The sequence below is a fragment of the Pipra filicauda genome, unplaced genomic scaffold (assembly GCF_003945595.2).
Source record: "Pipra filicauda isolate LSUMZ 115617 unplaced genomic scaffold, ASM394559v2 scaffold51_size4534324_pilon, whole genome shotgun sequence".
NCBI classification, from domain to species: domain Eukaryota; kingdom Metazoa; phylum Chordata; class Aves; order Passeriformes; family Pipridae; genus Pipra; species Pipra filicauda.
This window is the reverse complement of record NW_024104665.1, coordinates 4,386,761-4,530,939: the sequence shown is the minus strand read 5'-3', so window position 1 is coordinate 4,530,939 and position 144,179 is coordinate 4,386,761. Positions and strand designations below refer to the sequence as shown.

The window sequence follows — 144,179 nt, the reverse complement described above, 5'->3', positions numbered from 1 at the left end:
AAATAGGATACTTTGTCAATGATACAGAAACAAACCATTCAAATTGTCCATTATGAGTCTGCAAACTGACAGGTGAACAACTAGACCCTCTTGGAGTTATTTGTGTAATGGCCGATGTCAGGTTCAATGAAATGACAGAGCAGGATGATCCAGCAACACAAATAAAAATATTTTTCTTTCTAAAAATTCCCACTGTTTGTTTATTCATTAAGATCAGGTAACATTAACACTCTATGCCTTTTTTGTTTTCTCCAGAAAACATTTGAAGGTAAATCTGGGTGACCTTTAAGAGCCTCAGAGATATTACAGTCAACTGGAAAACTTCACAGCCTTGACCTTGTACAATGGTATACTCCATTCTAAGAGTACCAAGTGGAGGCAGTGAACAAGAAAGTGAAACAACATGGACATATACAGAAGACAATATTCTCTAAAGTTAATACTGAAAATAGAGGACTTTTAGGTCCACAGTAAGCAGGAGCTAAAGTCTATAAGGACCAGATAAGATCCCTCAAAGGGTCTGAAGAGGGGGAAAAAACCCCACCTCAACCATAAGAAAATACAATGAACAGGAGAGGTTTTTCCTCACTCTTCTTACTCTCTTCCAAGCAGTCTTGGACATTCTATTTAAATTCAGATGATATATAAATAAAACCCGAAACAGCCATGACCACTAACTCTTTACATCCAGTTGCCATTTTTCAACTCTGACTAAAGGCAATTTCAAGCTCTCTGAAGTATCATGAGAAGAGCACTACATGTACCCAGCTTAAAAATCGAAATACCTTTGAAGACAGCTATACTTTGGTACAAAGTTACACCTTTGTCTAAATACTGGTTGGTTGTTGTTGGGATTTTTTTTTCAGCTTGTTTGTTTTAAAGAATAGACTATTTCAGTTGGGAGGGAAAACAATGATCATCTAGTCCAAATACCTGACCAATTCAGGGCTGACCAAGTTAAAACACATTGTTAAGGCCATTGTCCAAATGCCTCTGAAATACTGACAGGCTTGGGGCACTGATCACCTCTCTGGGGTGCCTGTTGCAGTGTTTGAAGAAATACTTCCTAATGTCCAGTCTGAACCCGCGCTGGAGCAGCTTTGAACCCTTCCTACACATCCTATCTCTGGATCCCAGAAGAAAATCTCAGCACCTCCCTCTCCACTTCCCCTCCACAGGGAGCTGTAGAGAGCAATGAGGTCGTCCCTCAGCCTCATTTTCTCCAATCTATATAAGCCTAAAGTTCCTCAGCTGTTCCTCACAGGACATTCCTTCCACCCCTTGCAGCAGCTTTGTTGGCCTCCTCTGGACATGTCCAAGGACTTTAACAAGCTCCCTCAACAGACCTGCCCCACAACAGGTCTGTTGTCATATGTCCTTTCTACATGACTACATGTCCTTTCTACATGTCCCATGGTCATATGTCCTTTCTACATGACTAGAGGGGAGAAAGATGTAAAAGGAAAAATAATTATTTTACCAGGCTGGCACTATGTTACAGCCCAGGGATCACACACAAGTTTGGCATCACAACCACCTGTGGCTGTGCTACTGCTGACACGCTGCAGCTTCACTCAGCAGAGTGCACGCACAGAACCCACCACCCTCACTTTATTATACACTCCTTTGCTGCTGCTGCTCCTCACCCAGATGGCTCAAGTCTATTTTCTTTCTGTTCACTCCCACAAAACAAGCAGAGTGCATGAGTACACGGTTTACTCCATCTCCTTGATTCCTGCACACATAGGACAGGTATGCTTGTGCAAAGCCTGAGTAGCAATTTTATATATGTCTATTTGAGCCCCAGGCTTAGTTCCTGCATAGAGGCATTTAACTACCTCAAATGTTGAAGTACAATCACTTCCTATTAGAGCTAAATACATGGTTCAACTCCAAAATTAGTAAAAAGATAAAATACACATGCAAAGCCAGATGAGTAGGAAACAAAGATCAGGAGCACTGGATTCAGCTATACTTAAGGGATTTGCAAATGGTGCTGATAGGCCTACCAAGTGAGATTTTGTAACAGAGAGGTACCTTTGTACATTGACATTCTCTTCCTGATTTGGCTTTCATCACTGTCCCAAATTAAAGACCAGAATTTTTTTCTACATAATTGTATCTGTAACACCATAACTCCTGCTACATGCAAATCACACGGGTTTCCAATAGCAAAGACCTAGACTATTTTTCCATGCTAGTAACAAACTCAGCTACATTTGCAAAATGTTTCCCTCTGGATCGTTCCTTGTACCAGTACTGTGATGTATTTATAAAAGAAAAGTGCACCCTGAGCATCAGGAAAACTTACAGTGATTAATGAAACCGCAGAGCTAAACATACTTCAGAAGAGAAGTATCAGCTGAGTGCTATCACACGCTATGGAATGACTGAAGTACGTCATCCTGATGCCTCAGAGCACCCCTGTTGCCTCTTCAGCCCCTCCAGGACACTAAAGGAATATGCATAAACTAGCAATGCAGAAGAGCAAAAATTCTGTTAGGTATGTCATCTATGATGCCAGTGTATTCTTAAATCAACAACTGCTAACTTACTGTCCTCTCTGAAGTCAGAATAACTTGAAAAAAGACAGGGTACCATGCTTTAGAGATGACAGCCTTACAGTTGGCAGGAATCTTGGAGGCAGTAGACTTTAAAAATGCCTCAACATTGACTCGTTTCTAAGAGTGAAAACTAAAAAACTTACAGAGAATTGCTATCTATTTTACAGGTAAGCTGTACCCCAGTAACTTTCTCACTAAATTAAATCAGTTTTACACTTCTTTGGGCCACAGCTCACACTACATCTACAAATTACCTAGGTAACAGAGTTTTGAAAACCTAACTAGCACCTACTCCTATGTTTGCCTTTGGCAGAAAAAAGTTTTTGACTCATTTTTATGTTCAATTAATCCACAGTCACATTCTTCATAGAAAGGCTTCTGGAAAAACTCAACTTGCTGGAAACTGTAACTATAATTACTGACCCTCTTCAAGTCAGCCAAAATTAAATTGCAAAGTATATTTTTTGGCATTAGAGCTATAACTTAATGGTACAAAGAAAAGCAAGTCTGTGAGTAACAGAAGAAACCAAGCCCAGCATTTGTGAGAAACTCAGAAAATGAGATACAAGCAGTGAGTGTATGGGGAAAAATTGAGAATGGACCCTGAACGATCTTTTTCTAGATTTGTACTGCATAACAAAAAGGACAAAACTACTGCTTTGTTCATCTTTGTGGTATCAAACTTTTGTCAAACTCATTAACATTAAAAAGGAGGAATATAATTTTATCAAATTTCATAGTAAGAAACAAGTTATAAAGTGTAACTGCATGGCACTTTTTCCTCCTTTCATAACACTATTCATTTTTCTCTACAGTTTTCAGGTTTGATTTACTCACTGCTCTCTGGGACTATGAGGAAAGGAAAACCAAAATTATTATTGACTCTCCATTTCTCATGAAAATGGAAAACACCATGGCAGGTGTCCCATTAAGAAACTTAAGTGAAATTATATATGCCTCTGTCAATGAAACTGGAAAATCAATATTCTTTTCATTTATTACAGGCTTTAAAGCAAGTGCAGGGATGACATACTCCTCCACCATGCATAGATACACTGTTACTATGCCATATTAACTTTATTAGCATTGAGACAATTGGCTTATCGTGGTGCAAAACTGACTAATATCTCATATTTGACTAAAGTTTTAAAAATATAGAATTCATGGGCTATGTAGATATTCTGCAGCATTTGTTTGTACTGATACACAGTCAAAATAAGGGAATTATTTGCATAAGTGAAACAAAACGTGATTTTGTAACGTGATAATTCTTGAGCCTTTAAGCAAAGTAATTTCTATCTTAAAAAGCATTTACAAAATAAGCTGAAGATTTGCAGCTAGTCCTATCTATGATATTCTAGGAGAATATTTTCTACCTAAATAAACCGTATTGCTGAAAACAGAGCTGTAACATTCCTACAGAGCTCACCACCAATAAGGATTTCCAAATATCACAAATACAGACAGCCTCAGAAGAAACAACTCATGGTACATTACTGTGCTATTTTTTCCATTCTTAAAATTCTGATCAAAACTAGTTGTGGAAAAAAAAGCTAAACAGCAGTCACAAAACAAATACAACAGTGATTATCAGATGTGGGGAAGTGACAAACCAAACAACACAAAGGAAGAAGATTTCAAACTTTCAGGGCACTGAGGATTTAGCCCCTAGAAGTCAGCTTTTGAACTAGTCCTGAAAACAAGTTTAAGTTCAATCCACAAAAAGTCAGTTTTGCCTGAATTATATACAATTCTAGAACAAAATGTTTTTCCAAAACCAGTGCCATATTGAATCTAAGTCCAAATCTTATTCTAAAATACAAGATGACTACTACTTTTTCAGACACTAATTCCTCTACTGGTCTAGACCTTAAGACCCCTAACCCTGTTTATGCTGTTCACAACTGTTTTAGACAAATACCAAAATAGAAGATTTGTTCAATGCAGTGGTCATCAGTCCCCCACATAAGCAACTCTGAGCTATAGATGAGTGTAACTACTTGATAGTTTTGAATGTTAGTCACATTCATTCCGACAAAACCACTGAAAATCCTTTAATAGAGGCTTTACTCCCAAAGGAGTTTGAGAGAACAAAACCATGTCATATGCACATAGGGACTAACAGTTCTAATGACAAAATGCTAAATCCTCTAAAAGATGCTTCAAACCCCAAGGAATTTGAGAGAACAAAACCATATCGTCTGCAATGAGAATTGACGCAGGTCAAACAGATTCTTGAGGCAAAGCAGCTTTTTCACTTCTTATAGCATAACTGCTCCAGCACTATAAAAATTAAAACTTCTAGCCAATTCCCAGATTTTATCTTTTTAGTTCCAGTAAAGGGAAACAGGAGATTAAGCAGGTCAATCTGAAAGAGTCCTTGTATTTATTAAAATATTTTTTGCTAGAATAAAGTTCAATGGGCAGTAAAAATACCTCTGTAATATACACTACGGTATGGATTAAGTGAACTTGGAAACATTTTAATTGAGACATGAAAGCCATAGAAGATCTAAGAGAATTTATTTTGGAATTGTTTTACTGGAAGACTAATTGCTAAGTTATCTTTATGAGAAAGAACAAAAAATGAAATTTTCCTTCTCGAAGAGATTAAGTGAATAGGGATTTTTAAAAAAAAAAAATTAAAAAAAAAAAATCAGTATTTCTACAATTTTACCAGAGCACATTATGTTAAGCATCCAGTATAAAGGTAGATTTTCTGCAAAAGACCATTTCAAACATTCTCTTCTAAAGAGAACTAAGTTAATGAAAGAAACAATGTCATAACCAAAGATGGGACACGATCTTGCTAATTGCCAAACCAGGCTATATGCTAATCATGTCAGCAAATACTAACAGGCAGACGACACGCTCCTGAAATACAGTAATGGGATGTAACATAAGAATAGTCCTGACCATCACAGGGTACACCTAATAAAAAGCCTGTCTTTGCTGCTCAGCAAAGAATACAATAACATGTGAACTATTTATTAACACATTTCTGATATCCTCTCCCAAAAGAAGGAAGGTTTGCAATTCAGGGTTTTAAGCCCAGAAACAGTACCTTTGAATTCTCCAAGATTATTCCATCAGTAATTTTAATCTCACAATTTTAACATAAATTATTACACATGATTTGTCCTACATTGGTAAAGGACCAGAGTTCCTGCTGCCAAATTTCTTGCTTCCATAAATAAGGTGTCCAGATCTTAAGGACAATAAACATAAGAAATTTCTTGAGTGGATAAACCACATATATTTTTGAAGATAAAGCAGGTCTGACAATGAAACTCCAATCTACCATCATTGTGATAATCTGCATTAAGACCTCAATATACTATTAACAAATAAAATTAAAGCAAAATCAAAGCAAATCATGTTTGTTGCCAAAGTTTTAAATAATGTCAAATGTCCAAATGGATTAAGCCACTGGCGAGAACTTGCAGAGATACCCAGGGAGATCTTGGCAGCAGAAACTTTGTGTTTAAGAGACTTTTCTTACATTAAGAGGGTGGTTAGATGAGACAGACTTAAGAACAAATAAGTCACTGCAGTCTGAAGGGACAACACAACACCATTACCCCATTCTCTATTACACATCCCAGTACACTCAAGAGTTGGCCTCCCTTAACAACCCATTAACAATTAACCTAGAGGAGAAAAGAAATAAGAATACTGTGGATTAACTGAGCCAGTTGAATAAAAACTGAGAAACTGTGTCAAAGAATCTGGGGACTCCAAGTGCATAATAACACAGGTGCAATTTAACACAGGTCAAACAGAAGCTTTATTAACTATGATCAATTCACACCATCTTTTCTGGTTCTCTGCCAAGTGATTGCAGAGACCCATCCTATACACTGTTTCAGAAAAAAGGCAAGGAAAAGCATTCATTTCAATGTTAACAAAGCCAGGTACCCACCCCTGGGAGGGATGGACTCCTTAAGTCCTCTGCTAAACAACCACAATTCTAAGGAGGACTCAAGCAGTAAATAACGACAATATGGAGAGATGGTTCTTGGTGGAACCCACAGGAGTGGCACACCCACCACCAGGTATTATCCTAGCTCCTAAGCAGAAAGTTGGAAACAACCCCAGACTGCTAGCTTTGTGTTAAAAGGAATGTTCTTTTAGTAAAGAACCTCTTAGCCAGTCCTCTCAATCTTAACTGTTAAAAATTTTACCACCACAACTGTTCGACAGCTTAAGAATACGTAGTTATTTTCCTCTTCCAAGCCATGAGTAAGACCAACAAATGAAAAATTATATCTACCAAGTCTAAATACTGTGAGACACAACTGAATAGAAAATTTAACTCACTGAACAACTTTTAAACTAAAAAAAAATGTATTTTGATAAAATTGCTGGGTTAACTACTCATCCAGTACATCTGAAGTAAGCTACAAACCAGTTTTAAAATTCTTCTTGTATATTTAATTGACTTCCACATTCTATCCAAGTGAGATTTAACATATGCTTAAAAAATAGTACTTAATTCACCACTCCCCAACAGAAATGTAAAAATTAAAGACTTAAAAAAACAAAGCATCAACTAAGCAGTGTGTTTAACCAAATCTATCACACAAAGATACAAGTCAACTAAAGATTAAAGATAATTTGCAGACCAAAATTAATTCACTTTATCCATATGCTACTTCAAAAGAATAAGAGATCTCTTAATGCACTAGTGGAATGATCAAAATGCCTCTTTCTTCACAGATGACAAATGCAAAAGCTCCTCTAAAACAAAGTTTAGTAATAGGTACTTCTTTCATAAGCAAATCAGTCAGTAAATCAGGCTCTGCTGCACAGGTCTTACTGCAAACCCAAAAACTCAAGGTATAGAGGCAGTGTATATAGTTAGATATAAAAGCAAATGTACCTAAGCAGACAAAATTCAAGATATCAGAAGTTAGAGACATCTCAGAGATGGAAGCCTGGTGTTCAAGTTCTTTTCAAGAAACAAGGTACTTGTAGGTCAGCCCTATTAAATATGTTCATCCTTAGCCAGCCAAGCTCCATAAAGAAAAGAAATCACAAGATAATTTTTGTTATTAAGGCCAAAAGGTCTAAGACATTATCTAGAATCAGTTTTTATCACAGTCTTGATCGAGCCTAATTCATTCAACTGCAGTCCTTGAGTCTCTACCAGCCTAATGGGAATATTAGGTGGTAAGGGCCAGACATTTTTTATCCCAGAATTACAATTCTTAATCCTATGATTGACATTTGGATCTTGAGCAACAAGGCCCAAGTTATTTCATCTGAGTCAGGCTGATTGTTAAATTACTACCAAAATTCATTCTGCTGAAGAAGAATATTATCAGATTTATCACTGCAGAAAAACTATTTTCTATTGCTTCTACCCTACTTAAGTTTTCACACAATCTCTCAAATTTCACCTCTGTAAACGTACTCCAATCAGAAGTCATTGAAGCACTTACAAACACTGTCAGAGTTTCTGCCTGCGAGAAACTGGTGCTCACCGTAAGTGTTGCGATATGTATTGCAATACAACAGTATCTTAAGAATGCTCTGGGCTTCTTCAACAACAATGAAAATATTTGTTACAAAAACCTTGACTTTACACAGAGTACTTATGTACTGCACTGAAATTGTTCTTATTCTGCTGCAGCAAAACAAAACCCAAATTCCTGACGACTGATTCTTCAACTACTGTAAAGACCCAAACTTTCACAAGAAAGGAGAACTGGTTTAAATACTTCAGCTGATAATGCAGAACATAATCAAGGAGTATCCAGCTAGCCATGAACACACCGTATACGGCTACATAAAGAAAATACTTCAGAGTCCTCAAGAAGTATTACTTATCTGGGGCAGCCTCCACCTCCCCCTCCTTATCCCAATCTTTCAAAGATAGGCTTTAAACGTTTTGCAGCTGTCCAACATTAAGGCTGAAGAATTCAACAACCACTGCCGTGTAAAAGCACAGGGTGAAAAGCAACTACCACGTTATCCAAGAATTCAGGATCAATTACACAGCTAGAAGAGGTTCCTGACTGCAAACTTCTTCAGCAAAACCTGGATAAGGTCCTGAGAGCAGATAAACCTGTAAAATTATTCTTTCTTCCTTCCAGATAATTCTTCAAGTGAATTCCTATCATATAAACTAGTGCAGACTATGCATAACTGCATTGAGTTTTAGCCAGCCTCTCTCACAGCCAAAAATATCAACCACCACCACTGCACACATTTTCTTACTGAGATTTTCAGAAGGTCTGCATAATCTTATAACTACAAAGTTAGTGAGCCATTTCATATTTCCTGAAACTAAACTACACATTAGATGATTCACCAATTAGTGTATTCATGGAGCTTTAAAAACCAATCAAAATCTCATTTTTGTTGAAAAATTTAACAGAAATGTCCAGCTGTATGCATGGAGAGAGCATGTGGGCTCTTCTCCTTTATTTAACTTAACTAACAGCTGCTAGCTGGTGAAAAATATTCAGTGTGTCAAAGTTAATTTATCAAGCTGACAAAGTATAAGGGCTCCAGAAGGTATAGCATACATTTACTAAATTTTAAATACATTTAAACTAGATATAGCTCAAAGATTAAAATAAGCTGTCCAACAACCAAACCACACAAATATGTATCACTTCAGGGCACTTCTTATTTAATGGAGCAATTGCATGTTTGTTTCAAACTCATGCATAGATCAACATATCAGAAAAGTTGGTAATCCTTCAGACCTCAAACCCCATAAATCAAAATGCATTTTTTTAAACTAGACAGGTAGCTTTGGAGGACAGACAGCTTGTCAGTACAACGCAGGCCACGATCAGATGGACGGGAGACACTGCATGTTGCTCAACACAACCAAACCTTGTGCCTTACTGAAGCCTCTAGGCATAAATACCACAGCATAAAACTAAGTGCTAATTTCCCCCAGGGTTGAAGAAGCTAGGAAGCATAGCTCTTGGGGAAAAAAAGGCAAGGAAATCAGCCTAAAAGAGACAGCTACTTAAGGATTACTCAGCTAGCCAACCTATTCCAATATTTTGGAGTAAGAATCAATATTTTAGGAGTTTATGATGGAGCCTTTACATCTTTCATTCTACAAAGCCAGGAATGTACAGTTTAGTAAACAAAAAGGTGTCCTGTTTAGATTTTACATTTCTTTGCACTATTTGTAGCAGTAAATAAAACACCACCACTTTAACTAAATCTTAAGAATAAGTTAAACTTACTGTACGAAAGTTACATGGAGTGATCTGAATCCATGAAGTACCAACCAAAAACTGAGCTATTTTGCAACAGGCTATCACAGGACAAGGTGGTTTACAACTATTAACAGCAATCATCACTGTTGTTTGATAGACTAAAACACATCTCTTAACCTAAAACATAATGAATGAGACCAAAAATCGCCTGCTACGCCATCTCAGGTCATTAGTCCATCACGGAACCATGGGAATTGCCACATCTAATTCGATGAACAGTCACTCATCTCTCCAGAACCTTGCTGCAGAGTGGCAGGTTTCGCATGTTTCAAAGAAGATTAAAAAAAAGCCCTTTCTGCTAGACCACAGTTGATTTCTAATCCCTTCCATCTGCTCTCTCTTTCTTAGATGTACCTGCCATCATTAAAAGAGCAATAGAAGAGAAATTCTAGATATTCCTCCAAGGACTAACCCAGGCATTTTTCCAATACTCTCATACATATGAAGTCATGTCAAGCTATTGCCACCCAGCTGTCTGAACTTACTGGCTGGTTTATATTGCTAATGCAATTCCGAAACGAGAGTAGATGGAGGATATTTAGACCAACTAGAAAATCAGAACAGATTTCACCAGCTCAGTCCATCAGGTCTCAAAATTGTTTCGGTTTCTCTTTTTTGCAGTTTGCTTTGGACTGACAAAGAATTCACCCTAGAAGTACAGTTAATTCACTCTGCCATACTTACTCATGTACAAAAATGTCAAGAAATAAACCTCTTCTGACAGAGACTCTATTACTAAGGCTATTGCTTTGATACCAGGTCCACTTGAGTATCTTGGTTTACAGATTGACAACTGAATGAAGTAGGAGGTTGCTAACTTGGTAACTTGCCTCCTTTCAAATCTCTCACTGCAGCAAACTCATCAGCTGGGGATATTCAAGGTAACGGGGGTTATGCTTGGGCTGAGAGGTTCATGGCATCTTCAGCAGGAAGCCTTTAATGGCACAAACCTGCATGACAGGAGGTCTTGAGGTGCATGGACCATATTTCAAGATTTCCATGGATGTAACGTTCCCAAACCACACTGGCATTAGCTCCAGTGAAAAAGTGTCTTTGGTTTGCATGGCACTGCCAGGGATCACACCTCACATGATGGGATATGGTACCCCATATAGCATAAAATTTACAGCTCACAATCAGAAACACTGCAGAAAACTTCAAGAAGCTCTCAAGAGGAGACAGGAGGGGGAAAAAATGAAAGAGAGAAGCATTCTGTAAATATTCAGGGAATGGAAACAACTCCTGTACATGCTGTGTTCGTAAGAATAGAAGATCAGATGATACACAACCCTGATGAAATAAACATATCAGAGACAGAAATGTATTCCATGGGATTAAGCTACTGTGGTTCAGTGCAAGTACTGAAGTACAAAGTTAACAACAGCAGCAGAAATAACTCGATTTACTGCTTCCACAATTCCAAGAATCCATTCATAACTCCGAGTCAGACACTCATAACGACCACTTCCAAACTTTTACGAACGCTCACGGGGGACGCGGCCTGATGCTCAGCGCACCCCCCTCCGCAGAAGGGGTTAACAGGAGCTTTTGCGCCCCAAGGGCTCTTCAGTGGCAATTCTTCCAGCGCGATTTCCATACGGACAAACGCGCGTGCAAGCCCAGCACGGCGGGAGACAGCCGGCCACCCCCCACTCCTGCACAGCCCCACAGTCGCCTCGGAGCCGACACCGGCTGGGGGCAGGTTGGACACCCCCACCCCAGGGCCCGCGGCGAACGCTCCGGAGGGCGCCGGGACCGAGCGGGGCCGCCCCCACACACCGCCCCCGCCTCCCCGCCCGGGCGCCCTTCTCCGGGCCGCGGGCACCGCCGAGCCCTGCCCGCCCCTTCCCGCGGCTCCCTCGGGCCGAGACGCGGCGGCAGCTCCCGCCCGGAGCCGCGGCCTCAGCGGGCGGCGGCAGCGGGGCCGCGGCCGCCTGTGGCCGCCGGGGGGCGAGCGGAGCAGGCGGGTCCCGCCCGCCGCGCCCGCGCCCCGACCGCAGGCAGCACCTACCGCTGCGCCGTCCCGGGGGGGCAGCGGCGCCTCAGCGCCGTCCCGGCGGGGGCAGCGCCCGCAGCATCCCCGGCCCGGGCCCGCCGCCGGTGCCGCTCCCGGAGCGACCGGACCGAGCCCCCTCCCTCCCTCCGCCCAATGGAAAATAGTTCCCCGGGCCCCGGAGCGGAGACACCGGGAGCGACACCTCGCCGGCCAATGAGAGCCGGCCTGGCCCCCCGCGGCGCCAATGGGAGCGGCGGGTCGGAGGGGGCGGGGCGTCACCCAGCCAACCGGGGTGCGGCGCTCGCACTGACCCGCTAGGATGTCTCCGGTTGCCTCCATTGACCACCATCTTGGAGTCGGGCGCGATGCCCGGCCTGGGAAGGGGCTCGCCGGGAGGCGGCCATTTTGGGTCCGGGCGGAATCACGCTAGGGGCGGGCGGGGAAAGGGCGGCCGAGTGGAGGCCCCGCCCCGCTGGGAGCCGGAATTCCCACGGGACAGTCGGCGTCAGAGCTGCAACGGCGGTAGAAAGATGATTTCTCCAAGCGTAACTCCCGAGGCGGCCGGATGCTGCGCTAAGCGATGGCTCCGAGAGCTGCGCAGGCAGAGACCGCCCCGGCAATGCGTTTGGAGCAGTCAGGAGGCTCCTTGTAGGATGAAGGGAGCAGCGAGTGCTCACGCGTGGACACCCTTGGAGACACGGATGTTGTCGGAAGGGAGCAATTCCCCGTTCCAAACAATTTCCTCTGCCTTACTCCGTAGCAAATCCATTGCTTGGCTAAAGTACAGGTGAAGTAACATCTGATCCCACCGGGCAAAGGAATCACTCGTTGCTGCACCAGGGCAAAAAGACAGCCATTATTCCAAGTAACGGAGCACACTGCAGCTTTCTGTATCTGGCAAACACACACTGGGACACCATAGAGCGGAGGGTGGACAGTTAGATGGGAAAAAATGTCCAGATGTCAATTTGAGAGGGAAGGGACCCTGAGTGGTACCGCACTGGAAGGCTGCAGGAAGCAGGGAATGGCGGAGGACAGTTCTCTTTGACATCCTTCTCAGTGACCTTTGAGGAGGAGATGGAGTGTGTTGCTCTGTAAGTTTGCAGGTGATGGTAAAGCAGGAGCACTGGAGGACAGTGCTGCCATTTAAAGGGATCTAGACTGGTTGGGAGGAATGGCCTTACAGGAAGTCCATGAAACTCAGCAAGGACAAATGCAAGGGGATTCAACAAGTCCAGCACTTGGGAAGGGAGAGCCCTCTGCAACAGTACAGGGTGGGGACTGCTGGACTGGGGAGCAACTTTGCAGGAAAGAATGTGGAGTCTCAGTGGACAACAGGTTGGCCATGAGCCAAGAGTGTATCCTGGCAGCAAAGGAGGCCAAGAGCATCCCAAATCATGCCACCAGAAGCACAGCCTGTAGGCCAAGGAAAGTGATTATCTGTTTCTGCTCAGCCACACGTGGAATAGCGTGTCCAGTTTTGGGTCCCCAAATGCAACAAAAAACTCAAGAAACTAACAGTGAAGACTACCAGGGGAAGGTGCAGTGCTTATCCTGTGAGAAGAGTCTGGGGTAACCAACATGGTTTACCTTGGAGAAGAGACAACTTCAGCACACAGAACATCCCCTAGCATATACATTACCAGCAAAAATCCCAAAGATGAAATAATACACTGTATAAGCAATTCTGCACCTTGGAAGAGGATGAAAAATATAATGAAACATACATAATTGATGTTAGTTGCATTCAAAGTGATACTGATGAGGCCAATGTGTGAATTTACATTTGTAGAGCAGGGTAGCACTCATGAAGGATTCATGTGCACCCCGCACAAATGCAGCTAAATTGCCACTTGGCAGTCCTACGAAAACAGCACAAGAAAGAATGAGCTAACAAGTAGCAACAATAAGCAAAATAAATACAGAGCCAGCACAGCCAGCATCTAGTCAGCCTTAACAGTTCAACATGGGGAAATGCAAGGTTCTGCACCCAGGCAGCAGCAGCCCCAGGCACCTGCACATGCTGGGAACTGACCCAACAGCTTTGCAGAGAAGGACCTGAGGGTTCTGGTGGGCACCAAATTGAACATGAGCCAGCAATGTGACCTTGCTGCAGAGAAGGATAAGAGTATCCTGGGCTGCATCAGGAAGAGTGTTGCCAGCAGGTCAAGGGACTCTTCCCCTCTACCCAGCACTGGTGAGGCCACAACTGGAGTGTGGTGTCCAGTTCCAGGACCCCAGTACAAGGAAGATACAGAGCTATTGGAGAGAGTTCAACAGAGGATTGCTAAAATGATTAGGGGATTGCAGCACCTCTCCTGTGAAGAGAGGCTGGAAGGGATGGGATGTTCCAGCTGTAGAAGAGAAGGCTCAGAAGAGGATCTTATCAATGTATATAAATACCCGAAGGGAGGATACGAAGAGAATGGAGCCAGGCTTTTTACAGTGGTGTCTGCTGGCAGGACCAGAGGAAATAGGCACAGACTGAAACACGGGATGTTCTGCATGAACATTAGGAAACACTTCTTTATAGCAAGGTGACCACACAGTGGAACAGGTTACGGAGGGAGATTGTGGAGTTTCCGTCTTTGGAGATATTCAAATGCCATCTGGACATGGGCCTGGGCAGCCAGCCCCAGCTGATCCTCGTCAGGGTAGGTTGGATGAGATGACATCCAGAGTTCCCTTCCAACCTCTACCATTATGTGATTCTCTAACATTTGCTATCACTACCTGAGAGCTTTTGCATCTAAAGCATCTTATCCTTGCGCTAGTTTTGGCTGGGACAGAGTTAATTTCCTTCATAGTAGCAAGTATGAGGCTATGTTTTGGATTTATGCTGAAGACAGTGTTCATAATACAGGGACTTTTCATTACTGCTGAGCAGGGCTTACACAGGGTCAAGGTCTTTTTGGCTTCTCACACCACTCCACCAGCGAGGAGGCTGGGGGTGCACAAGGAGCTGGGAGGACACAGCCAGGACAGCTGACCCCATCTGACCAAAGGGATATTCCATACCGTATGGCATCATGCTCAGCATATAAGGCAGGGGACCAGAAGGAAGAGGGGGGACATTTGGAGTGATTATGTTGGTCTTCCCAAGTCACTGTTATGTGTGATAGAGTCCTGCTCCCCTGGAGATGGCTGAATGCCTGCCTGCCCAGGGGAAGTAGTGAATTAATGCCTTGTTTTGCTTTGCTTGCACTCAGGGCTTTTGCTTTACCTATTAAACTACGTTTTTCTCAACCTACAAGCTTTCTCACTTTTAACCTTTTGATTCTCTCCCCATCTGACCAGGAGGAGTGGGGCTTAGCTGCTGGCTAGGGTTAAACCACAACAATCTTTTCTGCAGTTATCCAACTGTGACTCCACTTGTATAAAAGTTACATGAGTCAGTTTTAACTATAGGCCATTTCACTTTTTAATTAGCTCTGTAGGAAAATGTAGGATTTTCATTTCCAGTATGTAGTAAATAATTTTATGCAAAATACCTAAAATCTTCTCAGAAGTATAAGGTTTTAGTAACATAAACCCTTATCATCTCTTCATATTCATAGAGCAAGTCCTCTTGATGTTACCATTTTTGTCAGGATTAAGGTTCAATGACAGCCTTCATCTAATGAAAACACCTGGCATTCTGGCCTGCTACTTGGGCAAAGAACTAGTAATTGGATAGAGGGAAATAATCAACCGCTTTGTTCTTTCTACCATGTTTCATTTTGGGGATTTGACTATAGGATGGAGAAAAGAAAGAAAATAGTCTTGCTACTTGCTATAAACAAGAAGAAAAATTCCTAGTATCAGCAGAGCTAGGCTGGAGCCAGAGTTTAGCAGGATGGAGGCTGTGCAACTGCTAGTTATCATGCCCAGGCTTCACCAGCCTAACCCACACAGTTGTGGGATTTACTTTGATTTTGTGAGGGAGCATTGGTGCAAGGGACCAGCACTGAGACCTCACGTGCATGACACTACTTGCTGTGATTTTTCTGCCGGTGTGGACATCTGAAGAGCTCTACGAGTTAGACTGAGAAGGATATGAGAAAGCCGTGGGCCTTTGTTGGTGCTCCAGACTATGAGGATGCAATGAGCCTATTGGAAGAAGTTGGATCACGTCCTTTCTCAGGATGTGCACCCCCTCTTGAATGAAAATCAGTTCGCTTGGAAAATATTTGGGCAATTCCTTCTTTCATAAGTCATTTCATTTTCCCGATGGAGGGCAATGGTCCATTCATCGTGGTAGGACAAGGGGTCGCTGTGAGGAAACACCACTTGGAAGAAGGTGATCAGAGGCTGGAAACTGAGCAGGCTGCTACCTCCCACACTGGCTTGCTTTCATCTTTCAATGTTTATTTCCCAGGCATGCTGCCAGCCTGGGGTATGTGCTGCCAACAAGCAGCTGAGCACTGCTGGGCATGCCATGCACAGTGCCCTCAGCCTGCCACTCCTGGGGGACACTGCCCACTGTCCTCTTGGCCACCGTGGTTACTTTGCCAGCCCCGAGCTGCCACATTAACTGTGTTTCCTTAGCCCAGTTCTGCTGAATCGTTGCTTCCCAGTGTGTCCTTGGCTGATCTGCTTCTGTGTTGAAAATTGTCTGACCCAGGCAACCTCTGCAGCTCTGACCCTGAGCACTTTCTCCCATTCCCTTCTCCAGAGTTTATCCTCTCTCCATTTGATGCTACCTCCTTACTTCCAGGCTTTTTCCCTTCAGAGTGGAACTAGATGACACTCCTCTCTCCTTCAGCCAGGCAGAGAAGAATAATTAGTGATGGAAAATCTAAGATAATAACAAGTTAAGAGAGCTGGAGCAGAACAACAACCACTTTCATTGTCCTGCTGAGGAAATCTTGGTGTCTGTGGATAAATCCTGTCAGCAAACGACACCTTGAAGCAAAAGGCTGATGAGCACTAGATAAACCACAAAGACTTGGGAACAAGGACTTGCAATAGGGACAGAGACCTCTGCAAAGCAGAAGCGGACAATCCTGGGAGAGGTAGAGCAAATGGAGAGTCTTGTCTGTGTCTAATCTAACAAACATAATCCCAACATGGCACAGATTTAGGATTAGGAACAGAGGAGCCCCCATCAGCAGGCCAGCCAGCTCCATGTAGCTGGTTTCACCTACCAACTACTGCCCTGCTTTGCCTTTGCTGACCTCTGACAGTTTTGCTTGCATGTGAAATCAGCCACAGCACAGTGATCTGGTTGTTCACAAACAGACTCATTGCTAATTTTGCAGGACCAAAAGTTCTATGTTACCTAAATGAATAGAAGGCAAGTTAGCACTTAAAAAAAAGTGAGAACCTAAGGTATCAGAAGAGAAATGTACTTTGGAAATATTGACCTGAACGTCCAGCATGCCTGCCCTGTCCAGGGACTGCCCTTCAAAGAAAAGGCAAGGCTGCTAAAATGACTAGATCAAACTGGAAGACATGGGTGCAAACGATTTTAATCTGGGCTAACTGAACATGACTAGAAGTAGAGGGCTGTGAAATAAGGATACCCTGGTGTAATCACTGTGATGGAGGAAGAGCTCAGAAAGTTACCTGCTTTCTCATTCAGTCCTTTGCTTTCCTCTGCCTGCTTGTCTGCAGCTGAGCTGGGGAAAAGACCTACAGCCTTTCTAATTTTTTTCTGAAGCTGAGTCATTTGAGCAGATGAAATAAGAACATCTATGATGCTCCTTTCTCCATCATTCCATACCTTGAATAACCATTGACACCAAGGCTGAAACATCACCTTTCTGGTTTGGTTTCAGGTTCCCCACTTTGCACAGGTGTTAATAGTGATTTGTCCTGCCGGAAAAAGGACAGCCAGGCTCCAGGACAGCTTCAGGCAGGCACAACGCATGCAGTGATTTTCAAAAGTACTCTGACATGTCCAAGCACCACCCAAGACTGTAGTATGTGGTCTTGATCTTTCTTTTACTGAGTAATACAAAGCAACTGCTAGAACCGGTCCCTAGCCTACCCTCTTTTGCTTATATGTTTGTTCATTAAGTAGCTTCCAATCATCCCAAGAGTCAAGAAGTCTGTTCTTGCAGGTGCAAGGAAGGTATCATTTAAAAATATTTTCCTTTGAAATGGATTTATTTGTGATCTACTCTGGTGCTCTATTACTAATTTATGAACTGACATACTTTTGTTACCAGTAAACAGTAGCTACCATGATCTTAAAATGAAAGAGTCTGGAGGTTTTAAGAGGAAGGTAGGCCTTTTGCAGAAAGTCAGTGCTTAGCATTTTCTGAAAACTAGATCCCTCTTTAAGGTGTTTCAAACTGAACATAAAAAAGCAAAGAAACCCCAAATCATTAGTTACTTTTGAAAATTTTAGCCAGGAAACATTTTTTTTAGTGCTGGTTGTGGAGTCATTAATTATCATTGCACAGAATGTAATAACAAACCAGAGCTCCCCAATGGGCAAAAGCAAACCACTTCTTCTCTGGTTCTTTTTTTTTTTACAGTGATAATAAAACATATTATTATGAACTTCCCACTATGAATGTTCTCCAAAGCAACTTGATATTAAACCCCAAATCATCTGAATGGATGAGTTTTTACAGATTGTTGCGGCAGGGCAAGCCAGGAATGTTATTAGAGTGGCCTGAGGCACAGTACTGTTCCATGGAAAACAAGGAACAGTTAAAAATTTAAAGTGTTCCAAAATTCATTTTCTCAAAAGGGATTTGTGGCACTGCTGACATTAAAGCTGTTCCTATTCAAGCAGCTATATTCCCGATGAGACCTTTGTTTGTGCCTATTTAGTCTGAAGGATCTGGTTTATTTCACCAGGGCAGAATACTAATGGGAACTGGTGGTTCTGTTGTCTGGACTTGTTTCATTTTCCTTCCTTTCTTCAGCAGCAATGCATTTGCATAATTTTTTAGGCTCCAGCAAAAGTATGAAAAGATTGGGTTGAAACCTAGTTAATGCCACCCAAATGCATTCCAGGTTTGTATTTTTGGTGCTCAGTCCCTGTGGCTGCACACTGTACTGCGGGATTGGCAGACCACACCTTCCGTGATTCCACATGGAAGACTGTTTTTCAGCACCTGCAACAGCACTTTTCATTGGCAGAATTCACTGCTAGTTAGAAAGAGGTGAAGCAAAATGATGTGTAACTGACGTCTGACACCAGCATCAACAGGGTTGTGTTACGTGGACCAGGGTTTTTGAATATAGATATGAGCAACCTAAAAGTTGCTTTAAAATACCTCTTTGTTCTCCAGGTCACTTGATTGTCAGCATAATTACAGTATAAACTGAAGCAGCTGAACAATCCCCAAGAATATCTGTGCAGGCTGTATTCTTCTGTGGCAGTGCCTCCTAGGAGGTGGTTTGGGAAACATTCTGGTCAGTGGCTTCACTCCACTTGGAGATTTCCACACTTGCAGCAAAGAAGTTTTGAACTTGTTCCGTGTTTTCAAAGTACTGAAGATCAGCGATGTAGGATTTAGGTCTTAGATCTCTTGCTCTCATAAAAATCTGATTTATATTCAGTAATGTTTGGTGTTAGTGGCTACTAATGTGATTTCTGAAGGCTGACAGCCAAACTTAAAGAATGGAAGAAAGTGTTGGAAGAGTGTATACAATGTCAAAACAACTGAATTGTTTATCTTAAATGATCTTGTGTCCGAGCATATGCATGTGGGTATGCATAAATATCAATATAGATTATCAATCAGTAGCAAAGTACTAAAAAAAGAGAGAACAGATCTCAGATTTTCTTCACTCTCAGTCAAGAAACATAGAAAATACAGTGTGTTTATTTCTTTGGGTTTGGGGTTTTCTGTTGTTGTTGTCATCGAGGGAAGAATATAAACTGGGAAACACAGCTAAAGCCATAATTGAAGAGAGCTGCACAAATGAGAATTATAAGAAAATGAGAGTGAAAGGGATAGAATAATAATAAACATACAATTTATGTGAATCCAGTGTCATTTATATAAACTCGGTTTATGTTAAAATTAGTGCCTGTTTCCTGTATCAGAGTTGTCTGGATTTACTACAGGTTGGATATTAAAAGATATTGTCCTTAGAGCACAAGCTCAATAAAGACTCGAAGCTTTCTTTTTCTTAAAGCAAAGTCACAGAACAACAAAGTCACGTAGTAGTTGAGGTTGGAAGGGACCTCTGGAGGTCATCTTGTCCAAGCCCCTGCTTGAGCAGTGTCAGCTAGTACAGGCTACCTAGAACTGTGTCCAGTTTAGTTTTGAATACTCTAAGGATGGAGACTCCACTAGCTCTCTGGCCAACCTGTGCCAATGTTCAATCAACCTCAGAGTAGAAAAGCATTTTCTTTTGTTCAGGTTGAATTTCATGTGTTTAAATTTCTACCCATTGCCTCTTGTCCTGTCTCTGGGCACTACTGAGAAGGTTGCCTCCTTTTTCTTCTTTCCCTCCCATTAAATATTTGTACACATGGATGACATCCCCCTTCACCTCCTTTTCTCTGGGCTGAACAGTCCCACGTCTCCCAGCCTCTCCTCCTACAAAAGATGCTCCAGTCCTGTAATTATATCTGTGGCCTTGTGCAGGCCGGACTCTCCCCGGTAAGTCCCCATCCCTCTTGTTCTGGGCAGCCCAGAACTGGACACACTACTCCAGTAGTAGGCCACCGGGGTGTGGCCTCACCAGGGCTATGTAGAGGGAAAGGATCACCTCCCATGACCAGTGTTCCTCCTAATGGAGCCCAGGATGCTGTGGAGTGCTGTTTTCTGGGCGCACACCTGCGCTCCCAGCTACCTGTGGGGCTGAATCTGCCCAATGGCCTGAGCCCAGGATTAGCAGGCTGCAGTGTGCTGTGAGGAACAGGTGTCCATACTGAGGCCAGCAGCAATATGGTGATCCCCAGGGAAGCTGCCTAAGGAGGAGTGAAACAGGCTAGGTAGGAAATGGAGAGGGCCAAAATTCTTGGCAATAGACAAATTAAAAAAATTGAGAAGGTTTTAGATGTTAATTTTAAACCTAGAAGAGAATTAGATTGTCTTAAACATGCTATATTTTGAAAGTATTTCAGTGAGGGAAAACTTTTATCACATGTTCAACTAACCAAATAGTAATTAATAACCTTCTAAATTATTTTTCTAAGCCTTATCTCCTAGGTCAGAACAGGGAGAAAAAAGGGAGCATAGGTGACTAAGTTTAGTCAAGTTACCTGGTAACAGAGCCAGGTAAGACAACTCCTGGATCTCCTGCCTCACACACCCACATACACATACATACACACCGTGGTTTGTAACTGTAATTAGCACTGAACAAAGCACATCTGTCAAGCACATACCTCTTGCCAAGCCTGCACATTTGGCAGCAAAACACCACCACTGTGGCTTTACTTGCTCAAGGTAAGGCAAGGCACTGCCTCATTTACCCCTGTGTCACCCTGTTCTGTTGGGGTGACAGTGAAAACGGTGAGCTTTGGGGCACTGTTGTTGTTTCCCACAGGCGTACCACACTGTTGGGGATCTTTTCCAGTTGCTATTCTGGACTTCAAATGCATTGTTGGGATTGACTTTGGTTAAGTCACCCAGGTTGCAAAATGGGCTCAACGACAAACTGCGTGTCTCATCAGACCTTCATTTCACCAAGTATTTCCGTGAGTGCCATGCTTCATCGCCAGCTACACAGACCACTTTTGCATCCAGGATGGAGTCTGCTTTCGGGAAATGTTCGGCAGGACCAACATGGACTCCAGGAATGCAGACATAGACATGTCTGAGAAAGCAAGCAGCAAGTTATGGTTGTTTTCAAGCCTCTTCTGAGGTGAGAGGAGGCCTCAGGGGTACATCTCAAAGTGTAAAGCAGTGACCAGATTAAAGGAGATTTAAAGCACAAATTAAAGGAGCCCTTATTAGAGAACGCATTAGAAGAAGTAGGACAACTAGAACATTTTCTCAGGATGTGCTCAGAACCACACAGGAATTGTTTCAAAGAGCAGTGGCTTATGACTAAAAGAGACAGCTTAAAGTGGTTTTGGACATCATATGTCTCATCTTTACCACAGGTTTAGCCTTGCATGGGCAAACACTCCAATTCCAGCACAAGGGGCGTTTCATTTCTTACTAAAGGATGCTATTTAAATGTTGGCAGTTCGAAGCAAGGGTGCAGTGCTAGATTTTTATGCTCTGACTCTTTGACCCCTCTTCTCCACCCTTTTTGCGTTGAAAGCCCATTGGGGTTAACCCGCACGTATTGGCTGGGTGGGAGCACAACTTATGGTCAAATACTACTGGTTCCAGTGCTTATTTTCCTAAGCATTCCTATTGTCTCCAGTCAGGCTATTTCCATTGATAAAGACCATTCTTGTTGTAAAGGAATGTACTAGTAGGTTTTTTTTATTTGTAACTGGCAAATACTTGGCCTTTCGGCTGGCAACATCCCTAAAATGTATGTAGCTGTATGACTAGAATAAGATTTAAAGAAACTCAAACATTCATGCTGATCTTGCCTTAAAACTTAAATATCAGTTTCCTGTCTTTGAAATATCTAACTCCCACCAATTCCAGTGAAACAGATATTAAGTACCCTTGAGAATTTGAACCTGAAGCATAGCAGAAGGCAAAATATAACTCACAGAAAGGCATAATAGAAAAATAATTATATTATAAAAATAACTTGTAGTGCTATTGCAGTGGATATTCTGCACTTGGATGTCTCATTTAAAAGGATTTACAAGGTTTATAAATCTGGTTCTAAAATGTTTTAGAACTCAAATCTGAGATAGATAGTGTTTTTTTTAAATTGCCACAACCACATGAATGGGTTCAGCTGAAGAGGTTCAACTTACAAGAATGAGTATGATTTTCTGACAGGCTCTATTCTCCTGTGTATATTTGATAATATAAGCTACAGAATCACTCATGTGTTCCAGTTAAAGACTATACCTCTGCAAAGTTCTAAAAGTAGGCTCCCAAATCAGCTTGTTAGAGACAACAAGCCATATTGATTCTTACTGGGAACGAGATATGTATTAAGTTTTGATGTTGCTACCACCTGTGGGAAACATTAAAAGAAATTGGCAACAGTCAGAATTTAACTCTGTCTGTCTGGAAATGTAAGCCATTAGGCTAGTCCTAAAATCTAGGTGATTTTGGCCCACTAAGTCAAATTTTCATTTTTAGGCACAAAACACTGTAATTATAACCAGGCAGTTTACACCTGAAGACAGACAATGAACTGTCCAGTTGCCTAGATGACACATAACACTTCTTGTGTGCTTTTGAATGAGATGCTTTTTGATGTACGGAATCTGGACATGCTTATCTGGTGTTCAATAGAACATAACAGGTTTTCGGATGCCTTGTAATCTCACTTTGTGAAATTAAAACATTCAGGTAGCTTTCCACTTTCATCATCTGTATTATATCACTTATCAACCAACTCAAGGCTCTATATTTTAATCCCTGGAAAGACTGCTACATCTTATGTTCCTCAGAATCTCCTCAGGCCACTCAGGTAAAATGTAGATGGTAAATCTGAGCTGCCCATTCAGAGCTGGACCCGGCTGCATCATTCCCTGGATTTGGCCTGTGCTTATTGACTGAAAATTACTGTAGTGCCATCTAGTGCTACTCTGCTGATCCTTGCATTTGCTGTATAGTTTCCAAGGACATTGCTCTGGATTCATTACTTATAGCTCTAAATACTCTGAAATCTTGAAAATGCAATTAACTTCTTTGGCAACATTTCCCATCCCCCATTTTTTTTCTCAGGCAAGTCATTATATATATTATATACATTTCTATAACAGGTTTTCCAGCAATGCATTAAAATTGACTCTGAGTGTGGAGTGGGGAAGGAATTGGAGATCATCTTGCAAAGAGCATGTGTTCCTGCATCTTCCAAATGTGCAACTTTTAAATATAGGAATGCAGAAATTGCTCAGGAAATTATGCCTAGAGAAGGGGAGGAATCCTTGCTTGCAAAGATGATTTTGAAACATAAAACCCAACCCAGTTGGTGAAGAAACTATTCTCTTCCCTGTATATATAGCATGCTATCTCTGTTGAAAAATCCACAGGGATTACCACACCCTAGGAGATGAAAAGCACTTCCAAGACTTTCTATTAAATAAAATGTCTATTAAATAAATATTAAATAAATGTCTATTTATTAATAGACATTAAATAAAATGTCTATTAAATAAAATGTCCCTTTTTCATGTAGCAATTGTCCCTGTTAACTCGAACAGGTCTCCTACGTTTCTAGACTGGGAGCACTAGAGGATTTTGGTACTAATATGGGATGGCTGCCCTAACAGAAACTGCAGTTGAAAACCAGTTACCCAAAAGGCAGCATCTGGCTGTCTGTAGCCTGAAGCAGTGTGCCTTGAGACACCTAATGCCATATTTTCAAAGTATTTTTAAAGTATTACTACAAAGACAGTCCTAGTGGGAAACCAGTGGGAAATAAGCACTTGGGGGCTTGTGAAGATCCTGCTGGGTTCCTGTCTACATCTGCAGAAGTTTTTAAATGTGACCTCAAGACACCTTGTGGTCAAGTAAATGTGCTTTGCTAAATGTGACGCCGATTTTGTGAGCTGTGGTACAATGTGACCTGTGGCCTGTGTGATTAAAAAGTAGCTGCTGTTGCCAGATGTTCCACGTGTCTCCCCAGGCCACTTATTTAGAGTGTTGGCAGCATCTACCCTCAAGCAGTCCAGCACCCCCGGGGCCAAATGGCTATTTCTGTTTTCTTGAAGAGCTATAATGTCAAAACATTTATCTGAAGTAGTTTGAGGCCATGCCCATGATAGCAACTGGGGAATGAATAATTTCAGGTATGTAACAGGTTCCACTTAAACCAGTAAAGCCTATTCTATGAGTTCTTTCATCTCACAGTCTTTATATAGTTCAAGAACTATACTGGGCTTGTTCTTACAAAGTACTGGGCTTGTTCTTGAAAAGTCCTACTGACACTCCCAGCCTTTTCATCACACCTTCAATACAGATCTAAAATTAGACTCTGTTCCTGAAATTAATATATTGCTCTTCAATACACAAGCTACACATTGAACAATAAATTCTTGTCTTAGTGTTGCATTAGCTAAAGGTAAGATAGGAAGTTTTAAGTTTTACCACACCTAAGATAATCAAATAAATAATAGAAATTGTTTTTCAAGTAGTCTGCTTGAAAGTTATAGCATTTTATTAGCTAACAGAGCAAATTTTGCCTGATAGCAGAACTATAGGTAAGAGAGTAAAATAGGTAAGAGAGGGAATATTATAAAACTCTAAATAAATATTTATCAAGAATTTAACCCAGCATACAAATCTAGAAGCATTATTGCTATTTTATATAAATGTCTAGACCTTATTTTTTTGAGTGAATTCATGCCTATTTAATAAGCAGGGTGGTGCCAACAATTTTATAGAAAAGCCCCACATGTATTTTTCCTCTGGAATGTCTCCAGGCAAGTCACACTCTTAAAAAACAATTTTTAGCTCTCATCCTGCAAAGGCTTGTGTATGTGTCAAGTTTTACATGCTGAGAAGAGCCTCATTGATTTAAATGGAGCCACTCACAAAGTAAAATGTTAAGCCTCTGCACAAATTTCACCAGGTTCAGGTTTTCTGTTTGAAATACATTTATGTATTCTCAGCTTTCCTTTTGAAAGGGCCCTTACTGCCTGTTGCTCAGTTTTTGTGTTTCCAACTGTCAGAGACTGAAACGGTTAATGATTTATGAGTTCTAGGAGACTTTTGCAGGCTTTTGACCTCTGATGGGCAGTTGGGCCCATCCCTCCCTCCAGTGCTGAAGGTGTCAAGCCCTGAAAAGGCAGGAAGAGCCGAGTTTATACCTCTGATGGCCCATCAAAGCCCATCAAAGCCCATCGCCCCCCTCTGCCAACTTGAAAGGTGGGGACCAGGCCAGGCACAAAAACTCTTCACAGGCCCAGGGAGAGGTTGGAGGCTCGAGGCATGGCCCGTGACACTGACCATGGATATAATAACTCATAACTTCATGGAGTGTGAGGGGTTCCCTCCTTCACCCCCAGCAGATCAAGGCCACCACTTCAAGTGACAGAAGTGGCAACTACCAAGTGTCATCGCTGGACCCCGTGGGCGGTGACTATATACGGGTTTTTCACTCTCATCTTTTCTTTTTCCTTACTCTCCCTTACTCTTATCCTGTCTTTCTCTCCCCTATGCATTTTCTCCCCCCCCCCAAGGTTATCTCTATGTCACACTGTTATATGACAACACCCCAAATGCTAGCATACCTGTTGATACAAAATTGTTAAAATAAACCTTACCAATATATGTTTTCAGACACCGATTATTCAGTGTCGTTTCACTCTAATCCACCCCAAGGGAATTATTGATAAGCACCTGGGTTACCCCCCTCCCCTTTTTCTGGGGCGGGTCGTAACACCAACACTTTCTGTAGCTGTGCTAGTATTACCCCAGCCTGAATTTGCTGGAACATTTCGCAGGATCCTGCAAAGTGTGCAAGAGGAAACTGCAAGAAGGAAACCTATACAGTCTATACTTTGCACAGATCAGGACTGCAATACATGGTCCTTTGAACAGTATTCATAGATCTCTGTGAGTTAGTGAGAGGTGGAATTTGATCCAATACAAAATGTCTCAAATACACTCAGCAGGAGTAAGCATGCCCCCACCCCACCCCATGAATGCCAATAACTTTGATTTTTTAAAAAAGTTTCTCGTGCTGTTCCTGAAAAAAAGTCAAATGTGATTTGGGAATGACACAGTTTAGTAACATCTTCTGTGGAAGGAGTCCACAGAAGGTAATTTCAGAGTCTCCACTGCTGTGCAACACTTTCTCATATCACAAAGAGGTGAAAAAACCTGATGTGAGAAGACACTTTTCAGATTTTGCCATGTAAGTTCTACAGAATGACAGCAAACCTAATATCTTCCTGAAGTCTTGGAGGTGACTGTATAAGCTATTTCAGAGGTGTTCACTGTCTATCTTGGATCATGCTCAAGTTAGAAAACTTAAAGCGGTGATTTATAATTACCATCTGAGTGGCATCCATTTGGAACATATCACAGGAACTGTGGGAAAGACTGATACAGTTTAATTTAGGAATTTTGCTTTCCATTCTGTTAACTCTGATAAGACTTTCAATTTTAAGAGTGTGCTAAATATGTCTTACCAGTAAAATATACCAAATGTGCAAACGAACTATCTAAATTTTACCCTTTTTTAAAGGTTAGGATTACATTTCCATTTTACCTAGAAAGCATTTCACACATTTTGTGAGCACAGCATATTACACAAAATTGAGCTGATTGACAGTGTCACAGCTAAAGACATTACACAAGTGTCTCATTCTTTTAAAATGTCAAATAGATATTCTACTCCGGTATACTTCAAACTGTGTGAGAGATTTAGATATAATAGGTATAGATCAGTTTTTCACTGTCAAGCAATAAATATATCTTAAGAAACAATATCGAAACAGACACCTTTAAATACAAATATTACCTTCTCCTAGGAGTTGTACAGAGGATACCAATACATGACTTCTGAAGCAAGATCTATCTTCACATTTTTACCACATATGCTGTGGTATTTGGCATATAAAGTTCTCCTCTCTGATACTGTTCTGACTGCTAAACCTGACCTGATTTCTGTCTGAGGGACTTTTTCTTATCTGCTTTCTTTTGCATGTTTTGTTTTGTTGATTGATTGGTTGTTTTCTTTTTTCCTTGTTTTTTTTATCTCTTTGTGCTGCTTTTACCCTTGGGACAGAACTGGTCTAATTTGTACCTTCATGGATGATCCTGAACGTGGTATCAAGCAACAGAGTAGGGAACCCACCACTGCTCCAATACAAGTCCTTTCCAAAGACCAGGTACCTGTGTGAATAAATGACCTCTCTCCACTCAACCTGATGAATGAATGTAACTTAACATTGACTTCTATATTAAGCATGTATTTAACATGTATCAGTCACATAATGGGTGTGTGCACATCTGCATGGAGAGGTCAAAACATTCTGTTCTAGGAGATATTGATGTTGGACATTAGACAGTAATGCGGGGAGGCACTGAGGTTTAAGGTAGAGAAAGGAAGGAGGCTGAAGAGAGGAGGATGAGAGTGAAGGGTGAATGGACTGGAAGAGAAGCAGCAGACAACAGCAATGGGCCAGGCAAATGGAGGCTGGTGCAGAAATAGCAGATCCCGAAGTTTGGAGTTCAGGACATGGTTGTCTCCAGAAGGACGAGGCCCTTACCAGCTGTTGCTGTGCATCTCTTCAGACAATGGGAGAAATGAAGGTGTTGGAAGGCTATGGCTGTTACTCCCTGATCTCAGCCTTAAATGGATGCTTTGAGGAAGAGTAAGATTTTAAAATGCTGAAGGAGAGAGAAAGAAGCAAGGGAAGGTGAGATCTGAGTCGAGCCTCAATGTGACTTGCGATTTTATTTCAGGCTGCTTGCCAACACATATTTAATTTATTTTTGTGATTACTATTGGATAATATTAAAATGTGTGTCAAGTTGTGACCTGTCAAAGGTGTTCAGAAGGTGTTTCAGTCCATAGCAGGGAAAAGATTTTGTCTCATTTAACGCTCCCCAGGTTAAGTATTTAATGTGGCCAGGGGCTGTCTGTGAGTGCACTGGAGAATCCAGCTGGAGCAGAGAGGCATGGAGGTGGTCTTTGATAAAGAGACCAGATAAAGTGAGAGCAAACTGGAAACTGAGCTGTGCAGAAGTCTGTAAGTGTGAATGTCATCTGTAGCCTAACATCACACTGAAATCAAATACATTTCTAATGAACTCTTCCAGCCTTCAGAAAGATTCATATACCTTGATGCCCTTGAATATGGCAGATCAGTGCCTGGGATCCTTTTCTCAGCTGCTGCTGCTGCTCCCCCAGTGGGATGGGAGGCTGTCTGATTTGCACGGACTGGATGGTTGAGGCACAGAAGTTCAGAAACCCTACTAAGCCCCTGAGACCTTGACTACAGCTGTGATGGCAGCAGGAAGCCCCTTTCAAACTCTCTCACCCTGAGTATCTTCTTTGTCCCTTAATCCATGACCTTTAAGAGAAGAGAAAATTGGTGAATGCTCACTAGATCCTGTCACTAAGCTTCAGGACTTATGGCTCAGGTGCAAAGGTGCTGCAGCACCGGTCTCCTCAAGGCGTGGGGTCCTCTATCAGCCTCCACTGCTAGAGCAGGAGACCCTCAGAGTAAGTACTGCAAAGCAGTGGAAGGATGGAGAGAGCCATTTTACCCGTTCTCTGTTCCTTATTGTCAAGTAATAGTGCACAGGCCAGTCAGTTTTCATAACTTGCTATGGGTTATCTGATATTTAGTAAGAGTTGCAGGGTTTGCTTTGAAAAGAACTGACATATTGCAGGATTGCTCTGGAGCCAATCTCTTGCAAAAGAGTATCCCATTTCACACTGCTGACTAACACACCCATCTCTCAGTGGCACTGTTTCCTATCCCCTCTGTTTAACAGCCAGATTCATTTTCATCCTTTATTACCATTTCTTTAGTTTTACACAGTTCACTGCTCTAACTCCAAATAATCTCCATCTGGAATATAACTTTGACTCTCTTTTTTCATATTACTCATTTAGTTTTGTCGATGTTTCAGTTTAACTCTGCCTTTTTTGGGGGATTTTTTTCAATTTTAGTAGTGAGTTGCTGGAAGATTGTTAGCCAAGTTTCTGGGTGGATTGCATTAGCTTCTCATTCTTATTTAAAGGTACCAAATGCTAAAAGTTAACAGATTGTGTCACAGCATAGATTTCATAAGTTTTTTGAAAAACCAGGAATAATGCTTGTAATGGATTCCTTTTTTTGTCCTCCTAATGCTTGCTGTATACCTGTGATGAACTCTATCAAGATAGCAAGTTCAATTGTGTTCCCAAGTCTCTGTAACTCCTTCTTGGTAGTGGAATGCCTTTCCCCCCCTTCAATATTTATGTAGTTTCATGTCTCAATAAGTCTAAATATATTTCTGTTTAATAGTAATAGTGTGGACTTCTATATGATGTTACTTGTCTTTCTGGTAGATTGGTTTCTTTCTATTTATCCTTTTCTCTTTTATCCCTACAAATGCACGAGGTGTGTTAGAACAGACTTGCCTCTTTACCAAGTGCTTGATTAAAATCAGTTAAAGGCTCCTCTTTATGATTTCTGCACATGCAGAGCAGAAATCAATGAACTCATTCAGGACCAGGCTCTGTCCTCTTTTTCACAGGAGTAGATCCACAGATCTCTGCTGACTGCTCTGGAGCTATAGTGCCTCAGTTTATGAGATCAAAATTTCTGCTTTAATATGTAGCCAGCAGCATAGTTCTCTCATTGTCAGGAAGATGCTAATTCCTATGAGTGTTTAAACTTTGTTTTCAGAATGGTTAGAAAGTGAACATATCTTTTTTCAGCGTTCTCTGAACTTCCATTGATAATTAAGGTGTTTTACAAAGTACTGCAGAAATTCATTACACCATGAATAAAGACAAGTGATTTTTTTTCATTTTCCCTTCAAATTTGAATGCATTCGAAATCTCTGACTTTTTTGGTCATCCTTTCCCGCAGTGTAGAATTATGGTGCTATTGCAGCAAGCTGATGCAGCAAGCTGCACCTCAATTGGTGCAGCAATTGAGCTCTCTCTGGTCTGAGGGATTATCTGTAGATCTCTCTTAACATTTTTCCCCTTGCTTGGGCCTAAAATTTGGCAGATTCCTACTCTGCTCAGGGGCTTTCTGTAATATGAGTGAAATGCATTTTATGATGAAGTGAGCTAAGAAAAGGACACAGACATTATTCTTTTTCTTTTCTACTCATTTAGTACTGCTGTGTGATTTGATATTCTCTGGCAGAAAAGAAAAAAAATCCTCAGTTTGCTGCTGTGACTTCTGTAATCTGTAGTAAATATTGTCAAAACTGAAAAGTTTGAAAAGGAGTTTTCACTCTCCTTGAATATTCAATAGATTACCCTTATCCAATACTTAGGTTTCTTTCTAGGCTTCTGCATGTAAGTTAAAGAAATTCTGTCCCAATAAATGGAGCTTCCCTTCAGCAGGAGAGACATATAGAGAATCCTTCCCACCCGCTCCACACAGGTGGGAAGGATCCTTCTTTCGTGAGGCCAGAGCTCCTGGGCTTACCTTGAGGGTTTTGGAGAAACTGGAGAAGGCTGCCTTGTGGACCCCTTTGCATTTGCCATTTCAAAAGCCAGGCTGGGTATCTTTCTACCAGAAGTGGTGGGCTTGACTTGTGAATTCCAGCTGCCTCTGTTATGTCAGAATAAGACAAGATGATCTGCAATGACTCTTTCTGGCTGCAGGGCTTATGAATAAATGCAGTGTTCTTGGGGAGACCTCTCCGTCATGAGGAACAGTAAATATGTTCATGTGCACAAGAGTCAGAGAGGCTTAAATGACCATCAGATTATAATTTCTGAAGATCTGCAAACTTTGCTTTCTAGTTTTTCTAAGGTAAAGGTTTTCCATAGAATTCCTTTGTAGTTTGAACACATCTGATACCTCTTGCTACATTTAGGAAATCTGAAAATATTTATAACTTTTGTGTAGTAATTGCTTTCTGCTCCTTTCAGAGCAGTACTGACAGCACTGTAACAGCACTGACCCTGTGGCTGCAGGATTCCCATGTGTCATTCATTCTGTTGCAACACTTTTTTCTACCTCTGAAATTTTTTTCAACTCTTCTCGACTGATCTCATCTACAATAGAGAGACACTGAAAAACAGTTGCAGATTCCGGTATGATATGCTGGCTTGCTAGAAAGGTTTTCTCTTTTTGTTGAGATATTTACTAAAACTAATTAAGTTTTAGAAAACGTATGAGTTGCATTATTTTTTTAAAAATTGCAATGATTTCAAGAAAGTATCTTTTTATAGCGTCTAGGCTCTTAAGGAGCATAAGTTTTCCATAAAATAATGTTTTATTTTTCAAAAAGAGTTGGTTTTACTCCAAATGCCAAAAGCTAAGACATTTGAGAATGTGAAAATTCTTTTCTATTTTCATTGGCAAATAATTTCCATTTCTGATGATATATGATCTTACAGCTTTGTAAGGTGATATGAACCTCTATTATTGCTAACATTTATTTTGTTTTAGAGGGAAAGCCAGCAGGGAAGACTGTGGGGCTTTGCAAGAGAGTAGAGAGCATTATAACCACATTAATTATACTGGCACTTCTAATATTTCTTCAAATAAATTTGTCTTAGTGTTACAGCTCCATTACAGTTAGATGCCAGTCAGCTTTTCAGTGTTCTAACATGGGTTTTAGGATTTAGAATGGCGTCATATGAAATTGTTTCTAAGCCCACTGTGTTTTTCTTCAGTGAAGCTCATTGTTTAGATAATTGTTTATTTGTCTACTTGTCTGTTCTTAATCATTTGCCTTCAATTTAAAAAAACATCCAGCCCATTAATTGAACTAACGATGTTTGCTCAACTGACATGTAACTTCAATAGTTCTTTTTAGATGTACAGATCCTTGAGAGTGACATAGTGGCAACATTTAGGTGCTCTGTTGTTTCACGCGGCCGAAGGTCACCCATGTGTAGTTCAATCCATTTGTGCAACATGTTGTTTCAGTGTGTCCTTCCTCCCTCCTCCCCTTGCCTATCCCCACAATAAATGGAGGGCTCTTGGTCATGCACTAACAGTGACTATGGAGGAGTTTTTTGCAGGTGCATTTGCCCTCTTTGACCACCTGACCTTTACGGTCATAGACAGCAAATTCCACCTTGGAAAGCTAAGGATCTAGAAGAGCAAAGCTATGAATAAATTAGCAAGGCCACACAAAAAAAAAAAGGAGACGAAGCCTAGAGCTCAGCTCTTTGAAATTTATTCCATAGATTCCAGCAAAATCAGTCTTTCATACTGATTCAAAAGGGACCAAGACAAAGCTCTGAGTCTGCAGAAGTCTGCATCCTTCTGAAGTAAACAATTCTGCCTGTCTCCAAATATCTTCCCTATTGTCCTGCCCTATGACCAGTTGTCCCCTCACTCCTCCTGCTCCCCCTCTATTCCTTCAGTAAGTCCTGTGATTTTGCACAGGTCCTTGTCTCTCCAGGCCTGTTCATGCCCTTCCCTGCAAGAGGGAAAGAGCTTTTTGAGAGAGAAAAAAATATGTACATGTGCTATAATAGGCAAGCCTGGTCATAAGGAAGCCATTCTGTAACTTGTTATGTACAGAATTTAATTGCAGATTCAAACCCTAGGTTAGAGGAGAACCCCAGTAGTTTGACAAAGCATGCATGACTTGAGGCACAAGTAAACAAATCCCACACTTGCTAGTTTTATTATCCTTCCTCTGTACACTGCTTGTGAAAGTCAGCTAAGTGACTCAGAAAATAAGCTTCCAGAGATATGAAGGCTTCAGAATTAGCCTGGATATATCCATGGCTTCAAAGAGTGCTCTCAAATTCACTTTTCACAGTTTGTCCACAAGCAGTCCAGAAGCCACTATGCAGTCAGACTTGGGTCTGGCACAGCCCAACTGACTTCCTTTGCACTGAGAAGTGAGATTTTATCCAGAACTTGTGAAACTCCATACCAGGAGTGTGCATGCCACATATACCAATCTAGCTACACTCTTAGCCTTCCCTGACACTTCTGTTTCAGGTGTGTCCACCCAGTGTGACTAGACTTAGATGATAATATATCTGGGCAAGCCCAGTGCCTCTTCTGGAAGGCAGTAAGTGAGAAATAGCCTGGTTCTTTTCTCTTTTCATCTGGGAGTCCACAGCCCATCACAATGCCCATCAGAGTGTTTCTAAATACTGCATAGCAGCACATCTGTTCCAAGGCTCAGTTCTGGGTAACAATTTTCAGCTTTTATATGTAATAAGCCAGGTTTTTATTATTTTTCTCAAGAGTTACATATTCTTCTAGGCTTGTCATAGTGTGTACCATAGTTTAAAGAATGCTTGGTTACCTTATAGGCATGCCGTCTTACCTAATCCTTTGTTTTACTCTCCCAAGACCAGCTGAGGTGGAAGGTTCTCAGTCCACCCAGGCTGGAAGAAGGACACCAGGACAGATTGGGATCCCAGTGGGAAGGTGCTACAGCAAGTACAAGAGGCTACCAAATTTAGGGGTGCCCAAGACAGGATTTGTCAAGAGTGACAAAACCCACCAAGAACAGCAGATGTAACACAGGACACATAAGCCTTGATGGAAAGCACAGAAGAGGCTGCAAAAGAACTGAACAGGCCTTTGGCTAATTGGTGCCTCCTGTGTCCATTCTTTACAGTCCATACAGTAGAGAACCAATATAGGCTTGCTAGCTGGCTAGTTAAAAAAACCCCAAAACCACAACACAAAACAAACAAACAACAAACCCCCCAAAACACCAACAACACAAAAAGATGTAAATCCCAGACACCCATGCAGGTGACTGCTACATGCGCGGTAGCTTTGGCCAGTCAAGGCTACAGTTGTAAAATATGTAATAAAATTATGTGCTTATAGAGAAATGATTAAGATTTCAGGTTATTTTTATTTTATTTCATTTTACTTCTTTTATGAAATTTTTTGAGTCACGTGGCATGAAGTATATTTAAATAATTTCTGGAAAGAAACCCATAAATACAGAAAACTGCGATGAAGCACTACATACTTCTTATCACACAATAAACTTGGGTTCTCACAAGAGTCTACTCTTGCTTAAATAGTTACAGTCTTTAGTGCCACTGAAATCTCATAAATTCTTAATCAAACAATCTGAAAGCCTTTGATTGCATGAAAACAGTCAGGTGATATCAAAACCAGCACTTTCACTGTAGTTTACATACAGATTAAAGACAAACTTACAGTTCTTCATTGCATGTGACAGCTCATGACCGTCTGGGTTTCCTTTCATGCACAGAAACATGGACAGCTTATAGTCCTCCTAACAATCCATTTAATTTAGGCCAAGGAAATCTTTTTATTCTGTGCAGAAAATACGAGCTTCAAACTTCAGATGTGTCCCATTTTTCCAGCTACACAGACATCTTGGCAGTGATCAGGATAGATCTGAGCTAGGCTTCTATGCCATTTTAGATGACCTAGGTTATCCAAGATATCTGCACTGGTGTGGCAGGTATGATAAGGACTTACAGGAGATCTAAGCCCTTTTCCAGTAGCAGCCAGAGACTGCTCAGGATCAAAGAAAACACTAGATGCTCTTAATTAGGCAAGAGAACCTCAGTGGTTCAGCAGCGGGTGTTCAGGAAGGAGTCTCTCTTTCCTTGAATTGGCCAGAATCTGAACTATTAAATCTGGAACGTTACTCCTGAACTTTGAATACATCCTTCTCAATTCTAACTAAGTTTTTGCCAGCTACAATCTTATTGGGTGGACAACTTGAAATAGAGGGCACAGAAGGTAAGATGCAGCCACAATCAACCCTTTGTTATACTTCTTTATTATTTTTTTCACTCATGAACATTCATGTTGCCTGTACAGTCTACATACCTATTCTAAAGTGCTGAATTCCCTGAGTGCAAACACTTACCAAACAGTCTGGGTGTATGAGGGGTGGGGGGAATGCTACAGACATCTGTTGTTGTGATGGAAGGATTTAAGTACTTTGCCCTGACTTCAGTTTCCTGATGACAGGACTGGAAAACAATTACCATTTTTCCAACTGAATTCTAAGTTTATTGTCTTGGGAACATTCCTTGCAGATGACAGAAAGAGAAGAAATTATTCTACCAGATGTACTTCTAGCTATTCCGCTACTTATCTCTCCTGCCACTTGGAAGTCTGTTTATTTGGTTTATTTAATATTACAGCTTACTGCTTAAAATACCATATAGCAGGACTGGAAGAACTACTATGTTATCCTCTTTTGTTCAGCTCTTATCTAACAAGGTCATTATTTAATGAGTGTAGGCACATATAACCTTCAAGACACAATATGGCAATAAACTGTTCTCTTTTTACTATGAGCTTTAAAATCTGCAGGATGACTGACAATTATGAACATCTTAGGAAGTGGTGTATGAGGTCTTTTTTAATACTAGATTCTGATATCTGTATTCTGTGTTGGAGGTATGGTCTCTCTGCCAGGAGGTCAGTTAAGCAAATAAACAGGAACATATGAAATATTTCAATTTTAAGGCTCAGTTGCATCTTCTTGCTAAAGGATACTCACCATTAATAACTTCCCCCCTCCCCTTCTGTTTCTACATCAGACAGAAGAAGCTAATTATTGTCTTTGAGATATCTAGGCAGCTAGAGGACTTCTTGAGCACTTTACAATAAAATACAAACTCTCACCCCTGTGATTCCTAGACGGCACACACAATTGAGTGAGGAATGTATCTTTCACAGGACCTTACATTCTGTATTGGTCTGTACTTTAATAATATACGTGCTAAAAATATTTAAATAGGTTCGCTGCATTTAGTTTTTACTGTCGCTTTAACGAGACAAAACATTACATTGATTAAACCCCTTGCCATGATCTGTGTGTGACACAATTCAGAATACAAGTGCACACTTCTGAATTAGCTCAGATTACCTTTGTCCTGACGAGAATGAGTGCAGTGATCCAGGATAGAAGTGAGAAATGCATGGAAGGAGGCATCACAGTCATTGTCTAGGATAGGTACTCACAAGTTGGTAGTCAGGCACAAGGGAGTTTCTGCCTCTGCTGCAATTTGCACATCCAGAGGCAGCCAAGGAATGCAAGCTCTAGGGCGGGGGGGAGGGGAAAGTAGGCATATCATTAAATTGATAGGAAAGGTCATGCATATCTGTCATTCCATCTAAGCAAAGTAAATACGGGTTTTCCTGAATTTTGACATCATTAACAAGACTAGAAATATATAGCTGGAAGGGATTTCCTGGTATCATTTACTCCATTCCCCAGCAACAGCACAGAGTGACACCTGTCATGCTATTCCTGACAGATGCTTATTTTTTGACAGCTTCCAATTAAGGTGATTCCATGATGACCACAAGCAGCATCCCCTCATGCTACTTCATTGCCCTTCTAATTAGACTTTTTTTTCTAATTGCTAATCCAAATCACTCTTGTTACAAACTATGGTAATTAATTCTCAACCTTGTAGCTGCACTGGACGTAGCCAACTGTTGAATCAGCTTCACAACAACTGAAAACACACTCAGCGGACTGCTATATTTCCTCTTCCCTCAGTTTCCTTTTTTTTCCGAGCCTAAATTCCTTCTATCCTTTCTCACAGCTCAGGATTTCTGAAATGCCTGTCAACTTTTCTCTCAACTGTCTCTAGTTTTTCATTCTTTTAAAAACACAATCTCCAAAATGGGACTCTCTATTCCAGCTGTGGAAGAAAAATAGGGTGCCAAACAGACCCCCAAAAAAAATCTTCTTTGCCTTATGTGTGGTCCTATTATTAAAACTTCCCAGAACATCGTTTGTCTGTTTTGCAATCCAATGTGACTCATGCTCAGCTTGTGACCTGTGTAACCCAGGGCGCTTCACTGCAGAGAGGACTGTGGCAAGCCCGGCTAAAGGGTCTTGAGCTGACTCTGGGGGACAGATGGGAGTAGATCACAGGGTAGATCATGTCATGTTGTGACAGCTGTGAGGAAAGAGGGCCTCAGGGCCTGTATCCACAACCAGACTAGGCACAGCTCAAGTATAATGATGTCAAATAGTTTGCACAGGGACCTGGGTGCAATCAGCCCCAGAGGAACACTTGTTTCTGCCGTTGGTTTTCTGAGTTGATCCTTGCATTGCACTGCATTTGTCAGATGATTTAATATGATAAAAATGGACTGAAACAAATGTAAATGGAGTCCACAGGCAGAGGGCAGTGGGGAACAGAGATGTTAAGCACATGCAGGTCAGTTTATATAATTACTGGCCATGAGTCTCAAGACTGTCATGCCTATTACTTTTGCCCTCAGTGTGCTGAAAGAAGACCAGAGAAGGGAGTTCACTTCACTAATGGTGTGCTTTTCTTCAGGTGTCTTCTCACTTTGCTTCTACCTCCAACTTAGTCGAGGATTTGTCCCATCTGACTGATCTAAAACTGGTGTCATGCCTAAGCCCCTTTCAATCTCCTCTGGAGTCTAGGAAAAGAAACCTACCTTCTGAGCCCTGGATTCACCCCATTCCAAAACAAATGTTTTAGAGACAGAGTATGAATCGTCTTCTGAATGTCTTGCCTCTCTCCATTGACCAACAAGGGAGTAACTAGGTCAGCCTTAGGCCAGGTGTGAAATTAATTGATAGCCACAATTATTTCCTTAATGGTGGGCCAGACTCTCTAGTCCAGCTGATTACTTTTCCAGAAAAGCCCTCATAATCTGTTCCATGCATAACAAATTCACTGTATGTATGAGAATCCATAAAGTTTAGTTTAAATGCTGAATATCCTCTCTGTTCTCTGTCTTAGACACATCCTCTCCCTGTAGTTCTGGTTATCTATAGCAGATTGTCTTTTCCCAGCCATTCCTGGCAATACCTCAATAACCAGCAGCTGGGTCACATTCATGGAGTCACAAGAACAGGACAAAGCTATCAGTTAAAAATTGTATCTCCTCTCCCTGGCTTTCATTTGACTTGGTGTAAACTGACAAAGGGATGTCATTTTTTTTTGCCTGCTCACATTTCTCATAGCACGTAGAAGGAAGTGTATTTTGCTATCACAGCATTTTTTCACTTTCATACTTGGCTAGCCACACTATACATTTCACACAGATCTTTTCACTCAGCTGCTGCAAGTAATGGTCCCGAGGCACCAGAAATCAGAGACTATGCTGTCTCAGCTTTGTTAGAAGCCTTAGAATTATATGCCAGGACAATACACACCTTACTGACCTTATTAAAACAACTATATTGGTAGCAAACTCATGAAATGCAAACTGTTGACAGAAAGGTTTTGCCGGTAGATTTTTGCCAAGTAGAACGTGTAATAATACATACATATAAAAGTGGTTTTGGTTCTGTTTCTGCCAAACTTCATGCAGTAACTGGAAGAGCAACATCAATCCATAGAAAGAGGGATAATCAGCAGCTAAATGTGGAATGCAAAGGGCTGCTCTTATGGCTCGGTGAGAAGCTGCCACTAATCTAGAACAGGAGCAGAAAATAACTTTCTCCATCCAGACTGTACTTGAAGATTTATCTAGCATCATACTTGTTTCCATGAAAAGTACAGTGCATCTGCCACTAATGGACACACAGATGTCCATTTCTAACACTGAACTGATCTACTAGTTCCAGTGTAACATCATGGGAGAGACAAGGGATTGGAAATCACGAGCATAGAAAGTCTTTTCTATATCCTGGTCTGCTACATTTGTATTTTGTAACTGGAAAAACATAATTGTGTGAAATTAATTAGGTGATGGTTCAGTGCACCATTTGTTTATATTATGCCTGAAACATATTTGCAGTAATGTTCTGTACCCAGTGGTGTAGAGTTGGTCTATATTTTCAAACACTAGATGGTGCCAAGGGTCCACACATAGAGAAAAGCTGACAAAAAATATTCCATTTACTGGCAATACTGGCATAGTTTGGTCTCTCTGTAGTTCTGTGAATTAGTTCAAAATCTATTGTTAAAATGTCTCATTACCTAGGAAGTGACAGGAAAAAGAAATTGTACAAGATGATACTAACCCAAGTAACCCAAGTGACACGTAAATTAGTGTTGGAGTCCCCAAAGACGACAGCAAGACAGAAATGAAGTTTCAATACAGGGATGTTATCAGCATGGTCAGGTCCAGATTCATCTAGTTCAAAACCTTTTCTCTTACAGTGACTGGTACAAAATGCTTCAAAGAAACTTGGCTCTGATGCCTACACAGTGCTGTCTCTGTTTCTTTTGTGTCAGCATCACGTATATAAACAAATTAAGTTATTTCTAGATGACTGGCCTGCAAGACTACAGGTGCCTCATCCCAGTAGGCTTACAGGTTCACAGAGTGAGGCCCAGTCCACAGGACTTAGAAACTAAGTGCTGTAGCACACCACAAAGCTGACTGAGCAAACAGAAGGCACCGTGTCTCTGTTATTTGTACATCTTGCATTTACCAGAACTATGCTGCCTCAACAAACTTGTGTACAGAAGCCGTGGTGGGAGGGTGCATAGGACAGAAAATCATACCCAACGTAAACAACAGCATATCTATGCCCAACATATGACGATGTTTAGAGATACAACAAAGCTTAAGGAGTTGTGAAGAGTGAAGACAGATCAATAATACAGAATAATCTGGGTGGCATGGTCAACTAGACACAAAAAGAAAATGTAATCAAATATAAGGTCATACATCTAGGATGAAAGCATACCCCTCATATTTAAGACAACAGGTGAAGGCTGAACAATCTGTCCTGTGAAGATGTGACATTGGAAAGGATTTGGCAATGAGTAATGTGGATTGTCTACTGAGCATTCAGCTTCTGCTCTGATTCTGTAGCCAACAGTGCTAATGCAATCCATAAATGTATTTATAAATCAAAAGTGAAGGGGCCTATTTGACATTAGTATGATTGATCTCCACTAATTTCAATGTGGACACTGAGAAGTTTCAGAGAAGACTCACAATTGCCGTTAAAAATTGGAAAGCAGTTAGTAGTGAAATATTTCGGGATTTAGCTTTGCTTTGCTTTGCTTATGAAACAAATATAAGTTTATAACTTCCTGTGCAGTTACTCAGAGAAGCCCTGAGTACACAGGCGAGTCCTACTGATACATGACTACAATTCATGTGATCTGGGAATGAGCACAAGCTGGAGAGCACTACTGCATTTGTGGGCCAAACGCAGCCTTGTTGCCCAGATGCTGAGCAGTCCTGCCCTTAAGCACTTCTTCACAGCCAGAGTCTTGTTTCCTAACATTGTCATAGTAGATCATCTGCCACAGACTGAAAAGCTTTAAAAGGCTAACTTCAATTTCTAAGTGTCCTTGCAAAACCACGTACACAGCATTAAACTCAAATCCAAAGCGAGAAGTCTTTAAACTAAATGATCCTTCTGCAGTGCCCAATAAGCAAAACTTTCCCACTAGCAAACAAAACACCAAATAAGTGGTTTTAATTTAACCTTTTTTTTTAGGAGGCAAGAAAAAAGGAAAAATGAAAACAGATCCACTGTATGGATATGCCTGAATAGTTCCTAATGCTAGGTCAATCCCATCACTCCCAGTATGAGGTTAGAAATAGATCCACCATACTTCTTCTCCAAAAGCTATCAGGAATGGATGAGATAAACAGCTACTGCTCATAGATTGACGTTCAGGGTCAAAAGAATGTTCATTCTCTAGACTTGGCAAGATGCTTACAGAAATAAAGACATTTTATGGTACAGACGTTAGTATTTTCAACCTACAATACAGTACTATTATAGATCTGTAAAGTGGCCATGGGTGTCAGAACTGTGTTTCCTAACTCTCTGACTTAAATTTAAACTGGCTATGTGATACAGACCATGTCAGAATTTTCACCTCCGGAAGTGTGTTTTACATACATGTTCACCTAAGAAACTCTGTTTATGTACCAAGTAATTAGAAGTCAAGCTCGGGCTAAGGAATAAAGAGATATTTAACCAGGTCACAGCTCACCTACCAGTTTACAACCATTAACAAATTTTATAAGCTATCCATATCTGAATTTTCCATTTCAAAAGAAGTCTTAGTATTTACATGCTTCATAGTGAATTTACAGGGTCTAATCTATGAAACTGTAAAGTATAATGAGGTCCTCAGCTAGAAGATGTTAGGAAAAATAAGATTTATTTGAAAGTACAGAAAGTGGTCTGAACAATTAATAGGAGGAAAATACACTCTGTTTCACTCTATTAGGATGAATGGCATTTTGCCTGGAATATGAGTCATGGAGAACATTATATTCTGAGTGTAAAACATGGCTAGGCCAGAAGGAAAGTGGAATACTAATCTGGAGGATAAATTTCAGGAAGAAATAACTAGGAATACATTGAGGTGATAATATTACTGCATTAATAACTACTTTAAAAGCTAAATTTTATCTTATCACTTTGACAGCCATTCAAGTTAAAAGGCCCAAGGATTCTGCTGAGAGAATGAATCAGATCTCAAAGCCTGACAATACAGTGAGTGAGAGCTTAGGACAAAACATTCTCAATCTGGGAGACCTGGCTCTGAAAGAATTTTATGTAGAGGTTAGATGAATCACGTTCTGAGCTTTCATGAGTCATTGCAAAATCTTCATTAACACTTGCAGACCTGAATAAACATTTGCAATAGTAAGTGAAACTCCCAGCTTTCCCACAGAACAATGAAGCAGTAGCAGAAACAGCCTGGTCCAAAACAAAGCTTTGAAGAAAGTGAAATGTGAGTGAGAAAACAGACACTCAAAGTTGAAACATTATTCATTGCTTCTATAATGAATCCCCAGAATTATTGGTGGCATACTCATCTTCTCTGGTCACATGTAGACATTTTATGGGTACTTAGACATTTTGGCAAAATGACTAGCAATGCTGGTACCTATCACCATGCACAGTAGTATCTCAGTTTGTGGTGGCAGCAGTTTCCATTTGCCCTTTTTTTTTGTGGACTAGGGTCACTCAGACCACATCTACACTGGAACCATATGGTACTGTTGTTATCATCACCATTAGCTCTGTTCAAAAGGAAGGACACCAGAAACAAAAAATGTCAGGACTGAGATGAGGAAAGCTGTGGGCATACCTGAATAACAGCAGGACAAAGCAGACAAACTGCCAGTGCACAATCCCTGCATTTTATCTGTACTGTTTGCTAAATGCAGCCCTATGCAGTGTCATTAACAGAATTCAGTCTTAATAAATGTAATTTCTGTAGAGTTTTTGCAAGCCCTGATTTGACACATCTGTTACTGACATTACACAAGTCCTGCTTTGAGTCATTTTTGATTGAATGTGGTAATAGAGACTGCATCCAGAGCTGCTGATGTTATTTCCATAGAACTTTCAGAAAAATATTTCTTGCAGCAGCAACCTGGACAAAAGATGCATCTATTATTTTTTACATATTATATATCTTAAAGATACATTTGATAATTTAAATTTGATTTACTGCTATATTCAAATCTATTAATTTATGCTTTCAGCATCAAAGTAACTCTCCTAGGCACTTAGATGCACTTTGACTAGATTTTTTTGTATTGCTGTGCACATGCCCTTTGAATTTTGGCTTGGCAATGTATGAAGCTTACTACCTATGACCTCTTTCCAAGGCTATCAGTTTTATTTAGATTACATTCAGATTTTAAATTTATGGCTTTGATTTATCTGGCTTGATTCAATGCCCAGTGAAGTGAATGGAAGGTTCCTATTGACCTAAAAAAAAAGTTGATTGAGGCACTTTTGTGTGCCTGGTTAGATTTGACATTAAGGTTCTTTATTCCACTAGGTTGCCCATATTTAAAATGCATTAGGAATTGTCACGAAGTACTGAACTTTTTCTGAACGCAGAGATGTGACTAAAGAACATTACTATGAGGGTCTGTCCTAGCTCTCATTGAAATCAGCAGAAGCTGTTTCATTTACTGCAGTGGAAGCTGAGATAGAGCTGAAAATCAGAACTAGATTTATTCCAGGATTTATTCCAGAAGGTGAAAACCTAATATAAAAACCAGATGGTTTTGCCCTTTCTGGGTCTTTATTGAGTTGGAGAGAAGGTAGAATCCTGATGCTGGTCCCAATTGCATGAATTTCATTAGATGAAATCTCTTGATTTAAATTTCCAGAGTTCTCCGAAACACTCCACTTCCATCTTAAATTAAAAAAAAAAAAAGAAAAGAGAAAAAAGGTAGGGTAACTGCTTTTAAAACTACAGAAATAGGTAGAAAACCACAAATCCTAAGAGGTAAAAAATAAGAAGGCCAAGTCCCCCCTCCCAGAATGAGCTGTGGTAAAATGCTATGATTTTTAAATCAGCTTCATAGTTTGGAGATCTGATTCACTTTACAATGCTGAGTATTGTTAATGCCTCTGTCTCACTATGCTGGATAATTATTCTCTGCACCATGACATTTCTCTCAACAGTCAGCACTCCCATCAGACCAGAGGGTGTCCAAAAAGTTGAAATTTAAAATGGGGAAAAGTCATATAAGAATGTCAGCAAAATTAATTTTACCATGAACTGATATGCAAATGGTTAAATATGCTGTTTAAACTACAACATTATAGTCTACCTTGTTCCTTGTATAAAACCAAAGTGGAAGAGCTTTTAGAAGACCTTCTGCAAAAATATCTAAGAATGCACCAAGTAATGTTTTTTCTAGAGGGAAACCCATGTCATATACAGAATGTAATATATCTTCGGTAAACATTTATATGTGCAAATACATATGCATACATGGATAGCTGTTTGAAATTCCGAGACACTCTTACTGGTACAAAAATGATTACTGACAGCCCCATCTAATTCTGTATGTGATCTGCTGCTCATCCACTGTACCCTGATTTCTTCAACACAGAAACTATTGCAAAAGCAACTACCTCATATACTGCCCATAAAATGTCTAAGAAATTTATCATCATTATCTAATGCTACTCTGCTGTTTATAAGAAAACTGCTTGCTGTTTTCACAGGAATGAATTTGTGGTATCACCTGTGAATTTCCAGCACATTCTAATCCATAAGGGCCATGCAGACTCTCCCACCAAATCAGGGAATTTCTTTTGTGTTATTTATATAATTCTTTATCTGTATGATTAACACCTTAATCTACAAGTCCTAAGACAATATTTTAGGTTGATCTTTGCTGGAAAACCTTGATGCAACACTAGTTTTGTGACTAGGTTTTCATTAATATTTTCAGCTCTGGAGTCAAAACAGGCAATAGTCAATGTACTACAAGTGCGCTCCTACAGCCCACTGCCAGCTGATTTCACTGTCTGGCCACTGACACGTGCATGAAGTACGGCAGCACTATCTAAATATTCATCCACAACTTACTTTCATTTTCTGTACATCTCTCCCTTCCATCTGCAGTCTAAAAAGCATCTGGTTTTATTTCTCAAGCCAGACAGGGTATGAGAAGGGAACATGAGCTAAATTCACGAAGGTGTAAAATTTCAGTTTGAATGTTCCCCAGAAACCACAAGATCCTTGTTTCAGTCTGCAGTCAGTGTCTGAGTTTCAGCCACTGGCCATGCACTGAGCCACCTCCTTGAACCAGTTACAAGGGCACACTCACACTCTGTGTTTCCAACCTGCAGAGTCATGCCAGGGGAAGATGTGTAAGATGCACATCTAAGATGGGATGAATCACAACCTGGAAATATGTATTTCTCTCCACTGATGGTAAGGAGGGTACAAGGTGATTAGCTCAGAGTGGACACGAAACTTCCAGGTGATGTGTGATGAATCACTGTGTTGGGTTTGAATGGCAAAGTGTGAGGGGGATGGGGTATGGGCTACAGGGGTGGCTTCTGCAAGAAGCTGCTGGAAGCTTTTCTTTGTGTCTGAAAAGCCAATGCTGGAGAGCTGCCACCGGCCAAGGCTGAGCCCATCAGCAATGCTTGGTGGCACCTCTGAGATAACATAGTTAAGAAGTGGGGGAAAAACCTGCACAACTGCAACCAGAGAGAGAAGTGAGAATATGTGAAAGAAACAAGTCTGCGGGCACCCAGGTCAGTGGAGAAGGAGGAAGAGGAGGTGCTCCAGCCACTGGAGCAGAGATTTCCCTGCAGCCCATGGTGAGGCAGGATGTGCCCCTGCAGCCCATGGAAGTCTGCAGTGGGGCAGAGATCCACCTGCAGCCTGTGGAGGACCCCATGCCAGAGTAGGTAGCTGCTCTGAAGGAGGCTGTGACCCTGTGAGAAGTTCTGTGCTGAAGCAGGTTTTCTGGCAGGACTTGTGACCCCCTGGGGGACACATGCTGGAGCAGTCTATTTCTGAAGGACTGCACCCCATGGAAGAGATCCATGCTGTAGCAGTTCATGAAGAATGGCAGCCCATGGGAAGGACCTATGCTGAAGAAGTTTGTGGAGGACTGTCTCCCATGGGAGGGACTCCACACTGAAGCAGGGGAAGAGTGTGAGGTAGAAGATGTGGCAGGGACAACATGTGATGAACTGGCTACAGCCCCCATTCCCCATTCCCCTGCACTGCCAGCATGGGAGGAGGCAGAGCATTTGAGAGTAAAATTAAGACTGGGAACAAGGGAGGGATTGGGGAAAGGTGTTTTTTAAGATTTTGTTTTATTTCTCATTACCCTTCTCTGATTTGACTGTCAACAAATTAAACTAATTTCCCAAAGTTGAGTCTGTTTTGCCCACAACAGTAACTGTTGGGTGATCTCTCCCTGCCCTTGTCTCGACCCATGAGCCTTTTGTTTGTATTTGCTCTCCCCCTATCCAGCTGATGAGGGGAGCAACAGAGTGGCTTTGGTGGACACCTGGCATTCAGCCAGGGTCAACTCACCACTACCACCACAAAGGAAAAGGAAAAGAGACATTAGTGCAGCGATCTATTGAATGTATAGGAAGACTAGGTTAGATAATTCATGTGCATACCCCTTTTGACACTTAAGATGTTGACATCCATAGTTACTCAGATGCATCCCAGCTCTCTAAACAGTCAAAACTTCTTCCAACTGACTGTCCAGTCTGTGACTCTGAGCAAAGGCTCTTGTCTTAGCTGGATTTCTGCCTGGAGGTGAATTTTTGCCTCTCAGAGCAGCTTCCCTCTCTTGAACAAGGTTTCTCCATGTTCAGTTTCCAGGCTTCACACGCCTGTCAGAGTGGCAAGGTTTGTGTCAACAGTTTTTTATGTAGGCTCAGGACTTTACACAGCCTCTGCAGGTGTGCAATGAATCCAGCTCTTCATGTGACTTTTGCAACTCCTCTCATTTCTGAGTTTGGGAACACCCACACCTCCGCTCAATTCTGTGACCTATGCCTCTACTAGAGTTGGGATTTTACTAGAAATAGTAATAGGTAAGCAAGAAAACTTTTCTAAAACAAACCAGTACTGGTAATCCACATTCATAAGGCCAAAATCCCCAGGTTAGAAAGCCTAGTAGGTCATGCTTACTTTAACAGCTAGACACGAGTTCTTCATGGATTGCTCTTCTCCTTGTGGGCAGTAAGGTTCTCTACATCTGTCTTTCCAACTGCCCTGCTGTAAGCACTTTCTTACATTTTTATTCAGAAGGTGAAGCCCAGCTGGAGGTGGCAACCAGGCCCTTTTAAAATACAATTAAATAAAATACATTAAAGGGGAGCTTTAATGTGCTGGTCTGATGAAAGTAAAAGAGGCATTCCTACACAAGTACCCTTAACCTCATGTGAGTGCAGTAAGGAGGAAGCTGTTGGGCTGTTGGGAAGGGGTCCTACCGTAGCATGATCTTCCTGTAGGGCTGAAGGTGTTTGCAGTTAGTTGGTTAGGGGTTTGGGTTTGCTGTGAAAGCTGGTGGAAGTTTTGTACTGTGGAATAACACTTTTGTTGTTTGTATGTTCTATGAGACAGGAAAATTCTCTGTACCCAGCTCTAATCATATAAGGTTGGATCAAAGGCTGTAGGGAAACTTTGGGAAAATTAGAACAATTTTGTTTTCCATAGCATGCCAACCAATTAAATTAGACCTTTGCAAAAACATTGTTAATAGTATTATGCTAGCTAAATGATGATAAAGCCAAGGAAAAAAAAAAGAGTTACACAGATTAAGACAATATAATATAAAGATCTGTATGTGTACACATCCATACCAGAAAATATAAGCAAAAAAACCATAAATACATTTCTTACTTAGATAACCACCCTAGGTATATACACTTCACCTTTTACAGTGTACTACTTGCCATGACACTGGCTTTTGTGATCTGCAGCATTAAGTCTTGACTACTCTCTAGATAATTCTGCAGACAGATGTACTATATAGACATAATTGTTACAGACAGTGCACAAACACAATGGTGACATACTCTGCCTCAAAGAGTTTTCTGTCTAAAAGATGTTCTAGAACAGAATTAATGAAATGTATGACTGCAGAGCCAGAAAGGACTTCAGGAGATAGTATAGTCCAACTCCATGTATTAAAGCCAGCTAAAGTGGTTTTAGACCAACCACAACAGTATTTTTACATTTTCTTGAAAAGCTTTAATGAAGGCAATTATACAGCACTCTTATACATATATATCTTTTATATATGCAATGTATATATATATATATATATATATATATATGTGCAATTGCAGATTATCTACTGGTTGATCTAGAACAGCCACTGCTATGCATAAATCAGTATTTTTAAATATAAATATTTATATAATCAAATTCTGAAAATAAAGCAGCAAGGAAGATATGTTTAACATATTAAATACATTATTGTTGTAAGGATGGAGAAGAGATGAGCACTACATTTTTATAAGATCTATTCACGTATGGGAAAATTGTTAAAATCTCTACTTGTAACCTTTTCTTTTTTAAGTGAAAAAATTAATTCCTTAAGCTTTGCTTTAATTTGTGTTTTCTAACATCTGCCAATAGGACAAAATTTTCAAACTGAGTCTTTAAAGGGATCAAATAGAGCAGAATAATTGCTTCCCTTTTTTAAAATATAACAGGCCTGCTCATTCATCCCAGAATGACACTATTTAGTTGACTCATCTGTAGTTTGTAAACTATTTATGTTCTCACACACTTTTCTGCTGCATTGCTACATAGGTGGTTATTTTCTATCTATACATCTACAATTTGTTCCTCCTTTGATAGGCTAGTTATCCTCTTAAAGAAGAAAATTAGATTTGTTCATGTAATGACGGACTGGGGGCAGGGAGGGGGCAGGTTGTGGGTGGACACTTATCAGTGTTTTATCTCGGCCCTCACACTTTCATTCTCTGGTGTTTTATGGCAAAATTCTCAAGGGCATGAAGTTAGACTGATGAGTCTGTCATCTCTGACTTCTCTTTGGAGCTGAATGCATACTACTTCTCTTTTCCAGTCCTTTTAAATATCTATGAGATGATTGCCAATGGTTTAGAGATTAATTTCAGCTAACTGCTTGAGTAGAAGGAAAATAAATAATGCCATAGTTCAGTGGAATGGCAAAATCAGACTGTGCTTCCGCTTTCTTTTGTTAATGTCTTCTGGCATTTACCTCTGTTTTTCCCCTGGCAAGCTGTTCAGTTCTTTGGCCAGTTTAAGACTATGATAATACTGTAACTTTGCTAATAATTGGTAAAAGCATTTTTTAGGGAGTACTGCAGCAATTACTTAAGGAAAGGACTTTAATGACAAAAATGGGAGACAAGATGAAGGGGAAAAATACATACAAAAGAAAGGTACATTATGGAAAATGTAAAAACTGTTTTACTCAAAAAATCTCCTCCAATAAAATACATCTTCTTCTGCTTATTTTCTCTAATACTGGAAAATTTCTGTCTTTTTTATCACTGCTTTCTGGGCTGCACCCTTTTATTTGTGAAACTGAAAATAATGATTTATCCAGTGCTTTCGCTGTGACTCCCATTTCATTTGGGGATCATGGCCTCTATGTGTCAACTTGATTTTGCTCTCATTGTAATTCAAATGCTTGGGAAGAGATTTTTCTACTGCTGCCTTGTGCATGGGAAAGCTATTTTCCCATCCCCTCACCTCAGCACACTCACTACTTGTAAACTTGGGATAGTTTGATATTTGAGAGTTTATTTGATTTTTTTTCTATATAATAAATCCATGTCATTTTTTTTCTATATTTTGAGTGTATTCTAAGTACTCTAAGACTTCATATTTAAAAGGGCCTGTCACTGTGCCTTGATTTGCAACCAGTAGAACAAATGGTTAGACAAACCAAGCTTAGTCGTGGATATGTATCACATTGTGACTGGGACTGAAATCGGCCAGAACTCAAATTCATGAAATCTCAGCAACATTCAGATCAGGTGCAAGGATGAAGACTGGAAAGGTACTGGATGGGAAAAGGAAAGAGCAGGTCTGGGTGCAGACCCCCACTTTCTCTTAGAACACCTGTGTCTTCAGAGTAACTCCATAGGTTAACTGAAGGTTTCTTCGTTAAAGCCATTTTCAAGGGCTGGAATGTACACCTGTATTTCCCATTTGGCAAATTTCTCTTTGGCTCTTTGGGCTTTATGACTCACTTGTTGCATTACAACTGTAAATCACTTTAGAGCAGAGTTTTCTGCTCTAAAGTCAGATATTTCCTTTCCAGTAAAAGCTCATCTCTGTCCTTCTATGTACATGTAGTGATGCTGCCTTGATGAAGATCATGATGAGATGATGACCATAGGTTGTCCCTTTATAAATATCACTACCCTTCGTTAGTTATCCTCCAGCTGTTTATGGAAAAAAACCTGGTTTTCAGAGTCTTAGATGCTGTGTTGAATAAAAGGAAATAAAAATGGAGATAATAGTACAGATAATAAAGGAGGAAAATATTGCTGTGAGTTCTTACGGTCCAGCGAGGTAAACCAGAATAGAAATTACTCATCCTTAAAGGGATATTTGAAACAGTAGCTTCTTAAGAAGGTGGTTGGGGGAGATGAAATGTGAAAGTAGTTGTATCTGTGGCATAAAGCAGTCCAGAGCTGGTCACTCTAGATATCCACCAGGAGTGACAGAGTTACATTTATTTCTGTAGCTAGATAGCTGAAAGCTGATGGCCTTGTAAGGGGTAAAGCAGCTGCTCTCCTTTAGGCATTCATAATTCCCACTGAATTTAATTACCATAGTGCAAGTATTGCTCATGCAAACACTGTGCAAGCTACATCAAGGAAGTATCTCTTCCTGAAGTCACAAAAATTTAATCCGAGTTTTACATTTACTGGTTTAATCTTGAGATCCTTCCACAACTGAAACTCCTGGAGATCCTTCCACAACTGAAACTCCTGCTGCATTTATTTGCTAGAATGACATTTAAGCTAAAAATTATTTTTTCCTATCCAGTAGAACTTCCTTTTTTTTTTTCCTTCAGCCATACCCTTTTTCTATAGACAGGCTGCTTAGCTAAAGCCTTCTCTGTTCATGGCCCCAGGACTTAACTCCATGTGAATTCTTTACAGCTTGAATGATTTGGAATGTGCAAAAATATACCTTCCTGCCTTCCTCCTTACCAAAAATCCACACATAAACCATGTCTGAAAATAGACTGATTAATAATTTTTTAATTATGTTTTAATTATGAAATGTCTGTTTTGAATAGTTTATCATTTTCCATTTCCATGTTTTTGTTACTTCACAAAAAAAGTTGGATTCTCATTGATTGGCAATGTAGTGTTCGTTTGCAGCAGCACATAGCCTCTACATTAACTTAGGTCTTCTTTTTGATTATCAGTAAGATACATTCTCTACATACGCAATCACTTACTTGGCATGTATTTATTCATATTTCTAATGTTTATATTTTATGATGTGAGAAAAAAGTAGCTGATATTAAGAGTTGATTTATTTTTTATTCCTGATTAGTGTTAAGCCATGCTTACATGCAGATTGAAACTCAAATTTATTAAAAACATTTGGAATACTAAGGTAGTGTTTTACTAGCTGAATAAAATCAGGTAAAATACCCAGCTATAGGAATATAAAGGCTTGTCAAAACAAAAATTCCATTTAAAATGTCACCTTGACTTCATGAACTGGATGATTGTTCCTGGGCATGCCATCCTTCATAATGTTGAAGGTAATTTTATTCTGATACTGGAGAAAATGAAGTTTCTCAGCTCCTTAGCATCAGTACCTCTACATGTACACTGTTTACCTGTACAACTACTATGCTTTGTTTCAGATGCAGTTCTGAATTTCCTACTGGTACTTCTAGGAAGACATGCAAGTTCGTAGACCACAGTTTAGGAGCTCAGTGTTTACAGTGTCTGATTTGCCCCATGGGCAGCCCCATAGACTTGGCACAGAAATCCTCTTCGGCCATTACTTTGTTTAGATCTCAGCTTTCCTTCTAGGATCACTCCTACTAGTCGTTCACCACTTGCACCCTCTCTTTTTGCAGGTATGCATCACAGGAAGAAAGTGGTTGCACCATGTAAGCCTGTGAGGTAACTGCATGTATATAGACAACCAAATTGTGGAATACTGCAGTTAAGGTGCAAGAGGCAACTCTCTTTTTCGGAACTGAAACTGTGTGATGGCGAACCACTCAAAGGGACAAATTCACAGCTAGGACTGAAGTCTTGATACTGTGGTAGTGCTGTGCCACCTCTGAGTTGTGACAAAACTGGCAGATAGCTCTGCAGTGCCTCCCAACCTGACAATGAAAAAAGACCTCCAAGGAGCAGCTCCAAGGTACACAGGTGAAATTCCATCTCCATCCCAAGTTCTGGGAATACCTTCCCCTTCTCACAGCAGGCAAGGGTCTTTCACAAACAACAGGAACAGTGCCAATGATAGATTGTGATTTGTTTATACCAGCAACAAAGATTATGACAGCAATATCAAAATAATTTTTTAAGAGGAAATTAGGGTTTACGTAATATGATTTTTATTATAGTTTATATGGTTATTTGCAGCTTTTTCATGGCAGGACTGTTTCATGCTACAGAAATGCTATCTTTTGTGACAGCACTTCCGAACTGGACTTCTTGAAAGCTTGCACACAAAACACTTGCCGTCATCTACAAGCAGAAAGAGATTGGCAAGAGGGTGTTCTCTGTGAGAGGTACTTAATTGAGGACTTGGCACTTCACCCTGAACTGAAATAGCTTCATGGGCATGCTGCAAATATTTTCCTATTGCCCAGACTTCTCAGTGGGCAGGGACTTGGCAGGAAGATAAGGCCTGTATGAAGGGTAGATCTATCTACGATGTGTACATATTTTACTGGCAGCTGCTGATGGCCCTGCTGGTCATCTGCTGTATTTGCCAGACTAGTTTTGTAAGCAAATCAAGGATACCTGTAACTTTCAGACTGGTGCCTCTTTCCGGTTAGAAAAAGAAGATTGCTCACAATAGAGGAACTCGCCTTTCTGTTGAAGGGCCTGAGGCTATCAAATAATGAGCATACTCCCTACACTTGAAAAAATGGTCCATATACCCCAAAGCCAAAAATAACATTTGCCAGTGACCTGACTATATTCCTACTCTAACCACAACAAATCCACTGTGATATGGGAGGTTGCTTTATGATTGTGATAACAAGGTTGATAATGCATTGGAAATACATCACACTGGTAAAGTAAGATCTTTTTGTTTTGGCTGACAGATATGTCACAGAAAAAGCAGAGGTTTTCATATGCTTACTTTAGGAGATTGTAACAACGTTTATAAACTACATGTATTAAAATCAGTCGGTGCTGGTATAACTCTGGCCTCATAAAGACTGCTCTAGAGGGGAGGAGCAAATGGGTTCAACCATTTGCTGGGCTGCAGAATGTGAGGCATATATTTCACTAATTATGCTAATGGGACTGGGAGCCTTCTTTGAATGCACTCCCAGAACTGAGAAACTTAACTACATATTCCCAAAGACACACAGGCATTACCTAAATTTCAGTAAGAGCTGGATGATCACACATCTTTGAGGACTCATACCCCTAAGCCTTGCTCTTGAGGATTCTGCCCCATTTCAAAGGATTCTAAGGGATACTTTCTAAAAGATGCCTTGATCAAAAAAAAAAAAAAAAAACAGGTCTCCTCAGACAGCCTATGAACAGCCAGAAGATACAAGATTGATGTAATCTGCTTCTCCACTGTCCTCTATCCTTTCTGGCTGGCAGAATTAGGGTGCAAGCTAAAACTCCCAGTGGGTATGGCAAGACAAACATGCCACAGTGCTTCAGAAACAGCTGCCCTTTGGAATTTATGGCCCACTTGGAAAACAGTGAGGCAGTTATGTGCACATATCTAAAAGTCAGTAGCAGAAATTTGGTTAAATGGACCTCAATGAAATATGGATATGTGGTTGTGGAGAGCCATTCTCCTTCAGAACTACCCCTTTCCTCCACACAAATGCTTCTACATCCTGAAATCAGAACTCTCTAATACATAGAAATGTTACGGGACCTCCTGCAGAATCCAAAGAAGAGGACAAACTTGTACTTATTTAGCCCTCAAAAATATTTTTAATCCTTTTCCTTAACCTAAAGCAATTTTCTAAGACAAACTGGAAAAGCGTTGAATGATATACTGTATCATGCAATGAAACACCATGCAATGTATATCAGTACTGCACTATCAGCCTGTTTCAACATATTGAAAATGTTCAGTTGTCAGTTCACACACTGCCACATTCCTGCAGTGAAGGCAATTTATTTATCACTAGCTAGAAATTCCAGCTCAGAAGTCTCGTTTGCCTCTTTTTGAAGGGAACACACAACCAACATGATGCTGTTTCTTAAGATCTCTGAGACCAATCTCTTTCCAGATCCTTATGCATAGGGAAAAAATTAGCTGCTGTTGTATCAGTATATACCCACTAGCAGCAAGCTGAATTTTTATTAAAGCTTTATTGGAAATAAACCTGCAGTAATGGTAAATCAGATAGTGATGTATATAAAAAATGCTACTTGTTCTGATATGTCACATTTTGTACCTTATTCATGCTGTGCAGTACCTTATTACACAGCTTGTAGTGAGCACCCACTCTCAATGAAATAAATTCATTGGGAATTAGGTCCCTAACTACCTTTAGATATTTGCACCTCTAAACCAAATGAGGAGCAATACTGGGAGAAAAAGATACTATTCTACATCAAAAAGCGTGACAAAATCTGACTGTTGATCTGAATTTGAATAAAAATTTTATCTTCTATAGATGTTTGATTTTTTCCAATCAGATTATTGATTTATTTGAATACCTGCTTTTTCTTCTGTATTTTTAGTTTGACCAGTTTTATAAATATAACATTTTTCACATGCAAATGTACTTTTAGATACACTTTCAATGCACTGTAATTCTGTTGACCCATCTTCTTGAGAAAATGCCCTACAACAACCTAGATATGCCTTAATATTTGGCATAATTGAGATAAGATATCATAACCCATAGATGTCCAAATAAGAACAAATTGAACTGATAGTTTTATGAATGAAATATTCAATAAATATCAAATTTCCTGCCTAAGTTTAATCAATGCTGAAAGCTGACCATTATACAGAGAAAGTGTTTACACAAATAAATCAGCTGTATAGCCCAAAGTATTAAGTACTGGTGATGAAACCTATAACATAAAATGTTATGGAAAACTGTTTGAATGGACCTCCAGGGGAAAAAATCCCATAAGAAAACTATTCTCTATTTGTTTTTCAAACTAACTTCACTAAAGCAAATTCTTGTGTCAGACTCCTGTCTTAATCTGCGCTGATCATCCAGGTATCAAAGTACTGCACACACAAAAGACACAGAGACAAGCCATCTCCTAGCAATCTACAGTTTTTCTTACTGAGTTCTAACCCCAGTCTGACACCAACCTCCTCAGCAGGCTTGGACAAATCAGCTGAGCAGCTCCTATTTATCTGCCTTTTGCGGGATTGTAAGGGAAAGTTAATGCTTATCAAGTGTTCAATGACAGAAGTGTGCACTTGTGCTCCACACAGTTTTACTGTTCCTAGTCCTACCATTTCCTCCCTCAATCCAAGCACTGATTTTTTCATTACCAATATAAAGGCAGGAATAAAGCCAGAACATAGGGCACTTTATGGTAGAACAGTGCTTATAAAATTGCATTTCACAGCTTGCATGTGACAAGCACACTTGTCAAAACCTGGCTAACCTATATATTCACCTCCAAACAATCTTCATGACCTTGCCATGCATAGTCACATACTGGAAAGGATTTAAATTTTTAATCATTTGCTTAAGTAAACTTAAAAACTGTCCATGGCCCCTAGCTGTTTCTGAAAAAAACTCAACCCAAACCAAATCAGCAAAATTTTCAGATATATTTTATAGAATAAAAAAGCATGGAGATTGCAAACTTGTTTATATCCTTCATATTTGCATGATCATTTGTTTTTAATTTAGCTAAGATAAATAATTTAAAAAGTTTTCTCTTTTATTATGAATGTATGTGACAGTCTTTAAAAACTGGCAGTTTTTTCCTTCATGCATCATAATACCCAATTGTCTGTTTTTTCCTCAGTGCAACTATCAATGTTGCACTTACCCAAAGTTCCCCAATAACATATGCTTGTATGTTAGGCAGGTGCAGAGAATTAATTATAACAGGAAATCTGGATAAAACAGAAAAAAAAAAGAAAGGGCGTGAATATTACTAGCAAAAACTTAAGAAATAAATTGCATTTGCTGTTCTCTACACAGTTTTCCTAGAAGCTTCAAAGATTCACTTACGCAGTTCACTATGTGTAATGTTTTAGAATCTGTCAGAGACATTAAATTTGAATACTTTGACTCCTGAATTCTGCTGCCTTCACTAGCAGATACTTTTTTTCTTAGCTACCAGCAGGATGGGTACATGGAGCTTCTCTGCTCAGAGTCTCCACCATAGCACTGCAGGATGCTACACGGAGTGAGTGCATGACGCCCCCCTTCAGGCTCGCTTCAAATTCAGGCTGACAACACTGTATATACAAAATATGCCCGATATTTTAAAGATTTCTTTTAAAGCCTCATAACAAAGAAATGAAAACAAATCTGAAAATTGGTAGAATAACTGTTGCCTTCTATCACTTTTGCTTACTTCCCATCCTTTAGGAAAACAATGCTTTTGGAAGCCATAAAATGAAAGCTATTCCTCACTGAAATGTCATGTCATCACATTTTCAAAAGCCTCCCATAGAAAGACAGAGATTTAAGACAACAGAGTAAAGTTTTTGCTTAATCCAATTAGCATTTAAATATTTTAATCAATAAAAGATGACAATTGGACTGGGCTAGATGCCAACTCCCTGAGAACCATGCCTTTTGTCACACATATTTGCACTGCTGTGTTACTGAACAGTAGTAAATATACCAGAACAGTGAATGTCCATGACACAATCTGAGAGCTGTATCAACTTAAAATCTCTACCTTCTATGGCAGCAAAAGGAGTAGCAGAAAATTAAGAGCAAGTAATGATTTCCTGGACTGTGCTGATTATGATATAGTTAAGATGCATGTGATGAGACCCATTAGCCAGTAGAAAATGGCAACTGTGAGTTATGTCTGTTTGCATGGGACCTGAAACAGTTAACAGTACTGGTATTTAATCATCATAACCACGATGAGGCAGGAAAAAAACCTCCTCAACATTTGTTTTCCCAATGGCACTTGGCAGATGAGCATATAGCAAGTGCATCTGCTGGAAGCGCTTACACTTAATGAGTCACTAACATTGGTAAGTTCAGTTCACATCTTTTAGTGCAAAAGAGGGAGACAGAAAGGAAGGAGTAGTTTTTAGAAGTTTTCTACTAGAAAGCCAGTCTGAAAATGTCTGCTTAATTAGGTAGTTCTTTGCTCACCAGTTGAGCAGTGCCTGAAAAATCTACTTGCTATTTTTCACAAATGAATGGCATCAAGGCAAAAAAAAAAAAAGTGTCAGTAGTGTCTTTGTGAACCATGTAACAAAGTAATCTTTACTAGCAGTACCCACATGGAGAATACTTCACTCAGATCTTTCTTCGGTTTCTTGGCAAGATTTCAAATTCTTCCAGGTTCCTTCAACACAGCTGTTCCTGTTGCCCTTGAGTGGGCAAAGTAAGCACTCTTTGTCAACAGTGAACTCGCACTTTCAGCAGGCATTAGCCAGGCATGATGAATTCATGTATACCTCATGCAAGTTCTGCAAAGTGAACTATGTCCCCCATCCATAAAGGTTGATGAAAAATCAGTTTCTGATGAATTTCAGATGACAGCTTCCTCCATAAAAGCACATTTGGAAGGAAGACAAAAGGTTCAAAACCAACTGGTCTTCACATGAGGCACATCTATAATCCTCTCTAAAAGAAACATTTGGTTCTGTTATTTGTAAGAGCTGTCATCATGCCTGCTCAGATTGTCCAACCAGTCCTGCTTACTGGGAAAGCAAAAATAGTTTTGCTTAATAGCAACCTCAGCTGTGATGCAGCAATGTGTTCATTCTCTCATGATATTCAGGGTGAATTTTCCTGCCACCAGTATTCCATTTTGCACCCGGCCACCTTTTTTTTCTAAACCAGTGATCTGGTAAGAAACCCCAAGCAAAACAGATACATTCACGATTCCATGCTGAGCCAGTGTTCACTGAGTAGACAGTTCTAGGAAGCAACTGGTAGGTCAGTGCCTGGGCAGCAACATCCCAAAAACCACTTGGATTCTCCAGCATCCAAGGCAAAGGACAGAAAGGGGCCTATCTTTAGGCCATATATACTTACAGGAGATCAGGAAGCCCAGTTTCAATCCAAGGAAAGCAATGACTTGTCTGAGGGGGTTTTAAAAGACTTTATTAGCTCCAGAATCTTATTCTCAGCACAGAGGCTCTATCATAAACCAAATTTTGTCATTCCAGATGTAAAGAGCCACAACTTGGGCTCTTGGCTTACTGTCTTTCAATGAATAATGAATCTCTCATGCTGGGGAATCTTTCTGTGTTTGGGAAACTTGAAGCTTTGTATTAAGAAAATAAGCAACATGGTTCATTGTACTGCTTTGAGCAGCTGCTTAAGTGTTTTTTTAGTTTTTGCGCATACCTCTAATGTCCACTAATAATACGAAGGCCTCAATCACTCTTGCCCACAATTATGATGGTGACACTGGCAGAGGGTCCTGGCTTAAGCACCTCTGGGTGGAGCAATGCTCAGCTAGTACAGAACTGGAAGATTTGTGCAATCTCAGGCAGTGCAGAGAGATGTGCTGATGATAGGAGTGATAACAGAAGAAGCATGTAGGTGTAACAGACTTACAATTTGAAGCTTGTATATCTCTTGTTTTGCTAAATGGTTGTGGTGCAAGACTGGGCCATATTCAAGAAAAACTGAATGCAAAGAGGTTCAGTGACATCCCTGACATATAAGACAAAGTCTTTCTTGTTATTCTTCTGATAATGAAGGAACAGAATAAACCTATCAAGAAAAACCCCCACCACACTTCCACAAGTAAACAATTAAAATAGTCCTAATGCTTTGGAACCATATTGCCAAATGCCTGTCTTTGGATGGTCCTGACTCCAGCTTCTGCAGCAGGAAGAGCAGGATTAAAAAAACAAAACAACGTAGGGAAGAATGTGAGAACACCCTGACACAAGAAGGATCTTTCAATAGTTCCTGTTCAATTTTCATCTGATTGGCTGCTACAGGCACAGCAACATTTTTGTAGCTAATCTGTTCTTTTCTCTCAATAATCTGCACCAAAATGTTGCTTATACTTAGCTCAGTAATAGCTCTGGCCAACGAATATGCAGGAACAGCAAGGACAGTATAGGAATTCAGCAGTACTGAGGAAAATTCTAATCCTACTAAATTTGGCAGCACAAATCTCTTATGTAACCTGTGATTTAGAGGACAGGCTGATCATCTGGGAATATTACTGTGTTCTTCTCAGTACATTAAACAAAACTGGCGATTTTCCATTACAAATTTTCTTTTGTTTTTCACTGCACAATATCTCAGGAAAGGTGTCCCATGCTTACAAAACATTTTCAGTATCAACAATATGCTTTTATATGACAATTCAATTATAAGGAGGGCGTATATAATTTTAAAAGCTACCTTTAAGTGCTTCTTTGCCAAGACTGCCTTGAACAGTGGTACATCTCAGACGTTCAGGAGATGGCTTGTGATTTAAATTTAAAGCAATGAGACTCCAAAGCAATGCTTGGAAAATGAGTTTCTCTGAAAATTGACTGTTACATCAGCGTATTTTATAGATCTCAGGAACTGAAACTCTCACAAGGCTAAGAAGCTTTGAGGGCTACAGATGGAAGATCCTGAGCATGTACAAATCCCTAGAAAAACAAAACACTCTTTGTATCCACCATTAAAAAAAAAGCCCACCAAAACAAACCCCATCCTCCTTTTACAACAAAAATACATTCTAACATGCAAAAGCAGCTGCCCAGTAATAGGGTACAGGTGCTTAAAAGCTCCATTCACAAAATAATTATAAACAAATAATTATAAATCATATTATTTAAATCCCTGTTGTTCTTAAATCAGTTACAAAATGAGGCAAGAGTTCATTCAGTGCCAATATTTACAGAGTGCAATAAACATTCAATTCATACCATGTATTCAAGAATTACAATGTCATGCTTTTGAAGTAGAGATACTGACCAGTTTCAAGAAGACAAGAAAAGAAGTTTTATTCACAGAACAGCAAAAATCAGTCAATTCTACAGCACACACCCATAAAGGGTGAAGAATTCAGAGAATATCGGAGAATCTGCCACCTGCAATTGTCATACACTCCTTACAAGCACTTGCTGCAAAGCTCGAAGCCAATTATAGACATTTTCTTTTCCCCCATACAAAGGATGTGTCATAGAGATATACACTAATATTGGAATTCCTTGATGTGTTTGGAAACAAGTGGCCAGAACCAAGATATCACCAGCTAGCTAATCCACGTACCTCCATTCAATTGTTGCAATAAATGAAGCCTTTAAAGTGAAAAGCAGCAGCATTCCTCTCTTCTTTTGGAAAACTCAGCCAACTCCACTATCCTGACAAAGCTTCTTAGTAAATATAAAATGCTGAAAAGAATGACCCCTGTAGCAACTGCAGGAAGCTAACACATTTGGAAGAAATGTAGGTGACAAATGCTTAATAATGCATAATTAAGGGTGACAGGAAATGTCAAACACCCCCCTTTAGAGGGCTACTTACAGTGCAACTACAGGGTGGTTTAACTATATGCACAACACTCTTCTTTTGGTCCCATAGAAAGAACAGCAATTTTTCAGTATCCAGTAGTCATGCAGTTTTCTCAGTAAAAATATGAGAACAAAAGGAAACCTAAAACATATTCACAGGGAAATTCCCATTGATAGTTTTTCTGTTAAGAGTTGAAAGGAAATTGCAAAAGCACAAGACTGCCAAGAGAAGGTTGCTGGGAGGAGTAAACACTCCTTTTAACTAGGTCTAGTTAAAACGGCACCATGAATTAAGGAGTACCATTCTTTCCCCTTAAAATGCATGCAAAGTGAACACTTACTATGCTCCATAACAGAACTTGCTTTCTTGTGTAGAAACTAAGCAAAGGACAAGAGAACTGCAGAATCGTATGTAGCCTCTCATGCTCAGAGATGCTCACTTCAAGTCTTGTATCAAACCAGTGCTGAAGACAAGGCAGCCTGCTTTCAGCTTTCAAATTTGACGCGTATATAAGCAGTTATATCATCAAATTCAAGAGCAAGTTTCAAACTAGGTATCTAAAAGCCAGACCAAATTAGGAAATGATGAGACTGAGACACTTAGAAATTGATGCTCATTATTTTATTGCCGTGGGCCACCAGATGCCACACATAAAGCCTCCCTGGAGGCTAACGAGGGAATAGGCGATCAGCCTGTGCTGGGTTTGGCTGGGGTAGAGTTAGTTTTCTTTGCAGTGGCTGGTATGGGGCTGTGTTTTGGATCTGTGCTGATCACAGGGTTGAAAACGTAAAGATGTTTCTGTTATTGCTGAGCAGGGCTTATACAGAGCCAAGGCCTTTCCTGCCTGCAAGGAGACTGGAGGTGCATGGGAGGTTGGGAGGAGACACAGCTGGGCCAGCTGACCCCAGCTGACCAAAGGGATATTCCAGACCCTATGACATCATGCTCAGTATGTAAAGTGTGGGATGTTTGGAGTGATGGTGTTTTGTCTTCCCAAGTAACTGTTACACATGATGGGGCCCTGGTCTCCTGGAGATGGCTGAACACCTGCCTACCCATGGGAAGTAGTGAATGAATTCCTTGTTTTGCTTTGCTTGTGTGCATACCTTTTGCTTTCCCTATTAAACTGTCCTTATCCCATGAGTTTTCTCGCTTTTATCCTTCCAACTCTCTCCCCAGTCCTGCTGGTGGGGGAGAGAGTTGCTCCATGGGCGTGGTTGCTGGCTGGAGCTAAACCACGACAATGACAAAGAAAGAACTGGCAGGGCAACTCAGTAGACTTCAGCAGTTTAACAGTTTGTGATATAACCAACTGTACTGTAGGCAGAAACAAAATTCAACAGGACAATTGCATTAAGATCTGAAGAGCATGGACATAACAGTTTGGGCTGAGAGTAGTTAATAAAAACGTATAGGTATAGAACTGAATGAAGATATTTTAATGAGGTGATACAAGCTCATATTTTATACATCTATAAAATATAACTGTGAAACAAGCAGAAGACTAGTGATAGGCCAAAAGAATAAAAGTGTTAATCTCAAAAATCTCTCTTATGATGGTAACATAGTTTCAACCTATCCACCAGGATCTTCTCATTCCCTTTGAACTCTATCAGTCACTGCAAACCATTAGCTTTCAATATCAGCTAACATTAATGCTAAAACAAGAATCAAATATTATGTACATTCTTAGGCAAACCATCAGGCTGTCTTTACCTCTCATCTCATTCCAAGTAACTGCATTATCTTCCAAAAAGTATTATTCACAAATTATTTTAGGGAAAAGTTACTGTACAAGGACACAGAAGTTAAAGTTCATAAAAAGACTACTCAATACAATTAGACTGAAGTTTGCTTGTAGTTCTTCGTATCCAAGACCTTCTTGCCACACATTGAGCAGATGCCTATAAGCATACAAAAGGTGTGTAAATTATTTTAAAATTATTAAAGTCTTCTTCAAAAACACATTTGCTATGTTTTGGTAAAGATTATTTTTTTAAAAATTGTTCAAATGAGCTCTTATTGACATTCCGTGCATTTTCTCAACAGATACTGCAAAATTAGAAGTCATATTATGACTTCTAATACATATTAGTAGTTGCAGCATATGTGTAATACTGCCACTCAAGAAAGTAAGCTCTATTTTGAGAGCAGTATGTTTCACAACACTGCCCGAAGCCTCTGTAATTTGCTGGAATTCTGGAAGAGAGCCAGGAAAGGCTCACGTCCAGCAAACAGGTAAAATTGGTGTATTGTTAATCCTTTTACGTTCTGTAGCCAAACCAAGGCCTGAGATGGACAGAAAGTAGCAGGGCGAAGAAAATACAGAAATTTACTTTTTTCTCTTTCTCTTTTATTCCCTAGGTATTCTACTTTTTAAACTAGCCTACTGCTTTACCAAGATTAAAAGTTGGTTGTTCTGCGGGAGTTTTTTTTGGGAGGTGGATGAGTGTGGAGTGTTTCGTTTTTGGTTTAGGGGTAGTTTTTGTTTGGGTTTTCGGTTTGGGATTTGTTTGTTGTTTTGTTTTGGGGGTTTTTTTTGAGAACACTATTTAGAGTTTTAGATTCAGTTATTATAAAAAGGGGAGAGTGGAGAAGGGAACAGAAAAGGGACTGCAACAATCAAATGAGTTTTACAAAATCTAATTTTTTTTAACCTGAGAAAAATCAAACTTGCTAGATGACAGTTTCCTATGCAACTGCCAAGATTTAGCTTAGAGTTATTCTTCAAATCTACTGGTTCTGATACCAGAAACATTTTAGAAGAATCAGAATCACAGAATTACACAGGTTGAAAGGAATCTCCAGCAGTCTTTAGTCCTGCCCCACTCAAAACACAGCCAATTTGGATGAGGTTGGCTCAAGTCATCCTCTGAATACCTCCTTGTAGAGATTGCACAACCTCTGGTGGTGCCTGTTGGTACAGTATTTGATCACTCTCACACTGAAAAATTGCTTTCCTTGTATGTAATTAGGAGTTTCCACATTCTAACCTGTGTGCATTGTTTTTCATTCTGTTACTGTGCACCTCAGAAGAGTCTTTGTGTTCTCTGTGCCTTCCTATTAGTAGTCAAAGACAGCAATTAAATCTGATAATCTCATTTTAGCCTTCTGTTTGTAAGGCAAAACAAATTCAAGTGTTCCCCTTCCTACCTAGTTTCTATCCAAACTGGGGTATTTTGGTACTCAGTGAAACTCACCCTTTTTATAGGCACATCCTTGACAATAGTGAGACCCTGGCTGATGGACAGAACTCTTACAGATCCGACATATTGCAAACTTGTTCTTTCCATAAGGATCAAATCTGGGGAAAAAAAAGAAAAGTATTTGATTTATACACCTTGAAATTAAGTATTTCTTCTGCCTCATCCTAAAAAGTTTAAGCCAGAGAACATAGTCAGAAACTCCAGCAAAATCTTTAATTTAGAAAAGGGTTATACAAGAATTAATTCTAATAGGCTGCACAGAGTATGCAGAAAAGCTCCCACTTGCCCTACTAAGAGAAATTTCTTGCATTACAGACATAAACTTAACAAAAGCAGAACTAAAAATGTGTATTTTTATTAAAATACTACATGACTTTGAACTTAAACACCTTCTAGCAGCATCTTGCTCCCTTGCACAACAGGAAGTCCCTTGGAGCCTAAGGAAATGCTCAAGAGATTATACCAGCAATCTAGCACAGAAAATAAGCCTTCCCAGCTTCTCTCCTACAAAAGCATCAAAGTCTAGCAATTTCAGTGAGAACTGCAGTAAAATACTTGTCCACACTCTATGACTGAGCGGAAAGCCCTCATGAAATATGTACTGACATATTTTTACCAACTAATAAAATATCACAATCCCCACAACTGGGGGTTTTTTAAGTGTATTTTGGACAAGTTTTGAGTAGTTGCCCAGATGTGCAGGAAACAGGCCTCAGTTAGTTTGTTAATGGATGTTCATAGCCAAAATCAGTATTAAATACTAACCTTGCCTTCTTTGAGGTCAATGCCTTGTTTTCATTTAATTTGCGGCCACCGCTTTCTACACAAAGAATAAAACCATAAACGAATTAATTTCCCAGTTCCAAGCATACTTTAAAAAGCTTAGTTTACAGCTTTTACACTTGTGCAAAACAAGTCACAGAGATAAAACATACAGCATAGCACTAGGGGGCAGGACAATGGAAGACTATACTCTGTTTAAATACTCTGTGTATCACCATTCCATACAGAAAAAAAACCCCAAACAGACAAATTCAATACTGAAGAGTTCCGGGTAATAAATTCCAATGCATTGAATCAGCATGGGAGGGAAACTATGTGAGTTAAGATTTAATCTGATTAGTAATGTAACATTTTAGCCTTAATATGATAAGATAACTCAGGTGCCTGACTGGTTTTATAATACCTCAAAAACAAGTGTTAAACCTCCCCGGGGTTACCTGTAGTGTTTCTTGCACCATCTTTCCATGTGTCAGGAGTGATCACCGTACCAAGCTTCTTCTCGCCTATGTAAGGAGATATTACAAAGCAAAAAAAAAAAATCAGAATCACAGAATCAATTGGGCTGGAAGAGACTTCTGAGATCATGGAGTCCAACCGATGACCTAATACCACCCTGTCAACCAGACCATGGCACTATGTGTCATGTCCTGTCTTCCCTAAAACACCTCCAGTGACAGTGACTCCATCACATCCTAGGTGGCCCATTCCAATGCCTAATCACCTTTCCTGTGAAGATATTCTTCCTAACATCCAACCTAAACCTCCCCTGGCGCAGGTTAATATTATGTCCTCTTGTTCTGTCACTAGTCGCCTGGCAGAAAAGGCTGACCCCCACCTGGCTACACCCTCCTTTCAGGTAGCTCTAGAGAGTGATGAGGTCTCCCCTGAGCCTCCTTTGCCCCAGGCTAAAAAATCCCAGCTCCCTCAGCCGCTCCTCGTAGGACTTGTGCTCCAGACCCTTCATCACCTTCGTGGCTCTTCTTTGGACCCACTCCAGCGCCTCAATATCCTTCCTGAACTGAGAGGCCCAGAACTGGACACAGTACTCGAGGTGCGGCCTCACCAGTGCCGAGTACAGACGGACGATCACTTCCCTGGTCCTGCTGGCCACACTATTCCTGATACAGACCAGAATCACCTAAACTGTGCTGCGCTAATACGTGCCACAGGCACTGCCCGTGGAATGACAGCTCACACAGAGCCCTTCCCGGAACCGCCACCGCCCAGAGTCCGCCCCGAACAACCCGGGACCCGCAGCTGCTGCTCCGCTCGGGGGCCGGCCGGGACCCCCGCAGGAAAGGCAAGGCAAGGCAAGGCAGGACAGGACAGGACAGGACAGGGCAGGGCAGGACCCCGCGCACCCCCCGTCCCCCGCACTCACACTTCTCGCACACCATCTCTGCCCCACCACAACAAGCCGCCGCTTCCGACACCGCCCCGGATCTGGCGTCGGGTCCCGCCGCCTTCCGCTGCCGGGCGGCCCCGGGCGCTCCCGGTCAGAGGCGGGAGCGGCGCCACCGCCCCTCACCCCGCAGGGCCTGGGGCTGCCGCTCCCAGGGGCTGCCCTTGATTTTTTTAAAGTGATTGACGTTCTTCTGACCCAAAAGCCAGGCTCAGGGCTTTGCCTGGTGTATCGCGAGTAGGAAAGATGTTGCCCTGTGGCGCTGCCGCCGCGTTTCCGTAGCGGGTTAACTCGGTGTCCTGCGGGTGGTCCCTTCCCGGGGAACACGATGAAAGAGGCAGAAATCAGGAGGCTCCTGGCTGCCAACCTCCTCTGTGCGCTGTCGATTGTCCTGACGGCGGTCGTTCCGTCTTTCTTCCTGGAGGGATTCACGGTGCTGGGAACGCACCTCACGTGGCTGTGTGTTTGTTCTGTCTGTGTCGGTACCCTTAATGTAATCTTGCACTTAGTCCTTAAACCAAGTCAGTCTCCTAAGAGAAGTTCGTTTGCTCAAAAGGTAAGATTTGTTTTTATTCTTAAGTTGCTACAAGACAATACAGAGGGGAATCAAATTCTCTGAAATAATCCAGTGAGAACAGAAAAGACACTTTTTGGTGGTGAATTCTCATTTTCCACGAATGAGCTGGGTGTAGCACTTTTTGAACCGAGTTTTTCAATATTTTCATTATGTTAAACTTTTTCTATCGTCTGTTCATAACCTGTTTGGGTGAGTGAGCCTGTGCTTTTCTTATTGCTGTCAGTGCATTGCTGTTTGTAGTCCCAACAATTTGCATGGTGGCAAAATCTGACAAAATTGAACGGGCACAGAACTCCTTTCATAGTCCAGGCCTCGCTACTCTTCTTGATTAGTGGGTATACCAAAAAGACATGTCATCACACGCTTCTTGTGTGTAGCTGTAAGTTTGTAATGACTTTAAAGGAAGAGAAAATACTTTTTAGAATCTGAGACATAAAAGAGACAGTAGCTCATTACAATTTGAACAAAGTTGGCCAATTTAAAAAAGTTACATGGAAAAATATTGAAATAGCTACATTTCCTTGAATGATGAAAATTTCATACAGAAAAATCTAAATTTGGGAGACATTATTCGTAATTACAGTTTGCAACAGGGAACGTTAAAGGTACAAATCCCAGTGAAGTAAGTTTGAACGTCAGGAATTTGGAGCAGCACACAACTTGCTCAGGAGTGGGGGAATACATCGATCAGAGTTTTGAAGTCAGGTGCATAGTCTCACACCTGACTTGCTGAGTCAGACAAGATGTAGTGCTCTGATGTGGTGTTTCTTAAACATTTAAGCAAGCATCTCAGAAAGCAGTATCTTTGTATGCAAAGCTTCTGTGTAGTTTTGCTGGCTGAGGAGGATGCGAAATGCACAAAACCGTTACGGAAAACATGTATTTTAACAATCTGTGATATAAAAATGAAGCATGCTTCATGTTCTAGGGGAGGTTTCATCTTAGACTAGCATAAGGAGTAAATATACAAAAAAGAAAGAGTTAAAGGGAAATTATGGAATTGCATTGGTGACCTGATCAGAACAGACCTAATCAGAACTATTTATCAAGTGTGTATGCTTCTATATGATATAGTGAGTACCCAGAAACTGTTGTTCATAGAAAGTTACGTGTTTTGCAGATTTATAGAAAGTCTGGATATTTCCCAAATGTATTTGGAATTTAAGATGCCAAGTTCAAAGTGTAGTGTTTTTTATTTAATGTCATTTTGATTCTGAATGTTGCATATTTTTTTATATTGCATCTTTTCTTGCTTTTAAATATTTTTTCACTTTCTGTGAGAGTTGCCTTTTAATGAATGGACATGACAGTCAGATGTAAAACAGAAATGTAAAAATATCCAATAAAATTATTTCTGTTTCTCCTGTCATTTCTGGTTATATTTTTTTGTACTTTTGCCTCATTCTAAAGGGTTGCAAGAAAAAAGTTTTAGATGGAGTGTGATCATTTTTAATTATTTAAACATATGGAAAACTGTTTTTAAATATGCCATGCTATTATACTGTGTTGTAGCTGAAATTAAAGAAGCAATTAGAGTACTGTGCTCTTGATAAGATGTAGACTGTGTATGTTACTTATGTTCTTCTTTGAAACGTTATTCTGATATTTTATTGCTCTTTTTTAGATATCCAGATTTCTAAAATGCTGTGTATACTTTTTCATGTCTTGCATACTGTTTCATGCGATTATTGTTCTTTATGGAGCACCTCTCATAGAGTAAGTCAGAAGACCCTCTCTTTCTCTAAACATTCTAAGGGGCAGTTCTCCTTGCAGATATTGGTATAAGTACTTGTATGTTCTCTGGTACACTGGAAGTTAAAGGATAAAGCTCCTGGCTGGGGGAAGAAGGGTGGCTGCTTGGGTTTTGGTTGATTGGTTTAATTTAGTTTTGCTGTGGTGTTTTTTTGTTTGCTTGTTTGTTTTCTTAGAAGCTAGCTCTTACAAGTTTTATTTTGAGAAGTCTTGTTTACAAACAACTTCTTTTACTTCAATATTTACCTTAAACATACAGGCATGCACATTTTTCAGAGTTTCATTTAGTCATTTTTCCCATAAGATTCTAAACCACACATCTTGCATGTCTTTTGTCCTTTTGACATTAGTATTTTAACTTTTAGAAAAGTTTTATAAAAGGAAAAAAAGTAGAAGTATGAAGCAATCTGATTTTTGAGAGATACACTAATTACTGACTACAAATAGCATCATGTAGTTTCATTTCATGGCTACTTTCACAACACCAAACTAGAAAAATAAATGGAATAATTAAGTAAATGCGCAAGTATACTTCAAGTTAGAACTAATGCTATATATGAGATACACCTGTGGTGTTTTAAAAATGTTACAGATATTGGGCATTTAAAATAATTATTGCATTTCAGTCTTGAAATAACAGCAGAACTCTCTCCAATTTTCTTTACTATTCTACAAAGCAAGAAGAAAATATTTTATTCTTCTACATGAGGTTAAGAAAGCATTTGTGCTTTCACAAGTTGACTTAGAGGTTTTGAGGTTTTTTTCCCTAAATCTTGGAACTCTTAGAAAATTAATAGCCTACCTCACTTAATTTTGTAATATTCTTTCTTTGTAGGTCAGTTACTGAGACATTTTTGTTTGCAGTTCTCCTGTCTACCTTTACTACTTTACAGTGCTTGTGTATTCTGGGACCAAACATACAAGCATGGATACGGGTATTTAGTAAAAATGGGTAAGTGCTAATCTAAAGTTTCTGATTTAAACCCTGATAGAAACAGACTGAATTTAAACAATATTTCACAGAAATTTCACAGAATATTCTGAGTTGGAAGGGACTCACAAGGATCAAGTCCACCTCTTAAGTGAATGGCCCCTACAGGGACTGAATCCACAATCTTGGTGTTATTAGCCTCATGCTCCAACCAACTGAGCTAATTTCAGGGTCAATATATAATGGAATATTTTGTAAAGAAAAGAAAACTTCCTGAATGATGGGCGTTTTTCATGTTTGTAATTACAGGCTTATGAAAGCTTTTCTGACAAAGACAATTATTATTTATTTTGAAGACACTGATTTGGAAAACCAGCTTTTTATTTTTGGCGTCCAGACACTAAATCTCACTTTATATGTGTTTGAAGGAAGTGAAGTGTCCAACACACATTTTACTGGACTGCACATTGTGCAGTCCTGTATGATGTTTGTCAGTAAAGAGGAGACCTTACACTGAGCTGAGGGAGAATATTGCACATGATCCAATAGTATCTTTGTAAAAACAACTTTTAAAGCAGGAATAGCAAGCCAAAACAAACACTTGTTTTAAACTTGAATGTAATGGTGGAAGTTATATAGAATATACAGTGGTCTGAAGTATGTAATCTTTACCCATGCTCTTCAAATTTCAAAAGGAGCTTTTTTAGTGTCAGAGTTTTCAAGCATTAATTTTTTCAAGAGTATGTTTAAAGTAAAATGAGCCTTTTAACCGCATTTTCACCTCAGTGACAGCCATGGCATTAGCATGTATTGAGGATAAACTATTTTTCAGAAGTATTCTATCTCTTCTGCCTTTTTTCATTCAAAAAATAATAGGATTGTTGAAAGACTGGGACACTGAAACATAAAGAGGCTCCCCACATGCTTGAGATTTAATAAGATATTAGTATTCATCCCCTTTTAATGGTTCATAAGTGTAGTGGTTTGGACCTTGTTTTCCCCAGAGGCTAAGAGAAGTGGTAGACCCCAAGAGGTGGAAACCCCTGGAAGTTTTGAAGTTCTGCCCAATGGGCGCTCCTGCAGAAATGTAAACATACCACAACCAGACACTAAGAGTGAAGTCTGATCTCAAAAGTGAATGTATTATGGTGCTGACCTATGGAGTTACTTTTGGTTTGCACTCCCGTAGAGGAGGACAAAACTAGACCTTTCACAGTACTGTCAGGTATTGACTTTTGGTTTCTCTCAGTTCTCAACTTACTGAAAAATATCTTGAATCCTTATTCAAGTCATTTATGCTTGTTTATTTGCAGTGGACGGGTTGAATAGACTCTAATAAAAGCATGGAGTTGTTTAGCTAAAACAAATCACTGCTGATTCACTTAGTCATCTTTGGAGGTTTTGCAACTGGAAATAATAGTTGAGTTGAAGGAACAGATGTTTGACAACATCAGTCTGTCTTTGTGCCAGGCTAGATTTTGAATGTCTGTCCGTTTCTTTCTTTCCTACTCTAGATATTAAGTATTCTTCAGTACAAGTATTGCATTGGAAACAATTGTCTTGTTTTGACATTTTTGCTGTGATGACTTGTACATACTTCTTACTAGTGACCCATGTGACATTAGCTGAGTAAAATGTCTATTATTTTTGATGTTTGTTTACTCTAGCCTTTGAATGAAAATAGACTACAAAGGAATATTGTAGCAATTTTTTATGGATTGTAGCAAGCTGCTCTTTTAAAAATAATCCCATGTTTTTTCATTTGACCTCATAAATGAGTTGGAACTTCTTGTGTCTAGGCACGAGATGAGTGTAGATGTGATATATTAAAAGATTGTCTCTAACTTAACCACGTGGAATGAGGTGGGACTGGTTAAATGGAGGAAAAAGATGGTTAGGTAAGATCAAACACAGCTGCTTGCCTTGAAAATAGAACTTAGGGAATTAAATTGCTCTGGAAGAGCAAGCTTGAAAGACTGATTAAGTGTATAGCTTAGTATAAAAAATTAATGTATTTTAAAAATACCTGAAGGCAGTTTAGACTTAAGTAACCACTGGCATTTATTTTTGTTACTCTTATTTGCCTGTGCAATATTTTTAAGATCAAAATGTGCTTGTGCTATTGTCTTTGCAGAAAGACAGAAAAAGACGTAGAAAAAGAAGGTTTATCTTGATATACCAAGTGTAAATAAGTAACAGACACTAATTACCTAGTGCTGTTGCTCTGGATGGCTTTGTGCTATGTTTAAGGTGGTTTAGTGTGAAAATATTGATGCTCCTAATGGCTTATCACAGGACTATTCATAAAGTTAAATTCAAGTAACTTGTATGCAACCTATTATATCATAATGGCTACGGTGTAACCAAGTCAGTCTGACTTAAATATTCTGTGAATAATCTTGCAAAGCGGGTTTTTTTTCTGTAGACATGCTTAGCTTTTTCTGTTTCTACTTGAGGAATTTGAATGTGAGTCACTAGTAGTAAAATCACTTCCAATAAGGTTACTACAAGATTAGTCTTAAAAGTGCCCTTATCTCTAGGAGCTGGATTACATGTGCTGTCTCATGATAACATGCAATCTGTGATACTGCAGGTTTATTATTTGTATTATAATAGTTTGGGTGGTTGGTGGGTTGGAGGGGAGGTGTTGCTTGGGTGGGGTTTTGTTTTGTGTACATGAAACACAGCTGTAGCTCAGCCAGAAGACTGCACACACTCCACATTTTTCAAACTAAATACACTTTGGAATTGTCCAAAAATGAACAAAATAGATTTTTTTTTTAAAAATACTTTATTTTAAGAAATTCAAACAAATTGTCTTACCCTCACATTTATGTGCACATAAAATATAGTGAGAAAAGTAAATCTGTGTATTCTGTATCATAAAACCTTCCATTCTTATTAGGCTGTAAATAGGGCTCTTTTCACTAATTCTGCATTTGGGAAGGGGTGGAACCATGCCAGCATCTCTGGACTCCTTATTCTGTCATCTAGTGTTGTGCCTGATGTCAGTGTCATGGCATTGATCATATCCAATCATGTGCTGCTGTAAGCAGTTAGAGGGAAGTAAAAGCTTCAGAAAGGTTATTGCTGATTTTTGGGGGGCTTCTTTTGGGGACTGTTTATTTCAAATCACTGGTTTGAGAAATTTTGTTGAAATTCATGGTATAATAGCAATTATAAGATGTTACGTCGGTAGGAAATAGATTTTAAATTGGAGATCACCAAAAATATTATAAACCTATGACTTTAGGGCTCCTTACAGTTTTCATTACCCCTATTTTATCACTTTGTTTGTGAATGGCATACTCTTACAGACTTGAAATGTCCTGTGTAAAGGTAGGCATCATCACACATCAGAGGCTGATTAAAATTTTAGTCCTGCTGCAGCCAAAAATTCCAAATCTTGTCTATGCAGAAGGTGTCTTAGAAAATTATTTTATGTTAGCTAACCTCTTAATTCAAACATTATTTAAAGCTGCACTTAATGTATTGTGTTATTTTAAGGGGTTAAATAATTACTCTATGCTTCAAAAGACCTTTCTGACACTAGTGTTCATTTATTATCTTAAATATTGCTAGTTTTGCCTGCGGGTTATCTTAGTTGTAGTTTATTCATGGTTGAAAAATAAACCTGTAAAATACAAAGTTTATAAACATTGCTGCAGTTCTTAGCCTCATGCAAAGAAGTTTATATGAGAAGTTTATGTGGTAGGCTAAAGAATACCTGCAAAAATCCCAATAGGTGTCATTCCATGAAGAAAAGGCAGTAATTGAAACACTGTTCCTTCGGGATAATTCTGGAGGACAAGTCATGTTGTCTTTAAGTAGCCAGTGTCCCTCCTTGCTGCAGAGTGGTTGAATTAGCAGCTGAAATAGTTGCCAAACTACCAGTGGCTGTTTTCCACTTGGGCACTGTGCCTTGCTAATTGTGTTGTTTTGCTTTTGGACTCAGTCTGATATCTCCATATGGTACAGCAGTATCTGGTTAATCTGCTACACACAGAAGTTGTCTTGTGGGGGATAAATGTACCTCGGTCAGTCTTAGGTATGTTCTGCTGGCTCTTTTGCTCCTTTTAGGCTGTAGTGAATGTTCTCTTCCCCATTCTGCCTAACAGCTCTCTGCTCAATTATTCAACTTCTGAAAATAATTCATAATAATTTTCTATATGCAGATTCCTAAACAGCTTTACAGTTACATCAGGACCTTTCCCTTTAGGAAAAAAATGTCAGGCTGGTAGTATTGTGGAGTGTTGTAAGTTAAAGGGATGGGTTTGTAGAAGAAACAGTTTTGCTTAAAATGTCAATCTTGCACTCTCAGTATTATAGTCTATTAGACATTTATTTTGGAAACAATAAAGAATGTTTGCTTTACGCTTGTGAGCTGTTCGGTCAATAGCAGATGCAGCAGTGACTTAGGTGTACTCAGAAGTAAAAAGAAATTTAAGAATCTTCAAAACAAGGTGTTCCTGTTACACAACCTAAACAGCATATGCAAAGTTCAGAGTTTACTATGCATCCAGTCTTTGAGCCATAAAAATGCACATCTTTTTTCATCCGTTCGCTAAAGCTAGGCATGTGTTTATAATCTGAGATGTAGCAAACTTACAATTCAGATTGCTTACTGTACTGATTTGGAGAAGGGATTTCAACTGGTTCTCCTGTCTCAGAACTGTGCCCTACTGTGTTCTGAACTTCTGTTGCTCCTGTTTTTTAATTGGCACCAAGCACTCAAATGTTCATGGCTTGAGCAAAGCAAAGCAATCATTTGATAGACTGGTGACAGTAAGTGCTCATCTGTTAAACAGAAATCCAACTTCTCCAAAACTTCTGAAGTCAGTAGGAGTAGAAGGCTATAAACTGAGAACTGAAGTCATTTAACATCTCTTATGATATATGTGCCATGACTGGGAATTCAAGGGTTCTTTAGTGTGCAATAAATTTATCCTGCAGCCAGTGTACTTGAACTTGGATGCGCTGTTGCTGAAGAGCTGCAATGTGCAGGTTACACTTACTTGCAGTGTTTCTTTTCAGTTGATGGATATTTGCTTTGGAATATTCTCATAGTGGACTTCTATTTTAAATTTCAAATTGTATCACTGAATAATATGTCTACACCATAGATTACTTTGTGACTGTGCTTGTGCTTTTCTGTACAATCCCATGCTACCCTTTCATGTCTGCCTCTCCCTGCAGTGCACACACTGTCATTGAGATATATTTATTTGCTCAGCCAAGCAGTGTTTCAAGCTCAATCTTTCCAGGTAAAATAAATTAGCTTTTGCAGTAAACATCTCAAGAAGAAAAAAATAATCTCCTGAATGTGTGGTATAGAAAGATTGTAATTACAGCTAAAATGTGCAACTTAAATTTTAAATATAATTTGTGTGTCTTAGGAGAAACCTGCATGCTACTTTATCAAATATATGAATTTTTATATCTATTTTTAGTCTCAAAAATCTTGGGAGAGATCAGATCTAACATTCTGACATGGTAACTTCAGCTGCTGTTGAAAACTTGTAATATGCTGTTTTTACAGAGCTATGTCCGTCTGGGAAAGCAGTCTACAGATTACTACTGTGTGCAGTATACTTGGAGCTTGGTTTGGAGCATTTCCTATTCCTCTTGATTGGGATCGGCCTTGGCAGGTTAGTGTGTGCACCCTTGTAATAAATATTAAAAAAATATTAATATTCTGGATTTGCACACTACACAAAATTGCTCTGAAGCTTTACAGGTATATTGGATTTACTCAGAAACTGTTCCTACAGAATTATGCCAGACATTTAAAAAGTCATTGGAAGCATTTGTGCTTACAGTGTAAGGAATTAAAATGCAATATTTTTACCTCTTGTTTGTTACAGATTTATGAGTGTCTGTTGCATGCAAATTTTATCATGAAATAGATCTCATCCAATAAGGATTTTGATAAAAAGAAGCTAGGCAAGCAGGAGGAGAAATGTGAAGTGATGAAGATGGCTCAAGTTTGCCTTCAGTCTGGTAGCTTTTATTGTTCATGGGCAGGGAAGGAAAGATACTTTTCTAGTGTTTTAGCTCCCCTCTGTCTTCCATAAAAGCACTTAACAGAATGCATTTTAAATGGATTTGGATTGACTTGTGTGAAGTGTGTGTCCCAAGCACTGTACTAAACACTTCTGATTTCAAAGGAAGACAAACATTAAACTTTGTAGTTGGACAAGAAAAAATGTGAAGCTGGCATTGCAGATTATGTCTTTATAAATTCAAATGTTTGCGCTATTTTCTTAATATGTTTTTTGGCATGGAGAAAGGATTAAACTATACATAATTGAAGTCTGCAACTGCCATAAAATAATAGCACTAGTAACAATTCTTCCTAAATGTTCTCAGTGGATACATTCTTTCCTCTGGTTACCAAACTGGTACACTCTTAGCTGAGGAGTACCTACCAGGCCTCTTCTTAAGCAGATGGTTTCAGAAATCAGTGTAACAGGCAGAGGCACTTTCCTCTGTGATATTGTAGAGATGTTGTGGCTTACAGCTGCAGTGGAAATCTGTCTTCCATAAGTAGCTAACAGCCTGCTCTTATGCCACCAGCCTTTCATTGCAGTAGCATAATGAGACATTAAAATTTGTATTTCAGAAATAATAGAGGAGTGGTTTAATACTTTAAGTAAAAATATCAGGTTTTCTTCCCTAAAAACACCTGGTTTTACTCTTGCAAGATGTTTTGCTATCAATCTGACATAGCTGTGTGTTGGCACTAGTTAATTGTTGACGGACATGAACGTAACCAAAAAATCAAAGGATTCATTGAAATGCGATCTTGTTTCTTCTTGCGAAGTCTTATTCGCTATCCTGTTCTGATGAGAGGCAAGCACTTTTTCCTTGCTCAGCTAGGACTTTAAAATAGCATGTCACATCTGGCAGGTTTTATTTTATTCCGAAAATGTCAGACTTTGCCGTATATAAAAATTTCACCTTTTATGCACCAATGATATAAGGAAAACCTGGTTACTAAGTCAGGGGGCTCTGTTTAACAAAACAAAGACACTAATAGTTGAAGACAGGTATCTTAGGTACAGTTAAATTTTTACTTTTTGTCCATTCCCCCATCTTCCCATAGTGGGAGAGACAAGTTTGGTAATGGTCTGGCAACTTTTTCTGTTTAAAAACTCTTCCAAGTCAATAAAGGCCAAACATGACTGATGAAAGTTTAGCTCTTAATCTATACTTAAGACGTCTAGAAAGATACGATCTGACTCCTCAGAACAGCAAAGCACCTGCAGAAACCAAACTTGTCACTAGCTGTTTCTGGGCGTGAATGCTCCCCAGAGACTTCAAGCAGCAGCAGAAACTCTGTGTCTGCATTTCCCTTTTCCTTCACCATCTCCCTCATTTCCACTCTCATTTCTGGCATACTCCTGATACCAAAGTTAGCAGGGGAGAGTTTCTGACTCTTAAGTCCTGCATCAAAGCAATTTTCTTCTGCCTAGATCTAGAGCACTTGCTGCTGTGTTCTTTCCCTTAAGTTCCCCTCATTTTTCCCCATCCTCACTTCTCCATCTTTCACCTTGTAGAGTTTTAAACAGTGGGGTGGGGGAAGTAATCTTGTGTTCCATTTTGGGTCTGACCTGCTTGATCACTACGTTAATCATCATGTGAGCAGTTTGAGAGCAGCCATAGAGAAGTTTGCTTATCAGTCCTGCAGGCTGCTGCTCCAGCAGTCTTTGAAAACTGCAGTTTTAAGTGCTAATTTTTAAAGATCTGCTTTATTAGGGAAGATGAAAGAAGTTCTTGTTAAATTTAATGTAGTTTTTAGAAGTCCAGTTGTCTCAGAAAGCAACACAGTGAAGCACCAAAATGGTAACATCTTCAAGACAGAAACAAGCTGAGCTACATTATGAATCACTTTCTCTGGGAAAACGCCGAACTTCACGCAGCAGCTGATGTCTTTTGTCTTTCTACCCCCACTTAGTGGTATGGATTCAACAACCCAGGTATTGCATGTAGTAGCTGCATTGCTCTCTCAGAAATCTTCAGAGCCAAGAGACATTTCTGTTGTTCTTCAGAAGTTCACCAGGCAGTAGCAAAAAGCCCCTTTTTGCAAGACTGTTCCTTTTTCTACCTGATGTCAGGTGATTACAGAAACTCTAATAGTAAATTCTTTCACTGTAACAATAAAAGAGGAGAGGTGCTTTCTGTGTTGTCTTCAGCCTAAGACAGGGGAAAGAAAAATGGTTCTCATAACGGATTCTGCTGTTGTTGCAGATCTGTTTAGTTTGGGAGAATATTTTTAATGCAGATTGCCCATCCCCTGAGTGATCTAACTTCTGACTTACTGAACATAAAAATACCTGTACGTATAATTATATATGTACAAATACCTATACATATAAAAATACCTGCAGGAAGTAGTTATTATTTAAATAATAATTTTTAAAATCCCCCCAAAATACAAGAATTGATAGAACTTAATCCAGCTGGATATGCTTAAGGGAACACCTACAGATTAGGTCTCAGGCAAAGTCTGAAAAAAATCATGTAGATCTTAATGTAGGCTGAAAAGTAATCAAAACCCAGTCAAAACCAAATTACTTCTAGGCATCTGCATGAGTAAAGCATTAAGCTGTCATGCTTCTGACATCAGCTGTTTCTCTTATTAGCGTTAAAAGCAGAGAGCTTGAGGATTACAATTTTGCATTTACCCTTCTCCTATCCAAAAAGAGACTCAAATGGAACAGCTTAGTCTTTGGACTCAAGACCAGCTTTTGAAATAAGAACAAGTTTCATAAGTGATTATTTTCCTTTTTGTGTTTTAGACTTTGTGTTGTAAACGTCTTTTTTTTTTTTTTTAATCTGTAGTGGAAATGGTTCTGCTCTAAAGCTGAAAATGTGGTTTAAATCTTATTACATGAGCAAGACTAAAGTGGTATTATCATTTTAGAGAGCAGTGTTAAGGCCATTAAGCCTGTTTATTGCAAAATCTGGTTCTGATGTTTGTATTGGTTATGGTTAGTATTTGTGGTGTAACATGATGGAAACAGTGTTTGTACTTTTAGCTTCAGACAATTCATTATTGGAGGAGTGTTGCAGACAAGGTGAAATTAGTACTAGAAGAATTTGATGGATCAGCAATAATTATCACATGATAAAGCAAACCAAAGGGTTGCTGCTGCCACCCTTGTGCTTTGTAGCCCTAAAATGCTACATGTCAAAAACATGTAATATCCAGCAGGTACAGAAATGTGCTGTGATTTTGAGATGAAAAGTGCAATTGCTATTGATTTAGCTCTGTTAGAACAAAAAGTTAAGCAGTGTGTCTTGAATTGGTATATTTTTTCACTTAATCAGGATTTAGCATTTGATCAAATCTAGTGTCCACACTTCACATTGTAAACTGTCTACACTTTAAACCATTACTTTAAAACTCAACTTTTAAATTAATGTAGTCCAGTTCAGAAAGTGGAGTATGTAAAGCCACTTCTGTTAAGTCTGTTTTGTTCATAGAAATGGCTTCAAATGAAAATGGCCTGTAGTCACTCACCCAAAGCAAACAAGAGGCTGAAGGGAGTACTGAGAACGGGGGAATTTCAATAGAGTATTGAGTAAAGCTGATTTCACTGTTCTGTAAGGCAGTGTTATCTGAATTGCCACACTGATATATGTTGCAGTTCTTCTGCTGTCACTTTGTGTCCTTCAAAGAAAAAGCAACATTTTTCACTACTCTCTTTCCCTGTCCTTGGCTGGTTGTATTGGGACTAGCATCTTTTCCTGTAATCTTAATAGAAAAACTGAAAAATTCTGTGGTAGTCATTCCTTTACATCACAGTTGAGACATATCAGTGGAAACTGAGAAGACTGTTGTACTACTACCTATATCTTACCTGATCATAAAATCAGATGTCAATGCCTTCTGTATCTTTCACTAGAATTTCTTTTTACTTCCAAGTACTTCAGAGTTCTGTGGAGTAAACCTGATGATGAATTTCATACTAAGAGTTCCAATTCATGTGCTAATGGCTAAAACCCAAATAGTACTTCATGCTGAGTTATTCATAAACCAAAGAAAACATACCTGTTCTTTACGCATACCTCTTGTGACATGCAACAAAACCAAGATAAATACAGATGTCTCAGAAAATCTTCACTTTATTTTTCCATGTTATGTTTGAAAAATAACGCATACAGGGGATATTCAGATTAGTGGGCCTGTCTACATTTAAAAATAATAATGTAAAATGCATTTTTTTTAGCGTATAACAACTTTTATGCTAAGTAAATATTGCTTATTAGGAACAGAGTATTGTTTTGGAAATAAAATAACACCAGTTATCCGAATAATGTTTCAGAATGGACATGAAAAATATATTAAGCATTTCTGTTAGAAGTATAAAATATATTGCTGAAAGCCAGTTGATATCTTGATGACTCATTGGCTTTTATTATTCTGTCGTTGTTCTTAAAGCAACTTTTCAACATAATCTGGCCATGCATATTGCTCCTCTGCTAGTTTTAAGAAAAATTTATTTTGCAACTGCAAAACAGTTGGTCAGGGAGGCCTAGTCTATGGTTGTTCCTGGTTATAGGTCTGCAGAATTCAGCCTGTCTCAGACAAAGGTAAAGATAATTGCTTTACAGGAATGCAGGTTAGTCCTCCAGTAGTTACATTTCTGTATTAAATAAAAAAAAAAACAACTTTTTGAGACTTACTCTGCCAGACATGTTTCAGTTAGACTGGGAGAATAGTTTTGCCAGTGTTTTTTAAACAATTTTTAAAATAGTTTGCAACACCTAATTATGATCATTTAAATAAGGCTATTCTAGACAGTGTTCAACTTTTGAAGAGTTGTACATCTCTCTCTAATTGCCTCTATCCCCCTGATGCACAGCAGGTATGTAAGGGTTACAGTTAGTTCGGAGAGTTCTAGAAAAGAAATAGAAAATAACTTCCCTTGTTACAGTTGCTCAGTTTTTTCAGATTGCCTATTTCAAGTTGATGGTGTACTTTTAATAACCACGTGTGATTAGGATCCTGGCTTCCTGTGCCACCTGAGGATTGGAACCTTAAAGGACACCACCACTGAAACAGAAGGGGGCGATTTAGGTGTTACTAGACGCATCCTTTCTCTACTCAGCCTGCGGTAATTTAGTTGCAGAACAAGATGGTATAGTTAAAGACCAAAACTTTATCAGCACGCTCTGTATGTGGTGGAACCGATATTCCAGACATGGCATTCATCATTGACAACTGGATTTTGCATACTGTGGAGTTCCTGGGTTTATTGCACGTTTTGATATCAAACCTTTAAAACATGTCTCTGTGTTTGTTGTACGCATGCCCACCCATCTGTTTTTTACAGCATAATTTTTATCTGCAGTACTTTGTTACTAATGATAAAAAGTGACTTCAAAACAATGACTTCTGCCTACAGTGTTATCATTGGGTAGAAGTAAAATTGCTATATTCCCACTTTATACTGGATACTGCAAACATAATAGGTAGTGCTGATATAACTCACTAGAGCTGACTGACTGACCTGTAATTTAGCCAATATGACTGTAAATATTAGCCTTGGATACCTCTCAGACATTCGTACCCTGAAAAATAATCTGCAGAATCTTGGGTACAGTTCTTGGTGCTTACTCAAGTAAGCTGAAGTAGGACTATAAGCTTTCACACTACTTTGGTTCTTCTTAACACCGCTCTGAGAGTTTCCTTCCTGTATTTCTTTTTGGATTTACTACCTACTGGGAAAGCTGTGTTGTAAAAGAAGTTGCTTAATGTGAAAAGAAGGGATGATATGCAGTTGGAGTTGTTTTAAACAGAGGTAGAAGCTTGTTCCACTTTAGTGTGGTTATCATTGTTTATTTAATAATGTGTTTTCTCAGTGTAAACCTTAATGGTGAGATCAAAGGCAGTTATGCTTGCTATAACTTTAGAACACAAATCCATGAAACCAACTTCTAGTTACAAATGCCAGCCTGAAAAAAACCTCACACTTTCTTCTCAGTGTGTTCTTGTCAACACACACATTCTGTACAATGTGATAAGACACTTTTAGTTAACATGTGCATGCAACCAAAATAGATTAAAGGCATGTACTGATTTAAGACAGTACAGACTAAACAATCAGGAATTTAAGGCATGTTAGAAACAGGGAGGGAAAGTAATTGTGCTCATTTATTCAGTTTTAAAATGAAACAAAAATTATTACATAGCTTTCTAAATGACAGTCAGAAATTAGTCTTTTGAAACAGTAAGCATACAAAAAATTGAGTTTAGGAATATGAGAAAAGCACTCTAAGTTTACTAAAAAGAAAAGTAAGTACAGTAGATTGCCCCACTGTATTTGCATATGTATAATGAAAGTTCCAGCAGTCAGCTGCTTACTTTATAGTATCTTTAAAAACTTTAATAGGGTGTTGTTCCTCTGGTCTACAAGAATCTGGCCTTTACGTCCTTATCAATGCCTGTGTAATTCCCCTTGCATGGGATGCAAGTTACAGACTTGTAATAGATGACAAAATTGTCATGCAGTCAGAATTCTGGTTTAACTCACTAAATGCACAGTGCAGCAGAGCTAGATACCGTGCTGGGATCTGCAACATGCTCTGCTTTCCATGCAATATGCTAAGCATTCTCACATCATAGAATCTTAGGTGTTCTAAAGAGCGCTGAGGAAACTAGCTCATTTGTGTCCTGAAGGGTAGGTAATTCCTATTTTGAGTCCTTATTCTTAAAATGAGTTCTAATATATACTAAAAACCTTGCAGTTCTGCAGTGTCTATTTAGCCAGCCTAAAGAAATCACTGTGAAGTCCTAACACTGCTGTCAGATGAAAAGGCAAAAAGAAAAACAAATAGCAGAAGTCAAAATCATTTTGCATTAACTCTCACACTCTGTCCCTTAAAATGCATTTTTTGTTCTTGTTAAGATTTGGTTTTGCCAAGCTGTTGTTCAGATTCCTAGTAATCATTACAGGTTGTTAAAATTGCCCTTTTCATCATGCCTTTGATATGTAAACTGACTTTTCTTGTATTAGGCTGTGAGAATGGTAGATGATGCTTCCCAGCTGCTGGGACAGACAAAGCATTTCATGACAGTTTCATGAAAAATATTCTGTCCTGTCTCTTGCAACCCCCACACTTTTCTCTCCAGATCAGCCTTCTTCCCCCTCAAAAAAAGTGCAGCTAGGTCATGTTGCCTAACATCTTATTCCCCTGCTGCTGACCCAGCCTAGACATGGCATCAGTACTGGGGTAGGATATGCCAGCTTCCTCAAGGCAGAAGGGAGCATGAAATAGGAGAAATTGAGCTGAAAAGTTCTCAGGGGATGAGGGAGGTGTATTACAAGTTGCATACTTTAAACAAGTGGAGCGGAATCTCTTGGAACATGCACACAGATATTAGCTGCTTAGATTTCTATCACTTACAGGCAGTTCATACCAAGTCAGGGAAGTTAAATCAAGTTTGAGATAATATGAAAGATAGGGCAAAAGCAGACCGATCAAGTAAGTCAAAGTCATTTAAAAAGGTCCAGCAGAAAGTGATTGGGCCTCAAAAAATGAGGCCAGCAGCTAATACAAAATAAAGCAACCCACTTTCATAGAAAAAAGCAACCCACTTTCTTAGGCAGACAAAAAGCATATGCAAGGGCTGTTATTTTAGTGCAGCTGATATGCTCAAGAGCCATATCTTCATCTGTCTTTGATAACTTGCTGCTTTAGATATACTCATGGGTGCCTCTGGCTATATGTAGCCTAAAGGCCAGCAGTCAAGAATAAAAGGTGCAAAACTAGTATTATTACCTGTTTGTTAGGAGGTTTTGTGCTGTCTTTAGGTTAGAGAAAATAGCATGAGGACAGCAATGCTCTTAAGTCCAGGCTTTTAATTCAAAAGGACAATCAAACTGCCTTCAGAACTGCTTTGGGCCATCTGAGCAGCAGACTAAGAACAAGTACCTGGCCCAGTACCCCACTGTTCTATGCCACTAGAAGGGATGAGGTGGTGTTATTTTTTCTGTCTTATTCTTAGACAGGGAGATGGAGTGTTTTATGGTTTCTTCTCTTTGTCCCCTGTCTGCCACCTGCCATTGGTGAGGGTTCAGAGGTCAGAGACTCACATGTTAAGTGAGACAGCCTGAAACTTCTGTAAGGTAACTATGACTTTTAAAAAGCAAAGAAAAAATTGAATGTCTTAGAAGAAAGACAGAGGCATAATTAATATTAAAAATCACATAACTATTGAAAAATCATGTCCCAAGTTGCAGTTCAGTCAGGTAAAAGAAGTTACAACAATCAGCAGAGATTCTTTTAATCGTACCAATAATCACCCGCTATACACAAAATACCAAAATATACAGGGTCAATGGGTCATCAGGGATACTGACTTTTTAGTTAAGAGAACATGGTCAATTCAAAGTCCATTACCTACATATACTTGTGAAAAGCAAACAGGCAACTATAAATTCACCTAATGTAGGTAAAAATTTAATGAAGGATCGTTGATCACTCAGAGAATTTGATGTAAAAAGACCACCAAGTTAAGAAGCCTCTCTCCATAGTTCTGTGGATACTAGAGTGGTGTTTGACTTCATCAGTGGATAAGTAAGTATGAGTCGTGTTCCAACTGAATGTTACTGAGTGAGCAGCTGGGGTTGCAGGGACTTTATTGTTTTGTCCTGTAGATGTGTGTAATATGCAAAATGCTAGAAATAATTACATTTCATTTAGAAGTTGAAAAGATCCACCTGAAGTGTAAGTTTAGCCAAGGCCACAAACTTAGATGAGTTTCAAATACACATAGTATCTTACCATGCCAAAGCATCTCAAGGCTTTTTATAGATGATCTACAATACACAATACCACTGTTAAATGAATGAAAACAAGCAAATCTTTGGTTTGAGAGGCAATAGCCGAAATACTCAGCAACAAAAACAAGTAGCAGAGACAGAATGTCTGAAAATGGAAGAATGAAACAAGGTCAATAAAGAGTACCTAAGGCACCTTGTTTAATAATCATCTTTGCTACACTCCTTAAGACCTCCAAATAACATATAAAACTGTAAATGCTAAGGAATGTGAAGATGAAACAGCTGAGGAGACTGAAGATGAAAGAGCAGAGGACAAAATACATTACTCTTATTCATAGTTAAAATTCCTATGATCAGAAGTTTTGAATAAATATATTCTTTTACATGATAATGAAGTAAAGAATCAGAGCTAGAAAAATGAAAGGAGGAACCAACAGCGTTAAGAGTAACTTCATCTGACATTCATGAATTGCAAGTTAAAGTGAAGTAGAAAAAAAGTCTGGACTCAGAGATTGGGATATTTTCTCTAATGTCTAATGCATTTCTCAGTCTCAAGTACTACAGAAGGGGGAAATATCCCCCTTAATTTAAAAAAATAAAAGAATGGGAGAGTCCAGTCTGTTCTTAGTTCAGGAATATGCACTGTACAGCAGGAATTTCAAAACTGTCCTTATAAAATAAAAAGAAGTATGCAAAGGAGAATTTTGAAGAGGGATGGGAATTTGTTTATTCTACAATAAATATTTTTAATCACTTACTTAGTTGAGACTTTCATCAGATGCAGTATGTAGTGGACTAGTAATATAAGCTAGATCTGAGGACAGAATGGTTAAGTCTTGGTTTGGCCACTCCTCCCTGCAAATCAATACCAATAGAAAAAAAAAAGGGCAGGAGGAGAATTCCATTACTACTCTGCCTCAGTACAAGATGGTTTGTGAAAGTGAGTCAGCTTTACTGAGTCAGCTCCCTGTTCTTATACTAGAAAAGAGCTTATAATTAAAGCTCTCTTTAACATAACCAGTTTATTACATGTTTGCTGAATGGGGTGCAGGATGCTCAGTTTCTAAATTTAGAGCCAGAGGGAAATTCATCAAGAAAAAAAAAGCCAACAAACCTCAATCCATTTCAGTCTCTGCCCTTGTTTGAATAGTAGTTCATTTATACACACCTCTAAAAATTTCAAAACACTGTGAGAAGTGTAGGTTTCCAAATGTATGCAGCAGAACAGGAAGTTAGGTTAGTTGAACACTTCAGGGGATATAAATACTTCTAAGGTTTTTTTTTCCACAGAATTTCAGGACTATCAAACTAAGTCTGCAAGAGCCAGAAGCCTTTACATTTTAATGCATCTTAATTAAAAACTGTACAACAGCATGTAGTGTTCATGAAGATGATTGTTAAGCTTTTGGCATTTTTAGGAAAGCACATCAAGCTTTAAAGTAGAATAAGACTACTGTCTTTCAGTACCTAGATTTTGTGCTCACAAAGTACAAAAAACCCACAGACATTTTCACCATTGTCTGCTTTTACCTTGTGTTCTCCCCTCAGGTATGGCCCATTTCCTGTTCCCTCGGAGCTACCTTTGGCTATATGGCTGGTCTGATTATTGCACCTCTGTGGATACACTGGAACCGGAAGCAGCTTACATACAAAAGCAGATAACTGGAGCAAAGAGAGACAAGGTATTTCTTTGTGCAGATTCCATACAGACTGTGCAAAAGTTGTTTTTTTAAGATATATATATATATATATTTATATATAGTCAAAGCAGAAGACTGTCCAAATTCAGTTAGAGTATTTCAGGCCAAGCATCTCCACTCATTAAAATCACATAGATGCCGTTTCAGCATGGTGCAGTTTTTGCTTCCTCTAGACTATGTAACCCTGAGAGATTGTACCTTCCAGTCTGAATAAAATATTTGTAACAGGTGTGGTGGCTTCTTATTACAAGTTTGTTGACTTTGATTTTATTCCTCTGGATTTCACTGGTTGTAGAAGGCAGAATCGTAGGTTCAGCTTTCAAACCTGTAACAAGTTCGCTATGGACTTAATGCATTGTATTTAAAATCAGTAGAATTTCACAGTAAACCTGGCCATTGTCAAATGTTTCTCACGTGATCAAACAGCAGTTTATGCATCTTGAGCCTATTCTCTTCTTCACTGTGTGTTTCTTTGGGGTTAGAATGGCTATAATAGCTTCATCAAAAACGGTCTTCAGTCCTTTCTGTGTTAAAGCTGAACACTCCACATAGCAGTAGGCTCCTATCTGTCAAGAAAATAAGTTTATTCAATAGCAATATATCTCAGCTGTTCACTTCCATCTGTGCACTTCTGCTTTTTTCCCCCCTCTATGGTGACATTACAATGTTTGGCTGCAATCTAGAAAAGTTATCTGCATAACTGATGTGCATCCCCTGTAGGAGAAAATAAGATCTGTCTTTTGACCAGAGATCTGGAAGGTATTTAAATTGGTTGGTTTATAAAGGAAACATATTAAATAAACTCTTTAGATTGGCAATGGGGTCCTAAGGTATGTTTGATAATTAAACAGCAAAAAAGAATTACATGACCAATTTGTGTTTCAGAAATAAGACTCTATAAGTAAGTGTCCTGATAAGCATTATCCACATAGTAGTTAAACAGGGAAGTGCAATTACACAGGTCTGCTTGTTACCTCTATTCAGCAATGTAAGTAAATATTGTCAACTGGTAACCAGTCACAAGGTTTCATACATGGACTGGTAAAAGAAATGGGCAAAGTGGCAAAAGGAGTCAGGTGGAAATAGGGGGTGTTTTTCTTTGTTATTTGGTTTCATTTAGGAATATCCAGTTTACCTCTTTTGCTAACTTCTGTCCTTGCTCCACAGATATGGGCTTCTCTTTCATATCATTCAGTCTTGCCAGAGTTTTTGGGTCATCACGAAGATCAATCTGGCAAGAAAGATCGCAGTCATGTCGGAATACTTTTTTTTAAACAAAAGTCAGCAGACAATATGATACCCTCTTTTTAAAAGATAATTATTTAAAGGAGTATTACGTCTATTAAAAGGGAGTCATATCATGTTTAAGATCATGGACCATTCCTGATCTAAAAGCCCTAAATTTAAGCTGTGAACGACTACCTTTAATCCAGAAGGAACTAACATTTATTCTGTAATTCAGCTCTTCAAATAGATGTGATCATCTCAGAATACCAAAATGTGTATCCAGCAGCAGCAGAAAGATTAACCCAAACGGGATACCAACATGTGGGTCACTTCGTAGACGAAGCTCAGTCCACTGCCCACAAGAAGCAAGAGGAAATTGTTTCACTTCTCCCCTTGCTCCTTTACTTCAGCAAATATTGCATATGATTAATAGTTGTGGACCCAAGTATTTCCAGTAACATGGGCGTGGGCAGACAATTTTGTTCCGTAAGTCCCATGACTTTTTAGAAAGTCAGATGGAGATATGCAGCCAATCTTGCCACCCTGTTTACAATGGGTATAACAAGTTTTTTTTAAACAAAATAGAGGTAGCTCATTAGAGAACAACACAGATCTAGGTTTCTCTGCCACCTGTAAAGGTTGTTGCTCCAAAGGCAGAAGGAGGTGCTGCTCAAGTCCTGTTGGGCCTGAACTTTCAGCCCGAAAAAAAGCACCATACAACGATCCTAATTGTTTAAATAAAGTAGAACAGAACCAGATATACCTGTGTTCCTACTAGTAAAAAGGGAACATTAGGTGCATATTCCTTCAACTCCGGTACCCACTCTTCCTTCACATTTTGAAATGAAGCAGGGTTTACCACTGAGAAGCAGATAAGGAAGACATCGGTCATAGGGTAAGATAAAGGTCTCAGACGATCATAGTCTTCCTAAGGAAGAAAAATTCTGTTATCTGCAATATTAAATTGTTGCCTGTATTTTGTTAATTTTAAAAGTTATATTCAGAAACTGTATTCGTATTTCACAAATGTTGTTGAGGGAAACTTTCTGAATGATTACAACTTTTCCAGATTAGTTAGCGTGGCTGTTAGAGCAATATCTGCATATAAGGGTAACTGTATGTGAATTTAAGTATTCTGGAAAGTGTATTAATACTGATGGAAATTTACTTCTGTATGAGAATATACAGAAGACTACCCTTTAAAAAGTTTATACTTGAAAAAAAAAAAGGCTTATGGTTCAAACACACTTGCAGATCAAAGGTTGGTTATCTGTAGAGAAATAAGCAGATGTGACCGCTGTAGAGCCATCCAGGCGAGGTTATACAAACGTAGGCTAGATTAAGGGTATTTAATGCACTTGAATGTTCTATTTTGGATCAGATGTAGAGGTGACATTTAAGGCCCTCCTTGAATTTTATTTCTTAGAAGCTTTACGGTCCTGTTGCTAGAGATCAGTGCAGTAGGATCTTTTGTCTAGACTGTGCTTTCTGTAAGCAAGCCCAGCAAAGGGTCAGAAGGAGCAGAAATCCAGGATCAAGGCTATCAGGGGAATATTAATGCCTTTTGTTTGGGGAGGGGTTAGTGTGAAAAGATTATTATTTGGGTCATTTAGGGCCACAGCATTTAGAGCCACCAGTCATACTGCCAGGGCATACAATACTGTGGCAAGACAGGCATCTAGGAGCATCATCCCTATTGTAATCATCCCCATTCTAGCAAGAAAGTGGATTTTTGCCATGTATTTTAACTAACATCAGAAGGGAACATGCCCCAGCTTCTCTCTTCAAGGCTTCCTTTGGTTTTTGGCAATGAACCAATGCCTTACCATTTCTACCTTAGGTTTTGGGGTTGCTTTTAACATAGATAACTAAGACTGAGCCCAGGAATTGCAGAGACAGTGTCAAATGCTGGATTTATGCCTTTTCTTCCACAGTAAACATCAGTTTGTTATGGCTGCAGCAGCCTCCCTCTTGCCCATGTAAGCTCCCCGTCTTAATTAAATCTCACAAATATTGGAACGATTTGTTCATTAAATGTAGAGACAGAAATGTAATTCGACTCCATGTTTGAAATGAGCCAGAAAATTAGATTTTTGTTTCCTTGGCAACAGTCACATTACCAGATTATTAACCTATAGTCACACCCCTAAAAAAAGCCTTCATTGATTGTTATGTTTTAAACATGGTCACTAGAATTTCAGAAAACACGTAAGAACTTCTTCAGAATCATTTCTGCTAGGCCCATCTTTCCATTTGGAAGTCAACAGCTACGAGAAGAGGGCTGTTATTCTCATCATGAACTGGAGAAAAGACAAGCACAGGCAGAGATTCTGCACTAGCAAGGAGGTGACCATTGACCAGTATTCTTCAGTGCCTATTTTACAGTGTTCTGAATTGTAATCAGTATTCTCATGTGCCATTTTGACTGTAGGCTCTACTGTCAGTTTTGTATACAGGTTTGTCAATAAAATAGAGCATGCTTTGTTGTTAACATGGGTTCCCAATTTCACAACCACAGTAACTGGCACCACTGTGAAACTACAACATTTGACAGGCCTTTTCCCTGCTAGTGTCAGGCTCCTGCCCTGATTCAAAAGAAAAAAACAGTAACCTTGTCTTTTCCACATCTGTGGATGTTCATCACAGAAAGCAGAAATAACTTCAAGAACACCACAGCAAGTTGAAACTCTTTAACATTCAATTCTTTTTTAAGCATGTATTTTACGTTTTACTTTTACTACTGAATATAGTTAGATCCTGCTCATGGTTGTTCATGTTTTTCTGGGGTGGAGATCAAAATCCTAAAAGAAGCTTCCCAACTGCAAATTACACTGGTCCCTGGAGTACAAAATCTGCATGCAAGGACACACAGGAGGATCTGTCAGTTGCTCTCAAATTCAGCTTTACTAAATCATATATGAAGTGTATTACTGAATATGTTTCTTTAAAAGAAAATATCTAGTTTAAAGCCATAATTTGTTCCTACCACCAAAGAGCTGCCATCACTACACTCAACATTTTCTAAAAATCTCACATCTGGATTACGATAACTAGAATACTGTCTGCACTGAATGCTGGAATGCAGAAAGCATTTCGCTGTCACCAGAAATTATGTTAGTCCATTAACCTTAAAATACCTCTTTAGTTAATCCATTTCAAATTACAGATGGACCTTTTATTCATAGTAAATATTAATCATTTTCTTAAAGCTGATCTTGGATCTGAACTCCTTTCCTGCTCCTGCATCTGTTTATGTGCCCTTTCATTTATACCCTGTCCCATCTGCACTGGGCAAGCTGTGGGTCCCTCCAGTGTAATTAAGAAGTTAACCTGAAGGCAAGTACAATGTGATTGGATACATCACGTACCACGGCTAAAGATGTATGTGGTATTCGCAACAGTGACTTCACTACATTTATGCTTTCTTAAATAATCAGAGAATTTGGCTATACCCACCAGTCCTGCTGCTTGAAACCCGTCAGTGCTGTCAGGCTCTCCTTTCAACCTTGCCTGTAGCTCTGATCATTAGATTCATATTGATATTAATAGTGGCAGGTAGTTCTAACAAAGCCTTCCACCACATGCTTAGACTGATCCTGAGAGAGACCCTGCTTAAATGTTACCAACATCTAGTAGGCCATTTGTGCCTAAAGACTCCTTCTGCCCCCCAACAACCCCTCAGAGATAGCAATCAAACCTGTAAACTTTCTGTGATGTATTGGGCCTACATAACTGCTGGACTGGGTAGAAGAATTTGAAATACCAAATTAATTTAGACTTAATGTTAGAGAAGCCTGGAAAAATCTTATTGCTTCAACTATAATTTATTTCCTGAATCTAGTGTAAGGGAAGTAAATGTGGTTTATTCTAAAATTAAATGCAATGGCAAAATTAATTATACTAGCCAGTCAAGTTAAATTGCAATTTGAGTGCATGTACACACCACACTGTATGGCAGTTAGACTAATTAGACAATCTAATTGGAGGAGACACTGCATATATATTTAGGCATTAAAATAAATTTAAAAAATTTAACTGGAATATTTTAAGAATGTGAATAAGGTGGGCAAGAAAGCCACTAAGGACCAAAAAAATCAGTTATATGTCTCAAAAACTCCAGGCTATAATAGTGAAAAGGCATGTTCTCCAACATACTCTGAACTTTAAACAAAAATTGCTTGCTGTTTGCTGAAGCAGGTGAATACAGATAGAAAAGTATGCTGAAAAAACAAGGGATGTAATAAGTTTAAACAAAATTGGACACAAGTATGTTGACTTAACTAACATGATATGATATGATCCCTATAAAACATGACACTGCCGCAGGACTGTTCATCATTTACCTAGTATGCCTGTATAAACCCAGAAGAGCTGCCAATACCCAGTACACATGAAAAAGGAGATGACATGGAGAAAGTAATGACTTGACTTGGCTTCTCAACTACAAACTGGGCTTTTCGTTTTGTTTTTAAGAGTGGAGAATGGAAATTCATACAATGAAAATTCATATTTTTAAATTATCACGTCACCCTACTTTTGATATGCTGCAGGTATGTCTAGCCCCAGTTTTGATATTCTGCAGGTATATCTAGCATTGCCTTTATCTTACCTCCTTAAAATCTGTCCTTTAAGTCTCTTTTTCCATGTTACAGTACCTGATAATCTGCCTGAGATTTTCTCTTCCTTGTCCTTGAATACTGAATCACTGATTTTCATTGTATTTTGAATGTTGAAGTGGATTTTCTCTCACATGTTCAAAAACAGGTCTTGAGAAACTTTTTGTATGCAGACTGAAGAATGAGATTGCAATTCTGCAGCATTATATTCTTCCTCATTTCAAGAGTTTGTTCAGACTAAAAGCTGAATGCATTTCAAGTCATACATTTGATTCTGAACTAGCACTTTTGCACAATTCCATGCATATCAGCTGAGAGACACATTTAAAACCACACACACTATATTCCTAACTCTGCCACTGACACAATATGTAGTCCTGAGCAAATCATTATCTCTCTATTTGCATCTTCCCGTCTGTAGAGGTTTGCTAGCTTCGTAATGCATTAGTCTTTGCAAAACGTTCCTTTGAGCTACACACCTTATGTGCAGTGGAATATTTTTTTAAAAATAAACTAAGAGAAAGTGGAGTATTATTATTTCTGAATAACCTTCTTGACACACAAAAAGCATTATTTCCTTATATTTATTAGAAAACTGAAGTGAGAGGTGCAGGTATACAGGAATTCTGTCATACTAGAGACTGTAGCTCCACTGTTTCATGGTTATCATGCTCTTCCTGGCCCAAGTTGAAGTGATGGGGACAGAGACAGAGGTCCTTACCCCTCTGTCAGTAATGTGAGACCATAGGCCTTCTCATCTGGAATGGTATCAAGGTCTCTCTATCCAATTTGGAAAGATGAACGGCTATTAGACCTTTGCAATCAATACCTTCCCACATCTTGATCAAGACATTTGAGGAAATTCACACCTCTCAGATCTGTCGTCACAGGTAGTAAAGACAATGTTAAGCTGGATCTGTCCGTTTGACTTTTATTTCCTTGCTAATATGGGGGCTAGTGTCTTTAAGCAAATAGGAAAAAACAAGTTCTGGTATGTCAGTAACACTGAGGCAGGGGCCCAAGGTGTTTTAATCCACACTAGGTGTTTTGTACTCTGATGAAACAAAAGTAGTGAATCATTTTATGTGTTTTGCAGCTTAGGAATGAAATTTTAACAATGCACCTCCAGTTCTACTGACATATGCTTATAAACAAAAGCATAATCCTATTTCTTTTCTATTCCAAGAGGCATAAAGTCGATGGGAGAGAACAAAATAAAGCTTGCACCACTGGAAGAAAATCTGGAGCTCAAAAACTCTGGGTTTGTGATCTCTGTGTTAGCAACCATCTGTTGCTTTCACAGCGTACAACAGCAATCGTAAGAGGAGGTTCTCACTCCCAACCATCTGTTTTTAGAGGGGAAGCCAAAAATAGGCATCAGGCAGAGTTGCTAGAGGAATCCAACCTCTAGCAGCAAAGGGTAATCACTACTGCTGCTCAGAGGGGTTCAGTGAGGCAGTGTGCTGGTTTAAGAGTTAACCAGCAGGGGAAATGAACTCAACTCAAAGGAGAGATTATAAGTCAGAATAACAATTTACTAAAATAATACAGTAAGTACAATCATACAAACAAACAATTGGTCTTAACCCACAAAACCCAAATGTATAACCCAGTACCCTGGGGCATGAACAACGTGGTGTTCCTTGGGCCCCGCTTGAGTCCAAAGTAAAGGGAGAGGGGAAGAACCTGCTGGTGGGAGAGCTGTTGCAGTCTAGTCAAAAGTGGTGATTGCAGTGAGATGCTGGGGGGAGAGCTGTTGCAGTCTGGTCAAAGTGGTGATTGGAGTCCAGTATAGGGTGATCCAAGTCTGTTTGAGAGCGATGAGCCGCAGTCCTTCTCTGGATCCCACAGAGTGGTTAAAAATGTTCCAAGACTCCAAGATTATATATCCTGCAGTTCAGGCAGGAATGCTCAGCACTTCCCTCAGGGCGGGGAGTTCCACAAAGGGTGTGAGGACAGGAGCATCCTCCTATCTCACAGGCCTCTTAACACCTAGTTTATAGCCTGAGGAGTCAGGCTCTATGGGCAGATGGTGTAAATGGTTCATTGATAACAGTTTCTGGGAAATGGCATGGAAGGCTATAGAATACACAGTTTTGGGTTACACCCATACCCTGATGAACTGGTCTCAGTTGTCCTAACTAGGACATTATCCACCCCTTATTCTATGCCATCCATGTCATGCCCAAATTAACCCCCTTTAAAAAACTATATCCCTTTAAAACTATATACATCTATCTATATATATATATATATATATATATACAATGAAACATTACAGACCATTCTCACTCAAAATTAGGTTCCCTTGTGGTACACAACGTGTCTCCCCATCTTTTTGCATTACCCACCAGGTGGAACCAGGTCCTTGAGCAAAAACAATCCCTCGGATGGGTTTGCCTTTGCTTGAGGTGGGACTAATCCATACAGTCTTCCCTAACATTCCTCTCATATGTACCACGGGGACTTTATCTCCATCTACAGTATGCAAAAGTTCTGATTGGGCAGGGCCAGCTCGATTGATGGAGCCTCGGGTGTTGACCAACCAGGTGGCCTTTGCTAAATGCAGCTCCCAGTGTTTGAGAGTCTCCCCACACAGTGCCTTCAGGGTGGTTTTCAGCAGTCCGTTGCACCGCTCAACTTTTCCAGCAGCTGGTGCATGGTAGGGGATATGATACACCCACTCAATGCCGTGCTCTTTGGCCCAGGTGTCTACGAGGCCATTCTTGAAATGGGTCCCATTATCAGACTCAATTCTCTCCGGGGTGCCGTGTCGCCACAGGACTTGTTTTTCAAGGCCCAGGATGGTATTCCGGGCAGTGGCATGAGGCACGGGGTATGTCTCCAACCATCCAGTACTCCCTTCTACCATGGTCAGTACGTAGTGCTTGCCTTGGCGGGTTTTGGGGAGCGTGATGTAGTCAACTTGCCAGGCTTCCCCATACCTGTACTTTGACCACCGTCCACCATACCATAGAGGCTTCACCCGCTTGGCCTGCTTGATGGCAGCACACGTCTCGCAGTCATGGATGACCTGTGAGACAATGTCCTTGGTTAAGTCCACCCCTCGGTCACGAGCCCATCTGTATGTTGCATCTCTCCCCTGGTGACCAGAGGCGTCATGGGCCCATCGAGCCAGAAATAATTCTCCTTTGTGCTGCCAATCCAGATCTACCTGAGAGACTTTAATCCTGGCAGCTCGGTCCGCCTGCTCGTTGTTACGATGCTCCTCATTAGCCCGTTTCTTGCCTACATGAGCGTCTACGTGACGGACCTTCACACTCAGCTTCTCTACCCGGCCAGCGATGTCCTGCCACATCTCCGCCGCCCAGATGGGTTTCCCTTGGCGCTGCCAGTTGGCCTTTTTCCATCGCTCCAGCCATCCCCACAGAGCATTGGCCACCATCCATGAGTCAGTGTAGAGATAGAGTCTTGGCCACTTCTCTCGTTCAGCTATATCCAAAGCCAACTGAACGGCTTTAAGCTCTGCAAACTGACTTGACCCACCTTGTCCTTCGGTCGCTTCTGCAACTCGCCGTGTGGGACTCCATACAGCTGCCTTCCATTTTCGGTTTGTCCCTACAATGCGGCAGGAGCCATCCGTGAAGAGCACATATCGCCTTTCATCTGCTGGTAGCTTGTCATATGGTGGGGCCTCCTCAGCCCGTGTCACCTTCTCCTCCTCTTCTTCAGAGGATAGTCCGAAACTCTCACCTTCGGGCCAATTGGTGATAATTTCCAGAATCCCAGGGCGATTAGGGTTCCCTATCCGGGTTCGCTGCGTGATCAGAGCGATCCACTTACTCCACGTGGCATCGGTGGCGTGATGTGTGGAAGGAACTCTTCCCTTGAACATCCAGCCCAGCACTGGTAGTCGGGGTGCCAGGAGGAGCTGCGCTTCGGTGCCGATTACTTCTGAGGCAGCTCGAACTCCTTCATAGGCAGCCAGGATCTCTTTCTCAGTTGGTGTATAGCTGGCTTCAGATCCTTTGTATCCCCGACTCCAGAATCCCAGCGGTCGTCCTCGGGTCTCCCCAGGCACTTTCTGCCAGAGGCTCCAAGAAGGGCCATTCTCCCCGGCTGCGGTGTAGAGCACGTTCTTCACGTCCTGTCCTGTCCTTACTGGTCCAAGGGCTACCGCATGGGCAATCTCCTGTTTAATTTGTTCAAAGGCTTGTTGTTGTTCGGGGCCCCACTGGAAATCATTTTTCTTCCGTGTCACAAGGTAGAGAGGGCTTACAATCTGACTATACTCGGGGATATGCATCCTCCAAAAGCCCACAGCGCCTAGGAAAGCCTGTGTTTCCTTCTTGCTGGTTGGTGGGGACATGGCTGCTATTTTGTTAATCACCTCCATGGGAATTAGGCGGCGTCCATCTTGCCACTTCACTCCTAGGAACTGAATTTCCTGAGCAGGTCCCTTGACCTTACTCCGTTTAATGGCAAAACCGGCTCTTAGGAGAATCTGGATTATCTTCTCTCCTTTCTCGAAGACTTCGCCCGCCGTGTTCCCCCATACAATGATGTCGTCAATGTACTGTAGGTGCTCTGGAGCCTCACCCTTTTCCAGTGCAGTCTGGATCAGTCCATGGCAAATGCTGGGACTGTGTTTCCACCCCTGAGGCAGTCGATTCCAGGTGTACTGCACACCTCTCCAAGTGAAAGCAAATTGTGGCCTGCACTCCGCTGCCAAAGGAATGGAGAAAAAGGCATTGGCAATGTCAATGGTGGCATACCACTTGGCTTCCTTGGACTCCAGCTCGTACTGGAGCTCCAGCATGTCCGGCACAGCAGCACTCAGGGGTGGTGTGACTTCATTGAGTCCACGGTAATCCACCGTCAGCCTCCACTCTCCGCTGGACTTACGCACTGGCCATATAGGGCTATTAAAGGGTGAGCGAGTCTTGCTGACCACCCCCTGGGTCTCCAGTTCACGGATCATCTTATGTATAGGAGTCACAGAGTCTCGGTCGGTGCGGTATTGCCGACGGTGCACTGTTGCTGTGGCTATCGGTACCAATTGTTCTTCAACCTTCAGCAGTCCCACAGCAGAGGGGTCCTCTGAGAGACCAGGCAAGGTGTTCAACTGTCTAATTTCCTCCGTCTCCACAGCAGCTATGCCAAAAGCCCAACGAAGTCCTTTTGGGTCTTTGAAATACCCACTCCTCAGGTAATCTATGCCAAGGATGCACGGGGCCTCTGGGCCAGTCACGATGGGGTGTCTGTGCCATTCCTTCCCAGTCAGGCTCACTTCAGCTTCCAGTACAGTCAGCTGTTGGGATCCCCCTGTCACCCCAGAAATGGAGATGGATTCTGCCCCTACGTATCTTGATGGCATTAAAGTGCATTGTGCGCCGGTGTCCACTAAGGCCTTATACCTTTGTGGCTCTGATGTGCCAGGCCACCGAATCCACACTGTCCAATAGACTCGATTGTCCCTCTCCTCTACCTGGCTAGAGGCAGGGCACCCCTAGTCCTGGTCATGGTACTCATTGTGCTCTTCTTGTGGGTATGACCTGGAGGTCCCTTCAAGAGGATCAGACGTATCATCATTCCTGTACCGTCTGGAGTCTTGCCCACGAGAGACTGGAGCAGCGTTTACCCTTGAAGAGTTCCTTGTGGTACTTGTTCCTCTTTTCAGTTCACGTACCCGGGCTGCTAAGGAAGGGGTGGGTTTCCCATCCCACTTCCTCATATCTTCTCCGTGCTCACGGAGGTAAAACCATAGATCGCCACGTGGAGTGTACCTTCTCTCCTTAGCTGGGGAACGCTGGCTCCTAATAGCAGAGACTCTTGTTTGTCCTGGTGAGATATGGAAGATCCCTTCCTTAATTTCCTCTCTTAGCTTCTGGTGTCCCTCTTCAATTTTCTCTTCCAGGCTTCGGACGTGTTCAGCCAGTTTGGTTTCCACAGATGAGACGTGGGCTCGTAATGGGGCGGTGACAGTGTCTTCATACATCCTGAGTTTACTAACCAATGCTCCCACCTTGTCCTCTCCCTCCCTCCATTGCAGCGTTGCTAAGTAGCGGGAATACATTTCTGGCCCGAGTCGTGCAAACTTTAACCACATCTGGGAGGTGCACTGTACGCCATCTGGACTTTTAGGGAATCTTTCATCGTCTGAAAAGATTATCTCCAGTACAGCTAACTCCCTTAAGCACCGGATACCTTGTTCCATCGTGTTCCACTGTCCTTGCTGTACGTGGAGGTCCTCCTTGCAAAGGTATCTCTCCCTCACACTGCACAACAGTCGCCGCCAGAGGCTGAGAGTTTCCTGCCTCCTTCCAATCCCCTGATCAATGACTACATCTCGAGACAGGGACCCCAGCTGTCTGGCTTCAGTCCCATCTAGGATTGTATCGTTAGCTGCGGCATCCCAGATTCGGAGCAGCCAGGTCAGAATGGACTCGTTCGCCTGTCGTGTGAACTCTCTCCGGAGCTCGCGTAGCTCACCCAGGGATAGGGACCGAGTGATTATTTCTGGCTCTGTCTCCTCCAGTGGATGTGAAGGTCCTGCCTCTTCGTCATCATTTGCTATACGGACTGATTTAGTCTTTGATTTCCTTTTCTGGACAGGGGCGACTGCTATTGGTTTTGGTTGTTCTTCTGGCTCCTCGATGGTTTGTGTGGACACGGAGATGGTTGGTTTATTTCTTTCTCCCTCTGACTCAGCTGTGGTTTGGGTGGACGTGGTGCCTGCGGATTTGGTCCTTCTCTCCTCCCCCTGACAGTGCTGTACCATGTCAAGTAGTGTCCGGTAGGCAGTGGCCAGGGCCCAGCAGGTTGCTGTGAGCTGGCCATCTCTGGAGCTGCCAGAGCATTTTTCCTTCACCAGTCTTATCATGCTAACAGGATCCTGCAGTTGTTCAGGGGTGAATTTCCAGATCATTGGAGGAGAAAACTTCTCCAAATACTGGCTGATGTCCTCCCACTTCCCGTGCCACTCAGCATTATCTGCTCCCAGGGCAGGTGTCCAGACAACCTCCCTAGAAGGCCCTGTTCTGACCCTAAACATGGTGTACACAGTACAGAGCAGACAGAGTAACACTAACAATAACATTATGCTGTCCTTAACATCAAAAGGGAACTCAATATTTTCAAAAACTGTTGTAGCAGGTCTGAAGGGGAAGAAGGAGGTGAGAGGCTGGAAACAACCATCCCCCCCTGTTCCCCCAAAGGGCTGGGTACGATTTTTAATGAAACCCCAGAGGTAGCAACCCAAACCAGGACAGGCAAACAGGACTGAATACACATTTACAATGAAACTCATTGCTTCTGATGTTAGAATGACATAAACATAATATACTAATAAAGCAATTTGGATCCCTCTCCCTGGTCTTAAAGAGAGCATCAAAACAGGCAAATAGTTCCCCATCTGTGGAAATATGAACAGGCTCAAATACAACATCCATGTGACTGCATCAAACAACATGGTGATCAGGGAGTTTCTATATCCAAATAAACAAATGCTTAAAGTGAAATTGTGATTCTGACTTCTCTCTCTCTGCCCCACGTTGGGCGCCAAAAAATGTGCTGGTTTAAGAGTTAACCAGCAGGGGAAATGAACTCAACTCAAAGGAGAGATTATAAGTCAGAATAACAATTTACTAAAATAATACAGTAAGTACAATCATACAAACAAACAATTGGTCTTAACCCACAAAACCCAAATGTATAACCCAGTACCCTGGGGCATGAACAACGTGGTGTTCCTTGGGCCCCGCTTGAGTCCAAAGTAAAGGGAGAGGGGAAGAACCTGCTGGTGGGAGAGCTGTTGCAGTCTAGTCAAAAGTGGTGATTGCAGTGAGATGCTGGGGGGAGAGCTGTTGCAGTCTGGTCAAAGTGGTGATTGGAGTCCAGTATAGGGTGATCCAAGTCTGTTTGAGAGCGATGAGCCGCAGTCCTTCTCTGGATCCCACAGACTGGTTAAAAATGTTCCAAGACTCCAAGATTATATATCCTGCAGTTCAGGCAGGAATGCTCAGCACTTCCCTCAGGGCGGGGAGTTCCACAAAGGGTGTGAGGACAGGAGCATCCTCCTATCTCACAGGCCTCTTAACACCTAGTCTGTAGCCTGAGGAGTCAGGCTCTATGGGCAGATGGTGTAAATGGTTCATTGATAACAGTTTCTGGGAAATGGCATGGAAGGCTATAGAATACACAGGTTTTGGGTTACACCCATACCCTGATGAACTGGTCTCAGTTGTCCTAACTAGGACAGGCAGAGTTTTGCAGAGCAAAATCCCAGCTAAAAGCCCAGGTTTTAACCGATTTCATAGTAGGGCTTGGTAATAACAGGCAGAAGTCCTCTCTCAATATGAATTGCCATACTTTAATTTTTGAAGTGCATTTCAAAGCTTCCTTCATTTTTCAGTTTCCCTCCCTGAAAATAAATTTCTGTTTCAGCAGGTCCCTGTAATATTCTGGGAACTTTAGAAATGAACCATAATGACTGTTGTACATAACATGTACCCCAGGGACTTAGTAACAGCTCACAGTTACCCCTGGACACATCTCGCCATCTCTCCCAAATTGTTTGGATATAAAGGCTGGTCTGAAGCTTTGCCATAAGCACCAGGCAAAGCCTCTGAAAGCAACACTCTACTCCAAAAGCACACCAGGAAACAGACTTCACCCCGCTGAATCACCCTGTGGTTTCTGATTCTAGGAGATGGTCGGTGGGGGAGGAGAGAGAGGGAAGTGGCCTGTACTGCCCCATGCCAAGCACAAATTGCTTCCTTGGCTAAAAAGCACTCTCCATTTTTTTTTCATTCTGGGCTGTATAACTGTAACCCTTTGCAAGGAAGGAGGGTGGAGCGTCCCCCAGGATGCTGGTTTCCTGGCACTGCAGCTCACAAGAAGGCACCACTAATGCAGGACCATTTGGCAGAAAGTTGCAATTTGGACTGACACAGCATTGCCATAAAATGTCTGCTTGTCCAGTCCTGCAACCCAAGCTCTGTTACACTGATCACTGCATTTCATTTTGTATCTGTGGCCACTGGCTTTTGAGCACGCAAAACGAGATGCAGCGATTATTTCCTGGCTGCAGGGGAAAAGTGCACTACAGACCCTCTGTCTCTTCTCAGGCTTTTGAGGATACAGCTTGCATTGCTAAAGAAAGCAGAATTGTCCTGTTGTGGCTTGCTCACACAGGTTTCCCAGGGAGTGCAAAAAGCTGCTGATTTGGGCCCAGCATCTATTTTTAATTTATAGAAAAGGCTTCAAGAATGCAGGGTAAGTGCTCTTCCATTGTATTCTAAAAATGAAGTAAGCTGATCTAAATCCATTTCTGAATTCCTGTGAGGAGGACTGTTCAAAGGACATATGAATTATACATTGAAAAAGCCCAGGGTTTGTGAATTAGGATTTTTATTTTTTTTTTACAAAACTTTCCTTCTGGCATATTTGAGAACTGTGCAACTGCTTACATGTCTGAAAAGCTTTTCTGTATAGAGAGAAATAGCTGTAAGATGGAGCCTAGTAAGATGGATTTTAGAGCATCAGAGACAGGAAGGACAGAATATTTCTTTAATTATACACAAAATTGCCTTTAAGTGTTCAGATTTGATCCTAGTATGTATGTATGTAAGTAATGTATGATTCAATACTGTCCAAATCCTACATCTTGCCATGTGGTAATGCTAAACTATTTTCTAGATGGTCTAAATAGCACTCTTCCTCCCTCCTCTCCATCACCACAAGAACTTCAACTTGCTGGCTTCTTCATGGTTTCCTAGAAGTGGAAGTTCCTGCATTTTCTCCATAAGGCTTATTATTTTAGCATCTGTAACAACAGAACATGGATTCAACTGACTGCAAGCAGTATTGGCAAGCACAGTTTCACTTAAACACCTTCAATTAAACCAGTTGCTCGTGGCAGAGTAACTGCCACGGACAGACCCTTTCACTCCTTGCCCATGAGAAATATCAACACTGCGGTGTGTTCCTGTGCCAGTTCCCTTCTCACTGGCAGTGAGTTTATGAACAGCACTCTTTCCACACAGGGTTTCCATTTTTCCCAGGAAAGGAATTCACCCCAGTTGTGGTGACTGCAGCCATGAACAATCAGGATTTCCCATTCTTTCAGATACAGGCAGTCAAAGGAAAAAAATAAAATTCACCCTGACACAGAAGATGTGGTCAGATCATCTGCTGAACCTGCTCTTTGGAAAGATGGGCTCTTTCACTTTATTTCAAAGAATATGTCCTGTTCTCCCAGGCAAAACTGCCTATAGATTGCAGTTGGTTTAATACAATTATCCATATCATATCAGACGTCTTTTAATTACTACCTATATAAATTCTGATCAGACAAGAAACACTGATCAGTGAGGTATCCCATTCCCTTTCACTTTTTACAAATAAACCCCAAAAGCACATTCTTCAGTCCAGAGATGAGCAACAGCTTTGTAAGACAGAAGACTACAGCTTCATACTGACTCCTCCAGATTAATTCCACATCACACAATTTCTCAGGAGAGTACCAGTGTCAGAGTACCAATGCCATCATGTGCACATCGAATAAACACATCATGGTGAAAGAGTTTCTGGAATTACAGAAGTTGCTAAGACTCTTCTGTACCTCATTTTATGTCAAGTCCCAATTTGTCAGGGCTAACAGCTTCCATTGAAGAATGTGGTAAAACACTTGATGATTTCACTGCAGCAGATGTTGAAAAACTGCCTACGGTTTTTCTTTCTCAAGTGAGGAATCTGTAAGCCATCTCACTGCCTGTGGCTGGGCTATCTGTTGGTCCTAACTAAAGTTGCATCCCAGGTCACACCTGGCATCGCTCCCTTACTGACTCTGACATTGAATCCAAGTGGAACTCAGACCAACAAGGAACCAGCATTAAGTCCTACTGATTGTCTTTAAGCATTCACGACTACATCTAATTTAGAGCACAACCTGCCTGAGGCACTCTCAGTCTGTGTTTTATTCATCTGAAGCAATATACACACCAATATACACACCTAGGATGCTGACAGATGTTCCTTTGCCCTGGAGAATAATGCTGCCACCTGCATTTTTATGCGCACACCAGCGAGTGCCAGCCATAGCAAAGAATTATTGCACACGTGCCACAGCGCGGATGCAGCACAGAGCAGGATTAAAACAGACTGGGGACAGTAGCTGCTAACGTGTCAAATGACACAACCTCTCCAGAACTGCTGAAAGTCTCATGTAGCATTCAGCCACATTTTTCTTAACGCAACTTATCTAGTCGCCAACCCAAACCAATAGACTGCTTATAAAACTACAGAACAGAGCAGTAAAAAGATACAGTTCCCGTCTGCCCTCTTTTTGCATTTTTTTCTCATTAAAGGAGGGGCAGTTTTGTTACAAATTTAACTGCTAATTTGGAGGTTTAAAAAAAGTCGTGAAGTCCTGAAAAGCCAGATTAGGTAAAGTCTGGTCTAGTGGGAGGTGTCCCTGCGGAGCTTGGAACTAGATGACCTTTAAGGTCCATTGCAATCCCTTAACATTCTGTGATTCTGTCCCAAAGCATCCATTTTAGTGATGTTGGAGTTTACAATTCACAATAAAACTGCAGTATTTGGAATCAGTGTGCTTTATATTATTTCTTAAAGCCCAGTTTCCTGGAGTCTTGTGAAGAAAAATCACATCCTTTTCACCTTTTAAATGAAAGATAAATTTCTAGTACCCCACAGATACAGAGAAACTTGAATACATGAAGCCCAAAGGTTTAAAGAAAACCCACATGCAGCAAAGGGCAAAAACCATTATGATTTCCTAGGTTTTTTTAGGTAGCAGTGTCTGCAGATAGGAATAGCTGACTCATCATTTTGAATGCCTGGGACTGACAAAACCTTGGTATTGCTGGAGTGAGTTTTATGTCTGTCCATGTGTTCTCAATAAAGGAACTGGAACAAAGCTTATTGAAATCAGCAATCAGGGTGCCTGCCAGCACAGAGCTCTGGATCACACCCTAACAGACTATAAGCCCTTTTACACTGCAGGTCAGTGCTGTGGAGGCAGTATTCTAGTCAAAATATAAATTTAGTTTGTTTTAAGACGTAGTTTGGAAGCTGAATCAGGAGTTAGGCTATGAATGAAAACTATGCATTTTTATACTTACTTACGAAAATATGAAGAGCTCTTTGCAAAGGAAACATTTCAATCAAGAAGTCTGACTGTGAACCTGACGAAAATTCCCAGGGTCTTATACATTCTTTATCAGAAAATCTCCATCAGCTCATGCCACCTTACCCAGTTGTCCCATTCCATCACTTCTGCCTCCTGCAGTACAGCTGTGGATTATATGATACTGAACTGACTGCAGGTGCACACACCAACTTAAAATGAAGTCAGGAAGTAAGAGTAACATTGTGCTGGAAGAGCAATAACAATTGCTTGTGTTCAGTGTTGCCTTTTTAGCTGGTGATGTTTGGACAGCATCAAAACATGCCACGCCTCAGAGGAATTATAAATGAGTACAATTCAGGCAGAACTCTGCCACAAACTAAAGGATATCCACTGACTCTTAACCCAGGAAAAAGGGCTTTTTACTTGGCCACATAAGCAATGTTTAGCAAGAGTCTTTCTAGGTCAGTACGCTTCATAGAAATGTGCTTTTAACATATCAAAAACTGAAGTTTCAGAGAACCTCTCAAATTTGGTTTGCTTTGGGTTCTTTATTTTGGCCTGCCATTAATTTGCTGTCAATGTGGAAGAGATATTCTGGATCTACATTTTCAAATGCATCCCTTACCTTTGATTTGAACACAATTAGGCGTCGCTATTCAGAAAAGCTGTGGGGCTTTTGGCACTCTGCAAATTAAACATAAATGTCTTGAGTTTCCAACATCTATCCAGTGGATGCTTCTGGGAACTCAGAGCAACATCTCCCATCCTGCAACTCCCCATCTGGCGACAGCAGAACTTACCTATCCTTCTAGGAAAGCTGTGATGCTTTCAAAGCGTGAGTCACAGCTCACAAGGAGGCGTTTCAATGCAAGCTTCACACTGGGATTATTATTGTTGCAAGGCCATTTTTAAAAGCAAATCTGAAAGTACAAGTCCCCTTCCTTTTAAAGGGAAAATCTGTCTTTGCTTAAACCCTTGTCTAGAGAACTCTTGACAGATATTGTAAGCTCAGGTACTTTACCTCCTCTTACACTGAAAAACCTTAATTCCAAAGGGAGCATCTAGGCATGTTTTTATTTTATCTGCATACATCCAGTTGTTAAATCTACGTGGCTGGCAACATCCTGAGGCACAGAGCAGCTTCAGCGGAGGCTGAGCTATTCATAGGCCAGCACGCCAGCCGGGAGTGAGCTCATGAGCTCACAGCTTCCCAGCACCAGCTGCCAGCTCGGCTGGGACATGTAAAGGGAGCGAGGGAAAATGTATGTGGGAGGAGGGAGGCGCAAGGGGGAACAGAAAGGGGACAGGATCTTAATTGCTAATATCTCATGTCAGGATCTGCCGAAATCACGTTAGAGGTCTCAGTGTTTACAACTCTGCAGTAAAGGATGGCAGGCTTTGCATTGTGTGAGACTGCTTTGCTCCAGGCTGGCATTTGGCACTACGACTGCCTGGTAGGGGCAACTTCGAAGGAGCAGTGTGCTCTGAGAAGGAGCATTTCTATTTCACAACAGACCAGCCAAAATGATCAGCAGCTGCCTCTCCTCTCAGTAGGATACCAGAGTGGTACCTGCTAGCCCAGGGCTACCTACCAAAGCCAAGACAAACAGCCAGCAAGGAGTCTAAAGATTACCGCTATTTATTTATAGCAACTGCTGCAAGTTTGGTGACCATCCATTTAATAACCACACCTCACACATGGGCACATTCACAGTTATAACCATTTGTTTTTACACATCACCTTAATGCAGATCTTCCTAATATCTGAGTTAGCTTTACACACTTCAGCAGCCTGACCAACTTTAAAAAAAATTGCTTTTAACATCAGGGCTTCCATTACAAACAAAAAATCAGTGTACCTGAATTAAGATGGCTGTGGCTGCAACCAGACTGATCATCGGTACCTGAACTGAGAAGTACCAAGAAGTAGATTGTTGTGCTCCTGTGCTTAGCGTGTTTTGTGGTACTATTTTGGTGACAGTTGAGAAGGCACTGAGAGCTTTGTTGTATCATAGAATCATAGAATCAGCTGGGTTGGAAGGGACCTTTGAAATCATCAAGTCCAACCCTTGATCCACTACCGCTGTGGTTACTAGACCATGGCACTAAGTGCCACATCCAGTCTCCTTTTAAAAATCTCCAGGGATGGAGAATCCACTACTTCCCTGGGCAGCCCATTCCAATGTCTGATCACCCTCTCTGTAAAGAAATTCTAATATCTAACCTAAACCTCCCCTGGCACAACTTTGAGACCATGCCCTCTTGCCTTGACCACATATTAAGGCATTTAAGGCAGAGATATAAAAGTGAAAAGACAAGGAACACAGTTTACCTCAGCTTTGTCCAACCAGGCCACACTAGTATCACAACAGTAAGTGATGCTGAAGGATATAAATGTTATTATGAGGCACTGCACCATAGTAAGATTCCCCATACCCCTCTCTGCACTGCCCAGATGCTGGCCTGGTGCTAGCCTGGTGCCAAACAAGCACCAAACAGCCATGCTATGCCTCAGCATCTCTCCTCCCACCGGAAAAGGAGCAACACAGGCTCTGCTACTGCAGCCCCCCTATCCTCCCTCTAGGTCCCAACCATCCTTCACAGCAGCAGAGCAAGACTTCTACCTGTATGCGGTCAGCACCTACTGGAGGAAAGGGACACCATGAATGAAAATTGACAGCAAAAGGGGCTGGCAGGAGGATGGACCCCAACTGCCATTTTAAACAACAGCCTTCAATATCGAGTGAAATCCTCAACAGGCAACTGCTGTGTGTCCTCCCACTTATCCCAATCATTTGGGACATGGAAAGGGGACACACACCACACCTCTTTGTTAGTGCTTACAGACATTTCTCCAAAAGTGTTAATATCATGAGAGCTGGCAGTGTTACTGGTATTATGGAAGATCAAAATGATAATCAGTTGTCACCAGTTCAGAAGCACTCCAATGTGGTGATCTTAACAGACCCCTCATGAAGCCATGATTCTCTTCCCAAGCTGATTATGCCACATAGCCCTGCTCAATGAAGAGCAGTACTGAGACACAGTCTCCCAGAGCAAGACAGGCAACTACAAAGGCATCCAAGCATCAGTATCACAAGCACCTCACATTTAAACTTCAGTGCACTGATGCAGATCTTCAATGCAGGTAGGTTCCACAGATCTCATCTTCCTGCAGAAACCAAGACCCACTCTTAAGCCCACACAGTGCAAGCAGAAGGCTAAAAGGAGCTGCTGGCTCCACCTCTGGAAGGAATTGCTGGAGGAATGGCACCAAATTCCCACATGCCTCCCTGACATGGGAAGCTGCCTCCACAGCTGCAAATCCAAACGGGCTCTGAGAGCCTCCATTGCTCAGCAGCTGTACTGGCTATTTTCTGCTGAACCAGGGCCTCAGTATTTTCAGCCAGAGAAGAGCTGCCTTGAATTCACACACACCCAAGGGCCTGTATATAAACTGAACGTTGTGAACCACTAGTGGCATTTTTCTCTGCTATGCATAACTAGGAAAAATGGGATTTTAATGGATTTATTCTCAACCTACTTTAAACTCACAAAGATATGAGGCCTTATGTCATCATTATAGTTACTACATGTGATCCTGTGTGTGTTATGAAGAAGCAAGCTAGAAATGAGTACTGGATGAACTCAAAAGCTTGCAACTCCTCTGCCAAAGCAAAGTCTGTCACAAGTTGCTAAATACGTAACCACGCAAGTTAAAGAGACCCACACGCCAATAAGTCAGTATTTCAGGGCGATGAGACTACTGTGCACCAGCTATGAACCAAAAGGTCTTTGCTCTGCTATGGACTTCATGCATGGATTTGGAGTAGGTCACTGTTTAAACCTTCATTTACCCCCTCACTCCTCTTCCCCCTGAATTGAGATCTGTAGACTGTACCTACACTCTGTCCAGAGCTAGGAGTATAAACATGCTGAAGATTGTGAAGTGCTTAGATACCACAGTGATCATGCACTGCCAAGTTTTGATAAAATTATACTACTGGGCTAGTATTCTACAGTAAAACAATTTGGGGGTGACAGAATTAGAAATAAAAGCACTGATGTATGCTGGCACAGAAATCCCAACTCTGGGCAGCAGGCATGTATGAGATACAGATGTGGTGTTTCCCCACCACAGAGAAGGCATCATCAACTCATGTCTCTTCTGCTCTTTACTATATATGTTTAAGCTTTAAAGGAAGCTTTCTGCTATTATGCAAAATAAGACAGGCTTTCAGCCCACTCTCTGACAAAGCGGCCTTTAGCTGAATGAAGTTGCTGGACTGGAAGCCTCAGATGTCCACCAGTTCCCCAAACATGCTGAAGTGGGATGGGCATAGTGGTAAAGATTTTATTAGCACCACAGGTCTGACTAAAAGGGGAGTTTTGCCAAGACTAGATATATCTGTTAAGTAGCCTCATTAAAAGACCCTACATGAGCTGAGGCTCCTCTGAATCAGGCCAGCAAGATCTGTTCCTAAGTACCTCAAAAACTGCTCTGTAATTCAAACCGAAGAATCCAGCTTTTCAGAAACTGGAAAAAAAAAGCTTACCTCAACTTTTTACACTTCTGGATATACAACTTCACACTGACAAAATTTTTTTAGTGTTAACAGGAATACCTTCACTTGCTGTTTGTTGTAAACTAGCCAGTTTACCCTCCTAACTTTTGAGGAGGCCAAGGGTCACCTGGGTTTGTACTCAGCACATTCACACAGAGTGGGATACCACAAAACCATCTTAGTTAAGGTTACACAGAGCTAACAACACACACTCCCATTAATAGCAACAAGCCCAGCACAAGCAGTTTGAGACAGCATCCCCAAATACACTATGCATATGTACAGTAGTGCTAGGGTCACTTTCACACTTTCCAATGCTCATTATTAAAAAAAAAAAAAAGAAAATTAGTTGCATATTAACCAAATGCTTTCTTTGAGCGCTAAATACTCATTTTGTAACCTACTTAAGCAACATTTTACAAGCCGTGTTTTGAACCAATTACTATTGAAAAACAGGACTATGACAGTAATAAGAAATGCATTTAGTTGGCATAAATCTGACTAGTTTGTGTTTATGTCAGTGAAATAACAACCATGAAGTCAGTCTTTGCGGGAAGAGTCTCACCCTTCAGGGTATCAGCTTTCTGGAAATGGGGCTGTTTCCTACAATCCTCATGGAATTAATTATATTACTGATTTCAGGCCTAACAAAGATATAAAAGACCATTCAAATGCTGATTCCTTTACCTAAGGTTATATGCAGATCTAACAAGGTACACTAATTCAGGCAGCAGTTGTTCAATTAAGTATAGGAATAACATGGTTAAAAATTACCACTTCAGTCTATGCAAGTTCGGTGAGATTATCTTACTAGTTGCTCTTTACAACAAGGAAGCATGTCTGAAGTCATGTGAGACCAAAGCACATGCTCTTGCTGCAAGAAGAAGTTTTAATATAAGGAATACACAACTTTACAGAAACCCACGCAGCATTTCCATATATGCTCCACACCTCCTGGGGTCAGGCCCTTTGCAAACTGCTTCTAATAAGGCATCCCCAGAAAGCTGGAAGTACTCTAACCCCGGAGGAGACCATGCTCGGCCCGCAGCTGGTGCCGTGCAAGTTAAGCTAACAAAGAGGTGACTTGAATCATTGGAGCCCTTTAGAAACCACTACACCAGTGATCCCTCCAAACATCCAGCATTTTATCCATCATTAAAGTTACTTAAGAGCCGTGCTGACATCACAGCATCTTTCACAACCGGCTGCAATCTTAAACAAATGAATCACTTGAATTGTCTGGGACAGCAAAAGAAACCCAGGTTATCTCAAAGGCAGTGGCTGAGATATTTTTTTCCACGTTATTATTTTCCACCTTCAGTTTAAACAACTCTTAGGAGCTATTTGAGCGCTGTAAAGCACAAACAAGGCAAGCTCCGGCAGCCTGGCTCTCTATCCGACCCGAGGCGGCTGAGGCAGCGTGTTCCCTGTGTGCTGAACGGGGCATATTTTCCCACCTGAAAGCCGGCGGAGGGTCGGCAGCCCAGGGGGGAGAGGGGCTGGCCGGGGGCGATGCCCGGCCCGGAGCAATGCCCTGCAGGCGCAGGGCATCCCTCCGCCCCCGCCGGGCGATGCCGCGGCGCCCTGGCCCCAGCACCGCTAAAAATAAAGCCCGTCTCCGCCGGCCTGCCCTCAGGAATCGGGGTTGGATCGATGATTTTCTTTTAAATCTGGTTTTTATCAATCCCCCCCTCCCCCGACAACCCGGCTCCGAACCGCCCAGCTCGGACCGCAGCCCTGCGAATAACTTCAGGGATGGCCGGGACCGCCGCCGGGCGGGGGGACGGGACCGGGGGGCCCGCGGGCAGCGCTCGGCACTCACCTGGCCGGCGGTGTCGTACAGCCCCAGCAGGTACTGCTTGCCCCCGACGGTGACGCTGACTGCGAGAAGGGAGAAACACAGCGCGTGAGGGGGGGCACCCCCGGCCGACCCTCTCCCATCCCCCGGCAGGGCCAGGCCAGGGGATGGAGTGAACAGGGAGGAGGGAGAGGCGCCCGCTCACCTGCGTAGTGGTCGAACACGGTGGGCACGTACTCCTCGGGGAAGGCGTCGTTGGCGTAGCTCATCAGCAGGCACGTCTTGCCCACGGCGCCGTCCCCCACCACCACGCACTTCAGCATGACCGCCGCGCTGCCATGGGCCATGGCCGGAGCCCGCCCTCATGGCCCCGCGGGCGCGCCCCGCCGCGCCGGGCCCCTCGGCATCGCCGCCGCCGCCGCTCAGCGGGCGCCCCCGCCGGCCCCCGCCGGGCGCGGCCCCCCCGCCATCCGCCGCCGCGCTGGGCCCGGCGGGAGCCGCCTTCCCCCGGCCGCGCAGGGGCAGCGCCCGCCCGGGCGCGGGGCCGGGAGGGGGCGGGCGGCGGGGCTGCGGGGCTGGGGCCGCCGTGCGGGAGCGGCCGCTCGCCCCGGCCCCGCTGCCCGCACACGCATGCACAGAACACCCCGCGCTTCCCCGCCCCGAGAGGTACTCGGCAGCCGCGGGCACCCCCTGCCCCGCGCGGGCGGCGGGGGCGCGTTCGTTCTGCGCTGACCCCCCCCCCAAACCATCGCCCTGCCCGTACAAAGGAAACTCCCGCCGCATCCTGTGGCATTAACCCCTGACTGAGCCGATAGGTATGGAAATAATCAACGGGATGCGAAAGGATTTTGTTCTGCGCTGAGTCTTCGGGTCTGAAATTCAGTAGTGGAAATGGGTTTAAGAACACCAAAGTGTGTGGTTTAAATAGTCTTGAGTGCACATTTGCTAAAGGACCAGGGGACAAGATCTAGAAAGAATAGGTACTGCAAGAAAAATGAGTGAAATCATGCTCCCGCTAGTGTCAGTGGCAAAAGTCTCACTGTTCAGTGGCACTAGGTTGTCACCCTAGCAAGCTGTTTCAAACTTCACATTTTCAAATGATATGAAATACATTTGCAGTCAGGCAGAAAGTAATTGCCTTTTCTAGTCTGTATTTTTTGCAGATTTATGCCATAAGCCCTATCCTGTTACAACAAAACCCACACAGAACAGTGCAACCCACGAGGAGACCTCTGTGTTGTAGAGTTTGTGTTTCTATTTGATCTGACATGCTTCATGGAGAAAATAAATGCAAATCCCACATTGCACAAAGCTTATCTGAATATTCAGTAAAACATATTTTCAAATCAGGACAAAATAGACAAGTTATTACTTTGCAAGTTTTTCGGCTTAGTGAATCAAGTTTTCGTGCCTTGAGACCACAGAGGGGGCAGGCAGGACATCCAAGACTCTGCTGCAATCTCTTCACAATTCATCCAGAGAGCATCAAACTCACGAGCAGACTGAGGCTGCCCCAGGAGGTATTTTTTCAGCCTTCGGAAAACGCCAGCTATAAAAGAAAGCTGGGTTTACCAAGATGTCAACCAGCAACCAGCACAGGACTCAGTGCCCAGGTCTCCCAAACAACGTTTCCTAATAAGCAGGTATGTCCTGCATGAGCAGCTATTTCAGGATGGGTTTTGGTACCAGGCCCAGGAAAACTGCTTTACAGTGATCTACCTAGAGGTTCCCAGGTACCCACGAGAGACTTGAAATCATGCAGATATTCAGTGGCCCAGGTAACATCCACTTCCTTTTTGCTGTACTTGCCAATGTATACATTTGGGAGCACCCAACACTTGCATTCCTGGACAAAAGCACCCCAGGCTGCCGTCTGCGCAATCGATGGGAAGTACACTTCCTCCACTCTGCCGCTTGCTTAATTGCTAGCGTTGCTTCTCAAATCCTGTAATCATCATTTTGAACTTGCACAATCTCAGCCAAATGATTCTCATCCAGTCCTCCATCTCGCTCAGACAATGGACGCCCAATTAGTCTGCACTAAATATTTAGAGAAAATGAAGATACAGAACTGGCAAACTGAAATGCTCACCTCGGCTCTCTCCGCACCAGCCTGGCTGGTTGCACAGCCAGGCAGTCACATAGCAGCAGGAGTGGGACCTCGTAAAACCTAACAGGAGTCCCACAGCAATATGACTCTGTGGAATCACCCATGGGGGCGTAGGACTGTTGGTTTCATCCACAGAACGTGTACTGTGTTTTCCACCCTTTGCAGATGTCATTTTCCAGCCAGCACCCACAGCAGCGCGATAAGGAGGGTGCAACTATGAGGAGAATATACACACCAAAAGTTCCTGGAAATTGATTTATTCTCTTAAACTTTTCTGTCTTTCAGCAGCTTAGAGCCTCTCTTCGGTGTCAATTGACATGGCTCAACTATATCAGCACAGTGGATACCTTACCAGGAATCACATCCTTCTTTCAAATAGATTAACAATCTGTTCTGTGTAATATGCGTACATTTTTCAGCAATACAAATATAAAAAGTGTTAAAATAATTACCTACCTGTAACAAATATTTTAAGTATCTTTATTAAAGACATTCAATCTACCCATTTTTTCCCTAACTTCTTTCATAAACTAGTAAAAATAAATGAGTACAAGCTGTTAAAAGGAAACTCATCATCTGGCATATTTAAAATACATTTTTTTCCCTCATTCTTTGCTATGAAGTTGTTAGGAAATGAAAAACAGTACCATCTAGTTTTTCGCAAAAGGGACAGTTTCTGAGTAGTTCTAGGTTATGCACTGAACAGTTACTTTAGCATCACATACGAGTACTAAACAATCAATTTTTTCATTTTAGGTATTAAAATTTTGCTTTTTAGGATTTCTGTAAGATTTCTATGTGTATATGAGGCTGAAAACTAATTGGGAGGAAGAAATGTAACTAGATTACCCTTAGAAAAAGGCCTGTTCCAAATAATTCAGGTCAGTAATGGAGGAAAGTGTGTAGCAGAGAGGGTCTAATAAATGATGGGAAGCCTATGATGACACAAGTGAAACTCCATAGATGACTGTGCAGCTAAACATTTTTTGGAAGCAATTCCTGGGGTATACAGACTTCACAAGTAAAACATGGAGTGGGACCATGAAGTAGAATCACAAAGTCCTTCATCTGAGTTACCAACAGCAGAGAAAATAGAAGAGAAAGGGATGGAGCTAGGCCTCAGTATAAGCAGCAAAAGACCTGTTTGGTCTATGGAACTAGGGAATAAATGGTATTAATTGTGTAATCAACACATTTTGAAAAGATAGATCTGATCATGTCCATTATTAACATCTCCGAATTTAACCCTGACATTTACATAATCTAGTCATTTTTATCAACTTGCTGCCACTCTGTGTTGTGAGTATACTCCAGCAGTTCTCTGTCCACATCCTCCTGTTCACCCTGTCAGATAAGCCATGGTGCCTCACTTTGTCACTGGGTTGCTGTGCATCACTAGAGTGTGGTCATGCATCTCACCACAAAAGTGGACATCTTCCCATGTTGGGTGAAATGACTTCATGGAAGTAGCCAATATTGAGCTCAGAAACACCCTTAAAAATGCCAAGTCACAGTCAAAGCTGAAAGTGATGTATGAAAAACACTCAAATTAGCTCCACAAAGTCCATCAGAGGATTAATTTTTTAGGCATCCCTGTCTGTGAAAGATTGGAGCCATGGTTTATGGTTCTCTAAAAGAACTTTTAGACTTACAAGGAATGTTAAGTCTTTAGGAAAGTCAACGAAAAGGGCGATGTCATCTGAATGCCCTGTTTGCATCATATCGTCTTTCAGACCAATCAATCTCTCATCCTCGAGCAGAGCTGTCCCTAAGCAGCAGAAGGTTACACCCGAGTGGACATAGCGCAAGTCTGGTTTTTAGTCTGAATGATTTAATGTTGTCATAAATGATGAGAAAACCATTTTTACAGCTTATGAATCCAATCATTACAGTTTTGCTTCTCTACCCAAGATTATGGGTAACACAGAGAATGTGTCTCTATCCCAGCTAATACAGAGGAAACAAATCACATATTTCTAATGTGCCAGAAATGGATAGGAAATTTGATAGCTGTAGATCCAATTCCTTCTGAATGTCAGTTTCTACTCTATCCCCCAAAATTTTGTGATCATTTACAAGAGCGCTGGTACTAATTTCCTCTCAAGTCACGGCTGTGTGCTTGCTGACCTCATGTGTTTCAAGAACATAGTGATACCTCCGAGCAAAGGCATGCAATATATGACATCAGAATAACACAGGATGACACATTTTAGGTCATCTGCTGCAGTCATTTGAATGTTAGAGCACACTGTCTCTTTACTATCCCTGTAGCAGTTCTCAGAATGGGGATGAATGTTGCAAACAGGGGAAATACCACTTGTTCTCTTCAGGGACCAACCTGAAGAGTCCACTACATGGAAAGCTCCTACACAAGTCTCTTGAACTGTCTCGTTCTGTTATGCTGTTGCAGCTTGTGATCCTTTATTAACATTTCCTTCCTATTTGCATGGATGTAACTGAGATGGGAGTTTTCAGTTGACTAAAGCAAAATAGTGGCATCAGGACCAAAACAAGAGCCCATTGCTGAGAATAAGATACAATGTTTTAAAAATAAATTTGCACTAACTACTGGAAAGTGTCACAATCACTACTCCATGTGGTTTTTCTAAATAAGTGTAGTACAAGAGCTTTAAAATGGTCAAAGAAAATACATCAGTGGAAACCTTTTCTTTGAAAAGGCAGCTCCTTCGAGAAGAATACCTTTTGAAATCGTGTCGATTCCATTAAAGTGTTTTAAGAATGGCATAAAAATGTTCTGGCAGCTTCAAAGTATACATTTTTTTTTTTCAGAGCAAAACATTTTAATTTCTAAATCACTATGGTTTCAATTTAAATTAGCATAGCATTAGAATACAGTGTAGCATAAATGAAAAGGTGCCCTCATTAAACATTTTAATCAGCTTCATTTTTCTTCCAGAAGTTTGGGGGATTTTTAAGGAATTTTCAAGGGTTTCAAGATTTTCCAGATTGAATTCCTAATTAGAACAAAGACAAATCTCAAAAATATTCATAAAAGTGAAATTTTATCCTCTGCATAGCATATGTCCTCCCTCATACTCATGGCATGCTATATGGTAAGATAGCATAGCACAGAATCATAGAATAATTTAGGTTGGAAAAGAACTCTAGGATCAAGACCAATTGTTAATTTAGAACTGCCAAGTCCACCATAAATTATGTCCCTGAGTGCCCCATCTAATGCCTTTTAAATACCTCCAGGGATGGTGACTCCACCACTTACCTGGGCATCCTGTTCCAGTGCTTGGCAACCCTTTAGGTGAAGCAATTTTTCCTAATATCCAATCTAAACCTCCCCGAGTGCTTGAGGCCATTTCCTCTTGTCCTATCACTTGTTACTTGGGTGAGGAGATTCACACTCACCTCTCTACAACTTCGTTTTGGGTAGTTGTAGAGAGCACTAGGGTACCCTCTGAGCCTTCTTTTCTCTGGACTAAACAACCCCACCTCCCTCAGCTGATTGTCGTACGACTTGTGCTTCAGACCCTTCACCAGCTCCACTGCCTTTCTCTGGACACGCTCCAGCACCTCCGTGTCTTTCTTGTAGTGAGGGACCCAAAACTGGACACCGTACTCAAGGTGTGGCCTCACCAGTGCACCAGTACAGAGGGATGATTCACTGCTGGCCACACTATTTCTGATACAAGCCAGGATTCGACATCATCGTCCAAGTACAACTGTTTAATAAGTGCCATCCACTTCAGAGTTGCGATTCTTTTAGATATACATTCCAAGAATATGTATGATTTTGCAATGCTGTATCGCTGCACTATTATTAATATTCTTTCTACTGTATCACAATAGTCTTGTGTCCTCAATTAAGATGAATATTTGATTTGAATAGGAACTGCTCAAATATAGAGGGGGAAGCAGATCGTCTTCTGCAAATTTTATGGTTCTGTCTCTGAAGAAATTCAAAGACTGTACAACACATAAAAAGGAGAGCAAGTGACTGAAGTCAGAGTTCAAATTGACAGGATCAAGCTGATACAAACCACAGGGTCATACCCTTCTTTCCAGGTTTCTCTGTCCTAAGAAATAATTGTGAATTTGATTGATTTCCCCCAAATACATTTCTTAAGATGTAACTTAATCTTTTTCTTTTTTCTCTAGGGTTATTTATCCCATGCTGACACCTGCAATATCTCCCAAATTAGTGTTTGCTGCCAAATTCATTAGCATGCTGTTTACCAGTTCCTCTTAGGACTACTCCACTACAGTTGGAAAAGAAGATTCCTTAGGAAGAAAGGAAGAAAAAAAGAAAGGGAAAGCTAGAGCAGGGTGGAGGATGCTGCAGGAAATGGAGGCAGATGGAAGAATGAGGAAATTATGAATAGAAAAGTAGGGGTAGAAGAGATAATAAGAAAAAGAAAAAAAAGAAACAGCCAACCAGAAAAGAAACAGAAATGTCTGGCTCAGTTAACCTCTGAGAGGGTACTTAATTTCAATTATGAGAAGTCCACAGACCCAGGCCCATGCCTAAGATTAAGCTTGTGTTTTGTTCAGGTCAACATAACATTCAATTTTCTACACAAGGATTTAAAGCACCAGAGGGAATCCATTGGAAACTTGGTGAGATTAGGGCACCTGCCTCCCACAGGTTTCTTGACATATCTCGGATTTCAAGATATAGTATTAAAATATAAAAGAAATTACGTCAGAGCTCTTTTAGTATTATTTCATATTCAGTGAAGGAACCTGACAGAATCAAATTTCTACTCAGCTATTTAGCACTGGGCTAAGTGTCAAGAAGAAGCAATTCTTTTCCTAAGGCCAACTTGGTGACAATTCCTTGCAGTTCACCAGACATTTTCTTGGAAATAAAATCTGTATCATGGTGAGGCTTTTTGTATAGCTAGAGTCACCACCATTCCCATGCACAGAAGAGAGGACTAAGCACTTAACATCCGCAGTTGATGTCACCTCTATGGCTCCATATGTCACCTTAGCATCAGAACAGCCCCTTCTGGGTGCTAAGAAGGGTGCACCTCTGACTCGTGCCAGCGCTCAAGACTGTATAGTCTGCTGTGGCTGTTACGTACCATGCTGTACCAAAAGGAGAATGAAATAAAATCTTAAACCTTGACTCACTGCCAGAAACCAGAAGAGGTATTGTTACATGAATGGGGCAGGATTTGCAGACGGAATACTGGCTCCTTCCTGTATTTTGGAATGAAACTAATCCCCAGAAATATCTCGTTCTGGAAAGTTAAAAATTGAGCCTCTTTGTACCTTACAAGTCAACTTCCAGTTCTATTGGCCTTCTGAAGCTCAAGGGTATTGCATGATAAATCTGTAAGGTAACAGGTTTTCCATTTTGTACTTCGCTGTACACTAGACTTCCAGAGGGCACCAGGGTCACTGCCATGTTGTGTCTCATATTGCTGCTTGTGATTATCCCAGATGTAACTGTTGGAGAGCAAAATTAAAGCTTTAGCAGTCTTTCCTTTCAGATAAATTAAAGTAATCTTTAAGGACAAAAAAAAAAGGCCAAAAGCTATAACTAAACTGAATTGTGCCTGAGCCTATTTCATGATGCTGGGACCAGCAGGCACAACGTGGCCTTGAACTTGACGCTGATGTCGCATATCCTTTTGGGAGTGGTGCCTTGTCAAAGCTGACTCTGGCCTGGCACTGGAAGAGTTTCCTTGGGAGAGTAACAGTGTTGCTCCACCCAAAACTACCCCCAAAAATGGTCTAGGGGTGTCGCAGTGCTGAGTCTTAGTATTCAACAACATCCCCTGGCTTTGTTTAATTTACTAAGATAGATGTCATCATTGCAAGGTCTATCTGTTCCAAATTTCATTTTTATTGAGCTACACTAATTCCAATGGAACTTATTTTTCTTGATTTTTTTTTTTAGTATTTATTATTAATTAATTCTGGTAAATCTGGTAATATTTTCCTCTGTTCAAAAAGCAACTAAACAACCAACGAATCCTCCAGCTCTAGATTTATATGCATGAAAAAATACCTTTTTAAATTCCATTTATTACAAATGAATCTGTGCCTAAAACTGACCTCTGGATTTTCCCCAACCTTTGATGAAGTCTGGATTTAGTTTTGAATTTTCATGAAGTCTGGAATCCTTTCATCAATTTCTTTGAATCTGATTCTTGATCTGCTTGATATACAGAAGCAAGCCCCTAAACTAGTTAATCTTCTGTACACCAGTAAGGTTCAATGGTAAAGCCAAATGCTGAAACAAGCATCTTTTTTGATTTAAGAATGTTTCACAAAGAAAAATGTAGCCACATTTTAACCCATGACAGTTATCTGCTTCCTAGTGAAATAAAGTCTAGCATCATATGGAGGAATGGTAGTGGATGGGATACCAGGAAATGGGGGTGAAGAACGAGAGATAGGTAACTCCACAATACCCCCACTCAGTCCTGCTCTGGGACCTGAACCCACCTTGCATTGGGATGGAAAGGATAGGTCCTTCTTTGGTTGTTTTTTTCAGCAACTTGTCATGTCATCTGGCAGGTGGAGAATGCTGGAGGAGATTCAAAAACAGCCCTGAGGACAGAAATCCAGGCTTGGAGAATCCAGCATACGCAGGGCAGCATGAGCTGTAAGCAGCTCACTGTGAAGGATGAGAAACTCCTTAAATGCTAACAGCTTCTAAAAAGTTAATGGTTTAATAGGGCTGGAAGAGAAGAGTGTGCTGGAAATTTTCTCAGATGTGGTTATGTATATCCTGTTGGGAAATGGACGGGAGGGAGGAGAGACCCATCGCTTTCTTCTTAGGTGTCTATTGTAATCAACGTGGAACCAGATAACTTCACATGACAAAGATTTCAGTGGGTGGTGACAACCTCCTTCCATATAACAATAGAGAGAACAGGGCTTCAGAGTCACAGTGCTCTGTTTATTTCACTTTGGTAGTGCCATTGTTGCAATAGTAACTACAAGCACCTGAAGAACCTCTAAGATCTACAAAAATATTTCCTTATTAAAAACATTACTTTGCTGGAAAGCTTTGCTAACATACAGTTAAGACTGCTCACTTGCTTCCATAAAGTCGATCTCAGCATAATTCAAACCTCTGAGAAAGCAGGAAATACAGAGGATAATAAAGCAATAGTCACTTCAACCTTTATAGCAATGCTCAATATACATTTAATGGAAATAATTCACCTTTTCAGTGAGTGACTTTCAGAGAACATAACATGTAACTATTGCACAAGCACACCTCTTTGGAAAAGTGGACTGTATTCAAAGTGACAGTTCCTTTTACATGCATGCTCTGACCCAATTTCCTAGAAACAACCATAATAATTAAATTTTATCTTTCCCCCTACTCACCAGATAACAATATTTAGTCATACATATATTATTAAGCCCACAGAATATTTCCCCTACTTTACTTTGCACAAGTGCCAGTGGCTAAAACAACTCTGTTTCCCAGTACTGATTCAAAGTACAGAACTCGGTCATGAAAAGCGGCATGCAGCTATCTCAGGGTATATATATGTATGTTCTTTTGATGTCACTCACAGGAGTGATGAGCACTGTGGGCCTGAGGCCCCATCTGAAGGTATGGCCTCCCATCTTTCCTACTATCATAGTTTACTAAGTCTTCCACCATTTGACACAGCAATAATCAGCTCAGCAAATACTGCCAGTTCCCTCTTTCCACTGCTAGCTCCCAGGAGGGAAAAATAAAGGTTGCCTGAACGTTGACCTAAACTCTCTATTTCCTGGCTTCAAAAAGTCAGAATTTTGCTGAAGCTGATATTTTATAAGAGCTCCCACTACTGCCAGAAAAACCAACTCTGCATTAATTAAGGGGTTTTGTCAGTTAGTAAGAAGGAAAGATGCTTTAAAGACCTGAAATTCACTCTTTCCTTGATTCTTAAAATATAATTGAGAGAGCATCTTTGCAATGTCTTGATCTGTGATTCACAAAAATTCTGAAGATACAGGAGTCCTGAAGTTTCTAGTAAAGACAAGATGCACTGGTAGATTGGGTTGGGTTTTTTCCTGTGTGTGAGGGGTTCGTTGGTTTTGAACATGTTCCTGCTGACTGGCTCTTTTATACCAGTGGTAGTGTTCAATTCACCACCATTTTGCTATTTTCTTTATTGCTCTAATGGGTTCTGTTTTTAATGACAGTCAGAAAATGCTGAGCTAAGGATAAGCTGGCTTCTTGAGCAGATATATACAAAGGAACCAACTTTTTAAAATGTATGTATAACTGCTTGAAGCTGCAAACACTGCACCAGTTTTCAACTGAGCTCAGCTCCTATCTCTTTGGGGAAAAAAGAGAAAAAGTTACCACAAAATACTCAGTGGATCTCACTGTCACATTTTATAGCTAAATTTTCAAAAGTACCTGAGTGGGCTCTTTGTGTGGTAGTACATGAATACCTTTTAAAACTCGGATTCAAGCTGCATATGGATGAAAGATAGATTGAAGCTGAAGTTTTAAACTAGGACTACAGATAGTCTAATCCTTTAGTTCAAGTTCTGTCAAAACTCAGCCATGAACTCATCGCTTAATTTTTCAGTTCTACAGCTCTATATTAGGATGTGGCATGACAGCAATGTTGGCAGGATAATAGAGCTTGAAGGATCAGTGATGTTAGTGAAAACAGGGGATGCACACCTCTCACCCCCTCCATCTTCTGATGTAAACTACATACTACAGTTGTCTCTTAAAGGTGACTGCAACTTCTTGACCTTCCATTTCCATAACCTGAAAACTCTCAGGATGGATGGGAAATTCTCTGGTGACAAAGGCAAAGAAAAAATGTTTTAAAGGTTAATTCAAGCATTTCAAAGGAATTTTTTAAAGAATAGCATGAAGAAATGTTTTCCATTGGAAAACTGGTATTGTCATACCAACTTAGGGATGATGAAACACCTGAGCAGTTCACATATTTGTGGATACATGAGTTCACTGCTACCAAACTCACTGTTCCTTCCACCCCTTAAACCATCATCAGAAAGTGGCAGTTGATGCTGGGCAACAGCGAGAGCTCAAGAAGATCAAACTGATGTAGACTTTGGCTTATAGTCATAGATTTTGAAAAGAATTCAGCAGTGGCATGAGTCATGCCAGTTGCATCAGCTCTTTTGATGTCTGAATTTGGTCAGCAGATGAATTCAAACAAAGCAAATCTTGCTTTGGAAATAAATTTTACATAGCCTTTGCGCAGTTGAGCAGTGCAGGAGAGAAACAAAAGGTTTTCAAGCAAGGACAACTCCAATGCTCTTCCTGAGGAAGATTTCTGTGGCGACCAGTGATTAAGTGTGATTGAAGCCATGCAAAATATTTCTTCCCAGATGAAAATGGGCTTGCTTTTGAAGTCACAAATTCTTAAATGAAACTGGACTTCTCACTTCTCACATGTTCCAGTTTGTGCCCCCTTCCTCTCCCAGAAATAAGTAATATGATCATCCATTCACTAGATTGACTGTCAAAATGCTGGGAGTAATGGTTTTAAATATTTTTAATTTCAAGCTTGGAGAGTCGTTCTAGATTTGTATGTTGGCTTCAGACAAACTCCAGTTCCCTTACTCGCCGTCCTGCTTCATGTTACCAAAAAAAGACAGTAGAAAAGTCTGTTTAATATTTTGAGACGGGGAACTGCATTCTTTGTCCTCTAGCTGGAAACAATAAAGACCTTGCTGCTTCCTGTGTGTGGATGTCCAGTATCTTACTAATCACAAGAAACCCAGACAGACAGACACAGGGACATAAGCATTTGCAGAAACGACTGCACATAGTAAAGACATCAGATGAAAGTAATATAGTTTGCTTTACTCCAACACAGTAAAAATGCTGTATTTATGAATGACCTTAATTATGAATGACCTTATAGAGTACTCCAAAATCAGAGACAACATCAATCGAGTTAAGTCCTTTCCTGGCAGTAGAACTGGATGCAGTATAGTTATGTGGAAATCAATTTTATGTGTTTTCATGCAGTGGTGCTGCATTAACATAGGGACTACAAAACACTGCTATCTCCATTAATTTACTTCTCTTGTAGCCACGGTGAATCAGTCCTGTTTGCTAGGTCATGCCTTTTTCAGATGGTAATCTGCAGTAACCAAAATATCTTTCCATCTCATTTGCATCACCTACACAAACACGGGCTCACCTCTGACAGCTTCCAGGGTGCAGGCTTGATACCCCCATCCTTTCAAAAGGGAACGGAAAAGAGTTAAGTGCAATAATCAGAACCAGCAGAGGAGTGCTTATGCTAATGGCAGCTTTTATGCAAGTGCCCTGCTACCCGTGTGACTGACTGCAGGATGCCAGCCTTTGCTCTGCTAGGGTATGCCTAGGAACATTCTAATGGGAAGTGGCCTGGTTTTTAAAAGGCCATACTTAGAGGGGAAATTTTTGTTTAAAAAGATGCAACCATGTTACAGAATATCCATGTAAACGGAGAAAAACATTTCCAAATGTGATTCAGTCTGTATACGTGTGTTTTTCCTCTACATGCACAGCAAGCTCTTTTTTTGCAAGAATGATATTTTTGTACCATATTGTTTTTATTAAGATCTGAGAGAGGTTTATTTTGCCTCAAAATCTGTGCTCTGAAGTAATTTCCAAAGTCCTAACTTTGGTTTCATTGAAACTTTTGCCCTCCAGATTTTGAAGAAAATGTGGAAAGCTGAATTGTAAACTTTCAAACACTAGAGGAATTTTCATCAGGTCTGGTCGTGGAAGTTTGAGGCTCGACACTCAGTTTCTGATTGTTGGATTTAGCAGTACTATTAGCCTCAAGACTAGAAGGCTTAAAAACATTGGCTTAATGCTCATATAAGGGTTTGAGCAGGATGTTTTCCTTTATTCTTCCTTCCCCACCCCTATGTTAGTACCAAATTACATACACTGCTTCAGATTTCCAACATTTCCCAATCTGGATTAATTTACATTTGGAGAGAGGGTGTGAATTAAACTGTTATAAAAGGCTTAGATGCAGTGCCAACTTGTTACTATGCTCTTTCAAGCATCAAATGCTTTTTCTATTAAGGAAGCTCTCAGAGAATTTCTTGCATCTGGAAATCTCTCTCATAGCACAGCTTATTTATCAAATGCAAAATATGACATATACAAACGAAGGCATTCATAGTAACACGTCTCATGGAGACCCTGCTGTAGTTGGAGGAGCTATTACACTGTGGCCTACAATATGATGTTGCCTTCTTCAAGGAGATTTCAGTCTGAGAAAAACCTACCTTCTGCAGGGATGGGGAATGCAAGGGAAGAGTTAGAAGCAACAAGAAGACAAGCAAAGGACAGAGTGCAAACTTACAGCTGACGCTCAGAACTCAGTCTTCAGCCTGAACTGCACTTAACAGTCCAAAGTGAGAGGTTGGGCTGATAGCACTTCTTAATTCATTAAATACTGTGGGGATGACTTCAGCTTCCATGCTACTTTTTACATGCTCCCTACTAGACAACTATACCTAGGAGTGAATATGAAGCCTGCACTTCTTTTCTTCTGGTCTTTTTTCTTGAATTTTCTCGTTACGTCAAGTATGTACAGACATACAATTCCATTTTCTCCCAAAGGATGTGATATAATTTCTGTCCCTGGTTGGTTGCAGACATCACATTCATAGCACATGTTTTAATTAAAACACTAAAGCACTGGATGAGGCCGATTCAAATTTGGGTATGTAAAGGATGGTCTCATTCTCACTGTTACTGATACAGAGCTGGGTTAGTCACTAAGGATTTTGCTAGCAAATTGAATTCAAGGTCCAGGTAACTTCTCCCTTGCCAGCATTCACAGAAATCTCTCCCATATATATTATCTTAATCAACTAGTCTCTGCCAATTTTTGTAGGCTCTGTAAAAATTATTTGTGGATCACAGATTTCCCAGTGATTGCAATTTCCATCCTGATGCATTACTGGCCAACACATCCTTAACATACTTTAGTATGTTCATCTTATGATCTTTAGCTTGCCTTAACATTCTGCTCACTGCCACCGGAGTAGGTGTCCTTCAAACTAGCAAATATGGGAAGGAACTTAGACCTGAGTATCTAGTTTCCCTCCAATGAGCCTGTAGAAGCAGAAGGGATTCAAAGCTTTAAGGAGAATAGTTGGTGAACTTTTTTCTCCTCTGTTCACCTTTACCAACAAACAGCTACAACAGTCTTAGAGATTCTGCATTCCTCCTTTACCAGATTTTTTTAGAGGTATATGATGGGTATTGTAGGGTAGCTGCAGAGTACAGTTAATCTCCCACATCACTAGTACCGGTGTCAGACAGCCCAAATGCTGCCAGCAAAAGTCTTAGTTCTTCTTCCCACCAGTTCAATAGCTTGCTTCCTTTTCTCTCTAGTTCTCTGCTCAGTGGGGAGAGAGTACTGCATCAGCTTATAACTCATCAAATGTGACTAACAGTTTTATGGTGCTTAACATATGAGATAAATGCAAACTGATGTGAACTGAAAAGTGAAGAAATTGCCAGGCAGCACGTTTTAAATTATCAGAAAACAATTGCTTTAACATGGTGCTTAATACTGTTGTGACTCATAGCCATCAGTTGTAGCAGCAAAAATGGATAAATATACTTTAAAAAGATTGGAAAGATTTGTGGAGGATGATTCCACCCTTGGCTATTAAATATGACGATCCAAATGCAACTTCTGACTCGGGAAACTGTTCAACTTTGCCAAGAAATGCCACAATGTTCTAGAAGAAAAAACACTCTTCCGAGAGAAACATCCCCTAAGCATCAACTGTGGTCTCTGTTGATGATGAGATGTTGTATGACATGAATGTTCTTATATTTTTCCTAAAAAGTCTGCATATCACTAATAGAGTGTATCCTGTATCCTACAGGAACTAATCTACAGGGACTTTTACAGTTCCAATGAATTTTCTACTTGCAACCAATATTGCTGGATATTGCTGGATCCTATGCATTTAAATATACCTTTGGTTCTAATAATTCAGGGTTTACCCAGTACACAGTCTGTATGCATTCTTCTCTGCCACAGCTCACCAGATAAAAATGGAAACTTGTTAACAATGGGAATGTGTCCACACTGTGCTGGCAATGCTTCTGAGTCTGCAATACAGAAGGCAAGCTGCAGAGAGAGAGAAAACACTGGTGTGCTGCTGCACCTCCTGACGTAACTCGCAACAGATCTGGCTCTCCTTGTAGCTATCATGAAACAGTCACTGAAAAAAAAACCCCAAACTACTTTATCCAGTGATTTCATAGCCTATGCAGCCACACTGCAGCTGAGGTGAGAATCATGCAGATAGTTTGGAAAAAAGTCTCAAACCCAAGCTCCTCCAGGCAGGAGAGAGCATTCACTTCTGCTCAGCCTAGCAGGCTCAGAGCTTTCCTGAAACACAGAGGTTAAATTTGCCACTCCAAACAATCCCACCCAAAAGACTGCCCTGAAGATTTTTACAGGGAAAGGATTTAATTAGAATGTGATTTTCGTGGTACAATGCAATATTTGGTACAACAAATATACGGAACACCAAAATATACGCTTTGTGATTCATGGTGCAGGTTTGCTTAGGGAACTTTTAAGATGATCCCTAAGTAGAGAAAGGGCAAAGGCACCAGAGAGGAGGAGAGGCTTTGCTGAGCAGGTTTGAATGTCATAAATGCACAGTTATGGCTTAGTAATTGTATCACAGTTGACAGATGCTGCAGCAGTCACCTGACTAGAACATGACCTCATATTTCGGCTCTCTCCCCTCCTCCCCCAGTGATGAGGGAAGCGCTGGCACTTAAATAAGCAGAAGGCATTTCCAGAAGGCTAGTTTGTAAGTTACTTAAAGGAGAAGCCTGAATTTTGGCACAGAGATATACTTTGTACAGACTATTAAGCATCTGCTCAACAGTGGCAGTGAAGCAGAACTCTTTATCTCCCCTTGGGAAGTGTACTACAGTTGCTATTAGGGTAAAAATATTGAATTCCAAATCACATGAGCTTAGATCATCCCTTCACAAGGAAAAACCTGCAGGAGGGATGGTAGAGGGAAAAAATGCCTCCATGATCAATCACAGGATTACCCTGAATACAGTGGAGCTACTGCAAGCTCGGATGTCCTCCAGGGATCTGTGAGAGATGATGTAGCCACAAGGAGGTTGTCTCTGCTCCACCACTGCCCCACCACTGTCCTAGAAACCACTCTGGATGGATGCTCTGGCAGGATGATTTTGCAGGAAAATGGAACAGCCAGGAAGAAGATATAATTTTATAGAGATTTTCTGGGGGTACTAAGTGTCCTCCTAAGCCCATCCACTCCTTTTTGTGTTGATTTTGGATCATGCAATTCCCAGAAGTGTCCTGGGAAGAAGATATGGTATGATGCTCTCTAAACAGCTGAACACCACTTCAGCATGAAGGGGAATCCCACCTTGGAAATTTCCAAAGGTGTAGCTGGCCCCATGGGGATAATTTTCTATCATAACAGTGTTACCAAAGCTGAGGCTGGCTGAGAGGCAAAAGACCTAAATTAAAATCCCAGCTATGGCACTGACCCCCATCACAGGTTACACCAATGGCGCCAGTGTTCTAAAAGTGCAGAGATTTTTGTATATTTTAGAGTTTTCTCACTATTGCATCTGCAATTTGCAGCTACTCGTGGACTACAGAGCTGCAACTTTTCAATACAGCTTCACTGCTGTTTAAAAGATAAAAAGTAAGAATTTTCTGTGCTACTACTTGTCTCTAAACCTTCTTTTCTTTAGTCTGATGTTTATCTTCTCTTTGGATTGAAACGTGGCACAGTTATTGTCATCTACTAGTTGCAGCGGTAATGCTTTGGAGGTGTAAGATCCAAGTTAGCCTTGTTAATGTTGACAGCACATCACAACTGGCTGGGATATCTCTGCTTTTGATACATAGGGTTTCAATCACATTTGTGTTTCAGCTCCATGACAGCTTTTGTTTGAATAGTTTTGGCTACATGCAGCAATGATTATTTTGATTATCCCAGCTGAAGCATGAGCACTCCCAGGAGGGCCAGCAGCTCAGTGGCCTGCTGCTTGTGCCCTGCTTTGTTGCTGACCTGTAACAGGACTTGGATAACACCTTCATAAGATTCTTTATTTTCTTTAATGAAAGAAAACGAAAACTGAAAATTGAGTGACAAGAGGAGCTCTGTGTGTGTGTGTGTGTGTGTTTTCCACGTGTGTTAGCTATTATTGCTTGACCATAAGCAAGGGTCTTCTAGTCCTTTGGAGCGTGCTTGGGTTGCTGAGCCCGCGTCCCAGTAAGCGCAGTGACTCTCCCCCCGTGGCACTTGAGACCAGCTCCAGGCGCTGGCCCAGCCCCACCAAAGGCACAGGCTGTCACACCCGAGGCTCTGGATTGCATTCAGCCAGCAGCTTTCCCGCAGGAAAAGGAGCTCGCCCCGCGGTGCCGCAGGAGTTCCCGCACAGCTCCCGCTCCCGCAGCTCCCGCTCCCGCAGCTCCCTCCGCGTGCGGTGGCCATGTTCCTTGCCCCCCACAGCGCCATCTTGTGGCTCCTGAGGGCTGGTGGCAGGAGCCGGACGGGACAGACGAGGCACCGCCAGCCCTGGAGCGGGGCCGGCTGAGGACGCCGGTGTCTTTCTTGTCAGGGAGAGAAATAAAAGCATTTCAAAGTGTTTGTAGGGCCGCCTGCTTCTCCGCACAGTGAGCGAGCAGCAGCAGCTTCCCTAGCCCCGCTGCGATACTTCTCGGTGCTGGGTGGAAATGGGGATTTTCGAGTGTCTCAATGAGCCTCAGCTCCTTCCCAAGCGTATCAGAAGGTTTCTGCCTTCCCCGTGGAAACCACATCGGCAGCAAAGGACTGCTGCTCATACTATAACGCACCAGTTGCCGAACATGTAAAAAAGCAGGGTGATAAATACACACTACTAGTGTTCAGGCTGGGCCTGCACCCAACTCCTTACACATGAAAAACAGAGCTGCCAGCGTTTCACCAAGATTTAAAATCCTCAGGCACCTTATTTGACCTAGGCTGGTCTGTGAGAATGTTTTCTGATAAAATGGTGAATTGTAAGCGATTATGTGGGAAAAATAATCTGGTGACTAGCTCCATCATTCCTCAAATGCTGGTGGCGGCCAGTGGTGTCACCCAGAGGCTGGTGGAGAAAGGTGATTTACCCCTGTTTTCAATGGGCTTTCCCCTGTGCCAGGCTACACCAACACACAGCAGGCACAGAGAGGCTTGGGAAACATGGGAGAGAAAGCTCCTGTGCCTTCTGAGGGCTTACATAGCCTTTGGAGCTGGATTTGAATTGAATGAGACTGCCCTAGAGTAGGGTAGATAGCAAAGTGGGATCAGTCACGGTTTCAGGTATTGACCTGTTTGTCACAGCATCATCCTTTGGGAAGTCTCACTTTATCCACCTTCTTGCTAAAGCTTTCCAAAAAGAGTTATTTAAGCCTTTTTGCAGTCTGCCGTCCTATGTCATTGAATGAAAAGTTTTCAGAGACTGTGTATTCACTGTGTTACAAACATTGATCAAAACATATAGGTTTCTACAGGTTTATGCTGTACACTTAGGTACCAGTAAACATTTGAAAATCTAGCTTTTATTGTTTAGCTCTTTTTTTTTCCTTAATTTTCTTAGCACTGGTAAATTAAGTTGTTATCAAATTATTGTTGTTATTTAGTAAAATACTGATAGGGTGAAAGCAACAAACAATCTATCACATACTCTGTGGCATTCACTTGACATTTTTAACTACCACCAAAAGTAGTTAAAAATCACTTTTAGGAGGTAAAGCAGTACAAGGTCTCTGTGTGAACCCCACCTAAGCCATGAACATTCACGAGTGAAGAAAGCTTGTTTTCATGAGTTTACGGTAAGCTTATGTGGCTTGAATGTAGACCATGCATGGTTTATATCACTTACACAACAGGCCCTTCCTAGCCAGTGTATGTAAGAAACTTAATCTATTAGTGAATGGCCTCAGGATATGCCCCCTTATAAATGTTACATGTCACTGTAACCGAAATTTTATTCTGGGAGTAGATTAGATGATAGTATCATTGACAATTTGTCTAGGGCTTTACAATTTTCTCTTTTGACTTGAACTGGGATTTAAATTAAGCTTCTAAACTCTGCTTTTCTGCTCACAATCTACTTAATCAAAGGAGATCCTTCTGAACGTTTCAATGCCCAAGTTGCTGGTAGGAGTCCCTGATAGATTTCTCTTTTAAATTTAGCATAGCCAAGAATAGTAACTCTTACGTAACATATACACAGCAAATATGGGACTTGCTATAATTTCAGTGAGAGACTGCAGATTTCCTGCAGAGTAACTGAGACAGACAGCATTAGAGTCATGCCTCATATAAAAAGCTTGAGTAAATAAGCTTATTCTTACAAAGCAAGGGATAATATTTCTTGTAGGTATCAGAATATAGTTGACAACCAAATGGACTATGACAGATCCTAGTTCCTCTCATGTGTCTGTGCGTGGCACTGTGGCCTCTGATTACCTCAACATACAGATGCGTCGCACTCTCTGTTCCTGAGGATAAAGAGAGACAGCAAGGCAAGAATTTGCACTCCATTGTTTACAGGCCATTTGAGCTACTCGGGAAGGGGAGTTCTTAGACAAATACAATCTCTGCTTATTCGCAGCTAGCTAGCTAGCTGTGGAGCATACACTCCTCCCCGCAGCCCATGTTGCAGATGGGAGATCTTGAAGGAACAAAGAACATGAACTAGACCTTTCTGGCATAGTATATTTGCCAGGCAATCTAGCAGAAGACATTAAATAGACCTTCAGTCAATTTTCACCTCCTCCTGCCTTTTGTTTTCCATAGCCTAACACCTTCCCTAACAGTGAACTGCAGAGCAGTTGCAGAGCTGGCACGCTGTATGTGTGTCACAGCTGGAGCTTGATCCCTGCCATGTTCCAGGGGCGAATCTGTGAAATACTGCATCTTCTGAGTGCTCTCTCTCTCTTGCAGGCTGACAGCCTTTGCAGACTGTAGCTTACTGAGCTGGATAGGAATCAACTGCTTGAGTAGGAAGGACACCAGGGTACTGCAGTGTATGGAGTTACTCCAGTGCTGTTGTACTGGAGGATGTAGCAAGGACCTTCACTGTGCTTAGTAAGGTAGTTGTAGTCATGTGGACTCTTGGACAGGATTTCATTTCACTGAGATCCACTGATACAATGTCCTAGAACTTCTGGCACCTTGCATACAGAGTACAGGCTGGACAGTATCTGTCCTTTGTCACTTGATGAGATTATTTACACGGAGGAATTTGCTTAGCTAAGAAACTTGGATGGAAACAGATACATGTCAAATAACCAATTTCCCACCATACTCAGAGGCCTGTGGAGATCAGTCATACTGACCTATAGTCCCTGCCATTTCCTGAATTGCTTTCAAAATGGGAAACCTAACAGGAAGGACATTAAGTCATTATTAGATTAGCCTTGATTTTGCAGTTGCCTTGAGAACTTTTGATCTGATGATAAGTATCCCCTCTGCTGATTTGGTGAGGTGATGATGTAGACAAGGCAGTGGGGTCTCAAAACCAGTTCATTACACAGAGAAATTGTATCAGTTTCATTAAAAAGATGATGTTGCACCAGTTTAACTCTGTGTCTCTTTAAGCCTTGCTTATCCTGGTGAAGTTTCCGCCAAACTAGTACAGAGTATGCACATACACACACAGCTGCACTGGTCGAACTGAAGAATTGTGATGCCTGTTATGAGTATCTGAAAGGCTTACTACAGTTCAGACTGTAGCTGCATGTTTTTAACAGTGAAGGATAGTTGAGTACTGGGTGTACTGAATTCCCAGTTGTTCATAGTCTCTGTGACAAGAAAGGATGTCTTCCTAGAAGACTGACTACTTTCCAGAGGAGAGTCATGGGCTTTAAATGGGAATTCCTGGGTTATTTTCTTTGGTCAGTCCTTTGGAAGAAGTCAGACTAGAGGATCATAATTGATTTAGCTGAATTTAAACTCTTTGAATCTGAGATTTTGTTTCTCTAATAACAACAGGGGAGTGGTGCTATTGACCTTACTGGGATTGTAATCTGCATGTGTCCATGGAAGACTGCTATTCATCTGCTGGTGGGCAGGCTCCAGCAGAAACTCCATCATGCCAGCCTTTGGCAGCCTGGGTCTTATTTTGGAAAACTGTAGAAAGCCAATGATTTAGGATATAAATCAGCAATAAACAGTATAATCCCAATGTAGAGGTTTAATTTAAAATAAAGAGAACTTGATCAAAAGGGTTAGATTAGAAGCAGAACTCATAAATAGTCATGTGGAAGACATTTAAATAATACAAATGCCTTTTATGAGGCACAGCACAGAATTCAATAAATATTTAAATAAAATACTCATGTTGAGAGTTTTGCCAGAAAACCCTTGAAGAATTCTTAGTTTAATCAGGTTCTTGCTGGTGCTATAAATCTGCCCTTAAATACAGTTTCAGGTCTCTCACGTCTTTACAGGGGCCAGATAAACATCTTGGGGTACTCTTGCTGCATTAAGGTCACCTTTACACAGAGAGACATCACAATGCTCTACTTAGCAGCATCAGAACAAATGAAGCATAAATCTTGAGCTCTTCAGGAGTTATTTTCACCCTCTCTGTATGAGAAGAAAAGCAAGTAGTTCCTTTAATCCTGTGTGGCTTCTGTATTAAAATAAGCCTTGATACTAATCCCTGGCTATCTGGATTTAAACTGACATATATCCTACAGCTTCAAATATCAGAACATTTGAGTTACCAATGTGACCTTAAACCCAGAGCATTTATGCGCTTAATCACACCAAAGGACAGAAAAGTCATTATCCTTGCAGTGTTTCCCTAATACTGCAGTGGGTTCCTTCAAAAACCCAGGCAGTTTTCCTCACATTATTTCCTTTTGATGCAGTGTTTGCATTGTTCCCCACTGTGACTCGAAAAACATGATGAGCAAGGTAAATGTTACAGAGCGACACGTCAAGGCTGTGTTGCATCTTGCGTAAATTCAACTACATAACTTACAAACTGGAGTTTGCACTGAACTTTCAGAAAAGGCAAGTGGTTTCCCTTGTAAATGAGCAGATTTTCTCCCTGACAGAAACATTCCTAGGCCCTGATCCTAATACAGTCATCAAGCTTGACCAAAAAGAAATATTAGTAAATGATAAAGCATCCATTGTTCTGTTTCTTATTAATATATATGTGATGGTAATTTATCAGGACAATGCTCCTGTACTGATAACTTCAGCAATGTCACTTCCTTGATGTACTGTGCACATTATGGCACATAAATAAGCCACAGACTTCTATCTCCTTGTGACCCTGAAAGTGCAGAGGTACTGCTTAAGATGCTGCTGCTCTGTTTGAGTGTAAATGAGCAAACTAAGCTTTGCCTTCTATGCTGTTCTGGGTACAGGGTGAATGCTGAACAGAACCAGAGCCACTATGCTGGGACTTGGAAGTTGTTTGTGACTGTCAAGGCTCAGCACTGAAAACTGGTGCTGGCAAAGGCATTCTTGACATGAAGTTCATGCTTTATAGGCCTCACGGGTGAACTTCACTGGAGTCAACCAGTGAGAAAGAGGACAGAGCTGAAGCTAATGAAGGGATGACACCACAGGTCAAGGACTGGGGTTCACAAAGAAATGACCTGATACCAAGATTATATGACTGCTCATTGTCAAGGATCAGGAGTTCCTCAGCCAGGCAGTGCTCAAAGTATTTAGCTCCTTCTGGGTGTCTCAGTAGTCTTCAGCCCTGCATTGTTTAGTCACTGGAAAAGAAATATTAACTATGTGGGAGATTGTGTCCTATTTATTCCCTACTCCATGCCTTTGTCACAAGAGGAAGGAGATGATCCTGGAATTTCAAAAGCTGTTGCAATTATTCGTAGATTGAGGTGTAGATACTTTCTTGAAAAGAAAGATGCACGATTTTTCCAAAGGCTCTTTTGGCAACTTTCATTTGTTCTGTTTGAAATTCAAGGATTTTTGCTTTTTGATTCAAAACAAAGCATGTTTAGAGAAAATTACAATCTTGTGAGAGAGGAGAGGGTTAGTGGCTGACAGTGATTGAGAGCCTCAAAGTAACCAAAATTCTTTCCTTGCTAAAACTGTAGCATTTGTAACATTTGAAAAGCTATATGCTAGAAAACAAAATACATGAAAATCAAAGACAGTCTATTACTGTGTCAATTCCAAGAGTGGCTTTATTTCTTGGGATATACTAGCTGATTATATATCCAGTGAATACCTATATCTAAAGTGGAAAGTGATTGATCTCTAAGACTATACTTCTGGTCCTCAGGAATTTCTGGTTCAATACTCATGTGACATTTACTTCTGCTTGTTATTAACCGATCATTTGATCCAGTTACCTGACAAAAAAAAAATATCAACACCAGATATTCCATGTTTAAATAGTCTCTGCAGCACAGAATTTTTATGATGGTCACAGAGAAGTGTGAAAGCAAATGGAGCACTCACTCTTTCAAGTTTCATTATCTTAATTTTTCTCTCCAAGCATATATGTCTTGGCCGCAGTATTGACCATTTAGCTCTTTAGAACCTGCTGAAATTGTCCCAACTATCCAGTCTTCCGATCCAGCATTGTCACTGTTAAGACCCTTCTGATTGAACAGTTATTACTAAGAAAAAACCCAAGCCCGTGTTTCTCAGTATAACACAGAACTAGAGAGAAAACAGTGGCTTTAACCATGATGTGTGCCTTTGGTAGCAACAGTCTGTTTGGCAACATTTATGGAATTTCTCCAGTTCCATCTTTGTCAAAAAAGCCACAGTCCAGTGAGCAATTCTGTGATAGCTAAGAGATGTCCCTTACACTAAAGTTTGAAGAAGATTGAGGTAAAGAGTATAAGTTTTAGAAGTTATGTGCAGTTGGTGGATATACCCAGAGAAGGGAAACTGAATATTTTTGGTCGACTATGACTCAAGATTTATGGAATCACTTTATTTGATATGGACGTGATCTCCTCTCTGTTGTGATCATGAGGCTCTGCAGGGCTGCAGAGGTAGTAAGACAAAAGAAGGGAGACAAACAAAAACTGAGCCATAAAGAAAATCTATTAAAATGAAAGAAAATAATAGACTTTGACAAACTCTCATTCAAAGACAGCATTTCAGACTTAGTGCCTCCCTGAGACAGTTACAACTTTTACAGTGAGAAGTGTTATTGTTCTAACACATTCCACAAAATAGTTTAAAAATGGGCAGCTGCCATTAAAACCACTGCACAATATTTGTTTCTTCTTCCTCTCTCTTATGCAGAGTGCTTCTAAAAGAACAGTGTATGCCCAAAACTGTATTCAGGACTGGACCCACAAAATTTTTAATGCTACAAAATCAGTGGTTTCCCTACCTTTGCTAAGCCTGAGTATTCAAAAATCATGACTGAGAATTCAAAATCATGATTGGCTTAAAACTCCTGAATTTTCTCTGTAAGCAAGTAAGTGCCTTAGAGCTTTTAAAATAGTCATCTGGTTTCTGGGCTTCTTGTTCTGAAGTTTTCATAACTATGAGAGCTGGAAACTTGAAAAGAAAGTGTTTATTGTGTAATGTGTGATTGCCTGACTGGTGGCTGTGATTTACAGTAAAGTCTTTAAGAGCCAGCAGTACTGGTTTTGATTTGTATACCCAGTTTTCACAGTGAAAAAAAAGAAATTGAAGAAATTGGGCTTCTACAGCCTAGTGCTGAAGAGAGACCTAAAGGATTTTACACTCAGTTACTCGGTTTACGCATTTCAGGCAAGAGAGGAATGATTGCAGTCAGGGGAAGAAAATTATCTGGTTACCTTTGGAGTCATGCTCTGGAGTCCTGCAGGGGCCGCAACAACTCTTAGTGTGAGCCAGAGCCTCCCCAGAGCCAGCGTCATTTGTGTTGTGCCTCTTAGGTCCTGTGAAGCAGAGACTATCCAGGGCTTAGCGACTACCAGGTGGGCTCCTGATCTTCCCTGTGTGCTGGAGCTGGGAGAAGAGCTAATGTGTCGTTCCTAAACTAGTTTTTCATAGCCCAGAGGGGCCCTTGGAGCAGAGGGTACTCTCAGCAGATTACTTATCACTGTGTGATAATGCCAGAACAAATTTCAAAGAAGGAAATGCCTAAGTAAAATCTGCAGTGTCTATTGTTAAAGTGACTTTACCTTTTGTTAAAAAAATATAGTGAATCCAAAACAATACCTTACTGTATTTTGAGACAAATGAGCTTTAAATCAGGTCCTGTTTTAGAAATGAACAGATGTGGACACTGCATTTAAATGATTTGATGAGGGTTTATAGAAGGAGCCCATGTACTTTAAAGAGTGAAGCCTCAGAGCCCTGCCTGTTAGCTTTCTTACACTGAAGTCTTCACTATTGGCTGCTGCTGTGAGGCAACTGTAGAAAAATATACCACCTCTGGTCTCCACACAAGGTTTGGGTTTGCTGTTCTAAAGCAACAGGAGGTCCTGAGTCATTTTGGTCTGGTTCAAGAGCAGTGATGTAGGGCAGCAGCATCTAAGGCACAGATTAGTCCCTAAACCTTTGAAGTTGCCTGGGAGAGTGTTTCTCCTGGGAAAGTTATGTCTTGCCATCCAGGTAGGGGTGCCATTAACAGTGGCAACTGATAAAAGAGCCTCAGAAAAATAATTACTTTAATGGTGATGGCTAATTTTAGCTTTTCTGATCTTTATCCCTATACATGTTCTCAGCCTTATACATACACTCTGATAGGAGAGCATGCCACTGAATAATGCCACTAAGCCTTCCTGAAGCACAAAAAATGAGCTCCCTGAAAGCATCAGAGGTCTGCTTAGGCAAAGCTGATTTGAGTTTGTGATTTTGGATCAAAGGTCCCAAAGGGGTGTCTGAGCACTAATGATGGTGCAATACCACTGTTAGGCTGATGATTTTGAAATTTTGGTTTAGATAACTTGTCTGGAGACAAGTAAAGGAGCCAGTGGAATAAGCAAAATCCAAGCTTAGGTGTTGTAGTTGTTGAGGCCTGCCTACTACCCACCTTAACAAATCTGACATCCATCAGTTATGACAGAGGGCAAATGGAAAGGTTGCAATGATGTATGTCAGTTCTCTTTTTAAACCTCATTTTAAGGTCAGAAGAAGACGATAGTGTAATAACCAACCCCATTTTATGAAGGATTAAAAAGGCCATAGATTCTAGACTGTTCAAATCAATCCGTTATTCATTGTCCTGTTAATAACCTTTCAAACACAGACTGAGAAGTATGTGCTAAGTCATAATTATGCTTGCTGGCATAACTTTGTAACTCTAATAAGTAAAAGCCATATTTGTTGATGTCTGTACATATGGGGGAATATACATATATATATATTCATACATATACACATATATATATGTAAATTTATCCCCTTTTATCCAAAAAAATGACTTTGTAACTCTAATGAGTAAAAGTCATATTCGTAGATATCTACACATATGGGGTGTATACACATACATAATCCCTTTTTATCCTGAGATCAGGCTTTTTGTTTTTCTCTTAATATATACAACTTCAATGCCATGCTAATAAAAATCTGTTTTTCCACTTGGTAGGCACTGCTCTCAGCACTCACTCCAATGTTTACAACGAAAAACCCGCACGGATGATCCATGTTTGAGTAAGAGAGTCTCTGTCATTAATTTAAGTCACAATGATCCACACAGCACCTCTCAATTTTGTTTTGCAGTCAACAAGTCTCTCTATTTGCTCAGCAAACTGCATTCTGCACAGATCTTTCTCTGCTTAATTAAAACCACACCGGCTCAATGACTCAATTTGCATTCATTCTTATTATCTGATTGGATAGCTACAGTACTCAGCATCACCCATGGGAATTGCTTAAGAGTTGTCTAAATCGGTGGCTGTAAATGAAAGTAATGATGTAATATTACTTTTTAAACTATTTAAATATAAATCATTCAACTCAAAGAAAACCACAAAAATTAAATTCTGTGCATCACTTAAGACCATAAAGCCATGTAGTCTAAATTTTCAGAAATACTCAGTGTAGGAAATTTTGCAAGACTGTTTTGTATTAACAGTGTAGCAAATCTCAATGCTGAACCCTATAGGTGAGGAAGGTAATTTTGTTGTAAAATCAAAACCTGAAACAAAAGAGATGTCATTCATTCACATATGTGCTCTCCCAACCATGTAAAAGCACTAGGATGTGTGCATCCAAGCAACCTGCTGAGCAGTCAGGCACTGGGGGTGTGCATGCAAGTGTTCAAGCAGCCTGTCCAGCACACTAGCACCAAAGCCATGAGTATTCAGGCAGTCTGGCTAGGACTCCTTGCAGTGATGCAGGGGACAGGGGCATCAGCTATTGAGTCCTCCTCACATCTATGCCCATTACCAGTTGGCAACCATGTGCTGGTTTTGCGTATGCCTTTTTATATTTTGGAGCTGACGGATATCCACCTGTCCATTCTGTCCCACCTCTCTGAGTAACCAGGATTTACTGTCCTTTGTCTCTCAACATGGACGTTCTGAGAAGTTGCACGGGTAGTGTGCCAGGGCCCTGATGACTTGCTACTTTAGGTGCCATCAAAACAGGGCATTCCTGCCTTCTATCCTTTCTGACCTTCTGTCCCTTCCAGAACTTCCACACTCAGACAGTTCACATTCATACCACTCTTAGCATTTCTGTTACAGTTCTCCACACAGCACTACAACTGTAAAGAAATCATTTTTCCAGGCCATTAAAATTTCAGAAGACTGAAGGTATTTCTCCATTTCATATGACATGATGCCATGAACTTTCCAGAAAGCAAGTTTTAGATCTAGTAACTGGGTCAGAGGGGAAACAGACCATTAAATATGACGCAGGAGCAGATGAACCAAGTTCCCTGTTGCAGTCTTAATTGAACTGGACAAGTATGTTCCAGATGGATCTGGTAAGTCTAAGCATGGTAGCTAAAGTACTCACCTGGCTTACAAGAGAGCTTTGTTCAAGATTACATCCTGAGTCCAGAAGGCCAGACTCTCATGAGTCTTAGACATCCTAGAAGGCCACTCTTGTCAACTAGCTGTAAGGCCAGACTCTTGCTGCCTTTTTCAATGCCTTATTTTCTTTTTTTTTCACAACAGAAGTTGCCCCAGAAGGAGAAGCTCCCATCCTAGAATCACCTATTGCCTATGGATTAGGACACTCACCTAAAAGGTAGAAGACACAACTTGTCCCTTCTCTAAATCAGGCTGTTTTCTTATCTCTCAGATGAGGTCCCTGTTACCAGACTACATGCTTTCTGCTTATTTGTGAAGTGGCATTACTTGGCTTTGTAGGAAAAATCCTTCCTTTAAATTTAAAAACAGAAAAAATATACCTGTAGGACAAGGAAAGTGTGGCGAGAAGTTCTTTATTGCAGCGTGCTGGGTGCACTCCAAGTCACATGGACCTAAAGGCACACCAACCATTTGAAAATCGCGCCTTTTGTATTCTCTCGTTACATCATCATCATGGCTGGGCTTCGCGAACAAAGATTTGGGAAGGGCTCTACCCACAACTGTTACAAGCATGCTGGTGGCTAAAAAGGCCAATACGAGACAGGCACGTCTAGTTGCAAAAGGTTCAGCTGAAAGACTCCTTAGGTGGTACATTCTGCAGGGCACAATTCTTTCTGTGTTGTCTTTTCTCCTCGAGAGTGACCCTGCGTGCTTTCTCAAAGGCATCAGCAGTGTTATAGATGGTGTGTCTCCAGACCTCCTGATTGGAGGCCAGAGTAGACCAGTTATGATGATCAATATGGCCAAGGCTGAGATGTTGTTTCAGGGAGTCCTTGTATCTTCTCTTTGGGGCTCCTCTCATGTGGCAGCCAGTGGCAAGTTCACCATAAAGCAAGATCTTAGAGAGGTGGTGGTCCTTCATCCTTGAGACGTGTCCTGCCCAGCACAGCTGTGTTCTCAGCAACATGGCCTCAATACTTGTGATTGCTGCTTGTTCTAGAACAGATGTATTGGTCACATAATCTGACCAGTGGATGTTTAGGATTATACGAAGGCAGCGTTGATAGAAGCGTTCTAGGAGATGCAGGTGGTGGTGGCAGATGACCCATGATTTAGATCCATATAAGAGAGTAGACAGCACTATGGCTCTGTAAACACTGATCTTTGTACTTTTCTTCAAATGTTTATTTCACCGAACTCTTTTATGAAGCTTTCCGAAGGCACTATATGCCTTTGCTAACCTGTTGTCTATCTCTCTGCCAATCTTACCATCCGAGGAGATGAGGCTACCTAGGTAATTAAACTGTTGGACTGATTTGAGCTCTGATTGGCCAATGGTGATATGGGGATGATGGAAGACTTCCTGAGGTGCAGGTTGATGGAGAACTTCTGTCTTCTTTAAGCTGACTTGCAGCCCAAAGAGCTCAGCAGTGTCTGCAAAGCAGGATGTTAAATGCTGCAGAGCTGCTTCTGTGTGGGCGACAAGGGCGGCGTCATCAGCATAAAGCAGCTCCCGGACAAGATGGTTTAAGGTCTTGGTGTGGGCCTTCAGTCGCCTTAGGTTGAATAGGCTTCCCATCAGTACGGTATTGAATGTAGATACCGTCCTGATCATCGAGGTCTGCCGTGGCCCTTTGGAGCATCATGCTGAAAAAGACTGTGAATAGAGCTGTTAAATATTCAGTGACCACTGGTTTTTTACCTTAAAAGGTAATTTCTCGGACTCAGGAGGGGGTATTACCTTCCCTCTTGATTGATTTATGACATACCCCTCTGTACGGTACAGAGGGGTCTCTCCGTACACAATGGATGGCCATGTGGCAGAGGATACATTTTTATTTTTATACTTTTCCCTATTCCCGGCCACAAAAGTTCCCTGGCATCAGACCCAGACAGGACCCTCCACCTTACAGCTTTCACGATACGCCTAAAAAAACCCTTGGAACTAAATGAAAAAGAAAACCCCACGCCCTTCTGTTTTTCCACTAAATTCATTTGCTTATAATAAAACCAGGTTATTTATTTCTCATAGCTTTTACTTCTGAGACCGCATGCCTGAATAACTTGTATAGAGAAACATGTTTTTGGTATAGAGATAGGTATTTAATGGCTTTTGGGGAGCTCCTGTTTTCCTCTGCTTCCTGTCAACTACTTTCAGCTAAGCCGTGAGACTTGTAATGTATTTTCAAGCATGTTGCATGCAAACCACAATTTCTGCATTTATAAAAATGTTTACATTTCATAGCTGAAAATAGAAAGCACATAAGCTTCTCCCTGTAGACGGAGACTGAATGAGTCAACAGTGCAAGGCTGAGTGAATGACTAAGGTCACCAAGAGATAGGGTCCTTAAAAACTACCTGTTGCCTATTTTAAATCATGGTTTAGCATGGTCCTCATGTCTGAAAACATTGTGTGATCATTTAAAACTTGTGGCTTCAATTTTTTTGTCTGTTGTTATTGACAAATATGCCTTATTTAATCAGACATCTAGGGACGTTATTGCTCTTATACAAGAAATGCCTCGTTATCAGTGCAACCTAAGCTATACTCTGAACAGTTAAAAAGCACAATTTGCACCTGTGATTAAATGTACTTTAATTTACATTTATGAGTATTTTTATTTGGTGGCTCAGTTCCCATGGCTTCTCTTTACATCTAATGCCCAGTCCGGATATAATGAAAATCCAAGTGCAGCAGCACCACTTTTTTGTATTTTTTATTGTGGTTTTTTTCTTCCCTGCCCCCTCCTCCCCCCGGCTATTTCTATAAGTCTCTGGCACCATCTTTCTCCTAAAGCTTTGAGCTGCTTTTTTCCCTCTGACTAACAAAGCTCTTCCAGTCCTTAAAAACTCAGTAGCTAACCACTCCAGCAGTGCCTCTCCTTCCTTCCTGTTGCCATTAGTTAAAGAACAGGGTGCTGAACTGCCTGCCAGTGCCCAGTGTGTCAGCACTGAAAACCTGAGATGGTGCTTGGCAAGTCTTCACTGGGGCTGAAAGTTGCACAGGGGGGCCAAAACAGGGCTGTCTGCACCCTCTGCTTGCTCTCTGCAAACACAGCTGCATTCCCCAGTCACGGGTCCTGGCTGCACCGGGGCTCAGTTTTCCTCGCAAGGGGAAGATAAAACTGAGGTTTCCACTGCTAAAGGGTGTAAATATGGTCATTCCAGCCCTGCAGTGACACTGAAGAAACAGCTTCCTAAACGGTGCTCTGTTTTGCTTCAGTGTACTCTCACAACACCGGGAAATCACCAGCTGAAAGGTTAATGTGAAGATGCTCCTTTCCCTATTACCATTTTACCTTGCTGTCTGGGTTCCTATCACAGCTCAGCACTTATTCTGCTTTCTGTAGGGTGATGCAGCCAGAGTAGGTGGTTATTAACAGACAAATTGTGATGACTGTAGCTTGTCCCTAGGGCTACTCTGCCTGGAGAGTACTTTGCAAGAGGGGTTGTTGGCCAAGACCAGGTAATTTAGAACAGTCGCCTTAACACAATAAGACAAAAGATACAGGAAACTGGAAGATGGAAGAAAGCAAGCTCTCGAAACAACAGCAAACCAAAGATACACAACTTTTCAGATTTCTTGGGTAAAAAAACCATTTCTACCTATAAGTGAGACACGTCTTTTAGTTTCTGTAGAAAGATTTCGCTGCAGACATTCAGAGTTCTTGCATCTCTCCATAAGAGCCATATTCATGTGCCTCATCTTTTTCACATGTTCTTCCTTTGAATCTGCTTAACTTCATGTTTTTCTCTCCTACCTCTTCCCTCCAAAGAGAGAGGCTGCCACAAACTCTCTATGTATGTTCCAAATCCCATGTCCTTCTCCCAGAACAAGGTACCTTTTCCTTTTCCTAGTACAATTGTCAAAAGACTTCCCTTGGTCAGTGTGCTCCTTTGAGTCCCTTGAACATCCGTATTTTCAAAAGCCACTTCCTGCTCTTTGTTCCTTCTTTTTTTTCTGGGATTTTTCCATGACACATCCCCAGCTCTTACAGACCACTGGGTGCAAGAGCAGTCATACATTTCTTCTAAGACAGTCCCTTTTAAATGGAAGACTATTAATGGAAGTGACTCACTTAGATTTTTTTCCCTTTTCAGGGAGTTATAAGACACCAGCTGTGGTAGCAAATTGCTGATTCCCTATAATCTTAACCTTTCCATGATACAGCAATTTTTTAACCTTATCCAGCATTCATAAATTTATCAATTCCAAATAAATGGGTTTTCTGACCTGTCATTCTTAATTATTTAAGACAAGCTTTGGCCTCACATGAATTTATAGAATTGTTTGATGCAGTCATAAATACAAACATGACTACTGCCTAGAAATATGGGGAAATTGTACTGTATGTGCCAAAATGTGAAGCCTAGAGTGTGTGAGAAAGGATACAATATACCATGCTGCAGCACTTTGCATTTGACATCATTTATAAAGATCCAGAAGGTTTACACAACCATTTCACTTGGTGGTGGTAGCAATGGTGTAAGTGATACGATGTCAACAATACAGAGTCCAGACCAGAGATTTTTTCTGCTGTATGTGCTGTATCAACATGATGAATGCCTCACGGAAAGGAAAGATGATGTCTCCTGTAGGAAACAGGTTGCTTAAAACCATTTTTTTTCAGTTCTTTAATTTCATTTCCCAGGCAAAGGATTGAGGTGTGGAGATTTGTTTGTAGAAACATAGTATCAAAAATTATGAGGTAAGGCTGTCCAATAACTAACCTGTAACAAAACTGCATGTAAACAGATGCCATTCCATGGGAAATGTCTTCTTTCCGGTTGCTTGACAGCCTTTCATGGCTCAGGAAGCACTCAAACACCATGAGACTAAAATGAACTACTATTTTTCCAGTGGAGAAAACTGACAAAAAGGAACTCCCTTGTACTAACCCCGTAGCAAATCAATGGAAGAATTGCGATAGACTCCCAGGGTTTACCCAGCACCATAGAAGAAGGTCAGATTCAGCTTATCACTAAATAGAGTGCTGCGGGTATCAGAAGTGCTAGAAAGTACTGGGGCTCTGCTGGGCTCTTGTAACACTTCAAGGAAGAAGTTGGGTATTCAAGGAACAGAAACATAACCTGCAGGGGGAAAGTGACAAGAACAGAGAACCCATAAAAGACTGATGCGTTATTTGTTCTACACATTTTTTTTTAACCCAGAACTCAGACAAAATGCAAGATTGATGGTTTCTAGGTGAGAAGATTTGTAAGTGTCTTAGGTTTGCGTGAGACCATAGGGTTGGGGTGTGGAACATGAAGGATTACGTGACAGCAGGGACAGACTTCATCTGAGGTAGACCAACACATTTCCTTTGATGAATTCTTAAAAGTCTGTCACTGTGTTTTGCCAGGTTTTGGGGTTTTTTTATGGGCCAAGCTTAGCAAAGGAAAGTGTCTGCCTTTTCGTTAGACTGCTTGTATTTACAGGCTTATGCTGACAGTATGGACAAATATCTGGAAAGCATGGCCAATGAACGAGGGCAAAGTAATAGACTTTTTCATTTTTTTTGAATGTAAATGAAGACTTTTTGGTTGAATGTAAATGAAGAACTTGCATTCACTGTGGTAAGAAGAGAATTTAGGGTTACTGTGGTTTTCTTTCGGTTCTGCCACTTATTCACATGGCCTGTTTTTCAGTTACACTCTTCTTTCACTCAGAGGGAAAACTCTTCCATTATTCTGATGTCCTCAAACAAAAGGCTGCTTTAATTGACATAGCAGCTTCTGATTATTTTGTATTATCTCCAGGATATAAAGAATACTGTATTACAGTACAACATAGGCCACCCCCGAGAAACTGACAGGGCCCTCATCCTGTCTTAGGCAGTGAACAGTTCTTAAAGCAGGCAGGTATAGGCCTCTTACTTGGTGCTCTAGGAAAGCTTTTTACATGGTGTTTGCACTTCAGAGCTTCTACGTGTTACTAGTTAAGCCCAATGGAGCTTTGTGGTTACTGTAAAGAAAACCTTTGGAATAGACTCGTACCAGATACTCAGCCTCTCTATATGTCAGTCTTCCTAGCTCAACATAAAGCCAATAATACCTGCTTAGCTTTTTCCTGAGTGATAGATATGTGTCTGGCACTCATGTTTGGTCAGCTGTTGAAGATCCTTGCCTAACCACATTAGAAATGTCACTACTGTTTATGTATTTACTTTCTGGCATGATTTATCACTGCAGTATCTAGACACTACCAGCCCATCTATGAGAAGATTGGAAAGGACACCCTGCTCAAGTCCAGTTCCCCTGCT

The 144,179-nt window shown here is 40.9% G+C and overlaps 3 protein-coding genes and 1 long non-coding RNA gene across 6 annotated transcripts; 1 reads left to right on the top strand and 3 right to left on the bottom strand.

The window, feature by feature from the left end:
• Positions 1-61,836: 61,836 nt before the first annotated feature.
• Positions 61,837-66,696, bottom strand: CRIPT (CXXC repeat containing interactor of PDZ3 domain). The gene is made up of 5 exons (XM_027723416.2): positions 65,791-66,696; positions 64,847-64,912; positions 64,392-64,446; positions 63,621-63,724; positions 61,837-62,324 (listed from the first exon to the last, which is right to left on the bottom strand). Exons 1-5 carry the CDS (start codon positions 65,804-65,806, stop codon positions 62,260-62,262), a joined length of 306 nt encoding a protein of 101 aa, XP_027579217.1. The 5' UTR covers positions 65,807-66,696; the 3' UTR covers positions 61,837-62,259.
• On the top strand, positions 65,876-85,796 carry PIGF (phosphatidylinositol glycan anchor biosynthesis class F). Its single transcript, XM_027723411.2, has 5 exons — positions 65,876-66,367; positions 68,013-68,104; positions 68,976-69,092; positions 74,611-74,719; positions 85,415-85,796. Exons 1-5 carry the CDS (start codon positions 66,140-66,142, stop codon positions 85,526-85,528), a joined length of 660 nt encoding a protein of 219 aa, XP_027579212.2. The 5' UTR covers positions 65,876-66,139; the 3' UTR covers positions 85,529-85,796.
• RHOQ (ras homolog family member Q) lies at positions 80,899-110,278 on the bottom strand. Of its 3 annotated transcripts, none has more exons than XM_039386969.1 (5): positions 110,090-110,278; positions 109,909-109,967; positions 87,557-87,654; positions 86,702-86,797; positions 80,899-86,132 (listed from the first exon to the last, which is right to left on the bottom strand). In XM_039386969.1, exons 1-5 carry the CDS (start codon positions 110,248-110,250, stop codon positions 85,977-85,979), a joined length of 570 nt encoding a protein of 189 aa, XP_039242903.1. In that variant the 5' UTR covers positions 110,251-110,278; the 3' UTR covers positions 80,899-85,976. The 3 variants fall into 3 exon arrangements, with proteins under 3 accessions (XP_039242903.1, XP_027579215.1, XP_039242905.1); XM_027723414.2 differs by having other exon boundaries at positions 87,557-87,721; positions 110,090-110,269; XM_039386971.1 differs by having other exon boundaries at positions 86,011-86,128; positions 87,557-87,721.
• On the bottom strand, positions 100,765-105,593 carry LOC113989123. Its single transcript, XR_003541132.2, has 4 exons — positions 105,381-105,593; positions 104,147-104,205; positions 103,514-103,685; positions 100,765-101,196 (listed from the first exon to the last, which is right to left on the bottom strand). It is a non-coding gene; the product is annotated as an uncharacterized LOC113989123 (long non-coding RNA).
• Positions 110,279-144,179: the final 33,901 nt, after the last annotated feature.

Bases quoted from the DNA above. Each gene is read 5' to 3' on its own strand.
- CRIPT (XM_027723416.2), bottom strand. The intron at 64,447-64,846 runs GTAACCCCGGGG...TTCTTTGTGTAG, and splicing joins TGGTGCAAGAAACACTACAG to AAAGCGGTGGCCGCAAATTA. The intron at 62,325-63,620 runs GTGAGTTTCACT...GTATGCTTATAG, and splicing joins AGGATGTGCCTATAAAAAGG to GCATCTGCTCAATGTGTGGC.
- PIGF (XM_027723411.2), top strand. From the start codon at position 66,140: ATGAAAGAGGCAGAAATCAGGAGGCTCCTGGCTGCCAACCTCCTCTGT. The intron at 66,368-68,012 runs GTAAGATTTGTT...GCTCTTTTTTAG, and splicing joins GAAGTTCGTTTGCTCAAAAG to ATATCCAGATTTCTAAAATG. The intron at 74,720-85,414 runs GTTAGTGTGTGC...TTCTCCCCTCAG, and splicing joins ATTGGGATCGGCCTTGGCAG to GTATGGCCCATTTCCTGTTC.
- RHOQ (XM_027723414.2), bottom strand. From the start codon at position 110,231: ATGGCCCATGGCAGCGCGGCGGTCATGCTGAAGTGCGTGGTGGTGGGG. The intron at 87,722-109,908 runs GTGAGTGCCGAG...TTTCTTCCTTAG, and splicing joins TGTACGACACCGCCGGCCAG to GAAGACTATGATCGTCTGAG. The intron at 86,133-86,701 runs GTAAACTGGATA...TTTTCTTGACAG, and splicing joins GACAGAAGTTAGCAAAAGAG to ATAGGAGCCTACTGCTATGT.